General features: G+C 38.2%; 3 protein-coding genes and 1 pseudogene across 3 annotated transcripts; 2 read left to right on the plus strand and 2 right to left on the minus strand.

Annotated features, from left to right (window-relative positions):
• The first annotated feature begins 5,220 nt into the window (after positions 1-5,220).
• SUV39H2 (SUV39H2 histone lysine methyltransferase) lies at positions 5,221-31,165 on the plus strand. The gene is made up of 5 exons (XM_054593338.1): positions 5,221-5,302; positions 25,793-26,461; positions 28,074-28,220; positions 30,119-30,248; positions 31,059-31,165. Exons 2-5 carry the CDS (start codon positions 25,796-25,798, stop codon positions 31,163-31,165), a joined length of 1,050 nt encoding a protein of 349 aa, XP_054449313.1. The 5' UTR covers positions 5,221-5,302; positions 25,793-25,795.
• Positions 31,166-35,851: 4,686 nt separating this feature from the next.
• Positions 35,852-69,707, minus strand: DCLRE1C (DNA cross-link repair 1C). The gene is made up of 14 exons (XM_054593273.1): positions 69,533-69,707; positions 65,979-66,030; positions 63,747-63,831; positions 59,677-59,736; positions 57,452-57,507; positions 56,795-56,896; positions 56,343-56,415; positions 56,045-56,185; positions 53,259-53,360; positions 51,060-51,196; positions 50,289-50,343; positions 46,722-46,810; positions 45,949-46,043; positions 35,852-37,778 (listed from the first exon to the last, which is right to left on the minus strand). Exons 1-14 carry the CDS (start codon positions 69,639-69,641, stop codon positions 36,877-36,879), a joined length of 2,058 nt encoding a protein of 685 aa, XP_054449248.1. The 5' UTR covers positions 69,642-69,707; the 3' UTR covers positions 35,852-36,876.
• Positions 69,708-90,877: 21,170 nt separating this feature from the next.
• LOC129087710 (uncharacterized) lies at positions 90,878-90,997 on the minus strand (annotated as a pseudogene).
• A 480-nt stretch (positions 90,998-91,477) lies between these two features.
• MEIG1 (meiosis/spermiogenesis associated 1) lies at positions 91,478-95,943 on the plus strand. Its single transcript, XM_054590648.1, has 2 exons — positions 91,478-91,623; positions 95,815-95,943. The coding sequence occupies exons 1-2, from the start codon at positions 91,486-91,488 to the stop codon at positions 95,941-95,943; spliced, it is 267 nt and encodes an 88-aa protein (XP_054446623.1). The 5' UTR covers positions 91,478-91,485.
• Positions 95,944-103,814: the final 7,871 nt, after the last annotated feature.

A 103,814-nucleotide genomic window follows, 5' to 3' on the forward strand; every position in this document is an offset into this window, starting at 1 on the left:
AAAAAACTGTTCTGTTTTTTACCTCTTCAAACTTCGTGGATGTGCTTTATTATAGTTAGTTTTTATGGACATAGATGACAGTATCTTTCTATTTCTAAAGATACAGAATCCAAAAGTAAATTTTTTCACAGTTATTCTGCATCAAATTGTTGACAGAAGCACAAAGAGAATTCAGGTATGATTCTAAGTCCAAAAAGAAGCAGGCTTTTGATGAGGCATACCTTATTAAGGCTGAATACTTAGTTGTATCTTAGGATTTTTTCCAAAGTTATAAAAACTTTGAAATAAAATAATCATATGTATAAGTCATTAAGTGTTTTCAGAAAATAGGAAAATACCAACTCAGGTAATTGAACTGCTAAGTCTAAATGCTTTCAGTTATCTTCGGAAAAGTGTGTTAAGATTTTACTTTGAAATTATTGTTAGCTCATTTTACTATCAGATCAGGGATTAGCAAACCATGGCCAGTATGCTAGTTCTACCCCACATCTAGTTTTGTAAGTAAAAATTTATTAGAACATAGCCACAATGAATTGTGTATGTATTTGTGGCCATTTTCACTCTAATGGCAAAGTGAGTAGTTGCAACAGAGGCTGTGGCCTACAAAGGTTAAAGTATTTACAGTCTGGCCCTTCACAGAAAAATCTGTCACCCCCTCAAGTAGTTTTGAAACTTGTAGAATAAAATGTCATAAGGGTTTATTCAGGAGTTTTCTTTACACCCTGGCCAGGTGGCTCGGTTGGTTAGAGTGACATCCTGTACACCAAAAGGTTGCAGGTTTGATCCCTGGTCAGGGCACATACCTACGTTGCAGGTTCAGTCCCAGGTTGGGGTGCATGCAGGAGGCAACCAATTGATACTTCCCTCTCACATCAATGTTTCTCTCTCATATCAATGTTTCTTCCTCTCTAAAATCAATAGGCAAATCTTCAGGTGAGGATTAATTCTTTTAAAAAAGATACAAAAAATAAGCTTTCATATCCATGTAATAATTTACTTATTTGACTGCTTTCTCCACAAGATTATTAAGCACTGTAAAAGCAGAAACTGTCTTAGTGACCATTGTGTCTCAGCCCCCAGAATAGTACCCGAATATTGGTGTTCAGTAAATTTCTATCAAGTCAGTGAATTACACGGAAGAAAAAATAACAATGTCATATTTTTGTCCTATGGGAACGTGGCCAGTAAATACATCTGTTGCATATTTTAGGGTTTGTTTAGAAGCACAAGAAGGAAAGAAATACCCCTGCTTCTGCCTTTATTGGTCAGATCTGTATGTTTTTCTCCCAAACATGCCAAATTTTATACTGTCATCAAAAGTGCTCTATTACCTGATGAAATATACTCCCAAATTTTCTTGTATCCTCAGATGACAGATTTTTTTCTTTTGAACTTACCTAAGATTCACCAATTAAATTTTCTAGCATTTTTTTACTTTTCAAGGTGAAAATAGCTTTAACATTCTTTTGATCATAAAGTGGTACATGTTAATTATAAAAGTAAAACTGAAAAAGAAGAAAATATAAAAACCCAGAGTAACAACTGGTAAGATATTTTGGCGAACATCTTGATAATCTTTTCTTGCACATGCCATTCTTTTTTTGCAGTGTCATATATTTAAAACTTGAGCATTTTTACTAGCAAAATATTTTGTCAAATTGCTGTTATAATTTTGCCTATTTACATACCTGACATTGCTTAAAGAACAGGGCCATATATGAAAATAGAAAGAAATGCCTATGTAATACTGTGGAAGTCTTGGGAGGCCACAGAATATTTCACTACAAACTGAAACCCTTTACATGTGTAAGAGTAATTATCTGAGCACGAGTTCTATGGCAAAGTGTCAGGATTTCTACAATGAGCAGCCATGTAACGTTCATAATGATACTGTTGTTTATTTGCTTTTATTCACTATCTTTTTTTTAAATTCTGATCTCCCCACAACTCCATGAGTAGTTGAAATACGTAGAGAGTACCACAGCATTTTATTTCTATGTTCTATATGTGGAAGTAGATTCAAAGAAGTGAAATAATTTATCCAAGGTTTCAAAGTAAATATACAGTGAATTTTGAACTAATATTCAGATGCTTTTCAAAGATTTTTTAATTGCTTATTATAAGCATGGTATGTGCATTTTTTCAATTCACATTTCCAGTGTCCACTCTAGTATTCTCTGCCTCTTGAAGAAGAGTATTTATTTAAATGGAAGAGTAGACACTTCATGGACCTCATGTTTTCCATGGTCTTTATGAAAAAAAATTATGGGAAAGAGGCATACCTTGTTTTTCCCTTGAGGTCACTGGTGTGTATGCCTCTCAATGGCTTCTAATTTTCCTCTCCATTTTAGCCAGGGTTTACCAAGCTTCTCAAACTGTTTAGTCTTGGAACTCCTTTACACTCCTTTAAAAATTACAGAGAACCAAAAGAGCATTTGTTTATATTGGTGATAAATATTTTTACCATATAGCAATTAAAACTGAGAGACTTAACTATTCACTTTTAAATAAAACATTTTATGAAAAAATAACTTTTCAAAAGAAAAGGAGTGGCATTGTTTTATATTTTGTCAAATCTTTGTAATATCTGACTTACAATGATAGCTCTGTTCTGGTATCTGCTGCTTCAATCTGTTTGCAATATCCAAGTTGCATACCTCTGGAAAACTTTACTGTATACTCATGAAAGGAGAATAAAGAAGGCAGATAACATCTTGGTATTATGGGAATAGTTTTGAACTTAGGCACCCTCTAAGGGTTTTGAGTCCCTGTACCCTACTTCGAGAGTTTGTGGGGAGGATGGAGGTCTGGTGGCAAAAATCAAGGTTACTTTTATGAGTGTGTTCGATTTGAGGTGTTTGTGCAACGCCTCAGTGGGTATGTGAGCTAGGCACTGTAGATATTAAAGTCTGGAATTCCAGATAGAGATCAGGACTACAGACAAAAGGCAGGAAGGTTAGATAAAGATGATATTTAAATCCACGGGAACTGAGGCAGTCATTTAGGAAGAGAGCATAAGAGAAACATCTCAGAGCCAAGCCCTGAGAAACCCTAGCATTTAAGTTGGATAGAGGAAAGGCATCCAGAAAGGGGAGAGAAAAGTTGCCAATGAGGTAGAAAGAAAACCAGGAAAGAATTGCCTGAGACTGGATACTCAAGGGGTGCTGTCAGAACATACAGTGGGTACAGCTGGGAAGGAGTAGTGAGAGAAGCCCTGGGAAGGAGGTGAGACTCCAAGTCCTCTCCCCTTATCAATCGCCTTGATAAAGAGGAATAAAAGGTCGTATTCAACCCTGTCACTTGGAAGGTCTTTGTGACAGGGTTCTTGCCCATTTCTCAAGCCTCACTGCTCATCAATTCCTCCTATTCTAATTTGTAACTTTGAATATTCCTTGCTCCCTATCCCTAGGTCTTTAGTCAATGCTATTCTCCTTGCCTAGAAAATACCTACATTTCCCCCATCTTTGGTAGGATTACTGGTTAAATTTGTAAAGTTAAAATTTTTTACTTCAAAAATTATCCACAGATTATTTATATTTACCTTCGTATACATTTTTTACATAATTGAAACTATATTTTACAGGTTTTTGTTGTTTGTTTTGCTTGACATATTAAACCCCATGATACCAAAGGCTTCATAAAGACCTTTTTTAATGGCTAGACACTATTTCGTAATGGAAACAAATACTAATTCCTTTAATGTTCTGTTTATTTCTGGTATTTCAAAATTTAAACATGCTGTGAAATATTTCTGTAACTTTTAATGTAAATTTATTTTTTAAATCCTTGGTAGATGGCAAACTGCTTTCTACCAAAGTTTTTGCAATTTACTCTTATACGATTTCTGCTTTAGATTGTTTAAAACAGTGATTTTCAACCAGTGCGCCACAAGAATTTTTAAAAACATGCAATACTTGACTATTTAGTCAGGGTCACTTTTTCCTTAGATTGTTTTTAAAAAATTGACGATAGCCAACACAATAGCCATCTGGTGTGAATGAATCAAAATCATACCTTTGGGGGGGGGGGTCACAGAGCCAAAAATATATTTTTTTTGGATACATTTTTGGTGTGCTGCAGAATTTTTGTAGTTTATGTGTGCCATGAGATGAAAAGGTTGAAAATGGCTGGATTAGGACCACCACCAGGGCTGCAGTGTGACGACTGGATGTGGGTGGGGAGGAGTAGAAACCCAATAGAAGCTCCTGCAGTTGTCCTACTAGAGGGCTTGGGTGTAAGTGCAACCTTGTTACAAAAGTATGGCCCCAATCCAGAAGCATCATCAGAACACTATCGGCTCATCCGAAACGCAAGACCTCAGGTCCCAGCCTAGACCTGCCTTTCGAATCTGCGTTTTAACACGATCCGGGACGATTCCTACGCCCACTGAGGTGCGAGAGAAGCTACGATCTTGACGGTGGTTTCAACCAGCTGCACACTACAACCACCTGGGGAGCTGTACAATTCCAGTGCCCAGGCCACGCCCCATGCCAATTAAATCAATCTGCGAGTGGGACCAGAAAGCAAATCCCGTCCAGAAACGCCCCCGATGTTCAGCCAACTTCGATAGCCTGGAATCAGAGTAACGTAGGAGGAAACAACAATGGTTAGTCGGCAGCCCAGATTGGTGTGGCTCAGTGGGTTGGGCGTTGGAACCACAAACTGAAAGGTAGGTAGCCTGTTCCGTTCCCCGTTGCGGGCCAGGTCCCCAGTTGGGGGCAAGAGGCAACCGATCTGTTTCCCTCTCTCCTTCCCCTCTCTCTAAAAATAAATAAATTAAATCTTTTTTAAAAATGGTTAGTCGCGCTCAGGTGGCTGAGAAACAGGCACGGAAGGACCACGCACCATATAGTCCGACTGTTTTGGACTTTGCAGTGTTCACGTAGTGCAATGTAAAACTAAAACGCGTGGGAAAGCCTGGCAGAGGTGTCCCTTGATTAGGCGATATACCAGCCAGGCAGAGGCAGGTGGCCGATAACCTAACCTGGGGCCGACTCTCCGGCCCTTGGATCCCGCCCAGTCCCCCCAACGAGGCCCTCCGCTCCGCGGCCTTTACTCCCTCCCGCACCCTCCCGCGCGCCTGCCTGTAACGCGGGGCGCAGGCGCGCTCGCCGCTGATGCCGGGGGTCGGCCTCCAGTGACGTCAGCACGCCTCGCGGGGTCCAGCCCCTCAGCCCGGCCCCCCACTCCCGCGCTGGCCAGCAGGGGCGGGGTGCCGGCCCGTTGCACTATCCCGTCTGACCGCGCCAGTTTGAATGAAAGCTCTTCAAGATGGCGGCGGCCGGGGCCGAGGCGCGAGTAGGTGAGGGCTAGAGAGCGGCGCCCCTCATTATCACCCGTTCTCCCGGCGAACTCCCCAGGCCCGGGAACCTTGCCGGGACGCGCGGGCGAGGCCGAGTGCTGCGCCGCCTCCCGCCCTGCTGACACCTGGGCCCCCAAATGCGCGCCGCGGGCTTCACCCTTTTCCCCGGCCCCTGACCCTTCTCGTGGCTTGGCCAGCTCGCTCCCCGGAGTTTCCCCCTGCGCCCCAGCTGGTGCGTCGGCCGCCGGGATCGGCCCCCTCCGTCCCACCGAGGTCCCTTGGGCCTCGCGGCCCCTCCTCGCCCGGTATTCGTGTGGAGGTATTCAGGCGGCCGCCGCGACTCCGGCTAATCCCCAGTGGGGTCGAGTTGCTGTGGGCGCGCGTGTGGCATGACTCTTTTGTGGTTGTTTGAGCGGGACATTTAGTGTTGGGGCTGGCGTTTTAGCTAGGTACCGGTGGTTTAAATGTGACCTCAGTATCAGAGGAAAGAAAGAAATTGGCGCTGAATTATGACTGCTGATAAAGGAAATGAAGTGAGAATACACCCTAATTCGATCTCACTAAGGAGATGAAACTCCACATCGGAGATTATCCCAGTAAGTGGGTATTTGAGGACGTATCCTCTAGCCTGGAATCATTTTTATATCCACCAGGAACTTGCATATTATTTGCGTAGACGCCAAAGAATTAGGTACTGAAGGTTTATGCATTCATGTGCGCCCTTTGAAAGACTGGAACTTGAATTGCATTCTAGAATTTGAAGGTGTTTTCCAGGACTATTCCTCCCCACATAGATTATCAAGTCTTTATCCCCCAAATGTTCTTCCACTTGAGATTACTGTGAACTATTGTGAGGTTTTTGTGGTGGAAATGAAATGTTTAATCTTGCAAATGAATTTTTTCCCTACATCATAGATAATAGAAATTGTTACCAATAGTGTTTTATGCACCCCCTTTTTTCTTTTTCTTTTTTCAACTCTCAGCAGCATTTCCATCGAGGGTTGTGTCTTGAATCTTCTTGTTACTTCAACTAGGTGAGAATGGTAGGAACAGCAGACAAATCACCTGGGGTAGATATCCTAAAGGAACCTCTTTTGCATGTGATCAACATAATGAGGTTAATTTTGCACAAAACATCCTGAAGTTTTTTTTAATGGAAAGGATTTAAGGGTTCATTTCTTTCCTACTGCTTTCTACCCCAAACCACCACTCCGAAGCAAGCAACCTCTTCCTCCCAATTTTTTTGGGGGGTGGGGGGAATTTCTTTTACCTTCTTGATCTAGAATTGAATCTTTGTAGGAAGGGGTGCGGGGTGGAAGCCCTGTTTCAGGGATTCTGACAATGAAATCCCTGTGTGCGTGGAGGGTGAAGAATGGATGTAGCAAGAGGAGCTGTGGTCTCTCTGAATTACCTCAAAACACAAAAGGTTATCGTAACTACCTTGGAGAGCTACCAAGTAAAGCCTGAGTTTACTGATAGATTTTGTTTGTTAACCCCAATTAACTCCAACTCTCACATTTTCTCAGTGAATCTGAAACCTAAAACAGTGAAAATCTCACTAAAGTCCTAATAGGTAACTGGCCTAGCAAAGGCTGGGGCAGAGGACCTTTGATCCTCTCTAGTGCTTACCATAACACTACCCATGAAACCAAGTTTATTGCAGATTTCTAAACAACCTATTTTATCAGCAGTATGGGAGCAGAAATTTGAGGGTAAAATCTGCTGCAGTACAATAAGATACTGGCTTACTGGAAGATTGATTATCAGTCTATCTGATTTTCTTCAAGCTTGGTATATGGGTCATGTAAATTGACTGTTTTGTAATTCTTGGTTTAAAAAAAATACAGGAAATGAGTATGACAAAACTCAATAAACTCTCCATTGTTTTATTATAACTGGGGATTACTCACCTTCATAATAATGACGTTGGCACATGGGCAAAATAAGTGGAGTTAAAATTTCATGCTACATTGCAAACTGCATGAGCATGTAACTATAGAACTATATTTCAGTTAAATTTCAGTTCTTATTATCCAACTAAGAGAAAAGGGGAAAAGTTCTTAAATTTTTAACAAATTACAAGATTCTTTTAAAATGTATATAAGATATTTCTAATAAGTATATCCTAGAAAGCTACATTTTATTAAATCAGCAATTGTGTTCCATGTAGACGATAATGGAAAAGTCAAAAACATTATCCCTTTTGACCCTTGCATCTATATGTAATCTTAAGAAAGCTAACAGACTCACTATGAAGCATTTTGTTCAGGTGGCTCAGTGAAATTAAGTGACATTAATTAAACACAGTAGCATAGGAGCCCATGAGAAAGTCCAAGAAGACCAATTTAACACAATAATTATTTAATGCTTAACTTTGTCTTGAAGACACCAAAATGTCTTCTTGTCATAAGAATTTTTAGTTCTGTGAAATTGCCAGTAGAAAGGTTGGGGATATAGAAGTGTTAAGTTTTTCCTTTTCCTTTTCTGATTTTATTCAGTAGCTATTTCATTAGTAAAGAGTTCTATTTTCTTATTGTAGCTTGGTGTGTGCCTTGCCTAGTTTCACTTGATACTCTTCAGGAATTATGTAGAAAAGAAAAGCTCACATGTAAATCGATTGGAATCACCAAAAGGAATCTAAACAATTATGAGGTGGAATACTTGTGTGACTACAAGGTAGTAAAGGTAAGGCAAATATCTAGCCCCTTAAAAGAGACTTAATCAGACTGCAGTGTTTCATATTTGTGTAAGATAAAAAGAACCTTAAAAGTAAGCAAAGCTCTTCTTAATGTTTAAGATTCTAAGCCATAATAATTTATATGTCCTGTCATCTATAATTGCCAAATAACATTGAGAGGATTTTCAAGCATAAAATGTTCTTGCATTAGAATATTTTAAGGTGCTTATATCGTTCTACATCCAACTCTTGATTATCTCCATATGCATTACCAGAGCAAATGTTTTATCTCAGATTGGCTTCTCCTGGGATTCATTTTGTTCCTAAATCATATTTCCCCACTATCACCTAAAATGAACTTAGAAATTCAAACCAATGTTAGTGTTACTGAATCTCCTCAAGAAGCATCACCATCTGTATTTCCTGCTATCATGTCAAGTGAGGTTCTGTGATGTAATAGGATGGCCTGGAGTTTAAAGTCATTTCTAGCCTTTGTTTAGTGCCTTAAGACTTCAGCAAAGTCATTGAACCTCTCTGAGACTTACCTTATTCCTATTCCTTTTAAAAATGGCAAAGCTGTTCTTCTAAGAAGCTTTTCATATCTAAACCTTACAATAAATTTTCAAGACATCTATGTAGACTACTCCCTCTCAAAGATCTCTGTTTTGGTCATTAGTCTTGTCATTTCAACCAGATAATCAGGAATCTTGTTTAATTCTTTGTTTTCCTTCATCAGATTCCATATCCATTCAGTCATTAAATCCAGTTCTTCCTTGGAAAAACATCCATCATTTTTGGTATCACTGCCTTCTTCACTCTGGGATTTTATAATCAAGCACTTCACCAACACTCTTTGCAAGAACCTTCATTTGACACCAAAGCAGCCCAGTCTACCTTCACAGTTCATAAACTCTGGCCTGAACAATCTAGCTGAATCATATAATCACACATATTGGCTCCATTAAAGCTTATTTGTATTCTCACAGCACTCAATTCTACTTGGTAAGCTTTTTATTTGCTTTCTCCTCCCCGCCCCCCCCCCACCCCACTTTCTTGTAAGCAGTTCTCCCAACCTTTTTTTTTTTTTTACTTGTCTGGACTTCTTATTCTGTTTCTAACCTTTCTCTATGCAGACCTCTTCTGTCAGTGAAAAATAGGATCCCTCAAATTACCTTCATACCAGTTATTTGTATCTTCACTTATTCATAGTTTCAGAGGTATCACCTTTTGTCTTTTTTGTTATCCATCCCTTTAGGACTTTGGCTAATCTGTGATGTCTTTTTGTATTAGGCTCTCTCCACTGATTTGTCTCAATTGGTAAACTTATTCCTGTGACTCTTTTTTATGACTGGCAATTTGCACATCGTAATCCCTTCCCCTTGATTTTCACTCACCTCCCAACCCCCCTAACATCTAGCACCCATCAATTTGTTCTCTGTATCTATGAGTTTGTTTCTGTTTTCTTTGTTAATTTACTTTATTTTTTATATGCCACATATAAATGAAATTGTATGGTGTTTATCTTTGTCTGACTTGCACTTAGCACAATATCCCGTAGGTCCAACAATGCTGTTGCAAACGGCAAAATTTCATTCTTTTTTATGGCTGAGTGATATCTATTACAGACACACACACCACATCTTTACCCATTTGTCTATTAAAGGACATATAGATTGCTTCCTTATTTTGACTGTTGTAAATAATGTTTCAGTGAACATAGGGATACATATAGCTTTTTGAGTCAGTGTTTTGGATTTTTCAGATAAATACCCAGAAGTAGAATTGCTGGGTTACATGGTAGTTCTATGTTTAATTTTCTGAGGAACCTCCATACAGTTTTCCATAGTGGCTGCAACAATTTATAATCTCACTAATACTGTATAAGGATTCCCTTTTTGCCACATCCTCACCAGGACTTGTTGTTTGTGGATTTATCGATGATAGCCATTTTGACAGATGTGAGGTGATATCTCATTGTGGTTTTAATTTGCATTTCTCTGATTATATATATATAGTGATGTTGAGCATCTTTCATATTGTCCTTTTTGGAGAAATATGTATTCAGGTCCTCTGCCCGTTAAATTATCGAATTTTTTTTCCTGGTGTTAAGTTGTATGAGTTCATTATATATTTTGGATATTACCTCTTATTGGATGTATCATTGGCAAATATCATGTTCTGTTCAATAGATTTTTTTTTAATTTTGTTTATGGTTTCCTTCACTGCGGAAACAATTTAATTCACTGTAGTCTAATTTGTTTATTTCGCCTTTTGTTTCCCTTGCCCAAAGAGACATAGCCAAAGAAATATCAATAAGAGTTCTGTGGTTTAGAGTCTTAAGTCTTTAACCCATGTTGTAGATGGCATATGAAAGTGATCCAGTTTTATTCTTTTGCATGTATCTATCAAGTTTTCCCAATGCCATTTATTGAAGAGATGGTTTTTCCTTTATATATTCTTACCACCTTTGTCATAGATTAATTGGCCATATAGACATGGGTTTATTTCTGGGCTCTCTTCTGTTCCATTGATTATTGTGTCTGTTTTTATGCCAATACCATGCTGTTTTGATTACTATATAGCCTTGTAATATAGTTTGTTATCAGGTAGTATGATGCCTCCAACTTTGGTGTTTTTTTTTCCCCCTCAAGATAGCTTTGGATATTTGGGGTCTTTTCTGGTTCCAAATAAATTTTAAGATAATTTGTACCAGTTCTGTGAAAAATGCCATTGGTATTTTCATAAGGATTACATTGAATATGTAAATTGCTTTGGGTAGTATGAACATTTAAAAAATGTTAATGTTGCTATACATTTGTATCTTCTTCAGTTTCTCCTTTCAGTGTCTTACAATTTTCCAAGTATAGTTCTTTTACCTCCTTGATTAAATTTATTCCTAGGTATTTTATTCTTTTTTCATGCCATTGTAAAAGGCACTGTTTTCTTAATTTCTCTTTCAATAGTTCATTATTGGTATATAAAAATAAAACCTATATCTGAATGGTAATTTTGTGTCATGCTACTTTATTGAATTCATTTATTAGTTCTTACAGTGTTTTGGTGTATTCTTTATGGTTCTCTATGGTAGTATGTCATCGGCAAATAATGACATACATGTAAATTTTACCGAACAAAGATTTAATACCTATTCTTCTCAAACTCTTTCACAAAATTGAAGAGGAGGGAAGTCTTCCTGCCTCATTTTACGAGGCCAGTATTACCCTGATACCAAAACCAGACTAAGAAGTTACAAAAAAAAGAAAATTATAGGTCAATATCCCTGTTGAACATGGATGCAAATTCCCCGAGAAATAAGAGAAATCTCAAATAATCTAATAGTTTCCAATTCAGGTGTATTTTATTTCTTGTCTGATTGCTGTGGCTAGGACCCCCGATAGTATATTGAATGGACATTCTTGTCTTGTTCCTGATGTTAAAAAGCTTTCACCTTTTTACCATCAAGTATAATGTTAGCAGTGGGTTTGTCATATAGGGCCTTTATACTGTTGAGTATGTTCCCTCTATTCCCTCTTTGTTGAGAGTTTTTATTATAAATGGATGTTGGATTTTGTCAAATGCTTTTTCTGCATCTATTGATATTATATGACTTTTATACTTCATTTTGTTTATGTGGTATATCACGTTGATTTGCAGATATTGAACCAGCCTTGTATCCTGGGAATAAATCTCACATGATTGTGGTATGTGATCTTTTTAATGTATTGCTGAATTCAGTTTGCTAATTTTTTATTGAGGATTTTTGCATCTATGTCCAACAGGGATGTTCACCTATACTTTTCTTTGTCTTAGTCTGCTTTGGTATCAGGGTAATACTGGTCTCTTAAAATGAGGTAGGGAGCCTTCCCTTCTCTTCAGTTTTTTGTAATAATTTGAGAAAATAGGTATTAAATCTTCTTGGAATGTTTGGTAAAATTTGAGTGCTTGGCACCTGTGAAGCCATCTGGTCCAGGACTTTTGTTTGTTGGGAAGTTTTTGTTGGTGGTGGTGGTTATTTTGTTTCTTTTTGTTTTTTAACTACTGATTAGATTTCATTAGTAGTTATAAGTCTTTTCAGATTTTCTGTTTTCTTCCTGATTCAGCCTTGAAAGATTATATTTTTCTAGGAATTTATTTTTTCCAGGTTGTCCAATTTGTTGGCATGTAATTATTGGTAGTAGTTTCTTAAAATCTTTTGTATTTCTGTGGTGTCAGTTGGCATTTCTCTTTCATTTCCGATTTTATTTATTTTGGTCTTTTTTTTTTCTTTTTCCTTTTTTATTGATTCTAGAGAGGGGGGAAGGGAGGGAGAAGGAGAGGAAGAGAAACATTGATCCATTGCCTCTTGCATGTGCCCCAACTGGGACTATATCCACAGTCCAGGCATGTATCCTGATTGGGGTGGAACCTCCAACCTTTCAACGTGCAGGATGATGCTCAACCAACTGAGCTGCACTGGCTAGGACTCTCATTTTTCCTTGATGAGTCTGGTTAAAGGTTTGTCAATTTATTTTTTCAAAGAACCAGCTCTTGGTCTCATTGATATTTTGTCTGTTTGTACTCTGTTTTGTTTATTTCCACTCTAATCTTTATTATTTCCTTTCTTATATTAAATTTGAGCTTTGTTTGTTCTTTTTCTAGCTCCTTGATGTGTAAGGTTAAATTGTCTATTTGAGATTTTTCTTGTTTCTTGAGGTAGACCAGTATTGCTATGAATTTCTCTCTTACAGCTCCTTTGCTGTGTCCCACAGATTTTGGGTCATTGTGTATTCATTTTCATTTGTTTCAAGGTATCTTTTGACTTCTTCCTTGAACTCATTAACCCACTTATTGTTTGGTAGCGTGTTATTTAGCCTCCAAGTGTTTATGTTTTTCAGTGTGCTGCTTGTAATTGATTTCTAGTTTGATATCATTGGATTGAAGAAGATGCTTGAAATGGTAGAAATTTGTTTTGTAGCAGGTCGTTCCTAAATAATGTACCATGTGTGCTTTAAAAGAATATGTATTCTGTTGCTCTGGAGTGAAATGGTCTAAAAATACCATTTAAGTCCATCTAGTCTAATATCTCATTTAAGGCTACTGTTGATTTTCTATCTGAATGATCTAATCATTGATGTCAAGGGGTGTTAAAATTCCCTATTCTGACTGTAATAATGTTGATCTCTTCTTTATCCTCGTCAATATTTGCTGTATATATTTAGATGTTTATATGTTGTGTGCACAGATGTTTGCAAGAGTTACGTATCCTTTTTTTGGATTGATCCTTCATGTTTATGAAATGCCCTTTGTCGTTTGTGACATCCCTTGTTTTCAAGTCTACTTTGTCTGATGAAAGTATTGTTACTCCAGCGCTTTTTTTTTACTTCCATTTGCATAGCATGTCTTTTTCTATCCTTTTACTTTTAGTCTGTATTTCAATCTGAAGTGGGTCTCTGATAGCATATATATATAAATTTTGTTTTTCAATCTGTTCAGTCAGCCTGTGTCTTTTGATTGGAGCATTTAGTCTATTTACATTTAAAATAATTATTGATAAACATGTACTTATTGTTATTTTGTTTTCCAGTTGCTTCTGTAGTTCTCTTTTACTTTATAATTCTCTTACTCTCTTCTCTTGTATATTGATGGCTTTTTATAGTGTGTTTGGGTTCCTTTCTCTTTATTTGTTGTATGTCTCTTATAGATTTTTGGGTTTTGGTTACCATATGCTTCATATATACCAAGCTAAGTTTATGGCATTCTATTTTAACTTGATGGTCATTTAAGTTTGAACACATTCTAAAATCACTACAATTTTTACTCACACCTTCCACATTTAATTTTTTCTCATTATTTTGTACTTTGGTGTGTGTTTGTTATAATCACACAGGATCTTCCTCCTTTTGCCTTTTGACCTTATACTAGCTTTATAGTTTGTTGAGCTACTACTTTTATTAAGTGTTTGCCTTTGTAATGTAGAGTGTTTTCCTTTTCTACATTTTATTTGTATTTTTGATCTTTCCTTTTCTACTGCAGTAAGTCCCTTTAACATTTCCTATAATACTGGTTTAGTGGCGATGGATACCTTTAGCATTTTTCTCTCTGGGAAACTATCATTCCTTCAATTCTAAATGATAGCCTTGCTGGGTAAAGTAATCTGGGTTGTAGATCTTTGCTTTTCATCACTTTGAATATTTCATGACTCTTCCTTCTGGCCTGCAAAGTTCCTGTTGAAAATCAGCTGATGGATGGGATTCCCTTTGTACTTAACTGTTTTTCTCTAGCTACCTTTTAAAATTCTCTCCTTGTCCTTAACCATTGGCATTTTAATTATGATGTGTCTTGGTGTGGGCCTCTTTGGGCTCATTGTGTTTGGGACTATGTGCTTGCTGAACTTGTGTGCCTTTCCTTCACCGTTTTAGGAAGGTTTCCAGTCATTTCTTTAAATAGATTCTCAATCCATTGCTCACTCTTCTCCTTTTGGTACTTCTGAGTTGCAAATGTTGATATGCTTGATGTTGTCCCAGAGATCCCTTAAACTATCCTTATTGTTTTATTTTTGCTGTTTCGATTGGGTGTTTTCTGCTACCTTGTCTTACAGTTCAGTTTTAATCCTCCTCTTCATCTAATCTGTTTGATTGCCCTGAGGTATCTTTATTTCAGTTATTGTATTCTTCATTTCTGACTTTTTTTTTATAGTTTCTATCTCTTTGATGTGTCTCTCACTGAGTTCGTCTATTTTCCTAAGTTCATTCAGCATTCTTACAAACCATGTTTTTGAACTCTGTGTCTGATAGATTGCTTGTCTCCATTTTGGTGAATTCATTTTTGGAGTTTTGTCATATTCTTTCACCTGGGACATGTTTTTATTCCTCCTCAGTTTGTCTAACTCCCTGTGTTTGTTTTTTAATTAAGTAGATCTGCTATGTCTCCAACTTTCAGCAAAGTGGCCTTATGTAGTCGGTATCCTGTGAGGCCCAGCAGTGCAGTCTCCTTGTTCACCTGAGCTCGGTGCTCCAGGCATATCCCTAGGGTGTGTTTTGTGTGCCCCCTGTTGTAGTTGAACCTTGACTGCTGTTGGCACCTTAGAGGGCAGGATTGACCCTAAGCCTGACTGCATACAAGGGATGGCCATGACCACAGCAGATGAGCTGTTAGGTAGGAGCTCATGCCACAGAGTGGGTGCCAGCTGAATCTGCCCTTCAGGTTTTTCGTTTTTGGAGCTGATTGGGTGGTGCTCTGGTGTGGTATAAAACCAGCCACCAGATATGTTGGTTTTGGAGGCTCTTGGGATGAGCTCCAGTGCAGGCCATGTTCAACCTCCCTTTGTACCATCCTGGGGCTGCCTGGTGGGAAGTACAAAGTGATGTGCAGTTGGTAGCCTTCTGTGCTGGGCTCCTGCGAGAGGCTATGCTGTAAATCAAGGCCAGCTGCCATTAGCGCTATGCCTGTGCTTGGAACTCTCATGGGCACCACAATGGGAACTAAGGCCAGCCAGCGCTTGTGCCAGGTTTGTGGCCACTTATTTGAAGCTAAATTCCAGGCCAACACTCGCCATAATTTATACCAGGCTTTGGGCCACCTGATGAGAGTCACAATGTGAGTTGAGACTAGTCACTTCTTTTGCCAGGCTTGGGACCACTTAGCATGAGGTATGGGGCACACTGCAGACTGCCCCTGCTTATTACAGGTTTGTGGACCTTTGACAGGTTTCAGGAAAGTCCACAGCATGAGCCAAGGCAGGTCGCTTATGTGGAAAAGCCACTGAAAGTTGCCCAGCCTGGCGCTTGGGTCAGGTAGGGTCTCAGGGAATCACCAGGGCAGGGCCAATGGAGAGCTCAGATTTGGTGCCCACTGGCATCTGCCACCTGGGTGGGTGGAGGACTCAACAAAGGAGGAGTGTCGCCTGTCAGTGCCTCTTTCCCCAGAGAGGGCAGCCCCAACCTCTGCCCCTCCAGCCCTCACCCTGAAGCTAGTCAATTCGGTTCCTCCACAAATGTCCCTGGCGCTTTTAGAGCTGCCACTTCCACTGGAACTCAAAGCGAGTAAGTTTGTGAGCGAGTGAACTTAGAGTCTGTGTGTTGGCCCCTCAAGAACACCTCTGTCTTCCACAGCCTGCCATTTCACTAGATGCAATCCCCATTGGTTTTTATAGCCAGAAGTTATGGTGGCTTTACTTCCAGTCACTGGTGCCCTGGCCTGGGGAGCCTAGTCTGGCTCCTCCCTTGTAAATACCTATAGCCGAGATGTTTCTCCTGATTCCTCATTGCTATACCATCGGTATGGGACCAGCTTGTTCTGCATCCCCACCCCTCTTATCAGTCTTGTCATGGCTGTTTCTTTCTATCCTTAGTTATAGGACTTTCATTCAGCTAGTCTTCAGGTGGTTCTCAGTGATGGTTGTTTTATAATTTAGTTGTAATTTTGATGCAGTCATGGGAGGAGGCAAGCTCAGCATTTACCTACTCTGCCATCTTGACTGGCAGTTTAAATTATTTAATCTATAGCCACATCTCTCTCTCTCTCTCTCTCTCCCCCTCTCCTCTCACTGTGTGTGTGTGTCATATTCAGGCAGGTGAAAGATCTTATGACCCTGTCTTTGTGTTTTCCCCTCTATTTATATAGTTAATAAAAAATACTGTCTCAAGGCCATATTCCTCAAGGACAGACTCATTACAGCTATTTCTAAAAAACAGCTCTAGTTGCAGTATGGCCTTGCATAAACGTTTTCATGGTTCTCTATTGTCTAACACTTTAAGCTGAGACTCTTTGGACTGAGGTTCTTTATCATCTGGCCCCTAACTACCTTTCCAGCTTCATGTCTTTCTATCCACATTGAAATACTTGTAAATTCTTTCATTAGGCTAAGATTTACCAACCAGCTACCATTAAGCTAGGTGCTCTTCTAAGCATTCATTGGAAGCATAGCTTAAGAACAGGCATGGCTTATAGTCAGATTCCTTCAACAGTCCTGCACCTTTGTGCATGCCCTTCTGTGTTTCTCATCCAGTTCCCTCTTTGGAATACTATTGTTTCCCTTCTCAAAATCTTACTTGACCTGCAAGGTCTAGCTGAAAGGTTACTACTTCTTATAGAGCTTTCTTCCCTGTCACACCTCCAGTAAAATTAATTTAATTGCTTTATGTTCAGGACTTAGAAAGCACTGGTCTTGTCATTTTTCTAGAACTTGTCACATTTTATAGCTTTGTTTTGTAATTTCTCTACTAAATTGCCAGCCATTTAAGGACCAGGACTATGTCTTACTGTAGTCCCTAGTACATAATGGGTATTTAGTTTGTGGTAAATGAATTCAATTGGCTTTTGCTTCAGTGATTTCTCTTGTCCTCACGATCACTATCAGACTTGACCATAGCTTGATACTTATATTATAGTAGCAATCTATTGACTGGTATCTTCTGTTTCTTCTTTCTATATAGTCTCATTCAATAAACATTTTTCTTCTGTGTGTCAGGTAGTACAAAAGGCACTGGGAAAGTAAAGATTAATAAGAAACTGTCCCTCAGTTTAAGGAACTCATAGCCTACTAAGAAAGACTGACAAGTAAATCATCCTTTGCAATATAGTACAGTAAGTGCAGACATTATTACAAGGTCTGTGGGAGGTACACAAAGGCCAGGTCACAGGAAACTTCCCAGAAGAGGTGATATCCAACAGAGAATGAGCAGACAAGTATAAGTTATACTTGTCTATAATTAATAAATTATAATTTATTACAGCTTTAATATAGAGAATAGAGTGCGATATGAGAGTGGGAGAAAATGAAAGGTTAATGAAGGAATTTCCAGCCATTCTAAGCAATGGGCATCACTTGAAAGATTCTAAAAAGAGTGGCATGATCAAATATATAATTCACAGAATTTTCTCTAAGCAGTGAGCAGAGTAGATGGGCAGGAAAGGGACTGACACACACACACACTGCGTACACAGCCTGAAAAGCTGTTGCAGTAATCCAGGCGAGAAATGATGGTGCTTACAGTAACGCAGTAACAATGAAAATGAAGAGAAGTAGGTGAATTTTTTTGTTTTTAGTTATCAAGGATGTGAAATTTGTAACTCTGTTGTATAGGGTCGAGGGTTAGGTGGGAACCTGGCAATGAGGGTTCCACATCTAGAAAAACATAGATTTCTGACTTGCAGTAGTCCAGATAATAATACTGTTCACCAAAACTCAGGGATATAGGAGGATTAGGATAGGAGGACTAGCTTGGGTTTGTAGAAGAAGAATGAGAAGGTTGAGAACATTTAAATGAGATGGCAAGTAGTGTGTTGGAAATACGGTTCTAATCAAGAGTGAGAACCAACTGGAGACATAGATCTTGAAATAACTGGCAAAAAGATAACAAAGGAAGTGCAAGGGATAGATACAGTTAGCTGCTCCTTAAGTCAACAGATATCTATGGGCCATGTACCACATCATATGCTAGGCACTAGAGATCTCAGCAATGAATGACACAGAGGTATGGTCCCTGATATCATGGAGTTTCGTTTTAGTGACTGTAGAAAAATCTTAAATATCATTGTACAATGTACTTAATTAACATTGAGGTAAGTGCTAATGTAACAGAAGGATCTAACTTATCCTGCAGAGACTAGACAGGTGCCCATTAGAAACTGATGTTTAAACTTAATGCCAAAGAATGAAAAGACACAGAAGGGTCTTGAGGCAGAAGAGAACCTGACTTCTTCAAGGAACAGAAAATGTGAGTGGACCATAGTAAGAGGGACTGAAATGAGACAGGAAGGATAAGCAGGACCCAGATATGCAATTCCTTATAGGCAAAGAAGAGAATTTTGGACATTATCTCAGAGGAGTAGGGAAACATTTAGTAGTTTTGAGCAGGTGAATGGCATGATAAAATGGATGTGTTGAAATACTATTCTGCCTGTTGTGCCATTCAGATTGATAGTTGATAGTAGTAAGAGGCTATTACAGTAATCCAAGCAAAGAAAATGTGAGAAGAGAACAAAGACTAAGGAATAGTTAGGGAGAGGTCACCAGAAGAACTGTCAAAGACTGAGACAAACTGGTGGTAAGAAAGGTAGGAAGAAAACTGGAACAGTAAATCATGGAAGCCTAAAAAAGAGATAATATCAGCAAAACAGAGAAGTGACCCTGTAGGTCAAAGAATTGTAAAGTACCCATTGGGCTGAAAAAATGGAAGGGCTGTTGGTGCCCCGAGAGCAGTTCCATTGGCATGGGTAGAAGAAACCAAAATAGAATGAATTAAAGAATACATTGGAGATAAGAGATTTAAATAGTATGGACAACTCTTTCAAGATTTCCAGTTTTGAAGAAAGGGAGGAAGGGTGATATAAGGTGTAAGGGTTTTATGAATTTAAATTTTTTATTTAAAAAAATCTGAGTAGGTAATATATGCATGTCAGTTTAAAAACTGAAAGTTAGAGAAGGTGATATACAAAAAGAAATATTCTACCCCTGTAATTGCAGTCTCCAGTCTCCCAACTTTCAGTAATTTATTGTATCTTTTATAGATTCTTACATGTTTAAGCATTTATATTGCAAAGGAGGCTTAGTTTAAATTTGCTTTTTATTTTCATTTTTTAAAAGATTTTATTAATTTTATTTTTAGAGGGAGAGGAAGGGAAGGAGAAAGAGAGGGAAAGAAACATCTATCAGTTGCCTCTTGCACACCTCCAACTGGGGACCTGGCCGGCAACCCAGGTGTGTGCTTTTGACAAGGAATGGAACCAGCGACCTTTTGGTTCGCAGGCCAGGACTCAATCCACTGAGCCACACCAACCAGGGCTAATTTTGCCTTTTAAAATTGAGGGAGGTTTAAACGTTAGTGAGACAGAGAGAGGGAGAAGCTGAAGAGACAGGAGAGAAGGGATAATTGATGGAGAAAGTACATCTCTTCTGTTGTATCTGCATTCACCTTCTCTAGTTACATGTCCATGGAAGAGTGGAAATTAAGGGAATTTATGCCTGGTGGTTTCTATTTTCTCTCTGCATTAGGAACAAAGTTCATGTGCTACTAAAAATAATAGGATAGTGGGATGGGTCCTTGACCAAACAGTGGAAGAGGTCTGAAATAGCCAACTTAGGAAATGGAAAGAATTCTAACCGGGAAAACAACAGGGTTGTTACTATCAATGAATTTATATTGGGTTCCAGTTAACTTAAAGGATGTAAATTGAGATAGTCAAGCTCAGTGCTCTGTGATTTTTTTTCCCCATGCCATTTTCTTGCCATGTCACTACTCCATACAGAAAAATTTCTGACAAAACTACGGGTACTCTGGTCATCAGTGAAAAACCAGAACCCCCATGCATATTGGTAGGTCTTCTTCCTTAGTAAGCAAATATTAAGAGATAAATTGCCTTCTTAAAGTATCTAGGAAATTCTGAGTCTTTAGAACCACCACTATACCACATGGTACTTAGTTACAGAATACTCCACATTTAACAATAGATTAATATTCATTCCTAAAAAGGCTAATTGCACTCAGAATGGTTTGTTAAGAACTGGAATAACATAGAACTCATTAGACTAAGATTCAAATTTTAAAGATTAGGAAAAGAGAGCTACAAGAAAGGACTATTTCACAGTCATGTTGCTCATTTGTGTCAGTCTTGGGCCTCTAACCAGGTCTCACAACTCCTACTCTCGGGCAGTTACTAGCATGAAAATCCAGTGACTTTTCATTGACCGTTAAAATCGTCAAACTGTCTTCCCATGGAACAGTGGTGTTTTCATAATCAGATTCTGGCTGTTCTACCACTAATATTGCATATGGTGATTATTTAAGAACTTGCAGAAAACAATTAGGTAATGAGAGGATAGATTTTTGTTGTTTTCTGTCCTCCCATAAAGATATCTTTTTAAAGTTTTTGTGCTTGCTACAACTTACTGCTATAGACGGAAGATTTCAGAACAAATATTGAAAACCACTATCTCCAGGTTAAGTTTAACAGCTTGTATTTTAAGGATTCCTATAATTATTGTTGTAACTTTTATCTTGCATACAAGTTGGTAGTCATTTTTGTTAGATATTCAGAAATATTTAGTGAAAGCCTAGGCAATTGTGCTTGGTTCTGGGGCTACAAAGAATAAGATTCCATTTCTTTCTAAAAATGGCTTACAGTTTATGTTAGAAATAGGAACACAGGGAGTTGGCAGTGATCAGTTCTCCTTGAGCAAGAGAAGCAGGAAAGATTTCACTGAAGAGATGATGTTTGAACTGAATTTTATAGATGAGTACATTTTTCTACACATAAAATATGAGACCAAAATAAGCAAGTGCTCATTAAGCAAATGGAAGAGGCTATTCCAATGAGAGAACTTGGTGGACGAAGCAACAGTAGGGTATGAAAAGGCCTGTTATGAATTCCCCACTTAATAGCAGTTCATTGTGGCCAGAGGAGTATGAATGGGGCCATAATGGAAGATTGTGGCAGAGAGAAATCAGGGGCCCGATCAAGAATGGTCCTTATTAGGAAGTATGAACTTAATTCTTTAGGCAGTGGGAAAGCCATTAAAATGCTGAAGCGAGAAAATAACAAAATGACTGCTTGGAACAATGGGTTTTTATTATTAATGAAAAAACTACACTTTAATAAAGAAGGGTAGATTGGACTTATGGTCAGTCTGGAGTCAGGGAAACCAGTTAGGAAATTAATAATCCAGGCAAGAATTGAAGGCCTGAAATAACTATAGGTAATAGAGATGGACAGGAACAAGTATCTAAAGACATTTGATAATGGATTGGATTGAAGAGGAGAAAGAATCGAGATTGACCTCCTGGTTTGTAACTTGTGTGAGTAGGCAGATAGATAAGATTCCTCTTGATGGGAAACACAGAACACAAAGAATCTGTTTGGGAAGGACTGTGATGAGTCCCATGTAGTTAGTTTGATTTATGAACCTGTTAGACATCCAGTAGTAGGCTATAGGGTATGTTGGGTTGAACATAAAATTTTGGGAGTCATCACCATATAACTAAAACCACTGAAGTGATGAGGTTGCCCAGAGAAAGCATTTAGAGCAGGAATTCTTAACTTGGAACCCAAATATCCTGAAATTACCCAAAATACTACATATGTGACTTTTGTTAAGGAAAAGCCCATAGTTTTCTTCAGATTCTCAGAAGGGGTAAACATTTGTTTAGTGTGCAAAAGGGCCAAGGACAGAGCCCTTAGTACTGTATCTGCATAGATTTTAAGTGATGGGCAGGGATATGGTCTTAGCAAAGAAGGTGGAAAATGAACAAGAGTATGGAGAGAATTGCAATAGCAAAGCCCAAGGAGGTATGTCAAGACAGATGAGGACTGAAGAGTCATTGGCCTGGCAATTAGAAGATTGGTAAAATGATTCCTGACACACAGTATGGAATTAAATGCATTTGTATTTAATCAAGCTCCCCTCAGAAATGCCATGATTTCTAAGGATTATAATAGTAAACATTGGCTTATAATAAAAGTTCACATGCCTTAGTCAAGTGTCCAAGGCTATCTTAAATTTGTTCTTGCCTTGCCATTACAGTTTTTAAAAAGATTGTTTGTTTGTTTGTTTTTAGAGAGAGGGGAAGGGAGGAGAAAGAAGGAGAGAAACATCAATATGTAATCAAAAAAGAAACATCCATCAGTTGTCTCTCACATGGCCCCAAACCAGGAACCTGGTCCACAGACTAGACATTCCCTTACTGGGAATGGCATCAGTGACCTTTCAATTTGCAGAGCAATGCCCAACCCACTGAGCCACACCAGTCAGGGTGCCATTAGTTTTATCTCTCACTTAAATATCTGAACTTCAAAGCTAACCAACCCATCTCTTCATGTTTTCTGGATATTTCATGCAAATCTTAGCTTCATGAAGGCTTTTGCTCATGTGTTGAAGCCTTCCTGCCCTGTCCCCTGCCTTACAAATCCTATCAGTCTTTCACAATGAAGTTTGTTCTACTTCCTCTGTATCCTGATTGACCTGAATTAATTCCCCTCTTAATAGTCTAGTGGTATTTATTGTATTACTTGTGTTTGCTGTTAAAATTGTACTAGTTTGCATTGTTACTTATTTTACCTATTACTACCTTCTTTTTCCAATGAAATTTTACTCCTAAAGGCTAGTATTACTTTACATTTCATCACACCCTCTAGTGACTGAATTTTCACATACTTATTATTAATACTAAAATATTTTAATGAATTTACACTAAGGAAAAGATAGTGGGGGAAAAACGTCTTTAAGAAAAAAATTTGTATGATGCATTCCAAATTATACAGGAGTAATTTATGGATCATCATTATGACTGTATTCCATTTCTATGGGTAATCAAGAGTTGATTGTATATCAGAATGAATAAGGTACTGATATAATATATGAGTCTTATAAACTTTTGGGCTTTTATTTGGAATTTAGGGGATTGAATCAATTGAATTTATTAAGTCAAACTTTTTTTCTGTTATTTTTCAAAATAGAAATATCTTTTTTTGGATTTTAAAAATAAAATATGCATATAAAAAAGTCTACAAAGTAGAAATTACTTATTACTAACATTTCTATATTATTTTGCCAAAGATACTCATGTTTTGTAAGCATCTTTATCATCCATAAATTAAGTAAGTAACAATATGGTTAAATAAAACTTAGTCACTAAAAATGCAAGTAGCATTATTTTGAAAGCAAATTTCAGTGGTATGGTATTTTTAGTTTTGCTGAATGATAAATTTAGTTTAATCATATGACTTAAAGCCAACGTTTCTGTTTCTTTCATTGTTTGCTGGCAACTTCTGGCATAACCCAGAGCTGCAGTAGAAAAAACTGTAACAGGGAAAAAAAGATGAGCAAGATTGCATTGCCTTATTCTGGAATCAGAAAAATGAAAAACTTTTATAATTAAGGGGAATAGATGTTAGATACTGCCAAGTGTATCTCATTGTTGTTGAGCAGGTATCTGCTAACAACAATCCCAAATTTTAGTAGTTACATGACAGAAGGGAGAAATCCCTGTTACATCTTAGTGAGCCGAAAGGACTAAAAAATGTATGTGTCTGGGCTTGTTTTGTTTTGGGGAAATCACAATATAGACTTCTGTGGAAGTACAGTTTTTGTGCATATCCTCACACCATAATTTAACCACTTTTTTAAAACAGAAAGCATATTGACTATTTTTATAACGAAGCAAGTTTTGTTTTTTTTTTAATTCACAAGCATTACTGTTTGTTGAAGAGAAATGCATAAAACGTTGAGATGAAGACAGTGTACAGAAAGTAAGCCCTCACTATCTAGGTGACTTCTTCAAAGCCGCCTCAGTGCTCCTCAGCCCAATTCATGTCTCCTTACCGTGTCTGATACTACATTTCCTAGACTTTCCAGGTCATTTGGCATTATCCAATTATGAATCATAAAACAGCTGTCATGGTCCTCCTTACTTTATAATAAAAACTTTATTTAAAATTTCAGGGTAAAGTAAATGTGTCCAGGGTAAATTAAGTTTGTATCAGTATCTGTGAATTAAAATAACTAAAAATTATAGAATGCAGTTTAATCACTTTTTATATATTAGAAGGTATTTTACCCAAGGGCACATGATGTATGTTGGTTATTCCAGAGGACAAAAAAAAAAAATTGAGAGACTTTGCTTCAGAAGTTTTTTGACTATACACACTTGCCTACCTTTTTAAAGAGAAACTTAACATGGCATTGCCTGACTTGAAGGGAAGAAAGCATAGTAAAGTCACTGGGGTAGGAAAGCAAGATTGTAGGTACCACAGTGGTCAACAGTAGAATGAGGGATAAGTCAAAATATTTTGATTGTTGGTGGTTTGAATGCCTACTACCTAATCCAGTCATGATTTAGTCTAAATAAGGTAAGAATTCTCTGGAAGCATGCTGTCTGATACAAGTATACTACGGCCTACATATGTATAATTTAAAATTTTCTAGTAACCACTCTAAACAAACTAACAGGAAGGAAGCAGGTATAATTGTCTTCAATAATCTATTTCTTCTAATCTAGTAAATCCAAAATACTTCAATGTGTAATCAGTATTTTTAAAAAGTGTGTATTACACTTAAGCAAATCTCAATTTGGACTAGCCACATTTCAGGTACTCAATAGCTAGATATGGAGAATGACTGTATTAGACAATGTATCTCTAGAATATCTAGGCTTTATGTGCCCATGATGTTGAAAAATAAAACTACCCTTGTATCTAGTATAAAATATTAAGTTACAGACCTTAAGCAGGGTGTCCAACCCACAGCCTGCAGGCTGCACGCAGCCCAGGATGGCTATGCGCACTGCATGCGGCCCAACACATAATTGTAAAGTTACTTAAAACCTTTTTTTCTTTTCTTCTTTTTTCTTTTATTTATTTATTTATTTATTTATTTTTGGCAAATCAGTTTTTGTTAATGTTTGTGTATTCAGCATGTGGCCCAGAAATGGCAAAAGGTTGGACACACCTGCTAAAAGATATCTACATCTGTGGTGGCCAAGTAAGCCTCTAACCTAGGGTAGTTTTGGGACTGGCCATTTGCATGATCAAGAAAAATACTTTTTTATTTAGTCGCTGTTTGGTAAAATATTCATGAATTTCAGTACTTTTTTCTGTAGGTGCAATTCTTTTGCCTGTGGTCAGGCATATTCTGCCACATCTAAATTCTATAAATATTTTATGGAAAATAAATAAGTTTTATTTTTATGGTTTGTACATCAATTGCTAGAAATTTGTGACTGTATATTCTGAACTTTATTTAGAAAAACGATAATGAATACCTTACTCTTTATAATATTAAATTATTTTAAATAATTGGGACTGTCATATCTGATTTGCATTTTCTTTTGTATTTTAAGGATATGGAATATTATCTTGTAAAATGGAAAGGATGGCCAGATTCTACAAATACTTGGGAACCTTTGCAAAATCTCAAGTGCCCCTTACTACTTCAGCAGTTCTCTAATGACAAGCATAATTATTTATCTCGGGTAAAGAAAGGCAGAGCAGTAACTCTAAACAATAACAAAGCTTTGAAACCTGCCATTGCTGAATACATTGTAAAGAAGGCTAAACAAAGGATAGCTCTTCAGAGATGGCAAGATGAACTCAACAGAAGAAAAAATCATAAAGGAATGATTTTTGTTGAAAATACTGTTGACTTAGAGGGCCCACCTTCAGACTTCTACTACATTAATGAATACAAACCCACTCCTGGAATCAGCTTAGTAAATGAAGCTACCTTTGGTTGTTCATGCACAGATTGCTTCTTGGAGAAATGTTGTCCTGCTGAAGCTGGAGTTCTTTTGGCTTATAATAAAAACCAACAAATTAAAATCCCACCCGGTACTCCCATTTATGAATGCAACTCAAGATGTCAATGTGGACCTGATTGTCCCAATAGGATTGTACAAAAAGGCACACAGTATTCACTTTGCATCTTTCGAACTAGCAATGGCTGTGGCTGGGGTGTAAAAACCCTTGTGAAGATTAAAAGAATGAGTTTTGTCATGGAATATGTTGGAGAGGTATGTTCAACTTATGTAGCAAATAATGTGCGTGAAAGGTTCATGCTTTTGAAAAGTTAACCTATTTACTTTAGTAACAAATATTTGGTAAATTTTGATATTATCCTTTGCAAATATGCAGAAATTTCAGGTTTAAGAGAAGGGTCCACTAGCATAGTTAGAAATATAAACTTGAATATAAACAAAAATATATATATTGACAAATGAAATAGACACAGTCATCTTTCAAGGAAAACCCATTTATAGTCAGTGGAACTGGCATTTGTAAATTTTAAAATAACAACTATTTTTGCACAGAATTCCTGAGAAGAAAACTTTTACATTGTAATTTACATCATTCATTTGACCAAATGTTGGGTTAAGTGTAATTGCCAAAACTCAATTTTGTCTCAACTTGAAAACTACTGTATAGTAGGCCAGTGTTTTATGAGCAAGAAGTGTTACAGGATAAACATAGAAGCACTTATTATATCTATAAGAAAATCCAAACTCTTTGTAACTCAGCTACAAAGACCTTCCTACATTGCCAAACAAAAATTTTAAATATATATGTATGTATATAAAAGTAGTATTTACCATGTGCCACATACTATTCTAAGCACCTTATGTATTAACACATTAATGTTCTCAGTTCTGAGGTAGTGGTATTATCTCCATTGTTATAGGCATGGGAACCGAGGCACAGAAACTAAGCACCTTACCCAAGGTCACACAGTAGTAAAGAAGTGCCAGGATTCAAAACCAAGGTTCCAAAATCAGTGCACTTCACCACGCACCACACTTCCTCAAATTGAAGGGTGGGTTAAACTGTGACTAGAAAAACATGAGTGTGACTGTGAATCTGGGGCTGTCATATCTGACATTTTAAATGTTGTTTGAATTGGACCACCTAATTTAGAGACTAAACTGGATCCCTATATTGAGCCTCATATTTTTAGACAATGGCAGATTATTATAAATCACTATTTAGGATACTAGATCTTAGTACAATTATTCTCTCTTTTGGCTTAATGAATGCAGCAGCTAAATTTGATTGACACCGTAAATGACTTTAGACATTTTGATTTCTTAAGATGATCATGTGGTAAAGCTTTGTTGTTTAGTGCATAACTGTAGGTGATAGTTTTTAGCTGCCAAATTTCATGGAAACAACCTATTCTATAAAACAAAACTTTCTATATATTTGACCACAAATTTAACATACCTTCTCTCCTATATTTGTAATAAATTTTCATTTGTAACGGATTAGTTATAGGGAAAAAATATCCCTTTAGAGCATATATACTTGTAAACTTAGTCCTCTATATTCTGTTATATACTACAAATAACTATAGTTTTGTAGCTTTTTGAACATCTCAATAAATTAGAATGAAAGTAGTACATGGTTTCAACTTGTTACTTGTTGAGTTTTCCTAATTCCCATTTAAACAGTCAGAATTGCTTTGCACCATCATTTCTCCCTTTGTTCTCCTAGCTTTTCTAGAGTTATTTGTATGAATATGTGCTTCTTTTTACACATCTGTAGGTATGAATGTTAATTAATTTCCTTATGGATGAGAGTTTCTTCAGTTCAGCAATAGCTATAGAATATACTATAGTTTTTTCTTTTTAGGTAATCACAAGTGAAGAAGCTGAGAGACGGGGGCAGTTGTATGACAACAAAGGAATCACATACCTCTTTGATCTGGACTATGAATCTGATGAATTCACAGTGGATGCAGCTCGATATGGAAATGTGTCTCATTTTGTGAATCACAGTGTAAGAAATACTTGAAGTATAGACAGGACTGATTAACTTAGTTCTGTGTTTAATGCTTTTCCATAGTTGAGAATATAATATCTTTGAACCACAGACTCTTAATATTTCCAGAGTATTTTAGTACAAAGACATCTGCTGTTAAGTCATGACTACTGCTGTGTTAGGAAAATTCAAAAGGCAAATACTATGCATTTTGCAAGTCTTTACTTATGTTACTTCATTTAAACTTTTCAACAACTTCATAAGATAGGTATTAGCCTCATAGAGGAGGAAATTAATGAGCAGGGGAGTTAAGAAGTAGAAAATAGGAAGTTTTAAGGAGCACACAATTATATAGGTTTTTTATGGAAGTTAACACAGCTAAATTTTAGGATATATAACTAAGATAGCTGTAGTCTCTTAAAATGTAAACATGTTAACATTTTCATAAGATTTAAGAATTTGTAGAGTATTGAAGTATTTAGGGCTATTTTTCTGAATTACAGGCTAGTATTTTTTTTTTCTTGTTAAAGATTTTATTTATTTTTAGAGAGAGGGGAAAGGAGGGAGAAAGAGAGGAAGAGAAACGTCAATATCTGAAAGAGACATTGGTCAGTGGCCTCTCACACAACCCCAGCTGGGGACCTGGTCTGCAACCCAGGCATGTGCCCTGACTGGGGATCAAACCAGTGACTGGTTTGCAGGCCAGCACTCAATCCACTGAGCCACACCAGTCAGGGCAGTATTCTTTTTTTAAAAGATTTTATTTATTTTTAGAAAAGGGAAGGGAGAGAGAAAGGGAGAGAAACATTGACCGGTTGCCTCTTATACACACCCCAACTGGGGACTGAACCTGCAACCTAGGCATGTGCCCTGACTGGGAATCAAGTCAGCAACCATTCACTTTGCAGGGCCACACCCCACCAACTGAGCCACACCAGTCAGGGCTAAATTATAAATTAGTGTTCTTAATTTGTGTTAGAAAACAGCTTAGAATACAGCAGAAACTTTAACCCCAGAATCTTAGACTCCGAAAACTATATCCAAAAATAAGGGATGTTAATAGTTATTGGGCACGTGTTGCATGCCAGGTAGATGACATAGTATTAGTCTTGTGAGATTGGTATTATCTCCATTTTATAGATTACAATGAAATGTATCTCAAGGAATTAAGTTATATAGCTGACTATATAAGGAGGGTAGACTATGTTAAACTTTGGTAGATTTTATACCAAGAAACTAATTTATGATTAGTAGTGAAATGCCAGAGACCGTCTGCCTCCCTTGTTAGTTTTCTCATTTACTTAAAACTTTTACTTTAATTTTGTTCTTAATAATAAATTTCAGGTACTCTTAAAATGTATTCTATTCAAGGACAATTAAACACTTACTTTGGTCTCTTAGTATTATTCACTGATCTTCTTACAGAATTTAGTGTAGAGTTCTCAAAATATCAAACAATTCCAACAAGAGTGTAAGCAGTGAAACCCTATGCAATATGAAGTTTGAGTTCTACAGTGCTAACTTGATTTTTTAAATGCAGGTGGTTTAATTAAGTATGCCTTCCTGAGATATTAACAGGTAAACTGATAATGTTACCTGGGATTTGCAGTAACATTCTCCAGATAAGTCAGGGACAGATAAAACAACATTGGCAAAAATGTTAACAACTGTTGAAGTTGTATAGTGGATACATGTGGACTTACATTATTTTTTCTAGTTTTATGTATGTATGAAGTATTCTGTAAGTGAAAACAGTATTTTTAAATGTGCATGTCTCAGATACCGCTAAATAATCAACTTAATTTCCATTACATTTTCAAAACAAATCCTCTGAGCAATTGAAAATTTTATATGGCATGTAGAAGAGCTCAGTCACGTCATTTTTACTTAACTAGGTTCTAACGTTTTCTTTTTAGTGTGACCCAAATCTTCAGGTGTTCAATGTTTTCATTGATAACCTCGATACTCGTCTTCCCCGGATAGCATTATTTTCCACAAGAACCATAAATGCTGGAGAAGAGCTCACTTTTGATTATCAAATGAAAGGTATGGTTTTCAAGTTTAGTTCCACTGGTGTTAAGTTGTTTTAGTATGAAGAATCTATTCAAGAATGAGAAAAGACCTTAGATCATCTGAACCAAACTATGTATTAAAGATGAAAAAAATGAGGCTATAAGAGTATCTTTTTACTCAAGGTCTCAAAGCTAATCTGACAGCTAAAACTGGAATCCAGTTCTCCCTGACGTTGAGCTAAAGTAATGTCATTTCTTTTATGTCACAGTTGCCATCTGCTTTTTTTCAGCACTTCCATTATGGAAGCTTATTTATTTGATAACATCTTTTCTCAACACTGCTTGTATTTAAAAAATTGTAAGCCTACATTTCTGAATCTTTACTAAGAGGTGGGTATTCAAAATATTTTAAATGTGACTTAAATCACACATGATCTTACTCCATTCCTACTTGACTTTGACTTTTAAAAAGAACATTTAGTTTTATTTGCTTTATTGTGATACTATAAGCATTTTCTTTCTATTGTTTTTCTAAGCATGATGCCTTTTACATGTTGTAACTACTTGATTTTGCTTTATGGCTCTTAAATAATGTATGAAACAAATGATTGTGTACTGGATTTTCCCAGTAACTTTCATCAATATAGAAATGCATTCTCTTAACTATGGGCTAATCGCATATACCTTACCTCTTACTAGCCCACACCATTCTTTCAAGGCAGTTCATAATGATTTGTCTCTGAACATTCATATTTAACAGTATTTAAATCTGATATAAAATTTGAAACCCATTCTTAATTGTCTTAACTCTCTTTCTGCTGTATTTCTTTTTCTACATATTCAGGTTCTGGAGATATATCTTCAGATTCTATTGACTACAGCCCAGCCAAAAAGAGAGTCAGAACTGTGTGCAAATGTGGAGCTGTGACTTGCAGAGGTTACCTCAACTGAATTTTCAGGAAATAGAGCTGAGGATAATTATAGTTTTGTTTTTCTAAAAACATTTTTAAAATAAATATTTGGGACCCATTTCACACTATGAAGATTATACTCTATGTTAATTTACAATTCCTGTTTCAAACCATTGGCCAAAATGCATTTACTGATGCTTATGAAGAGAGAAACACAGGGTCACATAGACCAATTCGAAATATACCTAATTAGTGGTTAGATATCAAACAAGCAAGGAAAACCAGTACAGGCCAGCATATACATACTTAAGAATTCTTGTGTGAATAGAGAAATGCCTCCTTCAGTGTTTTAAGTGTTAAACTGATAATGTCACAGTCAATAAGATCAAACACTCAACTTGCCATACACCTTGAATTTAGAAAAATAGTTAATTCAGTTTAGGCAAAAAGTTCTATTTTTGTTATGTTGTTATTTCCTGTTTACCTATTTATTACTGTAAATACTGTACTTGTATTGGAGACATATAGATGATACTGAATTATACCCTATTTTCTACTTCTTTCATTAAAACATTGAGAGCTTGATACAGAAATTAAGATCTAAAATTAAACATGAAAAAATTACAGCTCGATTTCATATATTGAAGCAAGTTAGACCACTACTGAAGGGTGTATGTTCAAACCAGTAATTCTTAAAGGTTTTTTAATCCTGCAGAAAAAAAATGTTCAAAAAGCTCTCCAAGATGCATAGTGGCCTCTTGGAAATGACACAGCAGTGGGGAAAAAAAGGTTTTTTTGGAGTACCAGGCAGGGGAAATAGGCTGCTTTAAAGGCCCCTTTCAAAAACTTGAATGTGGAGATGCATGGTTAGTACCTCTGGTCTAAACAGTAAAACAGGATGCCCTTGAGAACAGCTGTACGTGATGCGCGTGTTCCACATATCAACATTACAGGTTCTGAGTTTCAGGCTATTTTAACATTACCTTACACCAAATTTAACTATTTTTATATTTCCTGCAAGCTCTTCTTTAAAATAATCTATATTTTGAACTGATACTTATTTTATATATGAATTTTTTAAATGTGATAAAGCTAAACTTGGCTTGGCCAAAGTGTGTGCCTGAATTATAAGACCATTTATTACTTGAACTATGAAGACTGAAATGGAATATATTCATTGTTGGTTTTGTTTGTTTTCCTGCATAGTAAAACCATAATCAGAAAAAACTGTTTTCATCTCTTTCTGATTCTGGGTTTACTCATCATGGTGTCCAACATAAAGGCAAACGCAGCAAATAAATCCAGCTTTCAGTATTCCTAAGCTCATCGCGCTAGGCTTTAATGACCTAAAATAAGCTTGAGTAAAACTGAACTGACTTCACAAATGCAGCATTTCAAAAATCTTCTTAACCCTTAACCTCTTTTCTGGGAGAAGCTACACTTCAGTATTATGATGGTATTACTTGACTTTGCTCTTTCATAATATAGGGTAAATTGTTTACATGTTTAGAGCCTCAGAGTATATCTACTAACCAAAATTTGCAGAAAGTGTCAAGAAAAAATACATTTTTTGTGCATTTCATGCTTCTTTATGAAAAAAAGTTACATGGTGTCAGTGGTGAGACAGCATCATTGATTTTACAGGTTGCTCTCACTGGCCAAGCATATTTTGAATTGTAATGGGTAAGTTTAAAGGTGTAATTCTCACATTCTTTTTAAAAATTCAGTGTTTTACTGTTTAGTAACTTAATCTTGTCTTTTTGTTCTATAAATATAAAACTGGAAGGCAAAGGGAAAATGGTTATTTTCAGTCAACTTGTTTTGTCCTTATTAAAACAAATTTAATGAGCCTTTGAAACTTTAATTATCTGTGTTAACCCTATGTTATTAAAAAGCTAAACTTAGGCAGTAAAATACTAGAAACTGTTTTAAAAAATGAAGCTGTTAGGAGCGTTAACCATTTTTAAATCAACATTTAACTTCTTTACATTAGTTTCCTAAGTTGTCAGGATTTTTTCTTTCAGTATAAACCAAGTATTCAAGGGTACTATTTAGATCAAGTTTAAACTGTCAATCCACTATATAAGTTGTATTAATACCATTGTTTTCAGTATCTACATACGAGGATTGTGATACACAATTGGTAATCTCAGCGGGGTGGGGGGGTTTCATGTATGCAAAATCTAGACAGCACTTATTATAGTTCAACAGTTTTTCTTTAGCAAATAAATTTAGTTTGGCATTTGATTTTCTATTTATCATGTGTTAGCTTTGTTTCTGATTATTTTACTGTCTTTCCCCAGAAGCCTACAAAAAGGGTGAAAAAAATACTGATGTATTCCTGACTACCTGCTATAGAGATTGACCAAAGGTTTATATACCATTCCTTTCAATGTTACTTTTCTTTTTAAAAAGTTTATTGTTGTCACAGTTCATACATTTGGATATTAAAGTATAATTTCACACCTAACATAATGTGGATGGATATTTCTAAAATTTTTGAGCATTATTAGTCACCAGATATTTAAACCAGTTTCGTTATGCACTGCCTAGAACTGCAAAGGAATTTCAGAGTTAGAGCTAATATTCCTTGAGCAAGTCTTAGGCCTTTATATATATTCATGTGCTTCTCATAAATCTATGAGGTTGGTGTTGTCATCCCTATAGTAAACTGAAGGAAGTAGGTTGCAACTGGTTAGGTAACAAGATGACCCAGTGAGGAGGCAGTAAACTATACCTATTCTTAAAGAATTTAACCAACTTCAGGCAGAGTTTTTTAAAAATCAATTTCTACTGTTAGTTTAAACAAACTTCTAAGCCTTGGATTCTTCTCTAAGGCAAATGTGGGTAGCCACTGGGTTTCTTCTGTGATATATCTTGGCATTTTGAAACTTCTTCCTCTCCTTTTATACTTTATAGTTCTTCAAGTAAAAATCAAGTAGCCTCTATAATTAATCGTGCCCACTGTTACAGTCTTTGACAGGCCTTGTTGCATGGTGATTAAAAGCATGGATTTTGGGGCCTGAGGTGCCTGTTTTGATCCTAGGCTTCACCCTTTACTAGTTATGTGGGCTAACCTCTCTGTGCCATAGCCCCCTTATCTGTGCATGGACATATCAAATATATCTACCTCAGAGGGTGCTGTGAGGATTAAAGGAGTTAATATACAGTATGTAAAAGAATTAAGCATTATCACAGAGTAAGCACCAAATGTAAGTATTAGCTATAATTACTCTGTACTTGAAGTACAGAGTATAAACCTGTACTGATGTTAAAGTAGTTTCATACAGTCGACCCTTGAACATGGGTTTGAACCCCCAAATTCAAACCCATGTTGTTCAAGAATCAGCTGTATAAACCTATACTTTAACATCTTTTGTGATCACTACAAGTTTTTTTACCAAAGTCTGCTCTAGTGCAGTTTCCTAGTCCTTAAATTCATTCAGCCAACATTTATTATGCTAGATTCATGTATAAAACAATGAAAATGTGGCATCATACAGTATTAAATTATGATTAAATGCTAAGAATATATTCAGAAGAATGTTTATGGGCATGTTTTGAACACTACCACCCCCTTGGATCATAAGCTATACAATTAAGATGAAATCTTAAATGTCAGTATACGTAAGTTATATATTTGATTATATGATTTATGATAATGAACTATAATTTTTAGAGCTATAAAACATGAAGTCCCTGGGTTTCAGTAATGGGCCTATTGTAGTTATGACCAGATGTTCAACCAATGATTTGCAATCCTCATTGGTTCTCTCCAGTCTTTATATTCACTTGGAATTTAGGAAATAGTACTCAGAGGGGAGATGGGCAAAATGGAATAATTACAACTCTAATCCTGACCCTTATACTAAGTCTAGAGAGTGTATTTCATCCATAGCTCAGAGCAGCTGCCAAGCTAGGAAAAAAGGGTTCCCATAAAACTCCTTGTGTCCTGCCTTTTATATTCCTTTGTCCCAGGTACCTTATGCTCAGACCATTCCCATTGGTATAGGTGTGTATTTAGGGTAGAGATACTTCCCTAAAATTGTGACCTAACATGTCCTCAAAGACCAATCAGAAATGACCAGACCCTTGTCTCAGCCCTATTCCTACGTAACCATGTCAGTTTCTTCCCCTCATCCCTCCTCTTTTGTCACTTTCTTAGCTGAATGTGAAGTCTAAGTGTCACTTGCTAGTTTTTCTCACATGTAAATGGACAGGGGCAAATCTATCCTCCCAACATTTGGAAATGGAATATTCCCTTCTGGAAAATGAGGGCTGGCTTCCTGGTCCTGTTGGCTTTTCTTCCTTCGAGTACCCAGTTTATTTTCCTCTCCCACTAAGTCTTGTAATCCTAATTTAGTTTTGTGGACTCAACACTTATTATTGGTCTAAGTGGTACTTGCAGCACAGTGATAACACATAATTAATAGTGTAATTGATGGACATTGCTTTTAGAGACTAAAACTAGTTTTAAGAGAAATCTCTGCTTTTGCTATGTTAATCTACAAAATGTCAGCATACCAAAGTGCTTATTAATATGCTAATAAAACTTTATTAAATCCACATACATACTCTGCAAACGCATGCCGTATTGGTGGACTTTAGAAAGGTTGAATGACTCACAGAACACACAGATACTTTTGCCACAATTATTTTCTCTCAGATCCTAATTTTTCTAGTTTTAATTTTAGCACTGTATTCACACCAACATTTGTAAGTGGTGTCTTGAGGTAAGTAGGGGACGGGTTTGTCCCATAGCCATCTGTTTATAGTATTAGGTCCAAGTTTTTATTCTTTCAATCTGAAGTACTTTTATGACCTAGGATGTGATCTATCTTGGTGAATGTCCCACGTGCTCTTGAAAAGCAGGTATTCTACTGCTGCTGTTTTTGTTGGATGGAGTGTTAATTAGATCCATTTGGGAGATGGGTCCTTGCTGATTTCCTGTCAAATAATTGTTACTGTAAGGGGAATGTTAAAGTACCAACTATAATCATGCATTAGTTTCTCCTTTTAGTTGTTTGCCCTTTGCACAGGCATACCTTGTTTTATTGTGCTTCACAGATAGTGCATCGTCATCAACATCAAGGCAAGACCCTCCACCGGCAAAGGGTTACAACTTGCTGAAGGCTGAGATGATGGTTAGCACTTTTTAGCAAAGTGTTTTTAAATTAAGGCAGGCAGGGTTTTTTAGACATACTGCTGTGCACACTTAATAGACTGCAGTATAGTGTAAACATAACTTTTGATTTCCCAGTATACTGTGACCTGCTTTATTGCGGTTTTTGCTTTGTTGCAGTGGTCTGGAACCCAACCTGCAATATCTCTGAGGTGTGCCTGTATATTTTGAAGCTGTTGTTAGGTACATACACATTTAAAATTATATCTTCTTGGTGAACTACACCTTTTAAAGCCACTCCAACTGTTATATTTTCCATCCTTTTAACCAACCTGTATCATGTAAAGTGAGTTGTTTATAGACAGCATATAGTTGGATTATGTTGTATTTTTCCAGACTACCTTCATTGGTGTATTTAGACCATTTTCATTTAATGTAATTATTGATCTGTTTGGATTTAGTCCTACCATATCTTGTTTTCTTTTTTTTTCCCCCCTCTTATTTTTTGTTCCTGTTTCCCCTTCTTTCTTTTAGGTTATATGAGCATTTTAATTTATCTATTAAAAATTCCAACTTACCTCTTTGTATAGGTTTTTCTAGTGGCGGATCTAGAATAAATTCTTAAGTATCTAAGAGTGAGTTTTTCTCTTTTCAAGTACTATACTCTCACCTGTTGCCAGCTTCTGATACAAACACTGTAAATGCTCTTGTTTAGGTAGCTCAGCTTCTGGAGTTGAGGGAATTTCAAAATCAGAGGAGCTCTGTGAGTCTGCATTGGTGCTAAGAGTTAGCAACCTTTCCTGAGGCATATGTTTCCCACTGCTCCCAGTAGCTGTTTCTCCAACGCTAGGAACTATAGTTACATCATCAGAGTAAGAGTCCTTTAGGCAAAGTACATTTTGTTCCTCCTGAGAGGCAGGAAGATTCTCTTTGATTCTTGGTTTATAGCCACCTTTGTTCAAGGAAGTAATATCGCCGCTGTTCCTCTCTTGGGAAGATAACAAGACAGTGTCAGATTGGGTGTCCCAGCCTTGACTTCCTTGTTCTGAGATGTGTGTGGACTGAGAGGAATTCTGAGAGGAGATGTGAGTTGACTCCCCATCAGAGTCACTGAAAAGCTTTGGTGACTGAGAGCCCCCTCCCTCTGTGGAGGAAAGGAAGTTTTCTGAACCATCATCTGTCATCTCATCATTTCTTTTAAAGAATACTTCCCACTGTGGAACTTCCGCATCTACTTTTTGTTGATGTGTAACAGGACACAGATCTCCTTGAGATGATGCTGGGATTTGTGATTCTTCTTCACTTTCACTGTTGGATTCTTCACAATCTATAAAGTTTGTCCAAAGAGAAGTTCGCGTGCTTTCTGCTTTGATGCATCCTGTGCGTTGTCTTAGTTTTTCAGGCTGGTTTTCTGATACTGCAGTCATTGGAAATACCTTAGGGCGAAGAGTTCGCTGGTTTGGAACTTTGTGCCTTAAAGGTACTGGCAGAGGATCATCAAAGAGGTCATCTTCCTCCTCCTTCTCCTCCTCTGGGGGACAAACCAGGTTCATAAGAAATGCAGAATGCAAAGGAAGCCAGTTTGTGTTTGTAATTAAAAATCCAATTTCTAGCATTTAGCTACATTTTTACTTCATGGAATTACAAATAATAGAAGTTTACTCTTACAAGAGAAATTAAAAGGCCCCTATTCTTGGGATAGTCTGAACAATTTAACAAACACCCTTAGACAGTTGAGAATATAGATCTGTGTTCCCCAAATTAAGGCCACAATACCTATGTTAGTGGTTCTCAAACCTAATTGATCATTATCATCTGGAGAACTATTTTTAAAAAAAAAAACAGCTTTCTGTATCTCATTCCAGACCTACTGAATTCCTTAAGGTAGGACCCAATAATTTGATTTTTGCTTTTTTTTTAAGCTCTACAGCTGATTCTCTTCATCACCCAGGTTTGTGAACCACCTAGACTAGAAGAGAGGTTTGCAATTACTAGATGCTCAAATTAGCTGACTGAATATGACAACAGTTAACTTCCATATAACATTTTCAAAAGCTTTCCTTCTAAAAACATTTTATTGGTACCTACTTTGTGCTCATTATGAACTGAATGTTTGTGTCCTCCCAAAATTCATAATTTGAAGCTCTAATCCCAGCGTGACGGTATTTGGAAGTGAGACTTTCAGGAGATACTTAGGTTTAGATGATCTCCTGAGGGTGTGGCCCACGTGATAGGATTAGTGCCCTTGTAAAAAGAGGAGGACAGATTTCTTAGTGCCCACATACAAAGGAAAGGCCTGTGAGCACACAGAGAAGGCAGCTGTCTACAAGACAAGAAAAGGGAAGAACCAAATCTAATGGTGCCTTGATCCTGGACATCCCAGCCTCTACAACTGTGAGCAGTAAATGTCTATTGTTAAGTCACCTGACCTATGGCATTTGTTATAGCAGCCAGAGCTGGTTAGTGCACAAGGCTGTGACAGAATACTCAGGGGAGCACACAGATTAGATCAACTTTAACAAAAATACTAAATAAAACATCTAATGTCAAGAACTAAAAGTCAATAAAATTCTACTGATTTCGTGCATGCTGCGTTAGTATATAGTGAACCCAGTCCACTTAAATTCTTAAAATGAGGAAATCTTACTTGGAGAATGAAATGCTTATAATTTATGAAATTTACATAAAATAATAAGGCAGACTTGGGGAAACATATTTTACTGCCCTGTAATAGTACCTAAGGAAATTAAATGCTCACAAGACTACTTTTTGTTCTAGTGCTGAATCTGGTATTAACTTATAATTACCTACTTCTTTAAAAGATAACTATTTTCCCTGTGATAAAGCATGTATAGGTAAATACTACATTTTTTTAATCCTCACCCAAGACATTTTTTTCCATTGCTTTCCTAGAGAAAGAGAGAAACAGCGATGTGAAAAGAGAAACATGGATTGGTTGCCTTCCTGTACCCTCCCCAGTTGGGGATTGAACCCACAACCTGGGTATGTGCTCTGACTGGGAATCAAACCCACAACCCTTCAGTGTATGGGATCATAGAGACCATCATCCAGCTCCCATTTTATCAGTGAGACAGGCCCAGAGAAGGTTTATGATAATGCATAGGTCAAAAAACTAGATAGGCAGAGCCAGGAATCAAACCCAATTCTTAAAGTTTCATGTTCTGTTATGATTAATAATATTTAAACAAGCACCTATTTATCTTAGCCCTCTTTTCTAAAGGACTTAAGGTAAATTAGATGCCTAGCTACGTTATTTGGAATCATCACAGTCTACAAGATAGGGCTTTATTTTGAGGCATTGATTTGTTTTAGCTCTTCCACTATTGTGCCAAAGTTATCTTTTTATGAAATGTTTTTGTATCCTAAGTTGGACAGTTTTGTATTCTTCTGGATCTGTGACTATACTAGCATCACAGTATGTTTTAACTGTAAAATATTAATACTTTAATCTGTCAAAACATTTTCAGCCCTGGCTGGTATCGCTCAGTGAATTGAGTGCCAGCCTATGAACCAAAATGTCGCTGGTTTGATCTCCAGTTAGGCCACATGCCTGGGTTGCGGGAAGGGTCCCCTGTTGGGGGTGTGACAGGCAACCAATCAATGTCTCTCTCCCTCCCCTCTCTAAAAATAAATGAAATCTTTTAAAATGTTTTTCCACATTAACTCACTTTATGCATCTCAAATAACAAGTAGTTTATACTATTAGTTTATTCTGACATTGTGTTTTTTCTCTTAAAACAATACAAAAACTTCAAATATTTCTATATGAAAATGGACAGACATGACATTGATAAAATATTACAAATATGAAAGTGTTGAAATTCTTAATAGTGTTTATAAACTACCTAAATCCAATTTAAAAAGGGACAAATGTCAAAAAAAATTCATTGATACTGTTCAATATAAGTTGGTATAACCATACTGGAAGACAATTTGGCAATATGTATCAAGCACTTAAATTTCTAAAATTTAACCCAATGAGAAAACAAATAGACAATATACAGTATTGTTCATCACAATTTTATTTGTAAAATTGAAAAGTTCAAAATAACCTAAATGTAAAATGACAAGAAATATATAAATATACCATTATCAAGTCTTAATTCAAAGTATACAGCCATTAAATTTGGCATTTTTGAATAACAAGATTTTTTCAATAAAAAGTGTGTGTGTGTGTATGTGTGTGTATGCATTCATGTATACACAGTGATCCAAGTTGCTTTTCAGCTTGTATGCAACTACAGTCTTATCATTGTTAGACTACTTAAATACTCTCATACTGTTTAGTAAGCAGCCCTTACCTTAAATCCCCGTGTCCTTCGTGTGTGCCCAACTGCCCTGGCACCTACTTCCTGTCCACCTCTCCACAATACAACAACTAAGAGTCTTACACAACTGGAGAACTTGAGGACATGCTCTTGCACTACTATTAATATTGTTCTCATTGGTACCTACCCAATGTTGCTTTTTAAATGTTTTCAGTATCTACCCCTTTGAGGTTGGTGGATATTTATATAAATGAATAGGGAAAAAATAAAATACATCAAAATGCTAATTTAGAGTTATATGGTTCTACATAACTATTTTCTAAATGACAGTATATACTGCTTTTATAAGAACAATTTTTTTAAATTGGTCTATGGGGATAATTATAATAGTGGTTAACTATTAAATTATATAAAGATAAAGCAGAGTACAAAGAGCTCTACTAACATGCTTGTTTAAAGAGGCTTAAAGAATGATATCTGAACTTGACCCTCAGATTCCAAAACAGGAATAACAAATCTTAAAGCAATTGATGATGCCACATGTATATTAACAATGACTTGCATCAAGAGAACACGTTAAGAACTAAAGAACCTGAAAGACTGGTAAACCCACTGGTAGAGAGCATCACATCAACCTTAAAGCACACAGGACAGAGTAAGAATTATAGTCAGTGACATACAAACATGATGACACCTGTAACTTTCAAAATTTGTCTAAAAACATCTTCTAGAGAGACTGACACCAAAGGATCTTGGAATAATCTAGACCTGTACAAATAATTTAAAAGCTATAAAAATTGCTATTTAATAAGAGGCTAAGGAATCTAGAAGAAAAAATCAAAGCCAACAAAAAGGAAAAAGCAAGAACAAAGTGGAAGTGGAAAAAAAATCTTACATTAATCGCCCAATCCAAAAAGCAGTCAAAAAAATATATATATATTTTATATATATATATATATATATATATAAAGCATCATTTGGTAGATACATAAGAAATACAAATTGTTAAGTTCACTAAAAATTTTAACAATTTCTACTTCCAGCCAAGAAAGTAGCAGGGACTAGATTGAATCTCTCACCTGAACCAACTAAAAGACAAAAATGTAAGAAATCAAAGGCTCTAAAGAAATTGGACATCAGGCAATGAAGGACAATGACACTGGAGATAATGTGAAACAAATGAAGTGGGCCCAAAGATCACCCCAACTTCCTGGTTCCCAGGCAAAAGGACAGCAAGGTAGAGCTCATCGTCACTCCTGAGTTGAGAACACACAACTGGAAATCTGAAGAGGCCAATGTGGCTGGAGTTCCCAGAGGAGAAATCAGTCAGATTTGCTCCCAAGAGCGGCAGAGGGGCCCCCTGAGTATTCAGCATACTGATCAGTAGTGCATGCTTGTGGTGCAGTGCATCCATTGCAGCCAGAGGAAGGATCACTCAAAAGAATGAAAGGAAAGAGTGCCCAGAATGCACACGGTGCTGGGAATAGTGCCTGCTCCCAACAGCCACTGTGGAACACTTAATTTACAGGGTGTTTTACTCTAGGAATACTAAGGGCCTCACCTCAGTAGTGGGGAAAGTTAATTTTAGACGAAATGGTGCTCTGTTCCTGCTTTCCAAAGAGAAAAAGCAGTACGTAAAACAATCAAACTTTCCAAGTCACTTAACCACATGCCAGAACAAAGTTGAAGAATATTTTTAGAAATTCAAAATTATATAAACTTAAGGTAAAGGTCAGGGTGTATGGCATCCAACAAAAAATTACCAGACATGCAGAAGGGTGCAAAAATAAGGAAGAAAGTCAAAACTGACCCAGAAAATGATAAAACATGGGCATAAAGCTTCATGATCTTGGATTAAGTAATAGTTCCTTAGATATTACACCAAAAGCACAAGCAATAAAAGATAAATTGGACCAACCAAATTTACATTTTGCACTTAAAAAGACATCAAATAAAAAGATAAGCTGTAGACTAGGAGAAGATATTTGCAAACCATATTTGATAAAGGAACTGTATGCAGATGATACAAACTTACAACTCAGTAAGATTGTTAAACCAATTTAGAAACAGGCAAAAGAATTAGACATTTCACCAAAGATCAATAAATGGCTTATAGGCCCAGGAGAACAGCTCAGCATTAATCGAGATGCAAATTGAAACTATAATGAGATGCCACTTCACACCCACTAGACTGGCGATAATCAAAAAGATTAACATCTGAGCTGTGATGTGGAAAAACTCATCCTGTATTGCTTGTGAGAATGAAAATGATGTGTTCAGTTTGGAAAACAGTTTGTCATTTTCTTAAAATGCTGACATAGATTTATGGAATGTTATGGGCTAAATGTATCCTGTTCTCCCCACCAAAAAAAAACAAAAAAAAAAAACACCGTATTTTGAAGCTCTAAATTTGGAAATGAGGCCTCTAAGGGAGTAAATTTAAGGGTGGACTCTGATCTGACAGGACTGGTATCTTTATAAGGAGACATCACAAAACACTCTCCCTCTACCTCCCACTCCCAATCAAGACCATGTGAGCACACAGCAACATGGCAGCCATCTACAAGCCAAGAGAAGGGGCCTCAGAATGCCAGCCCCTTGATCTTAGAATTCCCAGCCTTCATAATGATGAGAGTTTAAGTCACCCAGTCTGTGGTATTTTGTTATGGCAGCTCAAAAACACCATATAACCCAGAAGTTCTGTTATTCCTAAAATAATGTGTCCAAAAACTTATATGCAAATATAGCAGCATTACTTGTAACTAAAAAGTCAAAAAACCCAAATGTTCACCAACTGGCAAATGGTTAAATAAAATGTGGTATACTCATACAATAAAATACTATTTGGCAATAAAAAGGAGGATTGATACACACTACAAGATGGGTGAACTTTGAAAACATTACACTAAGTGAAATAAGCCAGGCACAGAACACCACATATATGATTCTATTGATATAAAATGTCCAGAAGAGGTAAATCTATAGAGACAGATCACAGATGTTTAAGTGGTGGCTAGAGGTGGTTAATGGGAAATGACTTGAAATGGCAGTTTCTTTCCAGAGGAATGGAAATACTTGAAATAACATATTTTGCCATGTATAATGCACACTTTTTTACCCAAATTTTTTAGAGAAAAATAGGGATGCAAATTATACATGAGTATAATGATTATATGCCATGGGTATAATAAATCGGTATATAACACAAAAACAAGCATTATACACAGCAAAATATAGTCAATACTGGTGATGGTTGCACAACTCTTAACAGTAATGGAATTGCTCACCTAAAAAGTGTAATTTTGGTATATAAATTATACTTCAACAAAGCTTTTAAAAATGGACAGTTTAAAGCAAAAAATATAGTAAAGTATTTGTGGAGTTTATAACAAAATGTATGAGAGTAGTAGTACAGACCGGGGAGGGGGCGATTGGAACTAGACTGTTGTAAGCTTAACATACTTGAAGTAGAATAATATTTAACTTCACTCTGATAGGTCAAAGATGTATACTCTTGTTGGGTTGGCCAAAAAGTCTGTTACGTTTTTTCAGTGAGATGACTCCAGTAGTGCTTAGTTGTCTTTAACTTCATTCAAAACAGTTTTGTTAGATTGTATTGTGACAGCTGTCGAATCAAGTGTACATTTTTTAAAATCAAAATTGATGAATTTCTGAGCAGCTATTTTAATATTGAAGATGGAAGAAGATATGCAACATTTTTGGTGTATTATGCTTTATTATTTCAAGAAAGGTAACAGCAACTGAAACACAAAGATTTGTGCAGTGTGTGGAGAAGGTGCTGGGACTGATCGAACATGTCAGAAGTGGTCTGCAAAGTTTCTTGGTTCTATTGGCATTTTGGCCAAATAATTCTTTGCAGTGGGGCTGTCTTATGCATTGAAAGATGTTTAGCAGCATCCATGGCCTTTACCCACTAGAAGCCAATAGTGGGAGATAGCTGACATACTCAAAATACCCAAACCAATAAAGTTATCGGTGAAAATGAAAAATGTGTCTTTTATATTACAGAAAAAAAGTAACGGACTTTTTGACCAGCCCAATAAAAACCACTAAAATTAAAAAAAAAATTTACAGCTAATGAGCCAATAAGAGATTAAAAAGAGTCTATCAAAAATCCAAAAGAAGGCAAAAGAGAAAGAAATAACATATGTAACAAATAGCAAGATAGTAAATTTAAACCTAACCATATCAATAATCACATTAAACCTAAAGTGGCCTAAGCACTCCAATTAAAAGGCAGAAATTAGATTGGCTATTAAAAGCAAGACCCAAAAAATACGCTGCCAACAATAAACTCACTTTAAAGACATTTACAAATACAGAGATGCAAAAAGATACTTTGCTAACAATAATCAGAAAGTGGAATGATGTGGCTGTGTATGTAATAAAATAGACTTCAAAGCAAAGACTATTACCAGAAATATGTCTATTTCCTAAAATTAAAGGAGTCAGTTCCTCCAGAGGACATAACAATCTTAAAATGTGTATAGCTAATAACAGTGCTTCAAATAGATGAAGCAAAAAGTGATAGATGGCAAGGAGAAATACATATTCACAAGGATAAACAGAGATTTCAACAACTTTGAATAACTGATAAAATAAGTAAAATGAGTAGAGCAGTGAGGATATAGACAAACATCATCAACTCACTTGACCTAATTGGCATATACAGAACACACCACAGCTTCGGTTTCCTCATTGGTAAAATTGGGATAAGAACTTTTATAGGTTTGTTTTGAGGTTTAGCTATAATATAGGGAAAGGACCTAAAACAATACCTACCATACAGTAGGTGTTCAATAAATAGTACCATTTTTATCTACCATGTTTTTGTCGTGCATTAGCCACTATTACAGTGCCTGGCTCTCCACCAGAGCAATGAAAGTTCAGAATCCTAACCATGGAATCAGGTAAAGCAGCAGAGATTTGCTAAGAATTTGTAGCTCTAATTTCCATCTCTAATCTTTACTGGGAAATGAAAGTAGCGATGAAAGAAGGAAAGTATAGGGAAAATCCATTTCTATAAGCACTACTGATCAATCTGATTGGAAATGATGGCAAGAAAAGTTCCCATTATCAGTGTTTTCTAGCATTTTGAAGAAGTATTTACGGATAACGGCACAACATGTCCTTATAGCCTATACAAACCATGCAGTGTATTTCCAGAAAGCTGAGAACATTGAATACAGGTACAGTTCTCTTTGGCACTTGTCCTAAACCTGGGGAGTTATCTTCATAGGAAGGCTCTGCATTTCCTGAGACCACATGACAAGTCTGAGTGACAGCGAGTCCCAGGTCTACCTCTACCCAGTGCACCTTTCACCAAACCAGAGCATCCTGAAAAGCAGTCTTGTAGGAAAACCCACATTTCTGACCCAGGGGAGTTCTTACCAGAGTCGAGGTGAGTTGTTCTAGCTCTCTTCAGTTTTCCAAGCGGTTTATACTTTGGCTCACTGCTCTGGGAAGAACGGCATAAAGGCTCTAAGCTGAAAGGAATATAATTACTTTATTTTTCCTGCTAGGAAAGCTGCTGGAATGTAAATATCATTTATAGAGAATATAAAAACTTGACCATGAGGGAACTCATAACTGCTTTTAAAAGCTGAAAAGCAATGTTTAATAATTTAAAATCACTTCGATATAATAAAATGCTAATACAATCTGGTGGGTATCTAGTTGTAGTATCCAGAGAAAGCAAAACTATCTGCTCTTGCACTGCAAAAAAGCAGGTCCCTATTCTTAAAAACATAAGTAACACAGTGACACCTTCTGGCATACAGGGAATACAATATAGCTAGCTGTTTTCCCTTCCCAGTTTAATGTTTACTTACCTCTTGCAAGAATCTCACAAATTTGATCACCTCATTCTAGAGGCTGAAAACTAAGACCTGGTAAAAATAAAATATAAAAGGGCACAGAAATAAGATTTAAGGGTGCCCTGACCTTTTTGGAAGGTTTTTTTTGCCAGCTGCTTCCTTATGCCAAATTCCCAAAAGCCTTTAGTATTACATACAACATACCTACTTAGATAAAGCCATTATGCTCTCAACCAGAAACACATTCACAGCCCATCCATTTGAAGTCCTTGCCCCTGTCCTCAGGCCCGCTACCATTCTCTGGGTCCACCCCATTCAATAATACAAGTTCCAGTAGCAACAACTTACATTTCTAAAACTTTATCCATAGTTGTGCCCAATGGAATGACATTTGGATATGCATTCACAGGACAGATGTAGCTCAAGAAATCTTTAATCTAGAAGAAGGAAAATAAAAGGGATCAATTATCTCAACAGTGAAAATGTGAGTGTGAGAAGCTAGTAATGGAGGCCAGGAGAAAGCCACAGAAAAACTATGGCTGTGGTTCTCAATGCTTGCTGCATATGGGGTTCACCTGGGAACCTCTTAGAAAAAAGAAATACCCAACACTCAAGCCTCACCCCAAAGACCCTTTTAATACTAAGCTCCAGTGGGGCCTGGGACTCTGTATTCTTCGGGTGGTTCTGATCCACAATAAGGACTGAGAATCACTGATTAAAGATTCTGTATTTCTTCATATGACCTTAGTGTCCTCATCTAAAAAGTTCAGTCATATTTAACACATCCCCTTCAAGTATGTTAGATTTAGCTGAGTACTTAATACACACAAGAAAGCAAGGTCTTAGAATTACACTTCTTTCCACCTACATGATGGTTAGCAATATCAAGGGAATTGCACCTTTGAGGTTGCTTGATTGTAATAGTTTATTCTAACCTGATCAAGGACAGTTATCTGCAAAATTTCATGAATACTTTGATTTTTCTGCAAAGCTCAGAATGCTAAACAAAGGAACTCAGTCACTAGTCCTCAAAACACCCCTACAAATCAGACAGGCTTCAACTTATTAGGTCTTGGTGAGCTTGTGATCCTAGTCAAGTTACTTAAAGTCTCTTAAGTCTTTGATCCTTCATATGAAGTATAAATGATCTAATGTATGTAAATTGCTTAGTCCAGTACCAGGTATATTAAAATATTTAATAAAATTATCCATTGCAAAGCTGATACTGACAACACAAAGATTTTTATTCTCTTCTACAAATGGGGAGATTTAAGCATAAAGTAATTATTAGTACCTGACTTTCTCAAATAAAGAACCAGACCAAAGGAGATAAGAACCCAGGAATTACCAATAAATTCATTTTAAAATAAAATGGCTACCTTAAGATGACAAAAGACAGGAAGTTCCATTCTTCAGATATTTTTCATAAACAATTTCCTTTATACTTGTACAGCAGACATGCAAATAGAAACCATTACCTGCCTACAACCTGATGACTTTGCATAAAAAACCCAAAGTTGGGGCCGGCAGAAATTGGAAGCGTTTTGAAGGAAATAAAGATAAAGAAAGTAAGGCCAAGCCTGCACCACTGATTCACTTACTCCACTCAGCGCTGAAGTGGCCACAGGAGACAAAAGACACCCAGTAGAAGGGCACCCTCTCTCACTTGTACCTCTTGATGCCCTTTCGTCAGATGCCTGCCTTAAAACAACTCACTAACACAGTCAACTTTCATTACTCACAGTAGTTATGTTCTAGAAAGTCAACATGAACACTATTAGCAAACACTGAACTACTTCTAGAGGAAATGCAGGGTTAGGTTCCTGTGAACCTCTGCTCACAGTGTTTTTGGTAACTGGTCAATAACATCACCTTGTTTTATGTGTGATTTTGCTTAAAAGCACCTATTTAATATATATTATTGGTTGATTAACATTGAACTAATGGCCAACAGCAACACTATAACCCGTGCCTGAATGAAGTTTATCAAACATATTTTCTCCCTAAGGCACATGCCAGTAGTCCTGCACTTAGGAACACTAGACAGCACTTCAGCACTACATGCAGGGCCTGCTTTAAACAGTGAAATCACAAAAAGAGCACACTAAATAGACTGCAAAAAGCACAGTTGTTCACACTCTTGAGAGGTGAAACGAGAGGGCAGAATGCCACCTTGTTTGACCTGAGTTGGGAATGTGCATGTGGGGAGACCCCGGTTTTTCACCACTCCACTGTGCATATCTGCAAATGACCACAAAGCACTGCTTGTATTGATTTGGGACTTATAAAAGAATTTTCAGAGGAGGCAAATCTGTAAATAAGGAATCCATAAATACAGAAGATCAACTGTATTTAGGAAAAAAACTGAAAGGGCGTGATATTTATATCTACTATTTACAGTTTTAAATACAGTTCATGTTTTATGTAGAGGATATAGGTAAATTAAGCCAATTTTCAGGAAAGCCTGTTTCTCACCAAATACTGGTTAAGAAGATGACTAAGCAGGGCTCAGAGTGATCCTACCATGTGCGTGCTAACTGACTCTGATCTAAGGAGGATGGGAAAAAAAGTAGGTCAGCTGCTTCATCTCTACTCAGGTCACAGGGAAATACATCCTTTTATTAAGTCCCACAAAGGCTTATGTTTCCTAGTTAGGCTACTAACTATATTGAAGAAGAGAAATAGGAGTATATTTGGTTGAAAAAGTAAGGCCTACCCTTTCCTCCCAATTCGATGCCCTCCCTATAGCTGAGAGAGAAAGGGTATTTTGTCAAACAAGAGGAAGGGATAGGCTGAGCAAGATGCCACACCAGTGACAAATCATCAGGAGAGGGCTTTGACAACAACCTAAGATTCAGGAAAAATTGATGAAGAAAACAATTATAGCACCAAAATGAATTATGCCTAAGCTACTCTCAGATAACCTGTTTGTAAATGAAAGTGAGGGGTAGTTGTTTAATGGAGACGTCACAGTGATATTTTGACAATATGATGAATTATTTACAATATTATGGCTGACTTGATAAAGGTGCTGCTACTTGGCATTCTGGAAGAATCTACCTGTTCAAATCATTAACACATCCACAGCTCACTGCTGCAGGGCTGTGGCCATGTATCCCAAATACAAAAATAATAGTTGTCAGAGAAATGGATTTTTAAGCATAGAAATGGCAAAACTAAAATTATATATGACTTAAAGTATCATAAAATGCCTGATTTTATATTGCTTTTTCTCCAATATGTGAAATTACTGAATCTCTGCACTTGTCAGTTGCTAGCATTTACTGTGGAAATGCATGAGGACTTTGCAAATAAATTACATATATCAAGTTCCCCTTCTGGCAGGTCAATTTCCTATATAAAAAGTACCAAATCATTTTAATGCTTCTTAAAACTGGATAATTCTAGTATACTACATCCTTAAGGACAAGGTCTATAGTGAAATCATTTTTGTTCTTCCACACTGCTGAATATTCAGGGCTATTTTTTAAGTGGATTTTTAATACAATCAAATTTTGGAGGAGGCCATGAACCTAGACATTAAGGCTGCCTATAATGAGGTTTTATCTGAAGTACTCCTTCAAATAATATTTATGATTCTTTTATGAGAGGTGAACAATACAATCAAAGTAGGGAAGTTAAATTACATTTAAGAAGCAAAATGGGAAAACCTTAATCATAAATATATCCTTCAATGTATAGGCTGAAAACAGGTAATAATAGCAATTCCCTTTGTACATAGTAACATAGCTCAGTGGAAAACACCCACTGTGCAATTTCTTTAGGAAAAGCCACAATAAATCCTCAGCAGTAGACAAAGAGATGCCGCTGGAAGTCAAGGAGACTTGCTCTCAACCACGAAGGCTGCTGAGCAGTCAACGGCAATTGGGTTATGCGTACATGGGATTGTCTTACCTCACTGTAGGAGGAGTGAAAAGAAAAACAAGCTCTGTATGAACTCTCTCCAGTCCTAAAGGGAAATGAAAACACAAAATTAAAAGGTCACTTATCAAAACTAAACTGCATTCTAAATTTTGGCCCTTTCCATTTAGGCTATTCCAGTAAAAATTCCCCACAGTCAAGAATTTCTTCCTGGAAGATGAGGGAACTCTTTCCATAAATGTAAATATTTGTGGACATTCCGAATGGCCAACATTAAGGAATGTTGTCCCCAAATGATGATCATTCTGATATGCCTCCACTTCACTAAGGGCTCTATTCTCTCCAACATCAATCCACAACTCCTTGCCAAGCAAGATTCAGTCTTCAACCATCTTATCTACTCAGCTAGATAGGCCTCAGGAAGTACTGGCTGATGGTACTAGCCATGAGATCTCTTTAGTTTATTTTAAATAGAGTTTAAATGTCAGAAGTTATTTTTCTCAATTATAATATACCCTCTTCTTGGGTTTCAGCTAGATTGCATTTAAACTAACTGAAAGGTCGCCAGTTTGATTCCGAGTCAGGGCACATGCCTGGGTTGCAGGCCAGGTTCCCAGTTGGGGGAGAGCGAGAGGCAACTGATCGATATCTCTCATACACTGATGTTTCTCTCCTCTTTCTCCCTTCAGTCCCCTCTCTCTAAAAATAAATACATAAAATCTCAATGAAATGAAATGAGATAAATCAGATCATCTACCTCAAAGCAGGGTTTCTCTCAGAAAACCTATGACATTGCTTTCCTACCTCACAATTACATTTGTTTTTCTGGTTCTTTCTCCAAACCACATTGTGGATGGCTTAATGCTGATTGTGTGGAGTGGAATCCTGTTTCTGGAAGTAATTCCACAGGGTAACTTATTCCACTGAAAATACTCCTCTGCCTAATAAAAAAAAAGAAAAGAGAAAAAAAGATTTAAACATATAGAAAAGCAGTTTAACATTTTCAATAAATATGAAAGTAAGTTTTCAGACATTAAAAAAAGGGAGACATGAGGAAACAATCAAGTGATTTCAAAGTGAGAAACTAACTGCAAAACAACTGGCCTGGACTCTCCAAAAATACAACATGACGGAAGAAAAGCAAAAAGCTGGAGATGTGATCTACATAAAAAGGGACTAAAGAGGCCTGAGTGAATGCAACACGTGGTTCTTTATTAAATCCTGGATGCCCTGCTTCCCCTCCACAAGCAATAAAGGACACTAATGGGACACCTGAGGAAAACTGAATGTGGACTATATTATACCCAACGGTATCATATCTGCGTTAAATTTCCTGAGTGTGGGAATCGTATTGTCGTTATACAGAAATACCCCTTCTCCAGTGATACGCACTGAAGGTTTAGGGTAAAGTGTCACAAAGTCTGCAACTGACTCTCAAATGGGTTGGAGGTGGGATTAGGGGGTGTTGGTTACACAGAGAAAGAGACAGACAGAGGTGCAAGAGTGGAAACGTGGCTAAGTGTTAATAAACTGGGGAATCCAGTTTCGTAATTTAACTGTTTTTAAATTTTTCCAAACAAGGTTGGAGAAAATAAGTGTTTTTAAAAGGTTGAAAAACAATGGGACTATTTTCCAAAAGACATGTTTAGATCAGGATCCTTCAAAACCACATGCTCTCCACCAAGATCACAGTCATCTAGTACCTTTGGTGCTGTTTCCTCTGCTCACCTTTTCTAAGGCTGTGTGACTAAAGAAATCTCTTAAGCCACTGGAAGTAGTGGTTCAAGGCAAGTAGCCATGAGGGGAATGACAGGAGTAGCAGTTACAGATTACACTACTTTGTGCGATGAAAGAAAAATCAGAACAAAAAAAAAATTGGCCAATTGTAAGATTTATGGGCTGGGGGTGGTGGGGAAGACTACAGGTCCAACAGAAAAAGGACAGTTTCATTTTTTATCTATGCTATTTTTATCCATCCATGAATTCACTGACTGTGCGTACATATGTGTATACACACAAACAAAATGATAAAATAAATTCATGAATGCAAATTGTAATAAGCAGCCTACCAATAACAGAATAATTTCTTGCCTTGTAGTTCTCCTAAGGTGGTATTCCATGCTGTGGATAAGAATTCTTTTTTTTTTTTTTAATTATGCTTTCTTTTAGGACTAAGCAACTTTACATTAGGTTTTTAGCCAATGAAGCCAATATTACTACCATGATAATTATCTAAATGTATAAAGGTATAAAATGAAAAGTACTCAGTTTTGAATCCTAAGAAACTCTAAATCTAGAGGAAAATTATGATCATGCATACTACTGTATCTGAAGATCACTACTTCATATTAGTGATGTAGAATTATTATATAAATTAAAATTTTTTTAAATGTGAAAGGCAAATTCAAAATTTAATGCCTGGCATTTAATAACAGGTCATTTAATAAGAGGATGTTCTATGGTGGCAGTAAAAAATGATTACAAGTGAGTTGCAAAGATACTCACTTTGAAACATTCACTTGAAATCAAGCCTGCAAAACATGTAACTATTTCAAAACTCAAAGCAAAGTTATATCTAGATATTGATCCCAAATGAGAAGAAAAATGCAGTTTATAAATGTGTACATATCATGAGTCTCAAAAATAGCAATGGACTGTGAATGTTTCTTAAATTATGAGTTCTAATATTTTACTAATTTTATTACAAATAAATTATTCATTACATACTTCATTACAGATAAACATATATCAAATGGGTATGAATACATGTCATTAAAAAATCATAAGCATTTGTATCTATTTACTAATTATGAAGTTTATGGTAATGGAATCCAACAATGTGCAATTGCTTGACCTTGGGCTAATAAGACAGGATCTCAGCCTCAGTTTTTAAAATTGTAAATTGATGAGTCTAGAAAATGGAATTTCTGAAGTTCTTTCTGGACCTAAAATTCTGTTTCTCATGGATCCCACAAACAATGAAGAAAGCAATTTACTATGTACCTTTGGATGACGACACGCATGGATCTGAGTGTTGCGGTCTGTGGTGAGATGGTGAAGAATGTCGGGCATGTTTCGAAACATGTCTAGCTTATCCACATGAACCTGAGGAAAATAACAGACAAGAAAATTATTTTAATGGGACTTCCTATAAATAAATTATTCAAGAGTAATTATACAGGGGTAAATCATCCCGTTAGGGAACTAACTCTTCTTTCTTGAAACATAGTTTTTGGCATTTCAGTGCCTATTAGTATTCTGTCAGGATGCCAACAAAGAGCAAAGATAATACTCCCACTGGTCAGTGTTACCACCTGTAGTTGGTGGTAAGAGGATTCTGGAGACTCAGCTGGTGGATTTCACTGGATCATGCTAATACTGTCCTTTGGTCCATTAAGAGACATTCAATTAATATCTACTATACAGCTACTATATATCAAGTTTTATTCTAAATATTGGGTATATAGCAGTGAATACAGCAGACAAAAGCAATCAAGAGTCATTCATGAACACACACACACACAACATGCCATGGAAGGGGAAGAGAGCTGGACTAGGAAGCAGAAGTCTATTCTCCCTTACCACACACCCCTTTACTGGGTGAAAATGGGGAATGCAGATACAGGGGGGGAAAAAACCTTGGCCACCTTTAGAATTTTAAGGCTAATACATTTTGAAGCATAAAATTAATGTGTCAGTTTTACCTAAAGCTTCCCTTCTAGCTACTTCAAAGTAAATAACATGTACATATAGTAAGTCCTTACTTAACGTCATCAGCAGGTTCTTGGAAATGCTCAGAATGACATATAACAAAACTGATTTTACCATACACTAGTTGATATAAGCAAGAGTTAAGTTCCTAGTCCTGGCCAGGTAGCTCATTTGGTTAGAGCATCACCCCAATACTCCAAGTTACAGGTTCGATCCCCAGTCAGGGCACATACAAGAATCAACCAATGAATGCATAAATAAGTGAAACAACAGATTGATGTTTCCTTCTCTCTCTCTCTCTCTCTCTTTCTTGCACCCCCTCTCCCAAATCAATGAATAAAAAAATAAAAAAGAGCTAAGTTCCTACAGCATCTCATCAATGTTACAATGAAACAACATTGAATGAAATGTTATTCAAGGACCTGCTGTACCTCAGTTGATATGAGAATTATAAAATGGCACTAAAAAAAGTATTCTCACTTCAAACAAAACAGATTAGAAGAATGTCAAATTGCTGTGGCAATTAATACCAGGTATAAAAAGAATCCAAGCATAATCACTTACTTAACCTGTGGCCTATTCTACTCACTGTCTGTTTATTAAGGACTAAGAAGTAACAATTTGCTTTTCTGCCTCTCTAAGAAGGAGATTTTAAAAAGGAGTAAGTTCTGAGATGTATAGAGAGCAATAGAGAAACTCTCATCCTCATGGACATAAAGAAGCCTGAAAAAGTGGCCATAGACCATGGCTGAGGTCCCTTAATCAAAAACCTCACCGCCTTCATTTTTAAATTCCTGATCTGAGATTGTTTCTATCTGCTAAAACGGACTGAGAGAGGGCTCCCTGCAGGGTGACTGGGTGGCCACTGAGGACCTGCTCGCCCGCATCCCAAGCCGCTCCTCAGCACAAGGGTTCTCAGGCCAAGCCCTGTAGAGCAGGAGCTTCCAATTTGCTCAATTTCACACACCACTAAACTTTACTAAACAAGTTTGGGACTGGGGCATAGTTATTACCCTTATATTCTGCCAACAGAGGACATAGGGGGGAAAAAAATAGTGGACATAGATAACTGTGTATGTATGTGCAAACAACCTATTATCATTGAGATTTTAATTTAAAAGGCCATTTAAAATCAAAATGAAAGAAAATCCTTCCCAAAATGGAGAACTGGCAACTTTACACCAGTATATTTGGACAGAAGGAATTAAGGAAAGAAAGACCTAGGAAGTAAAGACTTATGAAGGCAGAGAGGGAGGGAAGAATCTGTAAATTTCAAAGGCAAAACTGACTAGGTCATTTTATTGTACTAAAATGCATCATACATAATCGTTAAGTTCTCTGCACAAGCTTGTTAGCTAGGGGATCTATATTAAAAGATACAAAATGAGGTAGAACTCAAATGTCCAACTAGTTCCAGCACTTTGTTTTGTTCCCACTGTTACCAAAATCCGCCTTGTCTTATGGGGACAAGAGCAGAAGCCCAGACTCCATGTGGGTGCCCAGGAAGGCGCTCCCTGCTTGGCAAATGGGCTCACACACGCTGGGCTCTGCTGCTCAAAAGCTCCATCCCAGCCTGATCAGACACAGATCAACAGAGGCTCAGTGCTCTAAGACAAGGTTTTTCAGACACTTTTGACCATGACCCACAGTAAGAAATATGTTTCCATGGCTACCCAGTACACACACATATAACACATCTGATTCTGCCATAAATTTTCACAAAACAATAATTACTCTGACTGCAAGCAATACACTCGAGTACTCTCTAGTTCAAACTTATTTTCAATGCCAGTCGCAATCATAAATTTATTTCATGGCCCATGGGTTTTGAAAAAATACCTCCTCTATGGGATATTTCACCAAAGGGCCGCTGTCAAGTCCTCCCATGAGGATGTGAATAAACAAAGATGACATGTTACTTCAGAGGGGCTGCGAAGCTGTGCCCACACACACATAGACACACACTTTTGGATAGGTTGTTTGCATCTTTGTTGCCTTAAGATTTTTTTAGGGGGGTCGGGGAGGTGAAGTGGGGAGGATGGAAGGGAGCAGCAGAAAAGAGTGAGCCACCACTGTACCTGGAGTCCAAATTCTTCACTAAGGTTGGTGAACAGATACTCATACCCGTAAGCTGCTTTGCAGTTCAGCCACACAACATGGTACGGACTCCGAGTGATCCAGCTCCGAACCAGCTCCACTATTCCACTCAGACACTCTCCCTGGCAGGATTTTTAAAAGGCATTTAACACTCCCATTCCTAGCATTCGGATATTAATGCCAATGGGAACAATCATGATCTGATGTGTTATCCCACAGACTTTCTACTAGAAAAAGGCCACGCCCAGGTTCTTGCCCCATTTCCCCAGAGAGACTTACCCGACTAGGAATTTGATAGAATTTTGGATCGCAGAAGGTAGTATCTAAGTACACACTTTGGATGTCTTTCACTCTGGGGGAAAAAAACAATTGGTGTTAATCTAATGTGAAATAAAACATGTAGAAAGTTTAAACTCTCAGTTATTTTACACGATGTTCCATTTGGAGTTTTTTTGTTAAAACAACTTTGTTGGGAAATGATTTCCATACAATAAAATACACACGTATATGGTTCAGTGAATTCTGACAAATTCATGTAACTACTACACTACCTCAATCAACACACAGAATGTTACCACCACCCAGTTTCAAGAAAAATTAGCTTTACTGTTACAAATATTACAATGAAGTTTGATTTCTAAGATAAGTAAAGGTTTGTATTTGGGGAAAACTGGGCAACAAAACTTTTTAAATGATGCGGTCTTAATTCAGAGTTACACAAAGCTCAGCACCTGCCCCCATAGTGCAGAAGCTCCATTCTAGCAGCTTCTCCTTTGGCCAGTCTGAAGTCTCCTGTGTACAAGACAGTTCCATTATCACCCTGAAATAAAAACCTATAAAGAAAACATATATCAGTGACTTCTCTGTCTCGTACAAAACTCCAATAAGCAAATACATACTAATTCCATAGCAAATGTTTCCTGCCAAACACAGTTGCTATGACACAGTGTTAATGGAATTTCAATAGCTCTAAGTCACATCAAGCATTCAGCTCTCACCTCTTCCCCGAGGGGGGGCGGGGGGGGCGCACAACGGAGATACCACTGAGTTTGTGACAGATGCCCCCTGAAATATGTTAGCACTCTCAACTGTATATTGAGAGCCTTCCTGCTCATGCAGAGAAAAAAAAACACGCAATAGGAAAATGCAAAGCAAATGGAGAAATAGCCACTGAAGATTCCCATGATAAGAAAACCACATTTCAAACCTGATCTTCACCTCAGAGCTCCCCACCAGTCCAATTTGGAAACAAAGATTACAGAAAGTGCCATAAAAATAATCAATTCTCCGTAGTCATATTATTTTCTAGACCCTAAAAATTTACTATTTCTACAAATATTATACATAGCTAGATATAATAAAATAGCAAAATAGATGAGCCCCCTTACATAACTGATCCTGGGCAATGACCAGCTGGTAAGAGAGTCACAACAATCTCTTCCTTCTAAAATGAAAATAAAGAAAAAAAAACAATAAGTTATCATTAGGACTCAGCTAAATAAAGCCCTCTTTAATAGAACATATTAAAGTGCTTCTCAAGAACATGCCTTTTCTCCTCATTTCTCTCTCCAAACACTGGAAACAAGCGAAATCGTTGCCCACGAAACAAGCAGTTAAATGTTGAGTTACACCATGACACAGCAATTCCACGCTCATGCATATGCACAAGAGAAATGAACACTTATGTCTACACAGAAACCTGCATGGGAAAGTTCACAGCAGCATTATTCATACTAGCCAAAGAAAAAAAGAAACAGCCCAAATATCTTTTAAATGATGAATGAATCAACAAAATGTGGTCCATCCATACAATGGAATATTATTTGGCCATAAAAAGAAATAAAATACTGATATGTACTACACCATGGATAAATCTTGAAAACATTAGGAGAAGTGAAAGAAGTCAGTCACAGAAGACCACATTTGTAAGATTCTTTCTATAAGAAATTCCCAGAATAAGCAAATCTATAGAAACTTCAAGTAAAATAGTGGTTGCCAGGGGCATAGGGGAGGAAGAAACAGGGGGTAATTGCTAATGGGTACAGGGTTTCTTTCTGGGTGATGAAAATATTCTAAAATTGATTCTGGGTATGGATATACAACTCTGTAAATATACTAAAAGCCATTAAACTGTACACCTTAAATTGTGTACAGTTTAATGGGGTGAATTGTATGGTATGCTAATTATATCTCAATAAAGTTGTTACAAAAAAAAAACAAAACTTGGTGTAGCCTCATCCCAAATCACCATACTGCTCAGCTGGGGCTGAGCCTGATGGGCAATCCTGCCTGTCAGCCCTCAGGATGGGGGTGGGGGCAGGGGGCGCAGAGCTCTAGACACACCTGCTCCTTCCACAAGTCTAACATTCATTCCAAAGGCCCCTTTAAAACAGGCCCTCCCACTGGCTGGAGCTTGAGACACAACATACAAAAACCACAGAGCACAAGTAGAAACATAAAGAACTAGAACAGAACAGCAAGACTCTGCTCAATGAGAGCTGCCTTCTGTCCGGGACCCGATTTTGAGAAAGCCTATCACCAACATATACGTCACGAGGCAGAGAGGCAATGAGAGCAAGACTCCAAAACAAGTTAGCAAACTAAGTTCAGGTTGGCACTGAGAAAGGTTCAGGCCACTGTTGTTTACCCACCGTATGTTGGCCAGGCACTTCTCCCTCAAGACAATAATTTGATGAGGAGCACCCCAAATGCCTATCCTCTCCCAAGAGGCAATGTGAAAAGTCAGCCCTCATCTGATCACAGCCCCACCCTTCAGACACCCTTCAGAGTTCACCATGTCAGCAAAGCAAGTTATAATCAGACTGTGGGACAAATATCCACCAGATTCTTTCTTATAGAATGTAGTGGAAAATACCTCCTAGCTCTCGATATAATTTGAGGTAAAAGCAGTAAATAAAAGGTAGGTCCACAGTCCTACTATTATTATAGCAATACACTCACAACACAAAAACACCTCCTTCTAAATTTTTTTAATTGATTTGAGAGAGAAAGGGAGAGGAGGGAGGGAGAACAGAGAGAGAGACAGAGAAAGACACTGGCTTGTTCCACTTAGTTATACATTCATTGGTTGATTCTTGTATGTGCCCCAACTGGAGATCAAACCCAAAACCTTGGTGTATTGGGACAATGCTCTTAACCAAATGTGTTACCTGGCCGGGGCAAACTGCTTCTAAATTTAAGGACAAAAAATAAATTGCATCCACTTGGACAGGGTCTTTTTCTTGAATAAGAAAATTATTCAGAAAACAATCACAATATACATAAATTTCCTGCAAAAAGAGTAAGCGCTATTTTATAATCTGAGCATTATAATAAGCTTATTGAATGTGACGATGACATAATGTATTATCAACAACTGGCATTCCCATGATCAGCATGTAATACTAAAAAAGGAGCCATTCTGACAGAAGTCACAGCCACTCCTTTGGCAGTAGAAAATAAATGTTATACATGGTGTTTTCCCCACAAACTCACTCAGTTCCAATAATTTTTATTTATGGCTAAAGGAGCATTCAAAACAAGGAGAAAAGTAAATCATCATTTCAGCAATAAATATTAATTTTCAAAAACATGATATTTAATATTTAGTTACCTCGCCTGATGCTTCATCAACTAAAGATATCTGGGTAGGAGTTTCAATTTCAATTGATATCTATTAAAATAAAATAAGAGGTCATATATACATCATATTATACATTTCCAGTTTTTCATGGCTTTATATGTCTTTGCCATCTCAGACACAGAAGGGGGACTAGGAGAAGTTACAGGCTCCCTGTTTAACAATTTCTAATTTCACAGTAAGAAATATTTTAAACAGCCTGAAAACATGACAAAGCTAAAATACTACCTTTCTTTAGGTTGTTGTGGCAAAGTCTATTAACTGCCTTATAAACTTATATTTCCTCTGACAGCAATTCTATTTCAATGAATTCAATCTTCCTCCCTTCACCTCCCCGTCCCTTTGAACTTGAGTCTATGTAAAACAAGTAGTCACGTGTTATGTGTGCTGGAGAACACAGTCCGGATCCGTCCATGACATGTTGGCCTAATTCATAGACTTGAGCTGCTGCATAGTGCCCCAAGATATACTTGTACATTTTATTAGTATAGCAGCTAACATGGAGAGGTACTCAGTGAGTAAATGGTAAATAAATGAATGAACGTGATTTTTTGTCTTTTATGTTCGCACATGAAATGGCCTTTTCCTCCCATGAACTTTTATTATCTATTTTGCCAGCAGGATTTATCTTTTTATTATCTCCTCCAACAATTCATCTAGTATAGGGATTATTTGTTCTCTAACATTTGGCAAAATGCACCTATAAAACCATCTAGACCTGGGGCTTTATTGAAGAGATCTTTAAAAATTGTTATAATTTCTTGGAAGGCTACTGATTTATTCAAGTTGTTCCTTTCTCTTGCTCCAGTATGTATTTTCCTACTTTTCCAGGTATTTATCCACTTTGTCTAGATTATAAAATACATAGTAATTGTCAAAAATGCATGGCTAGTATTAATAGTTATTTCGTGTCATTCTGTAGTTTTACATGAATTTTTAAAAAATCAATATTGGCAGAAATTTATCTCTAGTTCTGTGAAAACCAGCTTTTAGTTTTGTTCATCTTCCATTTTCTGCAGTAGTTTTTAGTCTCTATATCACTATCTTGTCCTTTTATCTTTATAATTTTATGGACAAAAAAAGGGGCTACATACTAATCTGACAAGCTCAGGGGAGGCCTGTGTGGCAGCCTTAAAAACCACAAAGGGTGGGCTGAAATTAAAACTTATTAACTAAAAGTTTATGGCAGGTAGTCATGTCCCAGGCTCTTTCCCAACTAAAATCAATCTTTACCTTAATTAACCCTGTCTATTGTCTTTTTGCAGCTATGATAAAATACATTTGGAATGTCAAAGTAATTCCCTTTTTCCAGACCCCTCAAGTGCAGGCACCACAGCAGAGCACCAAAGCAAAGACCACAAATCTCCTCATTTTCGTTATTATTGAGTTCACTGTTGACTGTTAACTATCCTATTCCCACCTACATAAAGGAAGTATGTGTCTATCATTTTGCTTTTTATACAGTCCCAAAGTTTTCCATGCTTTGCTTTCTTCCACCTCCCTAATCTATCACCAACAGATTTCATGTAACGCACTTGTATCTTCTGATTGTAATGTAGAAGGATGCAGAGCTGCCAGTCTCTGGAGCATTTCTTCAGTCCATTGAGGCTTTAGCTTCCCGGCAACTGTCATCAGTTTGGCTCAAATAAACTCACAAAAATTCTCTACAGGTTTGAATGCTTCTTACATTGACAAGGTCCTTCTTTCACATAGCCTTAGATTTGTTTTTGTTGCTCCTTTTCCTTACTGAGTTGACGACACTCCATTTAATTCTAGTCTTTCTTCCCTAAGTAATGTAGTTAAAGCCACCAATTTCCCTTCAAATACTAATTTAGCTCTTCCACACATTTGGACATGTCTTGCTTTCATTGCCCATCAGTTCTAAGTAGTGTATGTTTTTCTTTACAATTTCATCTTTTACCTAAAAGGTGTTTATTGTACACATTTAGTTCCCATATGCATACAATAGGATGACTGTAGCTCCCCTTTTATTTCTGATTTCCAAAATCATTGTATTATGGTCAGAGAACAGATGACTAGGATCTCTTGAAACTTCTTTTGTGACACAGTACATAGCAAATTTAGCAAAAGATCTTGTTTTCTCAGTTGGTTTTGAAGCTCTGGATTTCTATTAGCTCACTTTTATCAATTATGTTATTCAAATCTTCTGTATTTTCACTTATTTCCTGCCTTCTTCATCTTTTAGTTTCTGAGAGTGGGGTGGGAAGCATGCAGCAATAATTGTTAAGTTCCTATTTCTCCCTTCAGTTGTGAGGTGGCCTTGTACTACATCAACTTAGCTGAGCTGGAACTACCCTAGAAGTCCCTGCCATGTATACTCCCAACTTAGAGTTGAGATTTAGAAGACAGAAGTAAACCAACAGCCATTTTTTTAATGCTCAGAAGGAAACATAAATTATAGCAGCTCATGTGTATTGTTGATCTGCTAGTTCAGCTCACACACAAGAGACAGGATGCAGCTCCATCCTCTGTGGGATCTCCCTCCTCCTTCAGCCTCTTGGGGCCCTGAGCCTGGTGAGAGGAGCTCAGTGGCAAAGGGAGTGGCTGGGGTTGGGAAGAGGGAAGGAGAGACACAGCTTCTAGTTTGTCCTTGTGGATTCCAGCCTGTCTCTGCTCTTCTCCACTTCTTTCTCAGCCTTCCCTCCTGACTGCTGACCAGGCTGACCCATAGCAACTCAGGCCTAACAACAAGGCTACAGCTTTAGCCTTGTTGTTGTGTCTCTTTGTGGAGGGAGGATGGACCCCACCCCAACTGAGGTTGGAGGTAGAGACAGGAGGTGCCACATGTGCACCAAAGGGGCATGAAAACACTGCAGTACTCACCAGGGCTTTCTGGGAAGAGGAGGGCAGCACCAAGCTGGAAGTGCCCCTTGTGGCCTGAGAGAGAGTAGGAGCGAGTGGCCCTGATTCTGACTGTGGTTGGGGGTGGAGCTGAGCTTGTCTGGTTTGAACTTCAAGTGGGTGCCCGGGGAGGGGCACCTCAGCTTGCCCAGGTGTGGGCAGAGGGGAGAGAGGAAGTGGAAGTTGAAAGCTGTCAGCAAACAACAGACTATGACACTTGTTCAGACTTCTCTGCCACCTCCCACAATTATTTAGGGTTTAACCCACATATTGAACCCAATTCTATTCATTTACTGTGGTTCTCATTCTCTTATCAAACATGGATGATCAGTTATGACTTTATCCAGTTTGAGGTTACTTTGTCAATTTGTATTCGTTCATATCTTCTTGATCCATTGTTCCTTTTAACAGTAAACAACATCCTCTTTGAAACTTAGCTTTTTTTTTTTTGGTCTCCAATTCTACTTTGTAGGACATAAAAATTGCCACTCTGGCATTTTTAGCTTCTATTTGTTTAGTATATGTTTTCCTTTTTTTTCCCATTGCAACTTGCATTTATCCTTTTGTTTTAACTATGTCTCCTGTAGAATAAGACAAGTGGATCTTTATTTTTTTTAACCTAAACTGAGAATTGTCTTTTGATCAATAATTTAATTAAATCCATTGATATTTATAGTAATTACTGTTATAACGGAACTTTTCCTACCATCTTCAAATACTTCTGTTTTTCTCCCCTGTATTTTCCTTCCATTAATTAGATCCATTTTATTCTGCCAGATTCAAAATTACTCATTCTATTTTTATTCTGGTGTTAGCCCTTTCTTATTATAACCCCTAGGGTTTTTTTATTTTTCCTAAGCTATCCCATGGTCTAAATAAAGGATTTATTAATTATGTTAATAACCATTTTACACTTTATAGTATTAAGATACAACTTAACAAGAGGATCAATGAGATAAAACAAAACTAAAAACCAAGATCAAACTGTGGAGGGACAAGAAAAGCAAATCAAAAATAAAACTTTGACCTCTTCTGAACTGCTGAATTACAAAGACTATCAATATTGTAATGAATGTAGATAAACATAGTATGAATAATTCCAATGCTTTGTTCAATCTACCTCAAAAAATATTTCCCAGTTGAAAAAGAAGAATTAGCATCATTCAAAAAATAAAACTTACAATTCTTTTCTCCCAAAATCTGTACTTCGGGCTAGTTAACAACAACTCTTTAGTAACAGGTGAACAGTATAAGTAAACCTTCAAGCTGAAAAAGAAAGGAAAAAAACCTATTTCAGTATAATCCAAAATAGCCATCTTGGTGACTAGGAAACATGTTTCATCATATATCAGTTCATCTTGAATAATTCATATTTTGAGCTGGCACAAGAAGTGTTAGTATAGTTCCCAACATGCTAACACCCCAGTGACTACCTCCATCCCATCGAGAGTATAAAGGAACAGGGAAGAAGCAGATGGAAAGAAAGTGTTCTCTGACCTCCTCAGAAGGTTGGCCCTCACCAATTTTATGTTAAAGATGCATTTTTGTACATGATCAGTTATGTCTGGAAAGATACCACCAGATGCTAAGCTACCTCTAGACACAGTAAGGGGATGGGGTATGGGAGGACAGAAGACTTCTGTGTTTTGCCTCATAAATCTATTCTTTTTGTTGTTTTTTAAGTGAGCAGAGATCAATTTCATGGTAAATTCTAAAAATTCAACAGTATAGCTTAAAGGTTAGGAATATAGTTTGTGGTAAACTGTATTTTCCAAAAATGGTCACACTAATACCTATCTTATCCATACACAGTCTTCTTACAAAACAGATATGGAAATTTCTCCATTAACAAGAAGTGTCTATATTATAATCTCCCCCTGAACCTGAGTAGAACTTTGTAATGGTGTTAACCAACAGAGCACGATGGAAGTAACACTGCTGAACTTCTGAGGCTAGATCTCCAGGCCATGTGGCTGCCTGCTAGCTCTCTCCTGGGGCAAACACATTTTTTTTTTTTTTTTTTTTTTGAGTTTCCATTCTGAAACCACCATGGTGAAGAGATTTTTTTTTTTGAGGTAGGCAGGATCAAGGAGCCCCAGCTAGCTGAGCCTTCCCCCAGGTGTCAGACATGGCAAGAGTGAGCCTTGAGATGAGGTCAGCCCCCACGTGATGGCCCAGTCAGGCAGAAACCAGCCATCCCCTCTGCGCCCCATCAGAATTCCTGACCCACAGACACCGAGAGAAAGAATACATTATCAGTTGGCTTAAGTCACTACATTTTACGGTAATTTGTTATGCAGCAACATGTAACTAATATACAGGCTCTAAAATCAGACAGACCTGGTTGAAATCCTGGTCCTGCCACCTACTGGCAGTGTGACCTTGGGCAACTAATTTAACCTCTCTGGTTCCTCAGTTTCCTCATCTGTAAAACAGAAATAATATCTATAATAATAATACCTAAATATTAGCTATTCAAAAGGTTATCAAAAGACAGGGATTTTAATCAGGGTTGCTCACTATGGTATCCTAAACACTCATCACTGGCACTCAAAGACACTGCTGAACTAATAAATATGTAGTGTCTAACATACATGAGTACTCAAAAATATAACAATCATTATCAAGAACACAGACCATTGATATCCCTTAGTGGATAGCACTAAGACTGACACCTAGTGATTCAAAAGTCAAAAAGTCAATGGGGCCCTTTCCATGACATATCTTAGGAACTTGGAATTTACATTTAGGTAATGACTGCAGGAAAAGAATACAATAGTTAGCTTTAAGAAAAACTCTGCCCTGACCAGTGTGGCTCAGTGGGGTGGGCATTGTCCTGCAAACCAAAATGTCTCCGATTCAATTCCCAGTCAGGGCGTATGCCAGGGTTGCAGGCCGGATCCCCAGTTGGGGTTGTGTGAGAGGCAAGCGATTGATGTTGCTTTCGCACATCAAAGTCTCTCTCCCTCCCTTCCCCTCTCTCGAAAATAAATAAATAAATTTTTTTAAAAAAGAAAAATATCCAACAATATTATATGATTCTTTATAATAGAACAACCATTTACACAGACACACATATACTCCTATAGAAATGAAAGTAAACGGGCTACTGCTGCACCCAATAGCATGGATGAATGATACAAAGATGTTAAGTGAAAGAGATAAGTCTATTTGGTATGATTCTATTTACATAAAGGTCAAAAGCCAGATATAAACCATGATGACAAAAGTCAGAACAGAGTTGGCTTTGTCCTATTTCTTGATTCAGGTAGAAGCTTCGAAATGTGTTCATTTGTAAAAGCTCATCTGATTGTAACATTATGATGTATGTACTCTTCTGTATAGATGTTACAGCTCAAATAAAATGGTGACTTAAAGACACACACACAAAAATAAGTAGCAAAATAAATTACCTGCACTCTAACCTTCTTTTCATGGCTGGGGCTCTTAATCCTTTCATGTGATCTAAAAACAAAATAATCAAAACTCATAAACACATTATTTTTTCAGATGCTCACTTAGTCCAAGGAAAATCAGTCATCTACTCTTTTTAAAATTCCTTTTAAGAGAAAATACACAACAAGTTCTCTTTTATAAGAGAACTGATTCATATAGGCTATTGGCTCTCTTCTGCAGGTGAAGAATCCATCTGAAAATAGGACGGAAACTACTATAAGTTGACTATTTTTTCCTCTGAGCCATCAGAAGCCATTGAAAGGAGAATGGTCCTGCCCAGAATCTCAGGGCAGAGTCTAAATCACTCTGGTAGCCACAGAAGAGTGACCAGGTTCTCAATCATTCAGAACTGCTTCAGCAATTTCCTTTACCCTCTTCTTTCATTTAAATCCAACCACCCTTCAGTCCTTGCTCTCTGAGACCCATTCAATTCCAGTCACTTAAGTTAGTCCACTTTGAAATTCAATCTTGCTTCCATGGAATCCTCTAGGAAATCCTTCAGGCCTAAGCCAGAATAAGAAGAGTTTTTGTTTTTTCACAGCCTACTGTGATGGCTGGCTTGAAAGTAGGGCATTTCTATCCACACAGGCTTGCTCCACAGCCTTCCAAATTAACAGACACAGAACAACATTTAAAGACAGGTAACGTTTAAATCAAGCAGCACATTAAATATACAGTGCATTCTAAGTACATTCTGAATCTTAAGCATACAAAGGCCTAGATAACAATGACCAAACACTTCTAAAATGTATCATTAAATCAAACCAATTCTTATTATTCTAATTACCACCTGCACACATGCCTCAGCTCATATGTGGTGATCCTTGACTCCACTGAACCACAAGGCAGTCACCACACTGCATGCGGCAGGACTTCATTGGACAGGTGCCTGCACAGGACAGTCCAGCTGCCCCCTCAGAGGGTGAATCTCCTCAGATCACTCCCAGCCTGGCGCTTAGAGCCTGTGGGTATACCGGAGGGTGGGACGCTCAGTAACTGGGGCTTCCAGAGTTTGTACTCAGGACTCTGAAACGCAGTCAGCAGGCAGCACCCTACAGCTCTCTTATCAAGAGCCCACCCCCCCACACACAAACACCACTCTAGGCCCTTTCTTGACTGGTTGTCAAGAGCCTGAGTGAGTTTGCTTTTGCTGCTAGAAGTGCACCCAGACTCCTTTCTGGGGCCGTTTTCTTCTTTCTTGACCAGAATAAATCCTCCCCAGTACTGGGTGACTATTTCAGGCCATGTGTCCCCTCTCATCCTCCAGGCCTCACTGATCGTTAGTAAAGCCTATCCACCCCCCACAAACACAGCACTGGGTTCCAGATGGCCCATAAACTAGCATCAAGTGGTCCCATGGCCTACCCCAAATTGTATCAAAATGTTATATTAACATGTTTATGTGAACTTTTTCTAGCAAAAGAGTCCATGGATTTTACTAGATATTATGTATTAGTCTGCTAGGGCTGTCATAACAGAATACCTCAGATTGGGGGGCTTAAACAACAGAAATTTATTTCTTATAGTTCTAAAAGCCAAAGGCCAAAGTTGAATTCTGGTAAGACCTCTCTTCCTGGCTTGCAGGCAGTCACCTTCCTGCTGTCTGCTCACACAACTTCTCCTAAGTGTGTGTCAAGAGACAGAGAGAGCTCTTCCTCTTCTTGTAAGTCCTATCAAATTAGGGCCCCACCCTTATGACCTGGTTTCGCCTTATTACTTCCTAAATGTCCTGTTCCCAAATACAGTCACAATGGAGTTAGGGCTTTAACACATGAATTTGGGGAGGACACAATTCAGTCCATAGAACATCGAAGAGTCAGGCAACACAGGAAACCACCAAAAGCAGAAGTGTAATGCTTGCCCTTGAAAAGTTTACACCCTGGTGGAATAAACAGACCCACATGTGATTCTAGAACAGGAAGCATTATAAATTTCTCTAGAGTCAATGTCTTGCTTAATGTAGAAACTAATGATTGGATTTCACAGATTCCTTTAGACAACTTCTTTCTCCAAACTCATTACTCCTAAACATGAAGGCAAACCCCTCTGCCATACTTTAATCATGACCAACACATTCAGGAGCTCCAGTGAGACTTAACATAAAAGGTAAAAACAGGGGTATCCTCATCCAACAGCAGATTCTCAATGAAAAGCAAGACCAAAAAAATGTTATTCACATCAATAAGCAGAAAGACCCTCAAAGAAGCTCACAGTGCTGTTTAGCAAATGGAGAGAGGAGCTTCAAATTGTCCCCATTGAAGATGGATAATTGGTGGCTTTGAGCAAGAAACATATAGGATCCGGCACAAATAACACTCCATTTTTATTACAAAATCTTTTATTACAAAGTCATAAGTATGTAATTCTGTAACATAACAATCACACTCAAGCACATCATATGACATGTTAGGTGAAATGCTCAAATTAAAACTATAAATTATTACGCCCATATTATTACACTACCAATCACACTCAAGCAGGTGTTTCTTCCTCCGGACCCTGTATTTCCCCAAAGCAGTTAACGTCAACAATTTACACTAAGTTAAAGTGACTGATTACACTTACAAGACAACAGTTGGTCTTCACACCAACCGTGTGAGGAAGGGCAGGGTTTGATATTAGCAATTTACTTTAAAATTACCCCGTGTGAAATACATGTGCGTGTTTGCAGTGCTCTAATCCACTCTTCAAGAATGGCGGGGAGCATCCTTCCAGCAGCTACTAGAGTACTTCAGCTAATCTTCCTTTCTCATCACTGCCAAAAGCTGTGCTAATTAGCATAACGATGTAAAAACTGTTTCATTGATGAAGTTAGTGTCACATTAATCAGCATAATAAGGACTTTAAAAGGACAATGGCTGTGAAATTAGTGGTTGTTTCATCTCTGGAGATTGGCTGAAATGTTTTAGAGACACTCCAGCCTTGTCGGGAGCATCTAGCCTGGAGGCCATCTCATCAGGGCTGAAGCATCAGGCTTCATCCCTAACGACGCCCAGCTGTGAAATCTTAAGTCTTCTGGTTGCCTCACCTGGTCATCTACGTAGATCTGGTAAACCATATCCTGCCTCGAGGCTAAAATGAGCCTTTTCCGTTGGATGTGTACAAAATAGTTAAAGCGGGGCGGAGGGTTGGGGAGGAAGGAGTTTGCCGTTTGCCGCGCTAACAGACGGGATGTTTGATTTAAGAGTGTGAGTGTGCCTGCTTGCTCATAAATGTCTCTGACTACTGCCCGCTAGGAGAGCTAAAATCGTTGTCCCTGATCGCACTGTCCGGGTTCAGTGCGCAACTGGCAGTTGTATAGATAACAAAATAAACCCGAGAGGCTGAAGAGCCAGACTGGGACAAGATGCAGGTGCTAGTCTCTCTCCTGACCTCCCAAAGCCCGCATTCCCTCGCTCCGGGACCCCGGCTCTCTGCTTTCCCTCTACAGGCCCCGGGCGACATTCCCTCAGGACCAGAAACCACGCAGCCCGGGTGCCCGGGGAGCGAGCAGCACGCCGCGCTCACTCACCCTTGTGACAGTGGGACAGGAAGTAGGCGCGGGCCTTCAGATTCTCTCTGTCGAAGCGATCTATGGAGATGTTTGGATACTCAGCCATCTGTCCCTGGAAGGAACTCATAGTGCCAGCTAATCCCGGAGGATGAAGCTCGCCACCCAGCCCGCCGCGGAAGCCGAGGACTGCCCTGACCGCGCCGACACTTCCGGGAAGTTGCTGCAGCCTCATTATAGGCCGGTTGGGCTCACCAATGTCCAATCAGAAGAGCCCCGCGGCGAGAGGGCGGTGCCGGGGAGCGTTTTCGCTGCCCGAGACCCGAGGGTTTGAACGTCAGCTCGGGACTGCGCTTAAGTGAGGCCGCCACTGGACCTAGTGCTGGGCGGCCTCGATATATCCAGGGTGTAGCACGGGGAGTGTGACTCCTACCGGAAATCTTGACACAGAATATTGTCGTCTTGGTGAAGTTGTCCAGGCCTATACAGGAACAGTAGCGCGAAGGGAAACAACCGTAGTAGCAGGCGGCTCCACCCAAGAATGCAAAGGGGGTTCAGAGCATTTCTTGAAATCAAGACTGTGCTCTTTTTCCTGCGTGTCCAACAACAGCCTGAAAGCTGAGATTAGTTTCCCTTCTTTTCTCCCCGTTTTCTACCTTATGGGGTAACCACAAAGATGGTATGAGAAAAAGAAAATGTATCTGACTCATGGTAGATTCAATAACTATTCCCGTTTCCATTTATAAGTGCAAACTGAGTAAATACACGATCCCTGATGATCACAACTCAAATGCATGTTCTTAGGGCAGATATAGAAAGATTCCAAGGATAGAGTAGCTGCTAACCTCCCTCCCCTCTCCACCACACTGTTGAGTTATATATTTTTCAAGCTGCATAAAACAAACACAAAAAAATAAGTGGTAGGATAGGCGAATGGCTTGGAAATTTGCAACTTTATGAAAAGATTTGTTAAAGTATTAAGATTCACCAAATAGTCACAATGGCATTTGTTGCACCCTTCTTAGTAATTCTCAGACACAAAATATTAATAAACACAAACAAAACAGTTTTGACACTTCGTGCATAGCACAGTGACAAGCCTTGCAGTGATTACATAGGTAACGAAGATGTGCCTTCAAGTAGTTATCAATCAGAGACAACAAATTTGCAGAACATGCTAAATGAATGTTTCCACCACGACACAATTACAGAAATAAATCCAGGAACAACTGAGTTCTAACCAGGGGAATCAGGAATCAGAATGCCACCCTCAGAGAACATCAACATGTTCCTGCAGCCATGCTACTCAGAGTTCTATTCAAATACAGATTCTTTTGAAATGTCTTTTTTAAAAAGGAGGAAGTGGTGGAAGAGGACAGAAAGGAAAAGAAAATGAATGGCGGAGGTGGTGGAGAGGCATACATACCATGATCACTAATTTGAGTAAAGCACTTTGCTAATATACTATTTCCAACACCTTTCTTTGATTCAGTATAAGATAGTTTGTCTTAAAACAAAGGAAGGCTATCACATTGGCTAGGTTGCTTATACCTAAAGACAACTTCTGCAGTGAGCCTGGTAGCTGGGCTCACAGACATAGTGGCTTAAACAACAGAAATTATTTTCTCACCGTTCTGGGAGGTGGAAGTCAGAGATCAAAATGTCAGCAAGTTTGGTTTCTCTCTCCTTAGGTTCAGATATCCAGCTCCTTGCTGAGTCCTCATATATTCTTTCTCTGGGTGCTCACACCCCTGCATCTCTCCCTCTGGTAAGTACATCAGTCCTATTGGATTAGGGCCCTGCCCTTATAACATTATTTAACATTAATTATCTCTTTAAAGGACCTATATCCAAATAGGGAACACCATTCAATCCATAACAGTGTCTGTGTCCAAATTTCCCTTTATTATAAGGACACTAGTCCTTATACTAAGAATAAGGGGCCTACCTTACTCCGATATGGCTCATCTTAACTAATTACATCTGCAATTGCTACCAAACAAATGGACCTGTTGGGGGAGGGGGGTGCATCCAGATGCTATTACCAAAACAACAACGCCCCCTTCCCTGGGGTCCCTCGGTTATAGGTCCTTTGCCCACCGCCCTTGGAATTATGGCTCTGAATGGCAGAGTTTGGTGAAAAGGAAAGGAACTATTTATTCAAAAGTTATACAGGTTTGATTAATGGCTAAATGTCACCCTTAAACCTCAAATCCCTTTAAAACAATCACCAGCACACACACCGTCCTGCCTTCCCCCCTTTAGCCCAGTCAGGCCAGTCAGGCCTGTCAGGGATACCGTCCTTCAGAAGAAAAGGTCCGGGCCTTGGCTAGGCAGGGCTCTCACAGTTCTCAGCACCATCCACTGCGTCGCCGCGATCTCCAGCTCTTAATCCATAACCATGTGGCACCTTCTCCTGGCCCACTAGCAAGAGTCCTTTCTCCCCTCTTTCTTCCCACGTGGTCTTCACACTGTTTCCCAGAGACTGTGTCCCTTGTTCTCTCCAGCAGGCCCCTGTCTCTTCTCCTCCCCTCTAGTTATATTTTGCTTTAAGTCTTTTAAACCTTCCTGATTAACTTTGGTGATATGCAAAATAACCCTTTTTGCATATAAGGAATGAAGCTATCCTGTTATTGACATGCAAAATGACTCTCAATGGCCCTGCTCAAGGCTCCCATCCCCCATGGTGGCCCACACTGGGGTGGGGAGAATATATTTTTCTTGGACACCCCGATCTCTGGACCCAGTTACAAATACCCTTTCGGGGAGGGGGGCCTGGCTGTGCCCCGTTACAAATCTCCCCTTTCAGATACCCCACTTTATAATCTTATAAAGGACAATGGGCGAAGCCAGTCCTCATTATCTTCTTGTAGCTGCTTCCTGCTGGACATGGCCGCCGTCCTACCTACTGCTGGGTCTGGGGGTCTCTGAAAGAGTAGGGGGTGGCATAGAGCATGGCCTCCCATGTGGGGAAGGACCTTGCAGAGTCCAGGTCAGTTGGCTGTAACCGGAGAGTGGCAGGCTGGATGCCCAAAGGCTGGCATTACTGGACAGTTGGCATCCTTGTCGTATTCTGGAGGTGACAGATTGGGCAAGATGGTTAAAAGGCACAATTAAACCATAACAGCCAAATGACAAAGGGAGGGACCAATTCTTCAGCATCCCACATTAGGGAAAAGAACAGCTCATCTGGAGGAAAGGGTGCAAGGCACGCTCCACCTGTCCAAAACCCTTTTTCCCACTACACTTAACTCGGACTGAGGGGAATACTTTAGAATTTCCCTCCTTTTAGATATCTGGGCCCTCGCTGTCCAAACCATAACCATTAGGGCAGAAAAGGGAAATCAGTTTTAATTTGTGTTGTGAAATCCTTGCTGCACAAAGTCAAGAACCTGGCTGAGGCAGACACACTCAGACATACTCCAGTAACAGGGTGGGAGAAATGGGTGGAGGTGGTCAAAAGGTACTGTTTTTCACGTATAATAAGTTTTGGAGATGCAATGCACAGCCTGCTGGCTATTGTTGATAACAGTGAACTGTATATGTGCATTTGGGAGTTGATCAGAGAGTAGATCTTAAAAGTGCTCATCACAAGAAAACAAAATGGTAACTATATGAGGTGATGGACGTTAACTAAACTTATTGTGGTAATCATGTGGCTATGGATACATTTATAAATGCATTGCATTGTATACCTTAAACTGATATAATATTATGTGTCAATTATGTTTCAAAACTAGGGGGCAAGGAATGAGTTACTGATACAACCAAAAAGATATGAATGAATCTCAAAATAACTATGCTGAGTGAAAGGAGTCAGATAAAATAAGAGTACATATGGTATTATTCCACTCATATAACATTATAGAAAATGTGAGATGATGAAAAGTGACAGAAAGCGAATCAGCAGTTGTCTGAAGGCACATGGAAACAAGTTCATTAGCTTGATTATGGCGATGGTTTCAGAGGTGCATACATGTCAGATCATACAGCCAAATTATATGCTGTTAAACATGTGCTGTGTTTTCCATTTCAATTATAGATCAATAGGTTTATAAAAAATGTTCACAGTAGTGTATGGGAGAATGGCAACAAAGTAAATAAGATTGGCAAGGATACTCATTTTCCATAGGAGCTGATGGATTAAGAAGACATATAAGGCTAACTCACATAATAGAAGCTGGTTTCTTAAAATTGTATTGCATGCTTATTTTACATTAGTTACATATATCTCTCTATCACATTTACCTCTTCTCACCTCCTACCCTCAATCCTCTGAATAATTAAAAAACATTATTATTCAACTGGAAAAAAAGGAAGGAAAGAAGAAAGGAAGGAAGGTGAACCACCCAAAGCCCTAGAAAATGATGTGTTCAATAAATATTAGCTATTATTATTTACTGGTCATCTACTAAGTGTCAGGCACTGTGCTTGAACCTGGAAGTACACACAGCAATCAGTTATGGCATACTAAGAGCTCATAGTCTGGCAGGAGAAGCCCATAGAAAAAAGGTTTTACAGTACTCTAACGGAAGTGTGCTCAACATGTAGTGTAGAGACCAAGGAGAGAACTGAATTCTGCAAGAAGAAAGGGGCCATCAGAAAAACTGAACGGAGGAGGTACATATGAGTTCAGCATCCAGGCCCTAGACAGTGGAAGTCCCTGGAATGAGTTTCATTCACTCTGGGCACTGAAAAACGTTCTTTTTAACTAAAGTGTTAGGCTCAAAAGAGTTGAAATACTAGGGAGTTAAAAATGGTAGTCAAGGCTAAATCAGATAAGAAGGGACCAGACCATGAAGGCCTGTATACCAAGCCAAAAAGTTTAAACTTTAACTTGAGTGGCGGTGGGCAGCCTGCGTAGTTTGAAACAAGGGAGTGACGTTAGATTAGAACAGCATTTCTCAAAGTGTGGACCCTGGAAGAGCATCGTCGACAGTATAGGAGAAATGATTAGAAATTAAAATTCTCTACCACAGCCCAGACCTACTAAACCAGAAAGTCTGGGTGTGGGGCCCAGCAACCTGTCTTAATACGCCCTCCAGGAGATTCTGATAGATCTTAAAATTTGAGAACCACTGGAATCAAGTTTAGAAAGAACACCCAGGCTGTCAGGGGCAGGGAGTCTAGGTAGGAAGCTGCCACAATACTCCAGGAACTGTACTGGTGTGGACTCGCTGATTCACTCAGCAAATAGTTCCTGATCATCTACAGTGTGTCAGATACTGTTCTAGACACAAAAGATATAACAGTGAACAAAGCAGAGAAAAACCCATGTGGTGATGAGTGCATGTCCTAGTGGAAATAATAATACCTATCATTTGTGTACAATAGTTCCAGATGCTTTCATAAACAATTTATATTTATTAGTTCATCCTCACAATAACTCCGTCAGATAGGTACAAATTTTGTCTTCACTTTACAGATAAGGAAACTCCAGTTAAATAACTTACACGAGGTTATAGTGTTAGTATTAGAATCCAGATTCAAATCTAAGGTCATGCCTTAGGCTCCATGCTACTAGCCACTATGATATACTGCTTCCACAGTGTCATAATGGCACTGGTGGGGACGGTGGCGGTAGTGAAACATATTCATTTGATATGTATTTGTTAGCACCTACTGTGTGCTAGGCACTGTTCTGGGAGTTTTCATTAATAACATTTCTCTCTTTATGGAATTGCATTCTAGCAGAAAATAAACAAAACAATGAAATTAGAAAATAAGCAATTTAAATAGTATATTAGGTGACAAGCGCTGTAGAAAAAAGAAACACTAGAACATAGTAAAGAGAATAGAGAGCATGATGGAAGAGTGAAATAGAGAAATCAGAAGAGGCAAGTTAAGATGTTAAAAAACACTTGAAGGTATGGAAGGTAGCCAAAGAGATAACAGGAGGAAGATCACTCCAGGCAGAGGGAGCAGCTACAAATAAGGCCCCAATGTGGGAACTACTCCAAGCACAGCCAGGAGGCCCATGTAGCCAGAGAGAAGTGATCCAGGGTTACGGAGCAGGGAAGGAAGAGTTGTGTGCCAATCTCATAGGGCTTTGATGGTCTTGTAGCGACTCTGGTTTTTACTTTGTAAGATGGAGAGCCGTTGCAGGATTGTGAGCAGAAGAGTGACCTAATCTGACTGACGACGTAAACAAATCTCACTGATTGTTGTATTGAGAACCAACAGACTACAGGGATCAAGAGAGACCTTTTGAGGGCTATTATAACCAAAGGGGATAAAATGATGGTGGCTTGGACTTGGGTGGCAGCAGTAAAGCCAACAGGTTTTGCTGGTGGATGGATATGGAGCTAAAGAGAAAGAATGAACTCTGGGAGCCACCTATGGAAAGGGGAAGACTGTCAGGAGCAGGTGTGGGGGTGGAGGGTCTGGAGGAGGTTCTTTGGGGCAAGCAAGTGGATATTGGGTATACAAATCTAAGTTCAGAGAGAGAGATCTGAAAAGCTGAGGAAATATATTTGAAAGATGTAAGTGAACAGATTACTTCAAATACAATAATGAAGGTTGAAAGGGTCAGGCCAGTTTCCCAACCCACCAGACTGCTCATGACCCAGTCAGGCCAGTTTTCCAACCCACTGGATTGCTCCTGTCTCAGTTATCCCGACTCACTTGATAGCCCGCGGCTTAATCGAAACTCCCACCTCTCTCAATAGACATCTGAGGCCAGTCACAATGACCGGTGGTCAGACTGACCTTCTGGTACCTGGGAAATGCCCGGCCCTTTACCTAACCCATTGTCCCGACTTACACCCAGAAGAATACAGACTAACCCCTCCCTTATCACCCAACAAACCCCGTGCTTTTTCTTTTAAGAACCCCATTCTTGCCTCCGCCCGGGGCTGCAGTTGGTCCAGACTCAGCCTGCCTGTGAGCGCAGCATCAAATAAAGGCACGTGGATCAGATCATCTGGCTCCCTCCGCCTCTCTCTCTCGTGCATTTCTAACAAAGGCAATATCAGAAAAAATAAAGCAGTAGATGTCTTATAGGTTTACTTATTGTCAGGCATTATTCAGGATCCTACGGATTGGTTCAATTAATCCCAAAAAACAATAAGAAAGGAAGTAAGACAAACGGGAGGTATTTACTATCAGAATTGCCAGTAGTCTCTGTTCTCTAATCCACCTTTTCAGGGAATTACGTCTGGGTTTGAACATGCAGGGGAAAAAAAAAAACACCCCCAGAAAACTTGTCGCTCTCCCCCTCTTCTTAGAATATGGCTTTTCAAGGGTCCCTCCCACGCTGGGATCAATCTGAACTCCCCCGATTCCTACCTCGGCAGCAGGGTCCAACCCTGGCGCTTGCGTACCCAGACCTGTGTGCAGGGGGCGGGGCTTTAGTGACCGGGGTGCTACAACCCGTTGCTAGGAGACACAAGGGTTTCAGAAGCCACGACTGTAGGCCGCTGGCTGTCCAGCCCTCTGCTCCCGAGTGGGGAACACAAGCACCTGTGTGCTCTCCTGCGAACTCCAGGCGGGGAGCCCCAGCCTTTCCAGGTTGGCTAAGCGGAGGTAACTATGAAGAGCTGGACCCGGGGTGGGAGGATGAGTCACTGAAGGGACTGTCCCGGCCTGCCCCGCCCCGGAGCTCTCTGGGTACTGCCTAGGCCCCGCCTCTTCCGCTTCTGTTCCCCCACCTCAGTTCAGAGGTTTGTACAGCTTCTGTGTGGATGGTACCTTCCTCGTCTTTAAGGAGGGTCTTCATTTGGTCGCTCGAGTTTCGGATTCCGATTCACCAGTAGTTTCCCAGCTGCCCTTGTCCCCTTGGGCTTTAGGGGCCGCGATTCTGGAGCTTCCCCCGAGAGTTCCTGCCGCGGGTCCATCCCTGGATCCCCAGGTCTTTGGGGGGGGTTTTGTTTGTTTGTTTTTACCTTGATTTTTATTGTTTACACTATTGCAGTTGTCCCGATTTTTTCCGCTTTTGCCCACCTCCACGCTGGCCTCGCTCCCCCTCCCTCAGGCTATCGCCACACTGTTTTCTGTGTCTGTGGGTTATGCATATATGATCGCATGCGGAATCTAAGGAACAAAATTAACTTGCAAACAAAATAGAAACAGAGGTATGGACAAACGGAACAAGCTGACAGCTGTCAGAGGGGAGGGGCGAGGGGACACTGGATGAAAGAAGAGGAAGGGATTGGCCAAAGAATATATATGGATTCTCAAGTTTTTAGAATTCCTTTTCCATCTCAGCCTTCTGCAGGCCGATTTCTTTTGTTAAAAAAAAAAAAAAAAAAAAAAAAAAAAAAATCCCCACCTGAGAATATCTTTTCATTGCTTTCAGAGAGAGGGGAACATCGATGTGAAAGAAAAACATCAATTTGTTGCCTCCTGTATTCACCTTGACCAGGGAATGGTACTTAGAGCCCAGGCATGTGTCCTGGCTGGAATCGAACCTGAGACCTTTTGGTTTTCAGGATGATGCTCCAACCAACTGAAAACACTAGCCAGGGCTAGGCAGATTTTTATCTTACACATATAACTGGTGATTTCTGGCCAAAAAAAAAAAAAAAAAGAGGGACCAGAGAAAGCAAGGTAATCATTTGTGTGGGCAGGAATGGAGTGGCTTTGTGCTGCACAAGTGCAGATTAGCACACCTGTACCATAAGCCACAAAGGCCTATTTTGGGAACCAATTTTGTTTTTCAAAAATCTGGGAAGGAAAGTGTGAGGACTTTAAAAACTGTCCAATGAGACTTTTTCACAGTCCAGGAAACTGAGGCCCAGGGGTGTTAATTGAGGTTACAGGCTAATTAACAGGCCCTGTGCCATATCCTGCTGTGCCTAGGAACAGAAAAAAATAAAATGGGAAAAGAAATGGAAAGTTAAGGATACTAATGCTCTTGCAGTTGTAATACCACTAAAAGTAAAAGCACTTCTCAGAGCAAAAAAAAGAAGCAAAAAGGCTTTTTGCACAGAAGGGAGTTTGAGATGACTGGTAACATCAAAGTCTTCTGTTAGATTAGATTAGAATCTTAGATTGTCATGGATTTGATGTTGGTGATTTTTTAAAAATACCCATATAAATCCTAATACTGTTTAATAAAATTTGACTTTCGAAAACTAGAAAGTCAGGCATTGCCATTTCCTGTTTGTGCAGGTATAACAGCATTACAGAGATCAAATGTTTTTTATATCGAGTATTTTTTTGCCAAAGCTGTCAGTAAAGAAACCACTAAATTTCAAAGTGCTGAATGTTACCAGCAGAATTAGTACTGCCACTGAATTTTCCAGAACCAATGAAACATTTAATCAAGAAATTATTAAGTTAATCATTGATGTTTCATTCCATGTTTTTAGTAAGTAGAAAGTTATAAGGGAGTCAGAAAGGAAGGAAGGAAGCAAGGAAGGAAGGAAGGAAGGAAAGGAAGGAAGAAAGGGAAGAAAGAAAGGGAAGAAAAGAAAGAAAGAAAGGAAAGAAAAGAAAGGAAGGAAGGAAGGAAGAAAAGAAAAAGAAAGAAAGAAAAGAAAGAAAGAGAAAAAGAAAGAAAAGGAAAGAAAAGAAAAGAAAGAAAGAAAAGAAAAAGAAATTTGCATCACCACTACAAAGTGGGTTCCTTTGTGATGAAATGTGTTCATTTTCCCTTTAGCTATTTGGGGAAAACAAAGTTTTGAGATGCCTGATACGTCTAGAAGAGGTGTATTTCTCGAGAAGAATGGCAGTTTCCCTAGTAGTTCAACTAAATGCAGCATATTTTCTGCTCTTCTGGTAAATGTAGGTTTTTCTCCACATCTAATCAGTTGCCAGATCCTTTCAACTCTTCATGATATATCTTGTATTTGTTTTTTCTGTTTCCAATTTTCCCCCCTTATTTGCTCTAGCCTGGACATGTCATTGATTTTATAATTGGTTCCTTCACAGGTACTATCTGAGTCTGAGCTTTTGAAAAACAATATGAGATTACACATCCATGCCAATTGCTTGCTTCTGAGGCACGAAAGATTTAAGGAGTACCTGTTAGTTAAGGACAATGGAATGTAAGGGTGGCTTTGGAAGGCATGTTTTCTTGGTTATCCCTTGGTAAAGAGATCCCTTTGCCCTATTTAGATGGCCTGCAAGAAGACTCATGTTTTATATCATGCTGTTAGCCTGTAGCTTACCTATACCGTCTCTCTTCAGCCTTGACTTTTATTTAAATTTTATTTTTCAATTACAGTTTATATTCAATAATTTTTATTAGTCACAGGTATACAGCCATCCCCCCAATATTTCAAGTACCCAGGCTGGTACCGTACATATTTATTACAACATAATTGACTATATTCCTGATGCTATACTTTACATCCCCATGACTATTTTGTAACCACCAATTTGTACTACTTCTCAATTCCGTCAGCTTGTTCATCCAGTCCCCCAATCTTCCTCCCCTCTGGCAACCATCAGTCTTTTGAAATCAGAAAAGTCTGCGTTGGTGCTGCCTGTCACTACCAGAACCAATAAGTAGAGACAATGATTGAAGTTTTATGGGTACGTTATTGAGATGCTGGTGATCTGAGAAGATGGTGGGTTATATATCTAAACACCATCTTAATGTCTTATGTCAAGCCAACCTCTTTACAAAGAGAAGAAAATGGTAGGTAAGGGGTTTGAGAAAAATATTTAATCAAATAAGAGTTAGAGTCTGGTAGCAATTTTTCTAGTATTTCATCATCAGCCTATCAACAATTCTTTATCTGCATCAAGTATATTCCTCTCTGGAACACAATGGCTTGCAGATCCCCTGGGACACAAAGGTTGAATTGCTTGTCAGCCTCTGAGAGTTACAGACATCACAAGTTCCAGTTCCTGGAATAACAGTTTTCCACGTGCGTTAATCACTTAAGCTTATCAACTATAACTACAGCTAAAATCTTTAACTCTAAAGTTTCCCTATCATGTTCTCTGTATCTATGAATTTGTTTCTATTTTGTTTTTTTTATTTTGCTATTTAGATTCCAGATGTAAGTGAAAACTTATTCCAGCCTTTACTTTTGTTTTTTTTTTAAAGATTTTATTTATTTATTTTTTAGAGAGAGGTGAAGGGAGGGAGAAAGAGAGGGAAAGAAACATTGATGTGAAAGAAAAACATGCCTCTTGCATGCACCCTGACCTGGAGTGAACCCTCAACTAGGGCACACGCCCTGACCTCAAATCCAGCTGTCAACCTTTCGCTTTGTGGGATGATGCCCAATGAACTGAGCCACAAACCAGTCAGGGTCAGGCTTTACTTTTAAATGCAGCTATTTATAACTCTTAGAAATTGCAGCATAATTGGAAACAGTTGTATTATAGATGCACACAAGATTTAGACACACGAGATTTGCCTTATTTGTGGTATAGGCCAGAAAAATGTTCATCCCTCTTAAATTTGTTCCTTAGAAATTAATCTTTGAGCTTCTTCTTTTAAATATATACACACTGTCTTCATAGGCAATCATTCTACACTTTGATAAAAGATGGAATTTTCTCAAACACAGTTCTTATTGACACTCTTCATTCTTCATGGAATAATAAAGAAATTCTGTTACTTAAGGTCCTATACAAGTTGATCTCAATCTAATATTCCAATAATCTTCCACAAATTCTTTTTGGAACAAGACAAGATATAAATATATAAATGAAGAAATAATTTACTAACCTTTCTTTGCAGGGCCTCTCTACCATATGTAGAACGTTGTAAGCTCTCTTCTATTTCTGCAACTTTTTTTCTCATAATGCCCTCTACCAATGCCCAACCACATTTTTATGTCTTTGCTTTCAAAACTAGGTTCAGTCCTGGCTGGGTGGCTAAGTTGGTTGGAGTGCTGTCCCATACACCAAAAGACTGCAGATTCAATCCCCGGTTAGGGCACGTGCAGAAGGCAACCAACTGATGTTTCTCCGCAACCTGCTCCCCACCCCCCGCCTCCCTTCCTCCCTCCCTCCCTCTTTCTCTAAAATCAATAAATATATCCTGGGTGAGGATTAAAAGAACTAGGTTCAAACTCATGTTTTCCTTCAAGTATTTTTTGACTGCCCCAACCCAACATATGACTCTTTTTATGGTTCAAATCTCCATACTGATTGTAATCTTTGTTCTTTATCTCTCCTTCCTATCATTCCCCAAGTTTATGAGTCCCTTCTCACTGTATCCAAGACTTACTCAGCTATTGGAAGTTTTTAAAAATATTTAATTAGCTCTTGCTGCTGTGGCTCAGTGAATTGAGTGCCAGCCCATGAACCAAAGGGTCACTAGTTCAATTCCCAGTCAAGGCAAATGCCTGGATTATGGGACAGGTCCCCAATAGGGGGTGCACGAAAGGCAACCACACACTGATGTTTCTCTCCATCCCTTTCTCCTTCCTTTCCCCTCTCTCTAAAAATAAAATAAAATCTTTTTAAAAAATTATATTTATTTATTTTTAGAGGGAGGGTGAGGGAAGGGAGAAAGAGGGAGAGAAACATTGATGTACGAGAGAAACATGGATCGGTTGCCTCCTGTGCATCCCCAGCCAGGAGACCTGGCCCACAGCCTAGTCATGTGCCCCGACATAGAATTGAACCTGAGGCCTTTCTGTTTGCAGGATGATGCCCAACCCACTGAGCTACACCAGTAAGGGCTGGGAGTTTTTATTATTAATTTTTAGCCAGATGGCCGGACCTTTGAGTGTTAATGGCACATTATTCATTATTCACTGAAAAATTGTCCCTGATATCACTTGCATTAAGGTCTTAGTCACCTCAAATCACAGAGGGTCAGCAAAGCAACTAGGCATCACACTTTCATTCCCGTGCCCTCCATCATCCCAGAACTTTCTCCTTAGAATGTAGCCATGATAAGTCTCAGAGTTTTTGCATCAGTTTCACTGTTGCCACCAATCTGCATAACCACCATATTGAAAATGTTAATAGTAAGCTTAGATTGCTGAAAGGAACTATACACACATACTACTTGGGTAAATCAAACAAGATTTATAAACACAAGGAAGTTGGTCCCGTTAGAGTACACAATAGAGAAATTGCTTGATAATATTAGATAGATGTATGAGATTATGCACCCTCATATGAGATTTTCCTGTGGACCCATGTTAAGTTAGAGTGGACAAGGGTCCCATCAGATGTCTTAAATTTCAGAGTTGTATGATGTATTATGCAAAGGGACACTTAGTTCTGAACATCTTATCTATCATTCTCTTTTTTTTAAATATCAAAATCCATTATAAAATATTAAAAAGTTTCAATCCATTATACAGTCCCAGCAATGAAAACAACATGATACCAGCACAGAAGTAATCAAGTAGATCAATGAAAAAAATGAACATTCTAGAAACAAACATATAGTTCTGTCTAACAATGTAATATATGATTCAACTGGTATTTCAAATCAATGGGGAAAATAAGGCTTATTCAACAAGTAACATGCATGGACCACTATTACCTGAAATAAAACAAATATAGAGTCCTATTTCACACACTATACTAAAAATATTCAGGTGAGTTAAAAATCAATATGTAAAATCTAAGGAGTCTTAGGAGAAAATACAAAATAATATTTTTCTTACCCTGAAGTAAAATATTCAAACCCAGAAGCTATAAAGTAAAACATTGACAATATGACTATATTAAACATTTAAGACTGTACAGTAATATACATATAAAAAAGTTAAAGGACAAGTTATAGAATAGGAAAGTATTTGCAAGACATCTAAAATAGGGGTAATAGTTTTTTTAAGGAAAAAAACTATGCAAACATTTAATCAAAAAATAGATAAAGAATACCAAAAAGTCATTTAAAGCTTTTTTAAAAATAATAGGAATAGGCAAGAAATATACAAAAACGGGTTTAGTTTCAACAAATAATAAAAGAACAATTAGAATAACATTATTGTCACAATCTGATTAATAAGTATTACAAATATTGGAAATATCAAGTATTGGTGACTGTGAAAGGAACTGGGTATTCATAAACTCTTTTTCCTCATCTTCTTAAAGCAGTCCCTTTAGCATATTTTGCAATGCTGGTTTGGTGGAGGTGTATTCTATAAGCCTCCTTTTGTCTGGGAAACTCCTTATTTCTCCTTCCATTTTAATCGAGAGCCTTTCTGGGTAGAGCAGTCTTGGTTGCAGGCCTTTGCCTTTCAGTACTTGGAATAGGAATGTCATTCTCTTGCCGTTCCCTTCTGGCTTCTAGTGTTTCTGTTGAGAAATCAGCTGCTAGCCTTCCCGGAGCTCCCTTATATGTTACTATCAGTTTCTCCTTTTGGATTCCTTTAGAATTGCCTTTAGGATTCTCTGTTTGTCTTTATACTTGTCAGGTTAATGATGTGTCTTGGAGTGGGCCTCATTGGGTTCCTCTTGAATGGGACCCTCTGTGCTTCCTGAACTTGTGTGACTCTTTCTCTCCTCAATTTTGGGAAGTTTTCCATCATTACTTTTTCAAACAGGTTCTCTATTCCTTGCTCTTCTTCTTTTTCTGGTATCCCTAGCATACAGATATTATTACGTTTCAGGTTGTCCTGCATTTCCCTCAATGCCTCTTCATTCTTTTTGAGTCTTTTTTCATTTTCTTGCTCTTTCTCGGAGCTTTTTTCTACTTTATCATACAGCTCACTGATTCTATCCTCTGCTTCATCTAGCCTGCTTTTGATTCCTACTACTGTATTCTTCAATTCAGAAATTGTATTCTTCATTTCCTCTTGCCTCTTATTGATAGTTTCTATGTCCCTTGTCATGCTGATATAGTTTGTAGTGAGTTTCTCATAGTTTCCCTGTAGTTTTTGGTAATTCTTTCTGAGCTCACTAAGCTCATTGAGCTTCCTTAGAACCATTGTTTTGAACTCAATATCTCATAGTTTACTTGTCTCCAATTCATTTAGTTTTCTTTCTGGGGATGCTTCCTTTCTCTTTGATTGGGGGGGTGTTTCTTTGTCTTCCCATTATTTGTGAGGTTCTTCTTTTCTGCTTCTGCTTCTTAAAATTGATCTCTCTTGATTTTCTGACTTTGTGGTGTGAATTTCTATGGTAGGAGACTACTGTTTTTTCTTTATGGATCTGCCTCTGAGGATGTTAGCTGCTGACCCTGTCTGACCTTAGGCAGTCTTTTAGAGACTTCCAGGGATCTACTGTCTGTGGCTGTCTCCTTCAGTTGTTAATCTAGTCACTCTGCACTCAGCAGTCAGGCTTAGACACCACAGGGCAGGGTAGAGTCCCTCCTGGTGGCAGGGTTATTGTGTCCTCTCATGCTGCTGCCACTCAGGGGAGTGGTCTGCCTGAGCCAGATGGCTGCTTCCATATGGGGGAGGAGTCAGCATCGGGATCCTGCTGGCTACTCTCTCCATTTTTCCCCCAAAGCCTCCTTCTCCAGTGTCTACTCAAGCATCTCTAGCCCATTCTGCCCCCGCCTTTGCCAGAGACCAGGGTAAGTTGCTGCAAATAAAAATTTATTCATTGGCCCTTTAAAAAAGGCTCTTTGCATCTCCAGCCACCTGTCTCTCGCAGAGAGCAACCATGTTGCTTTTCACAGCTGGCTGTTACATGTGTACTTTTTGGGCTCTGGTGCTGTAGGCTGGAGATCCCTGATTATGGTTTAGACCCTGCTCTTCTCAAGGGGATCCAACTGGCCATTTCAAAAACCTTCTGGTGCTGCTGCCCGTGGGCACCCCACTTGCCTTCTCAAGTCTCTACCACACTCCTTCCAAGTTAGGTTGTACTGAAGCTGATTCTTCTGCCTGTCCGAGGTTATACAGCTACTCTCTCGCTATTATTCAGTTGTTTGTGTCAGGTGATTTCTCCACAATTTAGTTGTAATTCCTGTTTGGTCCTGGGAGGAGTGTGACTTCCATTCACTGCTCTGCCATCTTGATTTTTCTCTCATTCTCAATCTAACTAGTTACCCTAGCTTATGCCAAATACATTCATAAGTTAATTCCTGTGAATTATAACAAAAGTTTACTATCTATGTTTTTCAGAATGTGAAATATGCCAAACCTTTAGAGCTGACCCAGGGCCCATTCTGAGTAAGATTTATGATCCTGTAGCAATCTAGCTTTTCCCTGTGTCACCCAGGGTATGCTACATAGTAGTGTCATTTATATTTTTATAAGATTTATAATATCAAAAAAGTAATATGTTTTATATATTTTGTATCTATAATGCCTAACTTACCATATTTCATTTAAAAATGTCATTTCAATACCCTGGCTGGGTAGCTTACCTGGTTAGAGCATCATCCCAATACAACCAAGGTTGCAGGTTTGATTCATGGTCGGGACACATACAAGAACCAACCAATGAATGCATAAATAAGTGGAAAAACAAATTGATGTTTCTCTCTCTCTCTCTTCTTCTCTTTCTCTAAGAAAAAAATAAAAATAAAAGTCTCATTTTATCAAGCATATGTTGAACAGTTACTGAGTTTCAGGCACTATAATAAATGCCGGAGATACAAATAGACTATGACTGTGTCTGTGGTCTGGAAGAATTCAGCATTTTAGCAAGTCAGGCTGTAGCAGCCATGAAGATGCACTTCTCAGCACTCCTTACAAGAGAGAACCTGCTGCTCCCTGCAGCGATCTGACTACTCCTTTGCCTTTGATATCTAATGCAGCATTTGAGCTCTCCTTCAGTAGCTCTCAATCAATGATTAGAAATGGTGGTGGTACTAGGCCTGGCCATCTTTTCCTAAAGCAAGGGTCCACCACAGGAATTCTTTGTGCTGCATTTCTCAATTGGCTTGACCAAGACTTTCTTAGGGTTGCCCCGAAGTCCGAAGCTCTTCCCACCCAATTCTACGTCCTTCATTTTTTCCATTCACAGGCATCAGGGTGCATCATGGTGTAAAAGCTTCTCCTGCAAACTCTGCTCCTACTTTCTTATGTTTCACAAACTTTACCCCTGATACATTTATTTTCAGAGTACTTGAACTGACAGGTATTAACACACAGGCATGCAAAATAATTACAGTTTCCCTTATCTGCAGTTTCACTTTCTGTGTTTTCAGTTACCCACAGTCACCCATGGTTTGGAAATAGTTAATGGAAAATTCCAGAACAAACATGTTGTAAGTTTTAAATTGCATGCTATCTGAGTATCATGATAAAATCTCATGATAACCCCTGACTGGTATGGCTCAGTTGGTTGGGTGTTGCCCTGCACAGCAAAAGGTAACCAGTTTGATTCCTGATCAGGGCACACGCCTGGGTTGCAGGTTAGGTCCCCTGTCAGGGTGTGTATGAAAGGCAACTAATTCATGTTTCTCTTTCACATGAGTGTTTCTCTCCCTCTCTTTATCCCTCCCTCCCTTCCCCTCTCTCTAAAAAATAAATAACAAATAAAATCTTTTTTAAAATCTTGTGATAATATCTCTCACTCACCTGCTCCATCCTAGCCAGTATATAAATCACCCATTTGTCTAATGTCTCCACACTGTAGATGCTCCCTACCCCTTAGTCGCTTGGTAGCCATCACAGTTATCAGATCAGTAATCAGAGAGAGAGAGAGAGAGAGAGAGGTGTTACATTCACATAACTTTAATCACAATATATTGTTATAATTTTTCTAGTTTATTATTAGTTATTGTCAATTTCTTACTATGCCTAATTTATAAATTAAACTTTATCATAGGTATGCAGGTATAGGAAAAAACATAGCGTATTATCCAGTTTTCAGGCACCCACTAGGGGTCTGGGAATCATGCCCCATGGATAATGGGGGACAACTATATAAAAATATGATAATTTTTTTCTGGTGTTGCTCACTGATGCATTACATTTATTTACTCTTCTTATTTTTTGAGCCCTCTTCACCATTACATAAAAATATAACATTTTTATATCTATAGTTGACATGACTTTTTTGTTTGAAAATGACAAAAGGTTACATAGATGGCCTTTAAGAAAATGCTTTTTGAATGAATATGAATAAAGCAAAAGTCACTTGGGTATAACAAAAATTAAGATTGTACCACTACTAAAAGAAAATGTGCTTCATCTCTAAAAGAAACATAAATAATACTGCCACTAAATTCATATAAAAATATGACTAGTTTTGAAAATGTAGTTAACATAGTGAACTTTTTGCCTTTCGTGTTCTTAGTGCCTTTTTTTCCTATGGAATATATATTTATATAATTGTATATATTAATGGATTGTAGGGTTATACCACATGTCCAACTCACTTGTTGGTCTTATCCATCTAGTATGCTGTGCAGCAATAAAACAGTGAACCTCCCATTCAAATGAATAGAATTGAAGGATGAGTGTTTCACTGGAATACAGTTTATCTATTGTCAGGTATTCCATATTGTACATAAATTTATACACTAACATAATAATGTATTGCCTTAAAATGCAACATGAACCTGAACTAAATTAATTAATAAAGATCAAGGGTTTTAAAAATGTCAGTTATTACCAATACCTTTATCTTCTTTGGTCTAGTCAATATATTGTATTCAATATATTCAGTGCCAGAAATGCAAAAACAATACTAATGATATATCCACGTAGGTAAGAAGTGTGTGACTCAGATAACTTCATTTTAATTCATTTAAATCTGGAGATAAGTCCAAACAACTTTAAAATGTTAAATAAGTAATGTAATAAAAATCTAGATGAAGTAGGAGGAAGCATAAGACCAATTTCTTTATTGTCGATAAACAATAGTGAATCAGTATTTGTGCATGATTTATATGTGGAGTTCAAACAAATGACTCAGTCTTCATTATTTTTTTTATTAATATTGAAGAAATTTTACTTCTTGCAGCAATAATCTCTCTCTACTGTATCAATCCCATTGGCATTCAAAATACCCTCCCATCTATAAAAGTCTTCTCTTCACTGCACATTGTCATCCAGATCTACTTACATTTCTGTACTTCCTCTCCCAGTCAAACTTCTCTAAAGGGAAAGCCATCTCAACTTTCTCACCTTCTAGTCACTCCTCAACTCACTTTAAACTGGCTTCCATCTCTACTACTTCATTGAGACTGTCCTTATTGAAGTTTCCAATGACTTCCCTGTTGTTCAATCTAATGACAATTTATTTATGGCCTTGTTTTAACTCAGCCTCAAACAGCAATCCACATAAGTAAGCATTCTTTCCTTTATTCATTCTCTTTTCCATGCTTCCTTGTAACCCTGCTCACATGTTGCAGTTTCCTTCTAACACTGGTGTGTTGTTCCTTTTCCTCTCCTGGCTATTAGTGTTGGTTCTCAAGATTTGGTCTAGGCCTTTCCCCTTCCCATTACATACCAAGACATTCTCATATACCACACATGATGTCATTTGCAGACAACTGCACCAGACCTTTCCTCTGACCTTGATTGCCATCTGATACTTACTATCTTATCTTAGAATCTCAACTCAGCTCAGTCTCAACAAGTTAAAAAAAAACCAACTCATTGTTTTCACCCCACCTTCCTCTGCCCAACATGGCTGTCTTCCAGTGGCTGGTATCACTGTCCATCAAGACATACAAGCAGAAAGAACGTAAAGAGAAACACTCCTTTAACAATCCATCACTATGTCTCATTTGTAGAGATTTTAAAGTATTTTAATTAGGCTGGTATCTCTCTCCACACCATGCCCCTCTCCATTCTTGGAGAGTGAATAAAAAGTTTATTCTCTACACTTTCTTCTCTTTGTGAATTCTTTCACCGCCCATGTCACTGACCACCCTAACATTCTGGTGGCCTATAGGGGGACATTCTCTATTGCTCCCTCTCTTCCACCATCCTGAGACTTGTGACTAGGGGAGCACTGGACAGCAGAAGCTCAACCCAGGCTAACCCTCTAACCCTATCTCTGTGAGATTTGGAGAAAGGATCCTAATCCTTCTCCATTGCTCTGGACTCAGCAGACTGCCTCTTCACCCATCTTCACGGCCAGTGAGAGGACTGGAAATTACTGGAAAGACAGACAGAACTAACCGCTCCCTGCAGCCACAGTCAGAAGATAACATTAGAACAAACTGCAACCTTGTGTTATGATGCACCAACAACCCACGAGCAACACAACAGCAATCCAGCACCCTTTTCTTAAATCCAATTATAATCCAATAAAAGCCCAAATCCCAAAGCCCTAACCCCTCAGGGCTGCTATATCTCTCTACACCTAGCCCTTTCCTTCCCTTGGAAAAGTAAAAATAAAAACACTTTACTCTCTGGAAAAAAATATTTTAATTGATATTCACATTTAAAAAAAAATTGAAGGAATTTTAGGCTACATCTTTTATATCAAAGAAACATTTATCTGAAACTTAGCAATTCAGTCCATTCTATTTCCATTTCTTATTCCTCCCTGCCCCCCATTAAATCTAGGTAAAGCTAAATTTATTACCCTAGTAAAAGCACTTACTATAAGACTCCTTTTAACAAAATGTTTAAAGTCTGTCCTTCTAACTTATATATTTGGGATGATACTTACCTGATATTAAGGATGGCTATTTCAATTCATGTGATGATTATTTTGTCTTTCTTTTGTACTTCAATGTATTTTTGACCTTTTTCTTTTTTTAAAGATTTCATTTATTTATTTTTAGAGAGGGGAAGAGAAGGAGAAAGAGAGGGAAAGAAACACCAATGTGGGTTGCTTCTTATGTGTCCCCAACTGGGGACATGCCCCGCAGCCCAGGCATGTGCCCTGACTGGGAATCAAACCAATGACCCTTTGGTTCACAGGCCAGCACTCAATCCACTGAGCCACACCAGCCAGGGCAGACTTTTTCAACATAATGAGTATTTGTCATTGTAATTGAAAAACACTTTAAATATGAATTCATTTACAATATCTACTTTATGAGGTCTGATTTTAATATATTTCAACCAATAGAAACATATTTTAAGAAAAGAATGAGTTCAAGGGATCATGGTAAAATTCTGAGTACTTTATTTCATTTAAATGACTGATACATGTTGGTACTAAATAAGTAGAAATGAGAAAACAAGTGTAAGATTATGTTTTTGAAAAACTGGTTATAGAAATTTGGCAAATAGACAATTACATGAACTAGAGTTGAATATTTGAATTTCAAAGAGCATTGATCACCTCCTACATCATTTGAAAATCAGTGATTTTAGTATCACGTCAGCCATATACTTTCTGGCATGGGGTTATCACAAGAGCAGGGCCCAGGGACCTGAGAAACTGAATTGTAGGATGCCTCCAACCAGTTAAAAAATGGAAAAAAGGAAACCACTGCTTCCCAGCAAAAGGAGATGACAGTTAGAAGGCTAATCGCACATTTTCTGTTTAGGGAAAAATAAGAGAGATGCAGTTTTGAATATAATCAAATGGAACGGTGGAGAGATATTTCAACAATCTATTGAGCAGTTATAAATGTGCGATTTCAGATGTGTGAACATTTACCTGAAACACCAGGACTAGTATCTAACCTTTAGGACATTACTCCCTAACTATCCCAGGTGGTCTCACATCCAAGTACTGACCAGGCCCGGCCCTGCTTAGCTTCCGAGATCAGATGAGATCGGGCCCATTCAGGGTGGTATGGCCATAGACTACTCCATAACTCTCAGTGAAATTTTGTTTGGTGAAGAAATATGTATCTTTCAGGGTTTATTTTCTTTTACTTCCAAAATAGAGAATGAATCCTTCTCAATCTTGAAATTAAGTGTTTACAATTTAATATATATATATTTTTAATTTTTATAGAATTTATTGGGGTGACATTAGTTAATAAATTAGACAGATTTCAAATGTACAATTCTATAACACATCATCTGTACATTGCATCATGCATTCACCACCCAAAGTCAAGTCTCCTTCAGTCACCATTTATCTCCCCTTTACCCTCTTCCGCCTCTCCCTAGCCTGCTTTCCCTCTGGCAGTCACCATACTGTTGTCTGGGATTCTCAACTCTCTTAATTATTTTTAAGTGCTAATTTTATTTATTCTTAAAGGAACTTCCAAACTGTCATTGTTACATCATCTATTAATTTTGTTTTAGCATATTTCAGAATTAATCGATAATAAGACCTTTGCAGCCATGGCGAGCTCTGACGTGAAACCAAAATCAGTAAGTCGTGCCAAAAAATGGTCAGAAGAGATAGAAAATCTATACAGATTTCAACAAGCAGGATATCGGGATGAAATTGAATATAAACAAGTGAAACAAGTTTCTATGGTAAGTTTTATGCCTCTACAAACCTGAACTCAAAATGAGTTTGTTAGATGGTGAAAAGTATGAAAAACAAAACAAAACAAAGAACCAGAGGATAACTGAAAAGGAATTCTTTTCCAATTCTCTCATTTTATTGAAAAGGAGACTCAGCCCGGAAGAGTGACTTTTAGGCAGACTGGGGAAAGAGGTGGTTCCTCAGCATGCAAATACCAAGGATTTTCTAGCTTTTATTGAACTACTATGCTCTGCTAAATGCCAGTTTCTTTTAAATTTTGACCACAGATTGTAAAGGGGTTAAATTCTCTTTGTTATGGTGATTATAGATGACAAAAAAAATTATTGCAGGACAACTCCTGACTTTGGTTGTGCTTCCCAGGCTTTCTTGAGAGATTAGAGACATGACTTCACTTTGCAAAGACTAGATCAGAATCTAGACACGGCACCAATTTATAGTGAGATTTGTAAAAAATTCATTTATTCTACAAGATAGTAGGAGACAGAGTTTTTAAGAATATTACAGAGTATGATATAAATATAGTATTCATAAATATGTTTTAATGCTCAGATTTGGGGTTAATAACAAAATGTGTTATTAACTTATTTATTTAGTATTTACTCTCATTTTTCAAAAATCCTCACCTGAGGACATGCTTATTGATTTTTAGAGAGAAGGGAAGAGAAGGAAAGAAAGAGGGAAAGAAACATGAATGTGTGAGAGAAACATCAATTGGTTGCCTCTTGTAGGCATCCCTAGCAGGGACTAAATCCACAATGTAGGCTTTTGCCATGACTGGAAATTGAAATGTGACCTTTTAGTTTGTGGAATGACCCTACAACCAACACTGGCCAGGGCTACTCTCCATTTTTTTGAGATTAATTCACATGTGGATTTTTCAGATCTCTATATTTTCTTCCTTCAATCTATTCTTTGGTCTCTACTTAATACTTCCTTTAAAAGTAGATAGGAGAAGGGATTGGAGGCATTACAGAGCTAAAATGTGACAGACTCTTTAATGGACATCAATTTGACAGATATTAGTAGGACTGGTGAGGAAAGAAGTTATAAACACAGATTAAATGAAGGTTTGATGACTATAATTTTCATATATAGTCATCCCTCTGTGTCCCAGGGGATTGGTTTCAGGACCCTTCCTGATACCAAAAACTCATGGATGTCCCTATATAAAATGGCATACTATTTGCATATGACCTATATTTTCAGATAGGCTATAGCAGGGTATACCTATATATCACTTTATTTGTGTGGATTGAGTATAGTGCTTGGCATATGGCAAATACAAATTTTGCTTTTTGGAACATTTTGAGATTTCTTTTTTTCAAATATTTTCAGTGAGCAGTTGGTTGAATCCACAGATCCAAAACCCACAGATGGAGGGGGCCAACTGCACTAATCTTCTGACATCTAACATTTTTCTCTGTCCCCATTACCAAAAGGTATTCTTCATTATTGTTTCATCTGTGACTTTGAAACAGAAAAAACACAAGCATGAACATTTTAGTGTTGTTCAGAAATAAACTTCATACGTTGCCTTAAATTGGGATGCCCCTAAAAGATATATAAGATCCAGGATCATAAAGACAATGTGATCATATAAGCACAGCTGCACCTCCACCTCCACACACAGTACTGTTGCAATTGAGGTAAAATCAGATTTAAGAGGACAATAAGAACATTCTTAAAGTGGAAGCCCCAAAAACAACCTAAGAAGGGTGTGTGTGTGTGTGTGTGTGTGTGTGTGTGTGTGTGTGTGTGTGTGTGATGAAAGAAAGAACAACCTTATTCACTGTATAACTTGGCAGTTATGGAGAGGTTCTGCATTTCACCTCAGTAGTATATGTTTATTAGGCACCTAACATGTGCAAATTTCTATGCAAAGTGCTTTAGGAAATAAAAAATATAAGCACATGCCTTATCTCAAGAACTTTAGTGGGCCGGTAGGAAGAGTACAGGATTTGCAATCAGTTTGTCCAAGGGTTGCAACCTGGCTCTGACCCTCGCTAGTGGCGTAATCCCAAACAAGGTTCTTACCTTCACTGAGCTCAACTGCAACATGGGCATGGCAGTGCCGCCATCAGACAATTGTCACAGCAATGAAATGAAAATGTGTTTGAAGTGCCTGACACTGTAGTGCTCAGTGATAATTTGTTGAGTGAATGAACAGAAAGTGTTTAATGAATGATAATTATTATTCTTATATCTTGAAGAAGATTACTAATGACAAGAACACCTTAAATAAGCCAAGATATAGGCCTTAAAAAAAAAAAGCACAGAAATTCAGAAGAAGATAAATATCACTTCCTTTGGGATCATCCTTTGAAAAGGCTTTGTGCCCCCGGAGGCATTTGCAGTGGGCTTTAAAGAATGGGGAGGGTGCTCACTGGAGACTTGTCTTGAGTGTCACAAACCAGCCATCTGAAGGGTGTGACTGAAGTTCTTTGTCCTGACCTGAGGCACTCACCCTTATGGGCAATATTAGTGCTACTGCTCTCCCCACCTCAAGGGAATTGGATTTGAGGACCATACCACTCATGTCTATAGTCTCTCGGGGTGAAGTATTCCTAAATTGAATGAGAGTGATTAAGTGAAACACTAAGATGAAAAAAATTATGAAAGAGCAAAGATGTTGAGTGCAGAACCAATATAGCTGTTTGGAGGCTCTGTCCCATAGGAAGTGGCTATGGATGTTCTGTAGAAGCAGCTGTGTACGTACGGTATCTTCACTGCACGAGATGGTGTTCAAGATCCTAGGAAATGAAAAAGAATCTGCTACTGGCCACAAGAGGAAGAGAGCTATAATGGTGCCTTAAGAACACCTTCCTTTCTTTGCTGAGGGCAATAGAAGCTACAAAAGGCAGGTTTGATATGTGAGAGAATTCATGACTTTTTTTTCCTGCGTATCAGAGGGCCTGCCAGGGTTTATCAGATATGCTGCCACCTACTTTTGCTGATTCCTAAATAAATGAGACAACAGAAGAAAATGGAAATCAGCTGTTGGAAATAAAGAATGTGTATTCCTTTATATTAATATTTCCCTTGAAAATTATGATTTATAAGAGGGGGCTATGACAAATGATGGTGCCTGTATGGGTGTTGTTGATGAACAGGATTTGGTTTTTCTAGACAGTGAAACTTGAATAACAGGTTATTGACAATGAGAGTACATCTCACAGAATCCAGGGGGAAAAAAATCCAAGAATGCACTGACGTGATTAAGAGGTCATAACATGAATCTGCAGAGGAATGGGAGAATAGTGTCCAAACTAGATTAGGCCAAACAATAACATAATCCAACCAATAAGATGTATAAGATAGAATAATGGGGGGGAAGTAAGAAAAGTTTGCTGAGGACTATATTCATGACTTTAAATTTCTACTAAAAATTGAGGGGTTTTTTTAAGATTTGATTTATTTATTTATTTATTTATTTATTTATTTATTTATTTTTAGAGAGAGAGGAAGGAGGGAGAAGGAGAGGGAGAGAAATATGAATGTGTGGTTGCCTCTTGAGTACCCCTCACTGGGGACCTGGACCACAACCCAGGCATGTGCCCTGATTGGGAATCAAACCAAAGACCCTTTGGCTTGCAGGCCAACACTCAATCAAATGAGCCACACCAGCCAGGGCTAAAAATTGAATTTCAAGATCAACTTGAAATATAGATGTGAGAAAATACATATGTCCCTTAGATATATCAAGTCTAGCTGCTTCCTTTAGTCACTCTTGCACCTCAACAGTCAGCTACAGGTGCTTTCAGAATGGAGTCTGGGGTTAGCACTATTCCTTCTGGGATATTACTTCTAGAAGTCAGGAAGTAAAAACATTTGAAATCATCTGTAAACATAAGAATAGAGTTTAAAGTGTTTTAAGAATAAAGTTTAGAGTATTGTAAATGAGAGTAAAGTTTAGAGTATCTTGGCCACTGAGTAGAAATTTAAATCTAAAATTTGGAATTTAGAGAGAAGCACTGAATTAGTTGTTTTGCCATAAGAGGATGCAACTTAAGAAGTTGTGTTTGAGTATATGTATAATACACCCAGTCTCTAAGAGCTCAAGTATTTTAATTTCATACGTTAATTTTTGATGTGAGTTATACTTTTAACTATTTGGTAATAAAATATTATATAAAATAAAACCACGTGACAATGTTTGTATTTTGGTTTTTGACATGTAGATTGATCGTTGGCCAGAGACTGGATATGTGAAGAAACTCCAGAGAAGAGACAATACTTTCTATTACTACAACAAACAGAGGGAATGTGAGGACAAGGAAGTCCACAAAGTGAAAATTTATGCTTACTAGGCCTTTGTTCTTTGCGTTACTTGGCATTATCTTTTAAGATTTCATTGTTAATTCTACATCATGGAAATGTCATTTTACAAAATAATTCAAGATACAGACTTCAATGGAATGTTCTGAAACACAAGAAGCCATGAAACTTGGTAGCTATTAACCATCCTGTTCTATTCTAAAATATAACAGCAGAAGCATTAAAGTCATACCTGTCCTGGTCCTGATCTTTTGATTCTTTTAACTGTAGTAAAATAACCATCATGCACAGGAAAAAGCTCCACTGGAAACCCTTCTGCTGGTCATGTTGTATACGCTACTGCTCTACCTGCACATCCCTCAGCCTTTACCACTTTACCAGCCCATCACTTTGAACAGTCAGGTCTGTATTTTGCAGCCTGGGTGCTTTCTCTTGCCTTGGGAGTCCTTTGCCTCTTGCTGAGTAATGCCAAGGGATGATGGCCCCTGGGAGCAGTCTTCAGCTAATGACCAACCAATGGGGAGGAGGTAGATAAATGCCCAGCAACCTGGCGCCTTGGGAGGAATCCACCTCAGGGGTATGTTTACACTGGTACCCAGTTTCCCCAGAAGAACTAAGCTCAGTCACCTGAAGCTGTATCTGACCTGGTAACATCAATCATTGGTTGTCTCTGTGCCCTGTTAGTTCCCCCATGCCTGCCAGGGGTTCTTATACTCCTGAATCACCTCCTTATACTTGATGTCTTATCCCAGGGTTGGCTTCTGGGTCCCCCACCTAGACAACTTATGCTCCAGTGCTGCCCAGAATTGCTGCAAAAACAGCTTAAGTGCTAATGAATGAGGAAGGCAAAAATTAACCTGTAAGACTTGAAGAGTCTCCCTCCAAATTATTGACTCTTGAGTGCTTTGAGATTAAATGAGTAAAATATATCCTTTTTACTTAACTTTTTGTCAGTGATAAGACTTTCTTAAGTTGTTACCATTTACAAGTTATGACCTTTCATAGATTTGTTTTTGGGAGAGGACACATATCCACCAATTAGTTCAACTTTGACTCCAGGACTATAGCCATGTGAAGGTTAGTTTTCCCAATTCAAAATTGTTCTGCTTCAGCACTTTTTCTCTCTGAACAAACCCATCATTAGAAAAAAATAAACAAATCGGCACACCTCTTCTATGCCTTCTCCAGTGTCCCTTGGGATCATCTCCAAAGACATCCATATCCTTACCCCAGGAACCTGTGTATGTGGTTCCTTAACATGGCAGAACAAACTTTGCAGATATAATTAAGTTAAAGAACCTGAGAGGGGGAAACTATCCTAGAATATCTGGGTGGGGCCAATGTAATCCCTTCCATTGGTGATGGAATCAGAGGTCTGAGGGATGTAAGGAAGGAACTAAGTACCAAAGGATGCATCCAGCCTCGACGAGCTGGAAAACACAGGAAAATGGATTCCCCACCCGCCCCCCACCCCAAGTCATGAGAAGGAAGGCAGCCCCAACAATACCTTGTTTTTCAGATTTCGGGCCTCCAGAACTAACAGAGAATAAATTCATGTCGTTTTACACTATTCAGATTGTAGTAATTTTTTACAACAGCAGTAGGAAACATACACAGATGAAGCAGACAACCCTCTATAGTTTTGGAATGAACATGAGCTTGAATCACGGTCTGCCATTTTTGACCATGGACAACAATTTATTACAGATAAGATCCATTCTGAGGAAGTTGGCCATGCAGTTTTTACCTGGAATGTTCTCTGTAATTATATCATGCCCACTTTCACCTCTCTTATTCAGCATAGTACTGGAAGTCCTAGCCACAACAATCAGAAAAGAAAAAAATATAAAAGGCATCCGTATTAGAAAGGAAGATGTAAAACTCATCAGTATTTGCAGATGACATGATTTTATATACAGAGTAGCCTAAAGATTCCACCATATAATCTATTTGAACGAATACATGAATACAGTAGAGTAGCAGAATAAAGATTTGATATCCAGAAATCAATTGAATTTATATACACCAATAATCAGCTATCAGAGAAAAATTAAGAAAACAATCACATTTACAGTTGCAACAAAAAGAATAAAATACCTAGACCCTGCCCTATATGGTTAACTTGGTTCGCGCATCATCCATAAACTGAGTGTCATGGGTTTAATTCCTGGTCAGGGCACATGCCTAGGTTGTGGGTTTGGTCCCTGTTTGGGTGCAATATGAGAGGCAATCGCTTAATGTTTCTCTCTTGCATCGATGTTTCTCTCCCTCTTCCTCCTTTCCTTCCTTCTCTCTAAAATCAGTAAACATGCCCTTGAATGAGAAATTAAAAAAAGAATAAAATACCTAGAAATAAATTTAACCAAGGAGGTAAAAAGACCTGTACTCAGAAAAACATAAGACATTGAAGAAAGAAATTGAAGATGCAAATAAATGGAAGCATATACTGTGCTCATGGATAGGAAGGATGAACATTGTTTAAATATACATACCACCCAAAGCAGATTAAATGGAATCCTTACCAAAATGGTATTTTTCACAGAACTAGAATAAACAATTCTAAAATTTATGTGGAAACACAAAAGATCCCAAATTAGCCAAAACAACCTTGAGGAAGACAAAAGTTGGAGGAAAACAAAATTTGAGGAAAACCTGATATCAAACTATCCTACAAGGCTATAGTAATCAAAACAGCATAGTACTGGCATAAAAACAAAGTTATACATCAGTGAAAAAGAATAGGAACCCATGTCAATATCGTCAATTAATCAATGGCAAAGGAGGCAAGAATATACAATGGGAGAAAGGCAATTTCTTTAATAAATGGTGTTGGAGAAACTGGAAGACACATGCAAAAAGATGAAACTGAATCACTTTCTTACAACACCTATAAGAATAAACTCAAAATGGATTAAAGACTTAAATGTAAGACTAGACAATATAAAACTCTGAGAAGAAAACATAGGCAGTAAACTCTATGACAAAACTCTTAGTAATATACATTGATATGTATTTTTGGATATGTCTTCTTGGGCAAGGGAACCAAAGAAAAAAGAAACATAGGACTATGTCAAACTAAAGAGATTTTGAACAGTAAAGGAAACCATCAACAAAACAAAAGACAACCTACTGAACGGGAGAAGATACTCACCAATAATACATCCTAAAACAGGTTACTCTCCAAAATATATAAGGAATTCACACAACACCAAAAAACAAAAACAAAAAAAACCCCAACAATTTGATTTAAAAAATGGGCAGAGGTCCTGCATAGACATTACTCCAAAGAGGACATACAGATGGTCAAGAAACATATGAAAAGGTGCTCAACATCACTAATCATCAGGGAATTGCAAATTAAACCCACAGTGAGATATGACCTCACACTTGTCAATAAATCAGCAAACAAGTGTTGGCAAGAATGTGGAGAAAAGGGAACCCTAATGCACTGTTGGTGGGAATGTAAGTTGGTACAGCCACTGTGGAAAGAAATATGGAGGTTCCTCAAAAGATTAGAAATAGAACTATCATACGGCCCATCAGTCCCCTTCTGGGTAGTTATCTGAAGAAATCCAAAACACTAATTGACAAAGGTTTATGTACTCCTGAGTTCACCGCAGCATTATTTGCAATAGCAGAGATACGGAAGCAACCTAAGTGTCCATCAATAGACTAGTGAATAAAGTTATAGTACATATATACAATGAAATATTACTCAGCCATAAAAAAGAATGAAATCTTGCCATTTGTGACAATATGGATGGACCTAGAGGGCATTATGCTAAGTGAAATAAGTCCAACAGAGAAAGACAAATACCATATGACTTCACTAATATGTGGAGTAATAAACAAAATAAATGAACAAGCAAAACAGAAACAAACTCATAGAAACAGAGAAAAGTTGGATGGTTGCCAGATGGGAGTGGGATTGGGGGAAACTGATGAAAAAGGTGAAGGGATTGAAAAGTACACATCGTAGCCCTGGCTGGTGTGGCTCAGTGGACTGAGCGCCGGACTGCAAAGAAAAGTGCACATTGCCAGTTTTAAAAGCAGTCATGGGGAGGTAAAGTATAGCATAGGGTATATAGTCAGTAACACTGTAATAAATCGGTAAGGTGTTGGGGGGGTACTAGACTTATCAGGGTGATCACTTCATAAGCCATAGAAATGTCTAAGCAATATGTTGTACACCTGAAACTAATATAACATTGTATGTCAACTGTAGTGGTAAGGTAAGAAAAAAAAAATGAAGTATCAAATCATGAAAAGACATGGAGGAAACATAGATGCATATTACTAAGTGAAGGAAGCCGTAGCAAAACTATACAGTCAGTAAAAGAATTAGTGGTTGCCAGGAGCTAGGGAGGATGGAAGGAAAAAAAGGCGGAGTATAGAGGATTCTTTTAAAGGCAGTGACACCACTCTGCAGGATGCTGTGATAATAGGTAATGGTGGGCCCACAGGAGGCAACCACACATTAATGTTTCTCTCCCTCTCTTTCTCCCTCCCTCCCCATCTCTCTAAAAATAAATAAATAAAAATCTTTTTAAAAAGGAAAAAGAAAAGGAATCAAAAACAAGGTCGCGTTCTTTTGCTTTGGTATGAGTAGCTCCTTAAGGGCTTGTTAATGCATCGTTTGAATGTTACCTCAAATCTCTTTCTTCTTTCACCTCCGAAACATTCAGTTGCCCAAGCCCTGAATCAATTTGGACTCTGTACTCTTCCTTGTCCCCCGGGTCCTGGACGTGGGTATCTATCTCTCCACGCTCCCTAGAGCCTCCCTCTCCACTGTTGCCACCACAGGCCAGGCTGCATCTCTTCCTTCCTGCACAGCCACAGTAATGGTCACAGTGGTGTTCCCAGCCTCCACTCCTTTCCCTTCCAATCCATTACCCTCATTGCAGCCGGGGCGAGCTTTCCAAAGTGCAATTCTGAAATTTGACCCACTGAAAACACTCTTCAGAAGACCCCATTATTCTTAAAATGAAGCTTAAATGCCATCCAGATGTCTTGTGTCGTTCTTCGTGGCCTTGTCACTGTTTTTCCCTTGGGTCTCTTTTCTGAGAGCTGCTCACCCTCACACCCAGATGCTGTAAGCATTTCAGATTCTTACACCGTCTGGCTTTCTCTCACTACCTTTCTCACTGGGCTGGTTGCCACTTTCCACAAACACTCTGTTCTTTTCCTGGCCAGGTTCTTTGCTTAACGTGGAGTTACCTTAGAGGAAGACTTTCCTCAGTTTCTCCAAGTCCGCCCCCTTACATGTGCTCACAGCACTTTATTTCAGTACTTACCACACTCTGTTGTAAAAATCTGTTTTCTTATGTTCCTTGCCCCCTCCCCACCACAAGGCTATGAGTTCGTGGAGGCAGAAAACTACAGCATATATATCTGTCTGCATCTCTTAGCGCGGTAGTTCTAGCATGGATGGGTGGATAGATGAATGAATACTAGGAATACTGACAAGTAATAATATCACTGATGACTAACAAAATGTGATTACATTATTAAAACTTTAATTAATTAAACTTAATTTAATTTAAATTAAATTAAATTAAAAAACTTTAATTTAATTAAACTTTTAATTAATTATTCTGGAATAATTAATTACCAGAAAACACTGGGTATATTGGAAAATGGAATCCAAGTAGATTCCAAAATGAAAACATTTGATAACTGTCTTTTATTTTTTCATTTGAAAATGATACACCCTTATTAAAGAATATTTAGGAAATTATCCTGAGTAGAAAAATTAAAAATCACCTATGGTTCCATGCCCAAACACAAAATGTATTATTGGAATATTTATTTCTAATCAAAAGGACTATAGGTAAAATTTGAGACTCGCAGATTCGCACAGTAACTTACTAGGGGTTCCGCGACTGGCTCCAGGTCACAGCACTGGCTTAACGTTAGAGCCAGGCTATGGACCCAGACATCTTGGGCTCAAAGCCCTCACTATAGCCTTTCTATTTATTCTAAAGTTTAGAATAGTTTAGTCAGACTAAACTGTAGCTCACTAGACATTTTGTATGGAGGAAATGTATTTTAATGTATTAAAATGTATTTTAATAATGCTTAATTAATTTTGTTTTCTTATGTTTTTTTATAGAATGATTTTTGGCAATTTACCAAACTTCCTTTTATTATTGCACATAATCTATAAAACAAGAATGAAAACTGTTGCCACTAATGAAAATCCTCCAACAGAGCCATCTGGAGACCCTTTGCTGACAGCTACCCAGCATCTTCGTTCTATGGCCTTATTGCTCTGAAGGTAAGAGGCAGTTTGTGAGTGTCCTTGCACCGGACTTCTTGACCAGGCACAAAGAAAACACACAAAATGAAAACCACCCCACAGAGAATTTTGTGACTTGCTATTCAACGTGCTAGATGTACAAGATTTCTCAAAACTGCCATTTCTGGCACAGGAAGTGACTTCTGAAGTGGTTCTGAGAGGGCATGGAAATCAACATGTTCTTAAATTCAGAGAAGTGTCAACTAAATCTTGCCCTTCATTTCTATCTCTTGTGAAAAACAGCTTCCTTCATTCCTACATCTATCAAGGAAGGAAAGTATTGAACTCACCTGGCATTTTTACTTACTGTGATATTATATATGTAGCAGGAATATTGCTAGAAATCAGTAGTTTTTTTAATTTTTAAGGTTTATAAATTTGGATTTCTGAGCAAATTTAATCAAGGTTAAGGGTGACGATAAAGGTCAAATCCTTTTATGACTTCAAATCTAGGCATATAAGTATGACTGATTCTTTATCATTATTAGCATATGTATAGTAACAAAGGGGTAGGGAATGAGGAAAAAAGGGAGGGAGGGAAAAAGGAAGAGAGAGAGAAGGAGGAGGAGATACAGAGAGGAGAACGAGAGGGAGAGACACAGAGAAGGACGCACACACACACAGATAGCAAGATGGAACTTGAGGAAGAGGTCCTTGAGATGGGAGCCAGCTGGCTGTTTGATGAGAACCTTAACGTCCCCAACCTCTGAAGTCAGTTGGAGGCAGACAGACACCCATGGTCCTAAGGACAGTATAGACCTTTCATAACTCAAGCAAGGGTGCCCCTCCCAATTAATCCTTAGTATGTATAACTGCTAGCAGAAAAAGAGGGGTTGAAATTTTTATACAATCCAAGGAGCTCCCTAGGAGGAAAGGGAAGACTCCATATTTTTTGCAGTTCAATGTTAGAATTTCTCTGATGGTCAAGAAAGGAACTCCCAAGGGAATGCAGTGACGGGGGAAGGGCAGGGCTGTACTGAGGTCTAACAGTGGGGAGGGAAGATTAGCCCAACCCAGAGTGTGCAGAGGCAGAAGTAGATTGTGGCCCCGCAGTCTTAGTCTTACAGCTGTGCTCCATGATGAACTAATGAGTTATCACATTGGGAGCGTATGCTGGGCACCACTGTGGCCTTGGCTGACATCCCAGCTTGTCTCAGACTTCAGGGTCAGTTTTCCAAAGTGAAGTACTAATTGTTAAAAAGCTGGGGTCACCCTGGCTGTTGTGACTCAGTGGATTGAATGCCAGTTTGATTCCTGGTCAGGGCACATGCCTGGGTTGCAGGCCAGGTCCCCAGTCGGGGGTGTGGGAGAGGCAACTGATCGGTGTATCTCTTGCTCCCTATAAGTTACATTTGTAGATGCCTTCTGAGACACTCGCCCAGCACCCTCCTACGGTGACGGTGCTGGCGCATGAGGCTGCAAAGGGCAGCCGCCTCTTCCGAAGAGGCCCAGTTTGCACTCTTCCCCCTACTTCCCTGGTCTCCCCGTCCAAGCCTCATGGCAGCTTCTTTTGCTGCCTCCTGTTTAAATACGCACGATTCCTGAGCCTCTGTCCTAGCCTGTTTTCTTGTCACTCTTAATCTGAAATCCACCACGCAGTGAGTC

This window comes from Pteronotus mesoamericanus, unplaced genomic scaffold, assembly GCF_021234165.1.
Source record: "Pteronotus mesoamericanus isolate MK-2021 breed Mesoamerican mustached bat unplaced genomic scaffold, CSHL_Meso_final contig_130, whole genome shotgun sequence".
In the NCBI taxonomy this organism is placed as follows: domain Eukaryota; kingdom Metazoa; phylum Chordata; class Mammalia; order Chiroptera; family Mormoopidae; genus Pteronotus; species Pteronotus mesoamericanus.

What these genes read in the sequence shown, in the direction of transcription:
- DCLRE1C (XM_054593273.1), bottom strand. Translation starts at nt 69,641, where the DNA reads ATGAGTTCCTTCCAGGGACAGATGGCTGAGTATCCAAACATCTCCATA. An exon ending in AAAAGAAGGTTAGAGTGCAG is followed by an intron (nt 63,832 to 65,978) that starts GTAATTTATTTT and finishes TTTCTTTTTCAG; the next exon opens with CTTGAAGGTTTACTTATACT. An exon ending in AAAACAAATGTAATTGTGAG is followed by an intron (nt 50,344 to 51,059) that starts GTAGGAAAGCAA and finishes ATTTCCCTTTAG; the next exon opens with GACTGGAGAGAGTTCATACA.
- MEIG1 (XM_054590648.1), top strand. Translation starts at nt 91,486, where the DNA reads ATGGCGAGCTCTGACGTGAAACCAAAATCAGTAAGTCGTGCCAAAAAA. An exon ending in AAGTGAAACAAGTTTCTATG is followed by an intron (nt 91,624 to 95,814) that starts GTAAGTTTTATG and finishes TTTGACATGTAG; the next exon opens with ATTGATCGTTGGCCAGAGAC.
- SUV39H2 (XM_054593338.1), top strand. Translation starts at nt 25,796, where the DNA reads ATGGAATATTATCTTGTAAAATGGAAAGGATGGCCAGATTCTACAAAT. An exon ending in TCATGGAATATGTTGGAGAG is followed by an intron (nt 26,462 to 28,073) that starts GTATGTTCAACT and finishes TTTTCTTTTTAG; the next exon opens with GTAATCACAAGTGAAGAAGC. An exon ending in CTCATTTTGTGAATCACAGT is followed by an intron (nt 28,221 to 30,118) that starts GTAAGAAATACT and finishes TTTTCTTTTTAG; the next exon opens with TGTGACCCAAATCTTCAGGT.